General features: G+C 44.4%; 1 protein-coding gene across 1 annotated transcript; it reads right to left on the bottom strand.

Moving 5' to 3' along the window:
* Positions 1-29,603: 29,603 nt before the first annotated feature.
* LOC120843585 lies at positions 29,604-110,092 on the bottom strand. The gene is made up of 5 exons (XM_040214990.1): positions 109,963-110,092; positions 65,271-65,427; positions 48,620-48,705; positions 36,530-36,610; positions 29,604-29,740 (listed from the first exon to the last, which is right to left on the bottom strand). Exons 1-5 carry the CDS (start codon positions 110,090-110,092, stop codon positions 29,604-29,606), a joined length of 591 nt encoding a protein of 196 aa, XP_040070924.1.
* Positions 110,093-144,179: the final 34,087 nt, after the last annotated feature.

Here is a 144,179-nt window from a genome sequence, read left to right as displayed (position 1 = left end):
TCCAACAACAAGAAGGTTTATTTGAAGCGATAGCGCGGCTTAAATAGTTCAGCGCCGATGCTTATCGACGCTTAAGAGAAGGAAAGAGAAGGAAAGGCGCACGCTCGCCTGCCCGTCCTGCACGTCACCGCACGACGTCACTTGGCACGATATCACACCGCCGGCTTGTCGCTGGTCCTGCGCGTCACCGCACGACGTCACTTGGCACGATATCACACTTAGAAGTTACCTTTATGCGTGTATTGTTTTTTGCACGCAACATTTCTACACGTGAAGCCGTCACACACACTACTTGCATGAATTTTCAGGATACTTGCTGGAGAAATCAAACTGTTTTTGAGGTTCGGTAAACTTGCTTGGGGCTGGAAATGCCCGAGATTGCTTAAAGCCACATTCACCTTCTTAAAATTAGCTTATGGTGATTTAACGCAAAGGCGATGATATTGTTTAATGTAAGACTGCAAGCCAGTGAACGAGCCTGTAGATCATGGTGCTCCGTGCAGCCAGCCAGCTTATCCGAGAGAAGCTACTGTAGCGTGCAATGGTGGGTATGCCACAATAATTAGGTGGCAACATTATTTTCTTTTTTTTACGAAATTTCGTGTACTGAAAAAACCATGGTGTGATTTCTGTAAACTGATTTTCGTGACAATATTTGGTGCTTATAGTCGGTGACAACTGAAGAACGAAGGGCGAATAAAAGGAAGGTGGGGAGGAGGAAGCAGGCCTAATACTGGAGAGGGAAGGGGTTTCGTCTCCTCGCCAGCGTTGCCTCTGCTTCCTCCAGTCCCACGTTCCTTTCCCTCGCCCTTCGTCTTTGAGTTGTCACGCACTATAGTCATACAGCTGAATATTTTTTCGTCTTTGACACCACAGAATTAATGAACATCACAGTTAACCATGCACTACCAAAGTTTCATCAGCTCACGATGGTCAGTATTGTGTGACATACCGGTCGCAGCATTTGTTTCAAGATAGAGAAGTGTTAACAAATTTTACTTTAGGCTGTCCAGGTTGCAGCACACAGGAACAGAATGAACTGGCATTTACGCCAGTAGTTTCTCTACCTGGCTGTTCAAGAGGTGAGTGGCTACTAACGTTTGGGAATACATTTTTCTGATCATTGCTGATTACAATCGTATTCACTGCAGATAGCCTTTCCTGGATCGATAATGAAGGCTCCCTTCGTGACCATGCAGAAGCCAGTGGAGGTGCAGGGGAGTCGGAGGATGGACACAATCATAGTACGGAAAAACAAAGTTCAATGCATCTCCTTAGAAAGACACTATTTGAATGGAAGGAAAATAAATGTTGACAAAATCGGCCACTTCTAACAGCTAACAGTTTTTAAAATTGTACCTTCGTTCAAACGCAGTTCATTCTTAGCATTTTATACGTCATATCTTTTACCATTACGCTAATTTGGTTTCTGCATTCATTCTTGCCTGACCGAAAACAACTCACTTTCCTTTCGGCATCATTTCCTGGGACGAAACTGGCACTTCATCAATATTGCAGCACCAAACTGGGAAAGCTTATTACAAGTATGGTACTGGGCTCAAAAATTGCGTGAAGAGATATTTGTGTATTTTACGAGGACAATTACCGTCTGTGTTCACGGGGCCTCAACATGCGCACCTTCCAAACGTTGCTGCTAGTAACAACAAGAGCCAGCTTCCCAGACAGCCAACAAGGTTTAAGGTTGGAAAACACGTCTGCACTGCATGAAGATTTACCACTAGGCATTTCAATCTGACTGAGGCTTATTGCGGAGAAGGCGCCGTGTAACCATGCTTTCGGTTGCACGACAAAAGATCCCAAGGTAGTCCAAATTAATCCTCAGTCCTCCGCCTCCAGATGTCCGTCGTTGGTTTGGCACTTAAAACCCCCAAAATTGACCTTTGACCACTACACATTTCTATGCTATTTCACGCTAGATGAACGATGTGCACATAAACAAAGTCACATTGTTGCGCACGACATGTCGCAAGCGGTTTCCGTGCATAACCTACTACAAATGTCATATTGGTAGTGTTTGTTCAACATATGAAGAAAATGAAGTGTGTAGTTTTGCGGCCATACCTGAAAAGCAAATCAGTTCTGCTCACACTGATAGACGAGCATCCAATGTAACAACTATACGAGTTTTGAACAGATGGATCCTTTGCCTCAGTATTTCTTTGTGGAAGAAATCGTAAGTCAGCAGTTGCTATTCAGTTACCGAGAGCGTGACAATGCATTTTTAGGTTTTAACGAAAATTGTCCTCAAAGATCTTTACTCAGTGCTAATGAGTAAAGTATTAGCTTTTTTACTAATAAGAGAAAGTTTGTTCATGAACAATCCGTTCAAAGCTTGTGTTCGTAAATTGTATGTGTATAACATTGAAATTTTTTTTTTAATTTATGCTGTGAAGCATGTTTAAATCCTCTCAATGAGGTTTCTCGTTAACAAGATTTTAGCATGCTTCGTTGCAGACAAGCATGCACAAACATTGTATAATTTGTCGAAGGTGAACTAATATCCTGATAATGTCCACTGCTTCGATCTGATTTAAATAAATGTTTCTTATAGGTGCGCATGTAAGTGGAAGTTAGATTTCAATCCCAAGTTGTGGTCCAGGAGAAAAGGCTGGCCGATGCTGCCAGAGTGTTTTCCGAAAGCCAAGCAAATCAATCCACACTGAGTGGACTATATAAACTACTTGCTGCGCAACTTAGGGCACGAACTAGGAAATTAGGTAAATGTGCAAGCAGTTTTCAACACTATCAATTTTTTGTACATGGTGTACATTGCCATCTTTGCCTAACAGGGCAGAACGTTTGGTTAGGAAACATTGTCTCTTGCTACTTTCGTTGCGAAGAATATAGTCCCAGAGATGCATACCATGCGCCATAAGTGGAAACTCAAAAAGCATATCCTTAAAAAAACATATTCAAGATCACGCTCGGTGACGGTGTAAATTGTGTTTTGTATGTGAATTTGCCTGAAGTCCTTCAAACAAAACAACCTGTACAAAAAAAATGTGTTACTTGAAGAATCGAAGACACTGCTGCTTTTATAAAGAAACAGGAATGCTCCAGTCTTCCTAAAAAGTTACTGTACTTAATTAAGTCACGCATTCCACTGCTTGAGCAGGTACTCCAAATAAAATTTGAGGTAAAGTGAAATGAATGCCAGCCTTTTAGTTACTCCCCGAAATGTTCCTATACTGCAGCTCCTTTATTGGTATGCAAATATCAGTTACATTTTTGAGATCTCTCTGGTCTGTATTTCAAAAATTTCTCCGCCTTCTGTGTTGTGCGGTGTCTTCAGTGTTATTAGCGCAGGTGTTCCTTGATTACAGGTGTATCATGAGATTTTTTCCGTGATAAAATAGAAACCGCGTAAGAAATAAGGACGAAAAAGAGAGGACACGTACGACAGGCAAGCGCTATAGCAAAATGTTTTGTTGGCCTAGGTGGTTAAACATTACGAAAATAAAACTCACCAGACAAGGACAAGAGAAAGACTACATATGACCTGTATATAGTCTCCCTCCTGTCCTTGTCTTTCGTGTTTTTTTTATTCTCGTAAGGCAAGCGCATACACGCAACTTGAAGTTTTATTAGAACTTGAGAAAATATCCTTCCCCTCCTGCACATGCACTATTTTTATTTGTGTCAGCAATATTATTCTTTTTACACTTTTTGTAGGTGCCACTGGGGAGTTACAAGTCACTGCACCCCACATTTACACTAACTCTGAAGGGACCTGCATTTTTGCTGGCAGCGAAGATGAAGTTGTTCGACTTTCTACTGGCAGTCTGGAGCTCGCCCTAATTCTGTGTCTTCTCACGTATTGCATCAGGAGCCTTGAATACCCGTATGTGTTTTCGCAAATGCTCTTACTCCTACAAATAATGACTGCACCGGGCGAACCTGTACCTAAGCGGGTCATTCGAAGGCGTTAGAAGTGCATATCGGGACTGTTTATTTATTTATTTATTTATTTATTCAAAGTACCTCAAAGGCCTGTCGGCATTACATGAGGGGGGGTTATATAATCTGGTTAACACGAAGAAGGAATGGCAGGGAGCACGCCGACTCTATACAAACATCAATACACATCTGCGCGCAACAGAATAAACTAAATATTTGCACAGCTGGGTAACATAAAGCACATACTGAAATAAAAAATAATAATAATACACATATCCGTTAACATTTCGAGTAAAAATATAGATACAGTGACCAGTTTGCAAGAAAATAACATCGTTACACATTTTTAATTGGATAACATATATGCGGTTAATTCTGAACGAAAAAGTGCTGGGTCGGAAACTGAAACAACGGCCTCGGGAAGATCATTCCAGAGCTTGATGGCACGTGGCAGGGAAGAATTATTGAATGACAATGATGTCCCAAAGATGCGCTTAAAACTCTTAGTGTTAAAATTACGTGATTCCTTGTTCAGGTGTTCCAGATGCAAGAACGAAGTCCCAGCGGGGCTGTGGCATAATCGGTGAATTAAGCATAGGAGAGAAATGTTACGTCGAGTTTCCAGTAGACAGATAGAATAATTTTGCTTTATTAGTGACACGCTGTCGAAACGCGAATATGATGAAGAAATGAAGCGGGCTGCACGGTTTTGAATGGATTCGATTTGATTAATAAGGTAGGTTTGGTAAGGGGCCCAGATAGCGGAGGCGTACTCTAATTTCGGGCGAACATAGGTTTCATAGGATAATTTGCGGAGGTGAGAGGGCGCAGATTTAAGATTGCGTTTCAAGTAACCGAGGGTACGGGATGCTTTAGCGGTTATCGTGGTAATGTGAGAAACCCAAGAAAGATTAGAAGTTAGTTCGACACCGAGGTACTGATAAGCGGAAGCAGCGATGATGGGCGAATTGTTGAGTAAATATGTGAAGTCTGAATTTGTGCGCTTACGGGTAAAAGAAACAAGTTTACATTTTGCTGTGTTAAGGGTCATTTGCCATTTGTGGCACCAGGTAACTACCCGATCAATATCAGTTTGGAGATGTAAGTGGTCGTCAGGGTTGTTAATCTTTCTGTACAGTACACAATCGTCGGCAAAAAGACGTACACAGGATGTTAGCGACTGCGGGAGATCATTAATGTATATTAGAAATAGAAGAGGGCCAAGGACAGTACCTTGCGGCACCCCGGAGGTTACATCGGAAAGCTCCGAGTAAAAATCACCTACTGTGGTGAACTGCTGTCTTAAGGAGAGGAAGTTTCGGATCCAGGAAAGAGTTAAGTCGTCAATGCGAAGTGAGGAGAGTTTAAATATTAGACGGCAGTGGGGCACGCGGTCGAACGCTTTAGAGAAGTCTAAGAAAATAGCGTCGGTCTGGGTGTTTAGGTCCATATTACTATGTATGTCGTGAGTGAATTCAAGGAGTTGGTTGTCGCATGAGAACCCCTTACGAAATCCGTGCTGGTGTTTGTAAAAAAAGTTGTTTTGGTCAAGATGGGACATCACATTCGAGAAAATAACATGTTCCAATAGCTTTGAGACAACACTCGTTAATGAGATGGGTCGGTAATTATTTGGTGAGTTTTTATTGCCACTTTTAAAAACTGGAACGATCTTCCCGATCTTCCAGTCAGAAGGGATGGATCCGGTAGATAATGATTGTTCAAAAAGTAAGCAAAGTATATTTGATGATACCTCAGCAGTGTTACGTAATATTTTAGAGTTAATCATGTCGGTGCCCGCGGATGTTGAGATTTTAAGGTTATTGATGAGTTTTAGAATTCCTGCAGGCGATATTGAAATGGGTTCCATAAAACGGCAGTCTAGCTCTGGTACAAACGGAATATTACTTAGGTCCTCGGTTGTAAAAACAGACGTAAAGAAAGTATTGAGGACTGTTGGGCAGCTCGCTTCGGGTACGAGTTGGCCAGAGCCGCTAATAAGGGATATCTTATCATGAGACTCGGTAGGCGATAAATTTTTCCAGAATTTGGTAGGATTGTTTTTAAGTAGAGCAGGTAAATCGTAATTAAAGTACTTTTTCTTTGAGTTTTCTAGACAGGTAATATATTCTTTTTCGCAGCTAGAGTACCTCGCCCACAATGCATCAGAATTGGATTGTTTTGCCTTTTGGGATAGTCTTTTCTTTTTATTACGAAGCGTTTTTAGTACTTTATTAAACCAGGGCTGACTGACGTCGGAACGGATTGAAACAAGGGGAATATGAGCATCAATGAGCGCAGATAATTTATTTTTAAACATATTCCAATTATTTTCTACTGTACGAGTGTGAAAGCCGGCAGTGAATGAAGAACAAAAACGCAGGAGGCTTTTATTAATTGAGTCATAGTCAGCCTTGCTGTAATCTCTTATCAGCTTAATAGTATGCAGCTTGTGGGAGGTAGATAAGTTTAATTTCAGATCCACAATTTTATGATCACTGAAACCGTCGCAGCAGGTCAAGGAAGTGATTACGTCTGGTGCTGATGCTAGCACTAAGTCGAGAATGTTGTTGCCGCGCGTGCTCGCGGATACGACTTGTACGAGGTTGAAAGTTAGGCATATATCCACGAAATTTGTTTCAGTATTATCTTGGGATGATAGTGTCGACCAGTCGATAGATGGAAAGTTAAAGTCACCATGCAAATACAAATACGTCGGCTTTCGGATGGTCGCAATGAATCAGGTTTAAGTTATCGTGAAACGAATCGCAGAATGATGAGTCACTGTTGGGTGGTCGATAACAGACGCCAATTATGGTTTTCTTGAATGACGTATGAAGACAGATCCATAGCATCTCGATGTCTTTATCAATTTTTATTATGCACGAGGGAATGTCTTTTTTGACAGCTATCAAGATACCTCCTCCCCTCCTGATACATCTGTCACGGCGATAAATGTTGAAGTCTGCGCAAGTGTCAAATATTTCCTTATCAAGTATACCAGGTTTAAGCCAAGTCTCTGTTAGGATTTCAACGTCGGTATCGTTATCGTACAAATATGATGATATTAAATCATGTTTAGGGATTACACTGCGGATGTTAGTGAACATAAATGAAACATTGCACGTTTTATCCGAGATTCTTGATAAGACCCGATTAGGACAGGAGGGCTTAGATTTTTGTTTCATTCGCTGTTATGCTGTCAGTTGTTCTACACTGTCTGATAGGGGATTGTAAACAAATATCCTGTTCTCCATTTTCAGCTTATTAAACGTCAGCTTGTAAGACATATTTCTTTCTTTTGCAAAATGGAGAAGTTTTCTTCTAGCAATACGAACGTCCAAAGAAAAGTCTTCCCCTACGGCAAAAGGTGTCCCCTTAAGCAATGGACCGGACATTAAGATGCGATCTTTCTCCTTGAATCGGGAAAACTTCACGATTATTGGCCGATTTCTTCCCGCTGAAAAACGTCCCAGGCGATGGGCCCTCTCAACACAATCGGAGCTAACGGTTTGTTTAAGTTTTTGCATGCAGAATTCTAAAATGATTCCCTCGCTCATGGCCCACGTTTCGTTTTCAGAATCCTCGATACCGTAAAACAAAATGTTACAACGGCGAAGTCTGTTTTCTGCATCGTCGCATCTAGCCTGTACATGACTAATTTTAGATTCCAATGACGGGATGGTTTCAGCGGGTAAGAGAGAGGGGGATTGGGACTTCAACTGCGCAAGCTCGGCTTCTATTGCTGTCACTTTGTCCGATAACTGTTGCAGTTTAGTATCTGTGGTTTTCTGTTTATCTTTCAGTAGTCTCACTTCACTTAGAATTTGTGTTTGGCCTTCTTCAATTCTTTGTACAGTTGCTAGGATTGTTGTTTGAACATCAGCGCTTCGGGTTTCGGGGCCAGGGTTCGATTCAACATCTCCTGCCACAAGAAGCCTTAGACGTGATAAGCAGGAAGGGAAAAAAGATACAAAGCAAGCGCGAATTCTCTTTCCAATACTTTGGTGGTCAAAGGGGCATGACACCGCGAACAAACAATAGTCGCTCGACCGATAGGTAGTGCAGTGGTCTAAATAACTAACCTGTAAGTACAGTGACGGTGAGTGCGCCATTCCGATGGTGTCACGCCCCAATAGATAGGCGCGTGGGTCCTCGTTATATAGGCTGCCAGTTGCCGACGCTGTGGCCGTAGGTTGCCAGTGAAAAGGTAGCGATGAGTCCAGTTTTGGCGGGTGTGTCGGGTAATCCTCCGCTGCTTGCTGTTGGCCAAGAACGTCAGGCGCCGCTGGTACTGTCGGCGGTGGAGCCGCATCAAAGGTAGGGGTTGTGATGAGGAACAGGATCTGTAAGTACAGTGACGGTGAGTGCGCCATTCCGATGGTGTCAGGCCCCAATAGATAGGCGCGTGGGTCCTCGTTATATAGGCTGCCAGTTGCCGACGCTGTGGCCGTAGGTTGCCAGTGAAAAGGTAGCGATGAGTCCAGTTTTGGCGGGTGTGTCGGGTAATCCTCCGCTGCTTGCTGTTGGCCAAGAACGTCAGGCGCCGCTGGTACTGTCGGCGGTGGAGCCGCATCAAAGGTAGGGGTTGTGATGAGGAACAGGATCTGTAAGTACAGTGACGGTGAGTGCGCCATTCCGATGGTGTCACGCCCCAATAGATAGGCGCGTGGGTCCTCGTTATATAGGCTGCCAGTTGCCGACGCTGTGGCCGTAGGTTGCCAGTGAAAAGGTAGCGATGAGTCCAGTTTTGGCGGGTGTGTCGGGTAATCCTCCGCTGCTTGCTGTTGGCCAAGAACGTCAGGCGCCGCTGGTACTGTCGGCGGTGGAGCCGCATGAGCCGCATGTTGAAAAGGATGTTACTCTAGGAAAGGTCAAAGGCTGAGTGATATAGTCGGTTTCCCTTCATAATTAGCCAACGATTATCATACGCGAGAAAAACATTTTTTTATGCAGTAGTGCTGCTCTTTTTTCTGCTATTTTGTTGTAAAGATTTAAAATTTGTTTGGCAATCGCTAGTAAGGCCTTTATTATATGTTCTAAGCTGATTTTACCAATAAAAATGTTCACTATTCATCTTTTCTTGCAATGTGATTCCTAATTTTGGCGGAAAGCCCCAGGAAGCTGTAAAGTGCAAGTTTGATAGGCAATGATTGTTGCATTTGCTGTCATATTTTGAATACCTCCTCCATCAGAGATCTTCACTATTCAATTTAGAGTAATACATTTAGAGAAAAAATGTTACAATTTTATGACGCCACAAATTGTTGTGAAATTTTGATCACACACTACTTCAAGAAATATGTTTTTTTCTTTTTTTTTATAAAGTTAACTCCTATTTTAGGAACTGTGTTATAAGTTTATTTTTTCGAATGGGCTCTTAAGTATGCTTAAAACAACAGTCAATTAAAATCGAGGGAGCGTTGTCGAGATAGCATGTTTTTGTAAAGCATTGTGCCATCAAAGTTTTACCATATATGTGTTGTGGAAGAAATAATTTTGTAACCTTTCAGTTTGTTCCTCCGCTTAAAAGTTACAACTAATGGGAAACAGTAGAAGCATACAATGTAACCTCTAAAACATCTGAAGCATGTATAGCTACACCAAAGATTACAACGCTATAGGTTACAATGTTCCTTATAAAATAAAGGTACACTCAAATTTGGAAACGTGCACCTATAGTAAGGGTTACCGAGCTAAGAGTGTACCCTTCTCTGTTAAATACAATATTTTATATTTACAAGGACTACCATAATACGGGCGTATGTGAAATAAGAAGTAGTGTTGCAGATCATTTTGAAAAAAATATCAAAATTGTTTCTATTGGTTTCTGGATAGGTGCATGGAAAAAGTGAGGTAAAAGTAACTTGTAATATAACGCGTAAAGTAATTCATTACTTTTCAGCGGAAGTAATTTGTAACGTTAATCTATTACATTTGAGGCTCGGTAATTTGTGATTGCAATCCCTAACATTTTTCAAGTAACGAGTGTTACTTGAAAGAAAGAAATTTGCAGTGGTCTGTGCAAATGCGGCCCATTTACCAAGTGACCCCGGTTGAGCAGTTAGGATCATTCTAAAATCTAGCCATACTAGCGGGCTCTAGCGGGCTCCCCGAACGGGTGCTGCGCCTTGGTGGAATGCGAAAGAATCGCGTACAGACCTTTGATGTCTCCCCGACGTTGGGGCTGCTTTACTCCTCTGTCTGTCTGTGCTAGATCGCGAACTCGAGGGTGTAGTTAACACAATCGGTCGCTGATTTGCTGCCCCTTTGGCCACGTGATGCGACGCTGCAATGGAGTTTTTACCTGTGGATTTCGAGTTATGCTCGTAAAATAATGCAGTTCGTGATGGCATCAAAATGTCGTCACGATGCATTTGGTCGATGGTGTTACTTATAGCGAATTCGCGTGCATCTTTATGCGTGCTCTAGAGCGGCTGAGATTGAGTGGTGGAAAGGAAGTGCTGGAGGCCTGATCGGCTGCTTCTTTCCGAGGGCGCCCGTCCCTCTCAGAGCGCTTTCTATATTCCGTTCACCCTTAAGCTGAGACTGCAGTCAATGCTACAAGCACGAGAGCACACTCTAAGAAAAAAAGGGCGCCGTCGGGTGCATCGGGCGCACGTGCACCCTTTTCCTGAGAAATGCCCCCTTCGTTACCCAGCCAGTGTACTTCCACACGGACAATGAGCATCCTCCTCTCCCTTAAAAAGCTCTAAATGTGTCAGTGCATCCCCACGCCATCCACGCGCCAAGATCAGCTTGTGCTTGGATTCCCCCTTGGGGGTCACTTTTTAGGTTGGGCAATTTCTTAGGAGGTATGGAGCTTTCTTAGGAACTTCTTAGTGAGCGCGTTGGTACTGATGTAGGTTTAGAAAGAGTTATATACGTAAAGACAGGGGACGGGACAACACATCTTTCAACTTTCGACAAACAAATGATTTATTGCCGGACGCTTCGCCTTTCGAGCTCCACTATAGGAGAGGGAAAGTTAAAAGGAGGGGGAAGGGGAAGGAGGTGGGGGGGCAAGACAAGGCCCCGGGAGAAAAACTGGAGGAACGTAAAGCGCAGAGACAGCCGGAAGGAGAGGAAGGAAGGAAGCATCCCGATTTCCCTCTCAGTAGTATGGAGCTATCCTATTCACTCGGTATTGACAGTAGAGTGGACACTATGCTTGTTTTAGGCCAATCGGCTCTCCGGGAAGGGTCACATGACTACAGTCTCCAAGCTAGAAATAAGGCAGAGCACGGCACCTGCCTGATGGCCAAGGCCACGGATACCATCCACTGCACTATTAAATTTAGGTCGAACTTCCAAGAGGATATTAGTGACAAATCTTTTGTTGATTGTTGGGTTTCCCCTGAAGATAAGCCTTTCCGAGGGCGCCCCACTTTTGCCTTGAAGGAACTGCAATTTTCACACTCCTTTCTTTTTCTTTTTCTCCCTAAGCTGAAAGCATGGAAGAAGGTATGCAGTTGTCGGACCAATGAACCGGAGGCTCTTTTATTCCTTGTCTGGGCGCGGGTGACGGCAGGAGCGTGATCATCTGGTAAAGGTTTCATGGACGACGTAATACCTTTTTCCGACCTTGGAATGTCTGCTTCTCGGCCTACTTCCTTGTGTGCTGTGCTGCGACCATCGGGGCTGCCGTAGATTTCGTCCGCGACAACATATTCCAGTGTACCAGGATTTCCAGTGTTTGAAAAGTCCTTCGCGTATATCGGCAACAAGCGATTTCTTCAAAAGAGCTCAAGGAATTCATTTGATGCATTTAGTGTTCGGTTCGGCTAGTTACTGCTTCTGCCAAATCGTGTTGAATCTTCACGGGCCCCTTTCCTTTCGTTTTTGTGTTTGTGTTGTTCTGCGGTGCCCGTGTCAACATATATTTCGGATTACATATTTCGAGTCCGGTATTTTCATCGTAAGTGCTCTGGAACCTACTCATGTGCTACAACTGACCGTTCCGTTCCGGATTACCTCTAGAATTAGGCAGTGTCTATTTTTAGCAGCCGGGGGAATAATTTCTCCGAAATTCTATCGGCAGTCGCCTGCCATTAGCTGACTACAATCATGTGACAACTGCAGGTAGAATACTGACTTTCTTATTCTCCTGGCGTTTTGTGAAAACACGTTTTCGCTGATACACGTTTTGTAGACACTTCTCATCGCTACTAACGTTTCACCGTCAATCGTTACGCTAAATTCACGCTGTAGGGACATTTTGTCGAGCGTGTTTCTCTGAGGCTCGTGCTCACCGTCCCAGCCCACCCGTTTACGCCGCTTCGTAGCGACAGTCTGCGGCGGCTCCTTACGAACATGTTAACCCACCTGTCCCTACCGTAGACGTCACTTCATGAGTACATTCTGGGGCGGCTCATTACAAGAAAAAAGAAAGACAAGCTAATATAGGAAAGCTAATCTGAGCTGTCGATGAAACGTCGTTCGATGAATAAATGGCGACTGCCGGTGGAAGTTTCGTGGCAATAACTCTGCCAGCTGCTTGGAGAATAGACACTACCTAAGACTCACCCCGGTTCTTGTTTGCTTAGTAATCTTCTCAGTTGTGTAACAGCTTCTTTGTACCTCTTCACATGTCTCGGATTGCTTGCAAGTTTATACTTCTTTACGAAATAAGCTGTCTAATACTCTTCTATGAGATTTGAAAGCAATCCGATGTGTTCGTTTACCTGCCATTTTTCAAATCACCGGGGCGCATACATTTTTTAATGGCTTCCTTGATGTCTTGAATAGGTTTATGATGTTAGTTATGACACGGGTGTATAAAGTTGTGTGAGCATGCACCTTTGAATCGGGTGTATCTGTGTTCTCTTCGAAATCAGTGGGTGTAGAAAAAGGTGTAACAGTACACTATTGAACGGGGTGCTCCTGTGTTCCCTTTGAGAACAGTAGGTGAAGAAAGGGGGGTAATGGTGCACTATTGAGCGGGGTGCATCTGCGTTCTCTTTGAGTGAGGTGGGTTTATGTAGCAGTGCAATGGTACACCTTCAAACGGAGTGCATCTGTGTTCCCCTTCATTTAATTGGGTGTAGAAAGAGGTGTAGCCGTGCACCAGTGAGTGGGGTGCACCTGTGTTCCCTTCGAGTGAGATTTCTGTAGAAAAAGGTGTACATGTGCACCACACCAACGAGTGTACACATACTCCCATATCTGGAGTGTACAACTGTTCCCCCAAAGGGGGAACACTTGCACATATGTGAGTAGCACTCACCTCCCTATGGGTCTTCCCCATGCACGGTGTAAGATACACTCTTTAGGTGAGGTCACGGCGGGGCTGAACGCCCGGCGCGAGGAATCAGATAGTGTTCGTTCGACGGGCATCCGAAAGAATGCATCATTCCGCTGCCACCGTGTCCGCAGCTGACAGTTTCGCCGGCGGCCAAACGGTGAAACTGTGTGGGAGCGAAAGAAATTATCTCGTTGCCATGATACCCCGGTACACCGTGGTCTTTCTGCACGAACAACAACCTCGCTGGAGCTCTGCGCGTGTGGAGCATGAGGCGGCACGAGCTGTCTTGGCCGTGCCCACGGGTCGACGAGTGATCTGCCGGCGCCGCTTGAAACCATAGTGAGAGAGAGAAAGAGAGAGAGAGTGAAAAGCGAACTTTATCTGCACTGCGCAAGGAGCGCGCTGTCCTCCCCTGAAGAGTATTATCTTACACCGTGACCCCCTGGCACCCTTTTTTTTTTTTTGAGTGCGCGAGCTAGGTTACTGCTTTTAAGCGCGCTTAGGCAGAACGAGCGCTCGCGCTAGAAATACACGTCTCGAAGCCACGAGTCCGGGCTAGCTCGCTCTTCTAGCTTTGGCTACAGTCTCAGCTTAAGAGTGAACGGAGTATAGCACTCTGTCTCTCTAGCCGTCGGAGTGCGGAGCGCCGGAGGTGTCACGTGGTACTTGGACTCGGATCCCGTGGTTTTGTTCGCAATGGGCCGCCAGTGGACTGCGTTGGTCTGTGGTGTTTAAAATGAAGGCGTTGGATATCTGGTTCTACAAAGTGCTTGTGCGATCCACGGTGCGAGGTTTACAACGGACGGAAAGACATCCGCTTGTGACCGTGACAGGAAAACTCGCATGGGAAGTATTGCCAGTGCTTTTAGGAGATCGTTCACCTCACGGGCGGTGGACCCGTTAAGCCTAACCGATGAAGAAACGGTTCACAGAGCTTGCTGCTGTTTCACCGGGTTTTAACAGCGCTTCAAGTAATTTTCAGGTTTAGTAAAAGTGGGTTCAATGGTTTGTGTTGTAAAATAAAGGGAAAGCCGACTATAATGAACTTTGATTTGTGCCACGTAGTGATACGTGCTATGTCCGGGCAATGTTTTTACGATATTCCGCGGTGAAAAAAATGCGGTTTATTAACCCTTTAATATTAGCAGAAATGGCAATTGATGAGGAAATGAAAACTAAAGAAAACTAAACGTTTAATCAAACTAATGCAAACGAAACGTTAAACGTTTAACTAAACGTTAAACGTTTAACTAAACGTTTAACTTGTACCCAAAACAAAATAGACACCCGGTAGCGTCGCAGGCGACGATGGCGGCTAAACAGCAGAATCGAACGCTGGGGCGTGACTGACTGCGGCTTCCACGCGGAGCCGCTTATGTAGACGCCTGGGCTTGTGGAACAATGGGCGTAGAAGGTTCGGTCCGTAGAACATTACAAACTCAAATAAGCAAAAGGGTTCTCGAACTTTCCAGAACGCGACGTTACAGAAACAACAAAAAAGGGTATCCGTGGCCAGGCATCGAACGTCGACTTGTCACGTGGGGAAGCACGCACGATAACCGTTCGACCACGGGCACGCTGCTTACTTGGTCAGCTGCGCGTGAACGTTTTTGTTGTTTTGCCTTACGCTTGACCACTATCGCATCGCGTTCACTGTCGCAAACTCGGTGAGTTGGTAACTATTTCAAAATATTGGCTGCCGTTCCGTTCTAAAAAAAATCGATTCTCATGCTGCTGCTATTTTTTTTTGTGCATGCTGATACGCCGTTATGACGTTACGTTGCGAGCGCACATTCTCAAACGTCCATTGTCTGCTGTGAAAAAAAAAAAAAAAAAGCTACTACCAATGTTTAGAAGTCTTACTTCCGTGTCTGCTCCGAGAATATAAGAGCTCTCTGAGGACAGCAGTTGTAATCGGATGAATAGGTTCTCGAGTAGCTCTGACGTCGAGAAGGGCGCGGACTGTTCAATGAAGGTCAGAGGAGAGAGGCGACCACCTGAATTCACCATTAGTGGTCGATACATATCCCGACATCGCTCTCTATCGGAAAAGATGGCGACACTCACCTATGCCACGCTTTTACGTTGTTCGCGAACGGAGAGAGTTTTCCGAGATCACCGCGACGACGCCTTTGAAACATTCGATGTGAGGTTCGTGAGTGAATATCGCCTGACAAAAGGGGTGGCACGCTCGCTCTGCAACGAGCTTTGCGGGAGGCTTCAGCGGCTTCGCGGAGGGACCCCTGTGCTCACGGTAGAGCAGCAACTGCTGGCAGCCCTTTGTTCTCACGCCGTTGGTGGCTTTCAAGGAATTGTCGGCAGCGACGAGAGCATCGATGTGCACCAATGTACAGCGAGTCGCGTGCTTGTCGAGGTGACGGACGCGATAATCGATTGTCTTGGGTCAAGGTGGCTGAGCTTCCCGAAAGCGCGAGAAGTAGGCAACGCAGTAGTTTATACAGCAATGCAAGTTCAGCGGTGCGATAGGTAAATACTCCCATACGTTTTATTAACACATTGTAAACTTACTTGTGTCATACTATTGCATGTCGGTGTTCTCGCTTGGGGGCTTCCGATGAACAACGGGCTTCATTTAATTTCACGAGTGACACATTCACGCGGTGCCGCAAGCCTTTATTGTATGGGCGACTCGCATTTTTTCCGCACCGCAGCTTTAATAAGCTAGTATCGATATCAGTATCAAAGTGTTCATGCGGTAGCATTCGAAGTGATGATTTCAATGCTTACGACCATGACTACACTAGCATCCTTTGTCGAATACTGCCACACCTTAAACTCGAGAAATCGTTCGTATACTAGCTGCAGCACCCCCAAAGGGGGAGCAGAGTTGCGCATTTGTTTTCCCCGCGTCGCCCCGCCGCTATTCGCCGAGATCCATCACGTGAGGGGCAAAGCATCCATGCCGTGCAAGAAAGCCACCTTTACGGTCGCCCCGCCGACGTTTCTCGCGCCCCGGCGTATGTTTCCCCGCTTTCCGCCTCCTTTTCCTCCACTCCTGTTTTCCATGCACGGCGGCGCGCGCGGCACCGCTATTCGCCAAATTTAGTGACGTGAGGAGCAAAGCACCCAGGACGTGCGGGAAAGCCGGCGCTACGGCCACCCGCCGAGGCTGAATGCGCAACACTGCTACCGTAGGTAGCTATGCAGGAACTGTAGTCTCCGCCAACCCGCGATGCCCGGAACTCAACGGCCAAGGCCATCGGCGCGCAGGCGCAGTAGCGGCCTCTTCGTCGCGGAGGGCCACGGTGTAGGAAGGCTCTTTAGGTATGGAGACTCCGCTCTCCGCCGCGACCAGATAATAGGGAGTTTTCATAGACCGCGCTGCCCCCTCCGCTAAGCGTTCCGCAACGACGAAGTTGCTACTGCGCCTGCGCGCCGATAGCCTTGACTGTGGAGTTCCCGCTATCGTAGCGGGTTGCGGAGGGCCTTGCGGGACGGCGAAAACGATCTACGAAAACTCCCTATTGACACTCCGCGCGCTTGGCTTCACGGAGCCACCCCCAGATGGCACTGTAAGTTTCAGGCCATCCGGCAGCGCACCGGGCCGCCTGTGCTAGCTGCCTGCTCCGCGTGCAGCTTGCTTTCCGGTGGCTACGGGTTCGCGTACGATGTGGTATGTAGGTGGGGCCATTGAACTATCATCTCTCTCAGCACACTGAAGTTTTCATAACCCAAAAAATGGCAGACGGACGAACAAGAGTAACTCCCTAATACGAGCCGACGCGGCGGTATACGAGTGAAAAAGAAATATCCCTCTCCTGTAGATAATTTCTAGCCTAGATTACATTCCGTCGTTTGTTTCCTCAGTAGCGCAGTAGTAACGTCGGGAAGCGTTTGTAAAATGAATAAACTCTGATTGTAGCGCAGGTAAACGATAACTGGAGTGCGACCGAAAGAAAAAAAAATGCACAAAAATAAAAAATGATTAACACAAACCTTGTTAACGAATAACAAGGAACTGAATTGCTTTAAGCACCGTTCACATGACTTTTCTAAATAAATAAATATATATATATATATATATATATATATATATATATATATATATATATATATATATATATATATATATATTGTTGCGTTGTTCTGGGTCCAAGCAAGGAGACGACCGTTTGCGGTTCGGCTTTTTAATTCCAAACTGACCGCCACCGGCGCGAACCCCTCGCTCGTGTCCGTGGCGCCGAGACAGCCCGTCGTCTTCTTCCTCGTAGCAAGTGCCCGGGGAGAAGCGTAGGTCGTCCCGACCGAAGGCTGCAGGCGTTGAGGGTGATGGGGAAGGGTGCTATGGTGTGAATGGGGGATGGTACGGCTTTATGCGGCTGGCGTGAACAATGTCTGTTGAGGTTCGACGGCGATCGTGGAGGGGTTGCGGGAGTTGCACTCTGTAGGTGACGTCAGAGGTTTTGGCGATGATTTTGTAAGGCCCGGCATATCGATGCAGCAGCTTGGTTCCTTTGCCTAGTTGTCTAGTTGGCAGCCAAATCCAAATCCTACTCAGCGTAACAACAACGGGGATCGCGGTTGGCCCCAACAGTATCTTCAGCCCACTCGGCGCCCTATTTGTTTCTATTGTGGCATCCAGGGACATGTCGCACGCTACTGTAATCGTCGCCAGTGGGACACATCTCGACTTGTCTACGCGTCACGACGGCCAGTTCCATATGACCTCAACGAAAACCGTTACGACAACCGAGATCGCGGCGATTGGGACACGAGGTACCCCGCACCTCCACCAAGTATGTTGCGTTGTTCTGGGTCCAAGCAAGGAGACGACCGTTTGCGGTTCGGCTTTTTAATTCCAAACTAACCGCCACCGGCGCGAGCCCCTCGTTCGTGTCCGTGGCGCCGAGACAGCCCGTCGTCTTCTTCCTCGTAGCAATATATATATATATATATATATATATATATATATATATATATATATATATATATATATATCTCGGGTTCGCAAATTACCGTGGATTCGACTGGACTATAAAAAAATAAAAAAAATTTTTTTCAACATGTGGGGCAGCTAACGCGATTATTCTTTTACATATTAAGGCAGCCTTTGAGTCCTGCTAAATTGAACTGCTGGCCGAATCGACACAAAGTTACACATTTTGCACGCAAAGGTTAATAAAAGCAGCATTCTTTGAAAGGTTCACTTTGTTAGTACACTTACATTTGCATGTAGCCGATGGCTGCAAAGGTTTATAGTAACCGCACTCGTCCAGTAAAGCAAACCGGTTTTATTAATGGCACTCCTGATACAAGTATAATAATATTATCATCACAAACTTTCAAAACAAAAATCGCTGTAAAAAGAACGCTGTGAAAAAACCGCGGTTAAAACATTGTTTAATGTACGGCACACTCTAGAGCTGCTTTTGAAGTTCTTTTCTACATTACGAGTCTCACATTCGGGACACTTTCTTCTTTTCTCGAGACTGCTTCTTTGCATCTCGGTTTTTTCCTTTGCAGTCCTGTCGCATTTTCATGCGACCCGATTCCCGAACCTTTTTGCAGGTTCGACCAAAACCGGAGAAGCGTCTGCCCTCCACGGAGGCGTCTGCCTTCCACGAGAACGCCAGACAGAATCCGACACTGAACAGATGGGCAGTCTGTTGTGTCTGCGTCTACCGCATGCAAGACCTACGAGGCTCCTTCAATTTGGAGAGAACAACGACCGAGCATGTGACTGATCCATTCGGCAGACGTCTTTATCCTGATCGTATCTTTTACTTTTCATGTCGTTGTTTTCCCTTTCTAAAATGTTTACGTTTCCCCAGGCTGGAGAGAAGTCGGCGCATTCATTCAAATGTTTGGCTTTGGATCTTTGGTGTTTACATTTCTCTTACGCTCGGTTCACCATTGAAAAAAAAAAAAAAGTTGGAAACAGTTAGAGGCAGGGAAGCAATGGGTAACTTAGCCCACGTTCCGGCGGAGGGCCGGCGACCGGACTCCCTGAGCGTTTTGGCGTTCTCTAGGGGCAGGTGGAGAAAACATAGAAAAGGAGGGAACCTGATGTGTTCGCCGTTCCAACGGGACGAGGAGAGGAGTCTCCACACCTAAAGAGCCTTCCTAGACCGTGCGGAGGGTTTAGCAGAGGAAGAAACGCGGTCTACGAAAACTCCCTATAGGGAGTGTTCACTAGACGCCATATTTGAGGGTGATCTTTAGAGCGCATGCTCAGAACGAGCTCACATTAACGGCCTGCTAAGACCGGCAACCTTGATGGTGCTAAATGCACGCTCCAAAAGGACTGCGGAAGCTCGCCGTCAGCACGCGCTCAGCAGCAGCGCACACGGATATGGCCGCCAGTGAATACTCCTTATTGATTGCACCCAAATTGCCATCCGGTGTCCTTCGGAAAATTTCCCCAGGTTCAGTGAGGCAGCGTACTGGTACTGAAAAGACTATATTGCCACGCGCGTCGGCGAGCGAGCGCGTGCGTGACCGACTGGTTGCCGCAATTGACTCTCGTGCAGTAAGCCCAGGGTTCGATTCCTGGGAGCGCCGCGTCTTTTATTTTCTTTCAATTTAGATTTCTGTTAATTTCGAGAACCGTGTTGCTTGTTCTCGGTTAGAATGTTCTACGCGCCGAATCTTCTAGGCCGTACATAATGAAAAATTCACAGCGCAAAAGGACATAAAGGGAAGAGACACACCGGATAGAACAGAGCGCTGACTCGCAACTAAATATTCTAATAGAAGAAAAGGAGAAAGAAAAATATTTTGGTCACCATAAATCGCACGTGTAACCTGTGCCATGATGCGTGGTCGTTATGGCACGCGCTGGGCCTTCATAATCAGTTTTATGAACTCTAACTCTTTGTTGGACAACGAGAGAGGTTGTGTGCTGATACAGCTTGCTCCTTTACTGTAGATGTAAAGAGCTTCCAGCACCTCTCGGGTTGTTTTGTCCCGGTGTTTTCCCATAACTGTGGCACGGCCACTCAATCCCCACTGCTGGTGCGGCCTGCCGATGTTTTTCCGAAAACAAATAGCGCGCGTGAGAGGAGAACTTCTCCCATCTTCCGTGGGGGCGCTGCACATCGGTGTGCGGTCTTGTGAGCTGAAAGATACTCTGTTCGACCTTATGGGCTGTGTTCCAAATCTTTCCCAAATGGATCCGAGCTACTCCGGCGGATCATATCACGTGACAGCACATATTGAAAAACGCTGGACGCGGGTAGGTTTTAGAACGCCAAGGGTACAAAACCTTTACCCTAGAGTAAGATCGAGTAAATTTTGGAACACGGCCATGTTGTACCGCACGAAAGGCTGTAAGCGCGAGCTCCTTGCTCTGGGGCAGATCTCGGCGGCGCAAGATCTCGTGCAGTAAGGGCAGCTGTCAACGCTATGAGCTCGCGCTTCCAGCCTTCGCTGCGGTACAACATAAGGTAAAACGGAGTATACAGAAGGCGCCCAACGCGCTCTTGCTCCGCCACCCAGATAAAATATCTGCCTGTCATTGGCTTCGCCGATACTGAGGCGCTGCCGCGGTTGCAGAAGGCAGCAGAACTCGCTTTCCCCCCACCTATGCACCGCTGTGCTCGGCGAAATATCGTAGTGTCACTCTGCGCTCGCGTGTGTGGTTTGTGTTGGCATTTTGGAAGCTGCCGGAAATGTAAAAGCGCGTTCTAGTTTTGAGTGCCAGACGGCGATGAAATGTCCCAACTCCACTCGTGAAACAGGAAATCCTGCAGTTGATGAAGTACAATGAAGTCTCTTCCGAACTTTGAGTTCGCACCGCTGACTTACATGGTTGGCTACTTGGCCCTCGATTGCGAACAAAAGGTGACCATTTTTGTTTGTAGAAATTGTCGTAATTTCAAAGTAATTAGCTGAAACATTCAACCTAGCAAAGCAATAAGAATTTCTCAGTGAAAGAAAGGAAGGCTAATGTGTAGAAACCGCTGAACTTTGCAGGTGACGTGTCCTGAATGCAAGCGCAACTTAAGGGAAATGCATCGCATGACGGAGCATATCAGTCCATGTTTAGCCTTGACCAAGAAAAACTCGGCTATCCACGACCTGAAGCTGTCTGGCTGTGCAAGCTCATCTGCACTTTTGCCAAGAGGGCTGTAGAGTCGGCAGAGATTCGTGGTTGTGGAAGGATTTGCAAGGTCCTCTCGAGCGCTGTGCTTCCACACCTTATGGACTGCCCGCTGATGTGGTGTGTTAACTGGCGAGACCCCTACCACAGCGAAGAGCTCTGCGAGCTCTTTCTCAGAAAACTCCTCAGACCTTTTTTGGCAAGCTGGGCTGGTGACCTAAACATCCCACTAGAGAATATATTGAGGCTTTCGCGGAAGCCTCTTTCCCGAAAGGTACTCCGCTTGTGAACTATATGACTCCCTTGGCCTGTTTTTTGTGAACAATGAAGTTTATATTGCGGAAGTTATGCACGCGGAATTCGATTTTATATTGTCTTTCACAGATGAATAAATGGTACAGCTCACGCGTGCTCGAGCGTCGGTTAAAACCGTAAATCATACGGCCCAGCTATATCCAACCATAACTCCTATATTACAGTGGCAATAGAAACGGGGCAACAGTTACGGGAACAAGAAAACGACAATTCGCTCATACTGCCAGCAGAATGCAGCTTTAACGCGCAGCCTGCAGCTGATTGAGCTTTTCGCAGAAAGAATCATGTGCTTTTATTCAACACAGATTTGTCACATCATTCATGCAATCTGGCACTCGTTTCAATTGAGACTTGCGGCTTCACGAAAAAAAAAAAAATCTAAATAGCCACACCGGGCCGGGCCGGGCGTACCGCTCCTCTCTCACTATATTTCGTCTTACCTTAGCATGGACTAACCGCGAACGCTGCGTTAGCGCGAGCGGCTAGCCTTTACTGCCTTGACTGGAGCACTCGCTGCACGAGCGCTCATGCAGCCGCCGAGGCTTCCTTCGAAGCAACTATCTCGCGCTTTTAGCACGCGTGGCTAACAAGTACATACTAACGTGAAACGAAGTATAGAGTTCCTCGATATGATACCCCCGAAAAGGAACTCTATCTCTCACCGATAACGAGCGCCACGGCTGGCGCTGCGGGGTAAAGTAGAACCATCGCTCTCACCGGCGGAGTGAGGCATACGGTAGACCGCTCCTAAGGGGAGTCCTAATCGAGTGGCCGTGACTGTGGTGACATCAAAAGACGGTTCAGATAGACACTTTTTACATTGAAGTGAAAAATTCCCATCCACCGTGGCTCTGAGGGAGTAGTTGTGTTCACGGAGCCTGTCGTTTAGGCAGCGTCCTGTTCGCCCAATGTAGGTGTGGCCGCAGGGTAGTGGTATGTTGTAAACGACACCCATGGCACATGGCACAAACGGCTTAACGTGCTTTTTTGAACATCTGTTTTTTAGACTTCCCTCTGCCTTGGCGTTGACTCTTCGACAAATCTGGCTCACTTTTGGTGGAACTCAAAAGACCACTGGGACTTCATAGCGGTTTCCAACATTTTTTAGATATGGGAAATCTTGTGTAAATACGAGATGACAACTGGTCTCTTTCTTTCCACACTACGTTTAGTATTCTGGATCTCTTTTACTTTCGTAATTATGGTGCTCACAATATCTGACAGTAGTGCTGATGGATAGTCGTCTTTCTTCAGTCTCGCTGTTTGCAACTTGAAGCTTTCTCCTAGAGTGTGGAGGCAAGATTTCTTCAATGCTGACTGTAGACTAGACAGAGCAATGCCCCGTTTTATGATTTTTGAATGGGCAGAGTTGTAGTCAAGGATGGCCTTCTTCGATCTTGGCTTGTAAATCCAGCATACATAGAGGTCTTCGAGGCACAGTAAAATGTCAAGGTACTTAAGCATACTTCTTTTGGGATCTCGAATGTAAACCTCAGGCCTCCCCCACACGTTTTAAAGACACTCATCACTTGGTCCCTTACCGTGTCCAGTAGTACACCTCTTTTAAGAACCACTAGAAAGTCGTCTATGTAGCGGAAAACCTTATTAACAAAAGTGTCGCCTAACTCACTCCACTTCACCTAGGTAAATGTCACTTAAAACGGGGGCAACACATGACCCAATACACACCCCCGACTTTTGACTGCAGCTATTCCCCTTCCACGTAACTATCATGGATTGCAGGTAGAATTGCAAGATTTCCATGAAGCTTTCCAGGGTTATACCACTTGAACTTCTAAAGGCCACCTCTCCATTATCTTCAATACACCCCTTCACCGATTCCAGCATTCTGTTGTGCGGCAAGTAGTATAGATCTTCTACATCTAAACTAAATGCTTCTCTCTTCCCTAGGCAGCTGACCTGGAGAAACTCCACGAGTTCTGATTGAAATACCCGGTAGGGGTCCTTGATTTTTAATGACGATAGCTGTTTCTGTAGATAGGTCGCCACCTGCCTCTGCAAAGATCCTTTTTCAGACACGCTCGAAGAGGGCAGGCGTCTTTGTGCGTTTTTACGCTGAAAAACATCTCAAGATGTGTCCTCTCCGCCTTCCCTACTCTTCCAGAGAGCTGGGTTAAGGCTAAACGTTCGCAAATATATTTTTCTTTTCCACGTGTTTTCTTCAGGTAAGTTTTGACCTGTCTGAAATTTCCATTCATAGCCTCGCTTGCTTTTTCATTAAAATGAAATAAGCGTCCTAATGTTGAGTCTACCAGTGAAGGACAGCGATGGAAGACTGAGACCTCATCGACGGCGTTATCCAGCCTCAGCGACTTTCCCAGCATTAAGAAGACTTTCTTACGCATCAGTGCCGCACTTCCTTCTAGCGCACCTGTTGAACGTCTTTCCAGCAAGGGGCGGGACATTTTCAACATCAAGAGGGGAAAGCTAAGCGATAAGAACTTCGAAAAGCAGTTGCTGTTTCGTTACAACATGTAGTAAATAATAACACGGCATTATTAAATATATTTCGAAAAGTTTAGTTTTCACAAATTTTGAAATAAATGTAAATGTTGCTCATTTTGTTTGCTCACCCATGTCTTCACAGTTGCATACGCATATTAATATCTTGAAAGTAATTAAGTTACTCTGCGGAAGTAACTGTAACTGTAACGCGCTTTTATTTTTAAGTACCTGTAACTTAAATACATTGTTAGGAAAATCACTCTAACTGTAATTACATACTTTTAAAAAGTAACTTATCTAAGACTGAGTATATGGTCTTCTATGTTATTTTTTAATTATTATTTGTCATGATAGCTGTACGTAGCTTGCAAGTACCGCCATTGCTGCGTACTGGTGCTTATTTCTACTTCATGGTTCTGTCGAATTACGATTTTTGTGGTTTGAAACTAACGCCGTGAACGGAGCGCTCGTGGTTCGGTTCATCGCGTTGAGGCATGAGTGTTTATTGATTTAAAGAGAGAGGGCTTAGCCGGAAGCAATATCCTAGTAGCCTTCAATACTGGTGTAGGGGGACAGGAAGACAGACCCTCTAAAGATGTCTTCAAATGATTCTTCAATCGGTGAACTCCAACGTCTGGGGTTGTTACACATAGACGTTCTTAACGTTTTCCAGCCGTATTTTCGACTCTAAAAAAACCCGTGCGTCCGCTTTTCCACGCAATACTCGGAGAGGCAATCATGGCAACTTACGAAGGCAGCTCGGCGAATGACGATGCCGAAATATATGCTTAGACCAAAAAACGCAGTCTGAGTTGTGACATTAAGCAATGAAAAACGTCACCCTTGCATTGCTTAATGTCACAACTCAGATTGCGTTTTTCGCTCTAAACGTAAGTTTCGCTATCGTCATTCGCCGAGCTTCCTTCGTAAGTTGCCGTGATTGGCTCTCCGAGTGTTGTGCGGGAAAGCGGATGCACGGGCTTTTTTAGAGTGTATTCCGTTTGCCATTTTTTCACACGCCCCTTCTCCTCCAATCAAAAGAGCATGAGAGCCCGCTGCGGACAGACTTGGCATTATAGTGTGTTGTATATCCCCCGATGATCGCGCCCTCCGATTTTCCTTCACTTGGCTGTCCTTAGAAAACGTATGCACGCCTACACTTCGTCTCAACCTAGCATGCACTAAAGCCAAGGCTAGAGCACGAGCTCATAGCATCTCTAGATGGTTCCACTGCACGAACGCTCGTGCAGCTTGAATATCTAGCAAAGCTGTGAGCCCGTACCGCCTCGCGCGTCTAGCCTTCGCTTTAATATATCTCGGGACAAGACGGATTATATTATAATAGAACCGATGTGGTTTCATAATTTTGAACAGAAGTGTGTGTGTAACAGATGCTATTTTTGTGGTCGCCTCCAGGTGAAAAACCGAGAAGTGCACACAACGTACACATCCATCTGGCTAGAGAACAACTTGAGCGTTGGGTTGAGTTAAATTTCAGCTGCCCATTGTGTTAACTTCAATTTCACGAAATCCGCCAAATTAACTGGACAGAATCTTGACTACTGCTGTCAAAGGGTATAACTGCGATTTGGCGGTTTTCCGATTTTGATGACTTCAAAATCATAGGTGTACCACCGCAACACTCTTCTAACACGATTTCGGTACCCACAGGGTGTAAAAAGGATGTTCGAACGGTGTAGGCCTTACCGTACAGCGTTGAATGTTCAAAAATCATGTAAAAATGGTGTAGGAAAAGTGTGAGCTCGGAAAAACGAGCCTAACACGAACATGGGTGTTGAAATTTTACTGTGCAGTTGCACACTGTGATTCTCTAGTCAGTGTCACGAACAACTGGAACCTGATTCGAGGTCTCCGACAAAGTCGTTCGAGCACGAGACGCGGCCAAGATTACAAAATAGCGCCCCAGCCGTTGACAGCAACACTTCGGGGCCCCGAGTGCCCGCGTAGATTTGTGTGTCTGGATGACCCTGTCCCCGGGTGAAAGGCAAGACCAGCGGGCAATGACCCGCCGTGGGGGGTATACAACTTCGATCATGGAAGAAGCAACAAGATAAGGCACGTACAAGCGCTCAAACAAAACGAATGGCCGCGCATCAGCGCAGCATACCGATAAACTAAAACGAAACGCCGTCACTGCGGCGCTCGAAAATTGCGACTACCTTTACAGGGGGCTTTAAGGTGAACAGCCGGTAGTGGGCCCGGTTTCCCGTGCTTTTCTATTAGAATCATGTTCGTTTTTAAAGTCGTTTCTGGCTCCGCCAAGTTATTTTGAACGCGGCACCTGCACTTCGCTTTTTTCTATACCCCTGTCAGACGGGCTAGTTTAGTGTCACTACAAGCGAATGCACTTCAACCCGTCGAAACACACTCCATGTGTGTTGGTGCTACACGGGAAAACTTAGTGTCACTCTAAAATGATGGCAATGACGATGGGTAAGAAATGGGCACGCAATATTTTACAGTGCATACGCATTTCTTCATAAATAACTTCGTCGTCTTATTAGAAACACGTTACCACACATTGTTGCGCTAAGTCACGAGTTTGCATCCAAATTTAAATCCAATTTGATCATTACGATCAGCCATTTCAAGCCAGTGATACATGTCCGCACGCCAGTACGATACTCTGTTTCACCTTATGATGTACCGCAGAAAAGGCTGCTAGCGCGAGCTCCTTGCTCTAGGGCACATCAAGGCGGCACAAGCTCTCGTGCGTTAAGAGTAGCTCCCAACGCTATGAGCTCGTGCCTTGTCTGCGGTACAACATAAGGTGAAACGGAGTATTAGCGGCGAGATGTTTTGGTGGCGCCCTCCTATGGTTCCCCCTTGTGACGTCATTACCTTGCGAACAACAAGTTCGATGGTGTTTGTAAATAGCATGGTGGAAGTCTGAAATCATTGCGCTCTCAAAGCAACACTGACAACACCGTCGAAATTAAAGTTCTTTCATTCCTCTTATTTCCGTCGATTGTATACCCTTTCCGACGTCATAGTCAGCTTTTGGGCCAATCGTGGAAGGCCGACCACAGCGACGCTTTCGGTCGCGCACGGGGCTAATAGATCGAAACGAGCAGAAGTAGGGATTGAACCCAGGATTCCTGGGTTCTGCAGCGCGAGCTTTCGCTCCGCGTGCTCCGAGCTGGTGTGCGCGAGCCCACTCGGCCACTCGCCACTCGCCACAATGAAACGTCATGGAGTATGTGGAGGACGAGCTGGAGGGCGATATCCGCTATGTTGGGCACTGGAAGCGCGTGGTTGGGCCACTTTTCTCCGTGAGTGCCCAACGCCTCTCAGATAAGAGGCAGCTGGACCTGGATGCCGACGCACAGGCAAGAATTTCAAGTGACATCGATCAGCAGCTGCAGGCCAATGCCTTCACCATAGCCGCTCTCATGACCGACAACCTACCCGTGATTAGTCGAGAACGGTGAACTTCCCAGAGGAACGATCGGTGCTTCGAAGACACCTTGCCCCATTTGGGCGAGTTCTATTTCAAGCAAGCCTTTCGCGTCTCTCCTGCCACCTTCAGATTCCTGGTGGAGTCTTGCAGGTGCCTCCTGGCCGTCGCTGGCCGCCGCACAGGTGCCAAGGCTGAAAACTAGATTAGCCGCTTGTTTTTCTACAATGCTCTACTTTCCTGCCAACGGGAAACAAGTGCGCATCTAATATTACTTCCAACAAAATAATACTAATTTTACCGCAGCGTTAATTTCTTCTATTATTTTGGCTCTTTGAACACTGCTATCGAAATTACACGTTTGGTCTACCGGAGCGAGCGTAGTGTGCTCCCCGAACTCACTTCATTGGAAGTGTGTTCTTCAAGCAGGGCTGGGGATTGAGCTCAGGATCACTGGGTTCTCCTTCTCCAGCGCGAGCTTTCTCTCCACGTACTTTGATCAGGTGGGCGCTAGCCCACTCGGCCACCGATACCCCTTAATAAAAACACGTTAAAAAATTTGACCTTTACAATTCTCTGTAATGCCGAATTGGAGCGCAGCTCTTGAGGAGGGAGGAAGGGTACGAAGGGGAGGGTATACCAGCTGCTCCCCCTCCGTACCCTCCCATCCTCCTCTCCTGTTCCCATCCCACTTAGCATAAAAATTTCGCTAAATTTTCCGCGAAATTCAGCTGGGAAAATTTCCCGCTGAATTGACGTGTCACGTCACATGACACGTCATCTGAAATTTTAAGTGTGATGTCATGTGACGTCACACGGGTAAAATTTTTCCTTTAAATTTAGCGAAAAAATTTTCCGCCAAACTAACAAAAACTTTTACCGCAAAATTTAGCGGGAAAATTTTACCCTCGTGACGTCACACGTAACGTCGCGAGTGATGTAATTTTGGGAACAGCGCTTAATGCAACGCACGGTTACGCCGACGCCGCTCAACCCAGAAACGGGTGCCTAGGAGCTGTGCTCTAAAACAACGTTACATTAATGAACAATTTTTATGCCAATTGGATGATTCTGATCGATCATCGCAAGTCAAGATAAAGAACGAAGCATATCCAACTTTGGCGTTCCGCTTCGTTCCACGGAAGTCTATGAGGAGGCCCTGACACTGCCTAATCAAATAATAATTATCGTGTTGTCTCGAATAGTTACATGCTGAAACAAAAGTAGGTTCTATCATTCTCTGCTAACCAAGATAGCCATAAATGACTGTCTTTGTCGTCGTCTTTTATCGATTCAGCGCTCCGCTAATCTTGATTCAGATCAGCCTAAACTCCAAGTCCACCCCACTATTTTCTTTTTTTTTTCTTTTTGCAATGCCATTTTTTTACATGTCGTCTCTTTCACGAATTTCTTTTTCTTTATAAAATAAAACTTCCGCCACGCTTTTGGTTTCTGTGTTGTTATGTTTTACTGTGGAAACACTCCTATTGGCCACGCACGCGATCGAGCGAAGTGAGTTCGTCAAACTCACTCCAAGCCAAGCGTCTTCCTCTGGAAGGAGTCGTGTGGCACACTACAGAAACGACACTAAGGGCGAAGTGCACTCGCTTGTGGTGACACTAAACTAGCCCGTCTGACAGGGGTATTAGGCACTGCTTCTTAATTGACCCTAGTTTCGTGACTAAACAACGACAATAACATCTCTATGAAGGCGCTGAAGCGGAGAGATCCTCCGCGCTGTGTTCAAGCTGCAGCTTCCATGAAGGTCCGAGCAGACTCCCCGAAACAAGCAGAGCGGAAAGAACGCGGGCCCAAGCGCCTTGCGAACGAAACACTTCTTTTTTTTGGGTGCACTGGTTGGACGGCGGAGACGCTGTCGGCTGAGGATACTCGGGCGTGCAGGGAGATAACTTTATCTAGTCGATCGCAGCGCAGCTTTCGCCGTGTTGTGTGTCCTCACCTATATACACATAGCTTTGACCGTGGTCCTTCCCCACACTCAATAATTTGCGAAGTGGAACAGATATCTCAGTTCGATTGTATACATGTTTGAGTAGTGTGTTTGATTATACAAAGTCAACGTGTTGGAAAAGGAATCAGTATTTCCAGCATGCCATTTTATATCAAGAAGATCGCAACGCAGAGATTTTCTGTAATCTTCACGTGCAACTTTAGGCAGCTTATTGTTGGGTCCTACATTCAGGACTGTAAACTTCAACCTTGTCTCCTGGGCAATATTCCTTAAACTTTTCTTTGCAAGGACTTGGCGGTTTCGCGTCTGCAGCATCTTGAAACAGTAGCAGGTCACAGAAGAGTCCTGAAAATATTATTTGAAGGTTAGCTGCTCATCTTTCTTGCAATGTTGGTTTTTATTCTTTTTCAGGAGTGCATATTGTGTCAAGAAACCAGCCGACTAAATACTGAAAGTACAAATATAAAAAAAGAAAAGTGTCCCTGTGAAATGTTTTCAAGCTTTGGTGGAAACGCTTGCATTCTTCTGTTAAGAAATAAGGAAAATCATGATAGTACGTATAGCTTTGGTATGTAAAGATATATATCAGAATCTAAAAACTGGCAATAAACGCAAACAGTTTTTTGTGGTAATTTATTTTTATTACGAATAACATTCCGCTGTTCTGTGCACAAGAGTATTTACCTGAATTAGAAGTGGAGCTAAATCATTGTCAAATACGTTATATTGCTAAAAGTCTATGGGAGTTCCCACCATTTATCCATTTATTGAGAAAATTTCGCGACGCCCTTAATTATCCCGTGGTCTTACAGTAGAGTGCCACCGTTGGTGATACATGCCATGTAGCATACATATAACAAAACAAAAGCATACAGGTTATGTAGGATACAGAAACTTTTTACTCGTATTTTATCAATAATGGCAATATAGTATATCCATGCATTTAGAATACTATGGCAAAAGCTATGGACAAACTAGGGTTGGGTGATTATTTGAGTATCGAAGTCTAACCATCTAATGACTGTGCGAATAATTTGATTCAATCTTCAAATTCCTAGAAATTAGGTTTTCGGATATTTCGATACACCAACGCCGCAGGCCACAGGTAATGATTGTCCGAACCGCAACCCCGCAGGAAATGATTGTCCGAATGATTTGATTCAATCTTCAAATTCCTAGAATTTGGTTTTTCGGGTATTTCAATACACCAACACCGCAGGCCGCAGGTAATGATTGTCTGAACCGCAACACCGCAGGTAATTATTGTCCGAATGATTTGATTCAATCTTCAAATTCCTAGAATTTAGGTTTTTCGGATATTTCGATGCACCAATACCGGAGGCAGAAACCTGGGTTCATTTAAAAACGCTGTTCAAACGGTAAAATAGTCCTTACAGACCTGTTTTGTGTCGTTTTTTAAATCAATAGTTTCAGCATACCATTTCGACAGAAAGTGTTTTGTTTATTGTGTTACTTGAAAAAAGCAGTCATGCTCCCTGTTTCTTAGAAAGGGCTTAACAAAAACCCGTAAACGACGCGTGTTACCATTTTGAATTAAAACATATTGCGTTACTTCCAGCCACCCTCTCTATATTATATACCTATTATACGTCGTTATGCCTACAACATAGCAAATTAATATAAAAATACAGATACCAGCTATAACATAACCGGCCCCTTCCGCTTACCCGTCGCTCCCAGCGGCGACGAACGAGGTGCTATGATAAGTGACGCAAGATGTCACCCCATTGAAACAGTTCAGCTGTGTCTTAAAGGGAAACTGAAGTGGTTGTCAATTTGAGAAGTAACACTTAAACCGTCTTCATACGGTGTCAAGGATTACGAATATAAAAATAGATGTCAAATTGATGTGCGAAGTAGCCAGAACACCACTTTCAAAATAGCCCTGAACCTCCTCCTTCCAGGCGCGTTCGGTGAAAGGAAGAAATCTTGACGTATTATACAGAGAAATCAACATCTCCGTGCCTTCCACACGTCTTAACCAAGCAGTCAAAAACGCTGCAAACATTCCGTTACGAGGAGCATGGTAAAGGCAGTTGAGGCCTATGGGTACGATCTCTCGCCCAGCAGTGGGTTTTCGGGCTTTCTCGCATCTGTTGATGTGTTCGGATCAATTGCTCGGGATATTCGAATTCACAGGACAAAAATATGCTAGAATTCACATATAACTCCTGTTTTTTGTTATGAACGTCTTCATCTTTTTTTAAGGTTGCCGTTTAAGTGCTGTCATTACAACCGTTTTATTCGTGCTGGCAACTTTGTTCTGCGTAGACTGCAACGGAATAAACACGCACGCGTTTTTTTTATGTATGCGGATTTTTTTACGAAACAAAAGTTGTGGTATTCGTGATCGATCTGACATTTGGCTTTTTGACCAATAGTAGGTACTAGTTGATTCTAACTCAATTTGAGCTGAAATTTCACTATTCGCAGACATCTAGAATTAACTTTTAGACTCTGAAGGAAATCCACCGGTTCGGAGAGTATTAGTTCTAACTGAAATACTGTATCCGACAACGCTTACTTCTTAACAGTTCTAGGAGCTCATCGGCTCTTTGGTCAAGACTGACGGAATTACCCTAAGAATGTACACTGAACTGTCCCACACCGAAAAGTCCGCGCACCGAAAAGCCCGTGCACCAAACAGGCTGCACCAAAACGCCCTATACACCGAAACGTCCTACACCAAAATGTCCGGATCCTGGCTGCGGCTTGTTCTGCTTATATACTACGTGACGGCCGAAACGTTGCCCAGATCTGTTTCGTTAACCCAATATTTGCTGTCGCCCTGTCGCCAAAAATTTGTATTTTCGCTAAAGTACGTCTATCTTTTAATTAAACAAAAAGTTGACCTGCTAGTGTTCGTACTGGCACTGGCGCCATCTATGGAGTAGCCTGGAACACTTGCAATTTTCATATCTTGGGTTGGGAAAACAGCTACGTAGACTGTCCTTGGCTGGTTATGGCAGTGATTTTTTATCTTCTATTGTACTTCGGTTGCTAAAGCCCAATGATGTAGAAGAGGTGACGAATTGATAAGAACAAAGGTTGTCTCTCTTCCGTATTTCCATGACGCGTCTCAAACCTGAATGTCTTGCAAGGGAAGTTTGGTATTACTGTAATTTTTAAACCCGATTTTCGTCTGAACATATTAACTCTTTCTTGGCGAAAAGAAGAGAGTGGCTGTAGTAAGGATCATATGGAACCTTCAGTGAGTCGTGATCTTGGTGTAGTTTACAAAATTCCTGTAAAGTATGGTTCTTGCTATGTTGGCCAATCTGCTAGGTTCATTAACGACCGACTGTGTGAACACATCAGAGCTGTTAAACATCGCAAAGAGGCTTCCGAGTTGGCCAAACACATGTCCCACTGCGTTGAATGTAGTGTTGTGTGGCAAGACACTGAGATTCTGTGTAAGCAAAGAGACGCCTATAAACGTCTTGTAAAGGAGTCGTCGATGATTTACTGGAATAGTGATTGTTTCAGCATTACGTCCGTTGCATGTACCAACCCAGTCAATACGTTTCTTAGCACTTAGATTGTTTTAGGTTCTTTGGACTAAGTGTTCTCAGGTCGGCCGCCGGCCGGGCGGAAGGGGTGCGGTTGAAGTGCTTATCTTGTTGGTTTCTTAGTGTCGGTTGCTTGCCTTTATCGAGCGGTTTGAGTCTTCCAGGGATTTTTTGTGTCCCTACAAACTAGTGTCCTCTTGTCGGTCGCCGGGGTATTTTGTGCTTTTGTTATTATCCGTCACGGTCGTGTGACCTCAGGCAGCGTGTGCCTCCTAAAGCGCGATCCAAACCAACGCGTTTTTGTCCGCGCGTAGGTCGTGTGCTGCGTGGAAATTGCGTATTTCGTGACGTATTTGCTGTTTCCAAAGCGCTTTCCGAGTCACAAGCATGCGCGTTGGTCAGGACAGTGCGCTTTCGGGCGAGCGGAGAGCGCGTGATCCACATGGCCAAAAAACGCGGAGCCGGAACTGGTGCCCTCCACCGATTGGCCCGGAGAGGATATGAGGCAGGAGCGCCCTAGTACGTTACAACGCGTTTTCGTGCGCGTTCAGAAAAAGTTGAAATCCTCCAAATTTCTTATGCGCTCTAGAAAGGCGCAAGGAATCAGCGCGGCGTCACGAAATACGCATTTTCCGGGAAGCGCATGACCTACGCGCGTGCAAAAACGCCTTGGTTTGGATCGCGCTTAAGTGTTTGTGGGCCTATTTAAGTATGTGGTCTGGAAAATAAATATTTAGCTGCCTTCGGAGTTTCGTGTCTGACCATCCTGTTTGCCCCCTCGCTCCAGGTCTATTCTTAACGCGCTCGTCTGCCTACTTGTTTTAAGTTGACACTATTTATTTATATTGCACTAAAGCTTTCGATCATAAGTTGTCAGTTGCCAAATTGTCAGCATTGGGCATGACTATCTTCTTTTGCAGCTGGTTGTCAAGTTATCTTGGTGGAAGGCCAAAAGAGTGCGTTATAATGAATATTTTTCTACCTCGTACGTTTTAAATAGTGGAGTGCCTCGGGCGTCTTATCTTGGGTCGCTCTTATTCAACATTTTTGTGCTGCAAGTTGCAGATGATGTAAGCATTTATCGCGAAGTTCATGCAACTACTGACTGCCAGATGACGCAAGACGATGTTCAGGCAGTTTAAAATTGGTGCTTGAAAATTACTTTGGTACTTGAAGCCAATAAGACCAATGTTGTTTCCCATACCCGCAAGAAAAGCTGAATTGAATACCTGTATAATATGTTAGGTTCAGCTATCGTGAGGTCGGCTACTATTCATGACCTGGCAGTGCTGTTCATTACCGGCTTTCGTTTACTGAGCACGTTTCGAAGATTGTGAATGACCCTTATCAGGTGCTAGGCGTTATTTCCCGAATGACGGCAATTGCTGTACTCAAGCTAACATAATTCTATTTCGCTCCCTAGTTTAGTTCAAACTAGAGTTTTGCTCAGTCGCATGGAACACCACTGGAATGACAGTATAATGTATTTTAGAAAAGCGTGCCGGCGTCGACTCGTACGTACTCTTTATGACAGACGGGTTTGCAGGTGCATTTGCTTTCATTATGAACACCTACTTAATTTGCTTTATCTTGTTCTCTTGTACGAAAGAAGATTAACGCGAAACTGTATTTTGTACAAGATAGTGAGCGCTGGGCTGCATGCACTCTTGCTTTTAAGTGCGATTACTTTTGTGTCCCTCAGAAGTGTATACGATTTTTATTGATTTTTACCCACCGAAAGTTGGTGTCCTGTCCCCTACGACACGTCTATAGCATTCTTTATATTATTAGTGAGAGTGATTTAGACTTTAATCAAAATAAATTAATAATAAGACTTCCACGCGTTACTCTTTTCTTATTGGCTCGAATATTATTTTACAGGGTTAAGAGCCATTTCTCACAAAGTTTGTGATCATTGTGTATTGTTTCGAACACAAAGTGAAACACGGAAGTGATGATAATTAGGCAAAATTGAGACACAGTGTGCCCTAATCACGAACGTAGACGGGCAGCAAGATGCTGTTTATGACAAAGACACTTTTGAAATTTTTGACCAGGAAATTGAATGTTTTAGGCAAGCTAGAAGGACATCATTGTATGCATCATTTTAAATTAAGAGATATATTTAATGTTGATATTCGAGCCCGATTTATACGCATCGCGCGTGTCTATTTTTATTCTTTTCTTATTTTTATGTGTCTCGCATTGTCGCTGTACTTGGTCATTTACGTTGTTGCGCACACAATAACTTTGAATATAGTGAAATCGTTGACTGTATATTCTAAACAAACTGAACAACTTAATACCTTATAGACTTTATATCGACGTTATGCGGAGGGCAAGTTCGTCTGCTTCTTGCGCAGGGGGTAGCGGTGACGTCAGAACGCCGAGCCCTGATTGGCTGATCGCGGCCCCCCTATCTGAGCGTCGTCTGCTCCTTTGCAACGTCGTCTGCTCGCAACGTCGTCTGCGTCTGTCTTACCTTTCCTGCGACTTTCGGAAGTGCAGGCGACGATCTTACGCCAAAAATGTGCGTAAGACATAACTTAAGAACAAATCCGTATTCACGAAACGAAATTTTCGTAAGTTTCGCGTAGGTTACGACGAAATCCTACGACAGCTCCGAAGCTGTCTTACGCACTTCTTACGATCAAATCAGCATGGCCGACTGCGTCGTGGTCGCGACGACCCACGGACGTTTATTTTTCTACGTGCGCTTCTCACGCGTCCCGACTTCAAGCAGCAAGAAAAAAGTAAAAAGTACTTAAAACAGACCACGACGAACAAGAACGCTGGATCCACAAACACCCGGGAAAAGCTCCAACAGCCACGATTCCACCGAACGCGACCAAGCGAGCACGGCAGTTAGGCCTAGCAGGCACTCCGCGACTCGGCGACCGTCTGCCCACGACCGGCTGGTGTGCTGAATGGAATATGCCCGCGCGACCATTGTAAACACTTCCCGTACTATACTTTGATCGCTGACCTCAGTTTTAGATTAAGAGGTCAATTTCTTTCTCTTGTTATCTCCTTGTTTCCCGAGGCAACGGTGACTCTCGCCGGTGAAAAAGCGGTGAATCTCCCACAGACGCGGGAAAGGTAAAGCAGCCATCGCTTTGACTAGCAGACGTAAAACAGACGACGTTAACCTCGCCAACCCGCCGACGCCGTTAAAGGATGAGGGGTCTCGCCGCACACGAAAGGAGCGAAAAAGTATTTGGGAGGGAACTTGCGGACACTAACACGCTCACTCTCGGTTCTTAGCAAACAAACCTCGACGCTTCGGGACACCTCGCCAGTGAGTCCTTTGACTTCCCTCCTTGATGGGCGTCTGCTAGTTGTTAGACAAAAACAACGTACCGCTCGGGTTATTTCGTCTGCCCTCTCGGAAAGGCTAGGAAAGGTAAGACAGACGCAGACGACGTTGCGAGCAGACGACGTTGTAAAGGAGCAGACGACGCTGAGATAGGGAGTCGCGATCAGCCAATCAGGGCTCGGCGTTCTGACGTCACCGCTACTTCCTTTCTCATGCGCAGAAGACGAAAATGAGCCCACTTGCGAGGCGTATAACGCTTTTCAAGACTGTCAACATGCACGAGCTTACCTTCAGTTTTTCTTGTTATTCTTATTATTGAACAGCTGTCATAATCAGAGTAGAGAAGCTTGTGTTCTTGTAGTCCATCATCTGAAAAAGTATAAAATTTACGTTTGAATTATGTTCTATTATTTTCGATAAAATTGTACAACAGTCTGGTTGTAAGTATAGCCGTTTTGCTGGAAATACGCGGAACCTAGTGTTAAAGAAAGTCTTCAAATCTCATATGACGAGATATTTGTACATTTCTATATTTTATTATTTTTGTTGCTTAAGTTCTTGTGTATCCCTAATTAGTACTTTATGCTCAGAAACATTTGTTCTGCGCGCTTCTGAAGCTTACCTCCCCTTCTCAAGGTATTACCTCCCCTCGCTTCATTATTCTAGTTCTCGATTAAAGGGAATGGCTTAGCGAATATGCTTCAAAAGAAATGATTTCCATGACGTGATGCTTATTACCGATTCGCTGGATTACGATATAAAATAAAGGTTATATCATGGCATTGAAGCGTAAATTTTTTAGTTATTTTAAATGCTTGAATACTTATTAGAGAAAAAAACATGCCGCGCGAACATTTATGGAGGTATCTTGTGTTTTATTCCGCGAAATGCAATCACGGTTGAACGAAACGATCATTTTAACCACACGATGTATCTTCATTAACTCAAACAAGCCGCCTCTTGAGTTTCCTTGTGTTTTAAAGCACCCAATGCCTTTCAAAGTGTCGCGTTATAAATACAAATAAAAACCAACATAACAAAGTCCCGACCTCTTCGAAGGAGCTATAAATATTTACTAAAGTCGCGTTGTACAGAAAATATGATTAAATTTATATGTTTTCCCAAACACGGCACTCGCCAAACTTATATTTTGGAAGAATATCAAAAATTGATTCTTCAGTTGTGTGCCTATTAAAGCACTAATAAGGCATGTGCCTTTTAAGTTACATATTACATGCAGACTGTCCAACCGGTTATTATTCCGGTTCGATTCGGGTTCGCATTCAGTAGCTTTACACTTTGTCGCGGTTCGGCTCCAGTTCAGTGACGCATTCGAAATATCGGTTCGGCGACCTCTTCACCAAGCGAGAACCGCTTCAAACCCGTTTCTTACTGTATATTAAAGCGTTACCACCTGTGCATTTCCCGAATTAAGCAACGTTGGACAACGATTGAAACGAGTGCTGCGTCAGTGCTCGGCTTCGAGTCAAGCTTGAGCCGAACGTTGACATAATCGTCATGTTTAATCTCTGCCCGGCGTTGGCCTTTCTCTGATGACGACTTCTCATTCAGCACTACGGCTTTGTGGACGTGCTCAATTGCCGCTCTGCCGTCGCCGCTTGTTCTTCGTCTGGGTTTCTGTAGTAGAGGTGCGTGCGCTCTGATGTGCGTGCGCAGTTAAAGCAATGGATGCGGTTCACTCAACAAGTGATATGAGTGCGGTTCCTTCTACGAGTGGTGTGGATTTCCACGAGTGATATGAACGACTTTATCCAAGGGCGTCGACGTACCCTTTTGGGAAACCCTAACGCTGATCCCGTAACGGGGCCAAAACGATGGAGCCAAAAATAGAAGAAGCAAAAGAGAAACCCAAAAGAGAAAAGTGAAGGAGTCAGGTTAGCGCTTTTTAAAGGGTGACGTGTGTGGCGTTTCCAAGGGTCATGCTTGCGCATTCCCTAAGAATCCACCAATAGATCTTTCTGTAATTTTTGTTTTGATTTTTATATATGTCCGTTTTTTTTTTTTTATTTAGGTAGCACTGCTTTTACACCTTTGAACGTATGATACACCGCAGAGGATACAAGTCATTGAAGCCAATGCTGTGTTGTGGGAGCGTCGTGTGACCTTCGGAACAGACGCAGCGACACTGCGAGTGAGATACAATCAGAGCGCTGGATTGGCTGGGGTATACATAACGCGTCAGCTGCCCTCTATGGCAAAGTGAAACGGAGTATGGCAGCCAAACACAGGAACTCGAGCACGTACGCACGCTCACACGCACTCAGGTTAACCTCTTCGCATAGTCACGCAGAAGTATTCCACCCCGACAAGCAGACACCAAGTCATACTGGACATAGACGTGAAATATTTTTGTTTAATGGAATATTATTGAACTGTGTATATGCCGTTACCGTTTGTTTAGTCAATACTGCGCTGCTATCGCTATCATCGCGAATATTTAATTGACTTCGCAGGCCAAATATTGTAACACACATTATCGTGTAAAAAGGGTGCAAAAATGGTGTAAGTTAGAACAAAATACCCCTTTATCAATATTTTTACACGCTCTCTGAATATCGGTGGGTGTAGAAGGGTGTGTGATGTTTTACACCTCTTACCCGCCTTTTTTACGCCCCTGCTCGTAGCGACGGTGTCTGAAAGCGTGTAAAAAGGGTGTACGGACGAATTTGACGCCCTTCATTCACGCGGTGTGAAAGAGGCATAATGGTGATGGAGTCGAATACACCCGTGATTTCATGGACGTTCATGTTTATTGCTTTGGTGAAACTGTTGTTGGTGTACGGCGGTACAAACGTAAAATATAATTAATCGCCACACGAGGTCGCGTAAGATTACAAAGTACTACAGAATAGTTTTTGCAACTCCGATCTAACTCTGCCTCCGACACGAGCCGAAAATTACATGTCGCGCGTACACCAGATTTATCAGTCCAACTTCAATAAAAAAAAAACTTGTTTCGGCTGGCAAAAGATGAACGAAGACGTGGAAATATACAGGCCAGGCAGCATGCAGTATTGCGCCGATATTGGCCTCAGATCGGAAATATTGTGCCGATGCCATTTTGGTCCTACTAATATCTGTGAAGAATGAGACGGGTCGCGCAGACGCCTTCCTGACTTGCCGTACGCGCGGCCGTTTTTGGTTGAGTATCAAGAGTGTCTTTTGTGAATCGGCTTTGCCATCAAGATATTTCTATTTCCTGACCGCCTCAAATCCGATGTTAAAAAAAAAAAAAAATAAGCAAAGCAGAATTTGTTTACTTTTAGCCCGAGGAAGACCTCTTGCGCTGAAGCCTTGAACAAACTGTGGCGTCCTCATTTCGGGTAGTACAAACTCACCTGACTGGACCTGGCGCTACTTATGGCACCTTCGCTGAGATTTTCTTTTTGTGTAGTTCAGAATAAATTATGACGCAACACAATCGAAAGTGCCAGATTCATAACACCCTCCCAAAGTATACGTGATTCTTACCTCTGCTTGTTGACACCAAAACATCTAACGTCCCGACGCTTTTTGTTTTCAGTTTTTCTTTGAAACGCGTGAAACCGCGTCGTTTGTCTCATGCTCTAAGCGTCTTAGCTTTGACCCGTGCTTCGACGGCGTTCAAACATTTTTTTTTACAGCGGAGCTGTTAAGGGATAGGTTCGCCAGGATCGTGTCCGTGTATGTCGACACAAACGTACCTGGACAGCCACCGCCATCTATAAGCGACGGCGGCAAGCACACAACCCGTTTGGTTTCCGCCGTCGCTCGTAGATGGCGCAACCTTTCCAGCTATAATAGAAGAATGGATAGTTGGGCGCGTTAGTGGGGAATTCATCGTATAGGAAACAGGGCAAAAAACAGACGACGACGAAGAAGAAGCACACAGTGTATAGAGTACAACTCCACTGGTCTTCCTTCTTCACGAGAGTGGAAAGGCTGAACAATTTTTTGTATGTACTTTGTGATCTCGCGGTCCGCACTAGAGCATGCACGCTTCTACCTGAGTAGCAGTTTGAGGCGCTCAAGTTTGCACTACCATAGCTATACTAACAAAGCGTGGCAGGTCGCCACAAGAAGCGGCCGCCGAAATGGAAAAGGTGGTGCAGGACGCAACGGATGAGAGGAGAGCCGCATGACTGGCGCCCGCTGCGGCGAGACGCCGAAACACAGTATACTTTTTTTTTCCTGTTGGCGAAGTGTGTTTCGGGTCCTCGCCACTGCAAAAGCTGTGCGCTGACGTCCAGATTCCCGAGAACTGGCTCTTTGATGCTCTGTGCCACCAGATCATCGCGCTTCAAATCTGCAACCGGGGACTCAATGGCTCCGTCGTCGAACTGCCAGGCTTTGTGAGTATATATAGAGGGCGCTATGGCACCAAATTGTTTATTGAAGACCACTCCTCAATACATTTGCTTTTTTCCTACAGAAAGCTGAAACCGAAAACACTTGCCGGCACCGCAGATACCCAAAAATATTAACGAGCACGTCCAAAGACAATAATAGAGCGAATCTTGACGAGTCCCCTTTCGCGGCGCGGCAGCGCAGGAGGCCTATACAAAGCAGCAGAGGGAAATTAGCTCCAATGTCCAACCCCCTTTAACCTCATCTTCTGATAAGCCTCCCTACCTTATCTTGTGTCCTCGTGCGGTTGTGAGCGAGTGCGAAGGCCTGTTCTAGGGAATCAGAGAGGTGGAGCGAAACACGTGACCGCTCTGCGTTGGAAAAAAACGATTGGACAAAATTTGTCACGTGGTTTGCTCTGAAGCGCTGATGGGCTCACTGGGGTCATAGTCTTTGCCCCTTGCCAAGTTATGGTGATGTGTAGGGGGCCACACAGGTACGGTTTCCGAAAAGCGTTCCTCAGTTTTTTCCTGCTTCTCGTGTGTTGCAGTTTCGGCCGTTGTGCTTCGTCGCGAACGGGCGGATACACCCATGCCAACATTTCAGTAATGGTCGTTTTCTTCGTCGGAGTCGATGGAATTATTGTGCTGTGTATGTTGAACACGTTTCGACAAAGTACTGCTTATGGGCGACCACCTCCATTCTTAACATTGTCTTTAAGCTATTCTGTTCTTTCCGAATCGGATTAGGCATCTATCACGGATTACATGAGATCGCTGTTTTATTCGTAAGTACTCTGCAAGCATGCTTCTGATAGTAGTCCTGCTTCCGTCTCAATTGACCATTTTACTCTTCAGAAGCATGAACTCCCGCTTGCGTCACGTGCGACTCAAGGTCGTTCCGTCTTTGCAAGCCTGTCGAGTTTGCTTACGTCACCAGTACTTGAAAGCATAAATGCTGCACGGAAAGCAAAGGCGAAGATTTAACTAGGGCCCTCGGTTTTACAATTTAAACTGGTCATTAAACGATATCCGGTTGGAATGTTCGTAACCTTACAGAGGACTACCGTACTGGTCCTTGTCTGCCCCAAGCACGCTTGCACGGACCGCCACTGATTCAGAAGCGTCTTGGTCGTGGTGACATTGCGAGAATAAAAGAGAACCATTTCTTTCAGTCTTGTTGGCCTGCGCGTTGACGTAGCTTTGCCCTTTGGCAAGCTTGTAATAGCACGCACTTGCCCGCAGGAGCAGAGACATGACGGCTGCTAGATGACCTGCGTCTGATCGTCTATATAACATTTAATAGAACCTGGAAGTACCTATAAAAAGTGATCCAGCCATGTTTCGACTAATTTGCAGTCATATTTTCGTCCAGTCTTTTGGGTTATTGCACCCCATTTTATGAATTTTCGTATTTGCGCCTTCTTTACCACCCTTTCTGGTGGTGGTATACCCAATTTAGAAGGCGTACTGCAGTCATAACACCCTAATAAAAAGGTGTACTGTGAAATCATACCTTAATTTAAGGGTGTTCGGAATACCGCCTTCCTTTAGAGGTGTTAGGAGAAACGCCCTTTTCTTATGGCGTTTCGCTACACCAATAAGGGTGTTATAGGACGAGTAATTTACACCCTCAAGGGTGTAATAATACTTAAAGTGTACGCCACGCCGCGCCGCCTCTGGCAAAAACAGGCGCGGCTCAAGTTTTATTTATTTGTTTATCTGAACCATTTTCCAATGAAACGGTAACCGCCACATGGTATAACGGTATCATTCCGGTTCGGGTTCAGTATAAAGTGTTTGATTTCCCTTTATGGGGCATTCAACCTACCTCAGTGAAGTGTTGAATGCAGAAGAGATTTTGGCGTATATATTGATTCATAATTTTCTTTCAAGGAATTTGTTTCCCCCACCACAAATGCTGCCTATCGGACGTTATGTGTCATTTCGAGAATAGCGCGTGAATTCCCTTCGCCAGCTTGTATATCCATTTGTATTTTTAATCAGTACGTCGCAAGCTTAAATTTAGTTCTGTTTTTTGGAATGATATTGGTAGTTCAAGCCAAGCAAAAATCGAAAACGTGCAGAACCGTTTCTTTCGTATTTTTATGATAGATACATTGACCGCAGTGTTTATTATGAGTATAACAGGCTTCTACGACGATGTGGTTGTACTACCCTAAGCTCGAGTAAAGCCACCTTTTGTTTTAAAAGTAGCGCAAGGTGCGTTGATGCAAGAGGCTCGTGCAGCCCTTGGGAAGATCATGGTGGCACAGAGCAGCACTGAGCTAGATTTCAGACGCCATGTTCATACCAGAAGTGGCGCGCGGCATCTGTCTTGAGCATTTACAAAACAATGAATGGCGCCACTTTTCCCAGGACAGAGGGGCTTTAAGCTCGATTAGAGCTCCTCTATCCTGGGAAAAGTGGCGCCTTCGATTGTTGTAGAAATGCGTGACGCACGTGCCGCGCGCCACTTCTGGGAAATTCATGGCGTTTGATATCTAGCTGAGTGCTGCGCTGTGCCGCCATGATCTTCCCGAGGGCTGTACGTTGCACGTGCCTTGTGCATCGACGAACCTTGCGCTACTTTTGAAACATGAAGGGACTTTAAGCTCGATATGGCTTGAGCGCCACCTAATGTTTCTGTATAAATGCGCTCATGGTAGGAATTTATTGTTCAACCCCCACATGAGCTATTAATATATATGTACTACGAGTGCTATTGAGGGTAAATCCGACTTCCTCAGTTAAAATAATCAACCTTTCCAGTCCAATGAACCGGATCCAACATTTTTATAACTCGGTCAGTACAACCAGCATCGACATTTTCAACTCAAGGGTTTAACCCTTTAGGCGTTCCGCGGCTGATATTTAACTGTTACCTATTTCCTATTCCCCCGTAATAGATATTAGCTGTTGCACGTGCCTTAGATTTCTTGTGTGCGCACCCTTAAGTGGGAAAATTTCCCACTAAATTTAGAGAAAATATTTCTTCGCTAAATTTTGCAGAAAATCTTCCCGCTAAATTTAGCGGAAAAATTTCCCCGCTAAGTTTAGCGGAGAAATTTTCCCGCTAACTTTAGTTAGCGGAGAAACGTCCCATAATATAACGCGCGTGGTTACGCCGACGCCGATGGCGATGCCGCTCAGCCCGGACACGGGCGCCTAAGAGCTGCGCTTTAAAAGCGGGGAAACTATTTTGAGTCGAATGCTTGCTCATGCTCATGCCCCAGCGTTGTGCGTTGAGCTGGCCGTGGCAGGACATGACCTGTATTGGACCGCGAGATTTGCTTGTATAGTAGCGTCCCCTATAGGTCGCTGAAGTCACGAATAAAAGCCGCGAATCACGAACGCCAGCGCCGCAACTACGGTGAGGGCGAGAACTACCTCTGAATGAACGAGGTCGGTGAGTGAGTGGGTGAGTTCGATGAGGGGCGTGAGTTTGTAAGTTCATTAAGTTCATGAGTTCGGTGAGTTCATGAGTTCGCGAGCTAGAACTTGAAGGTGAGTGCAGGCGTGAGGGTGAGTGTGAGTCAGTTTTAACTTCTTATTTTAGGCAGCTGTGAGTGAGTGAGTTCAACAAAAATGTCGATCTCTGGGCTCCACCCGGTCGCCCCTCCTTCCTCTCCTTACCACTAAGTCCCCTTCACCATACCCCTAAAAACCCGCGGTTTCTCTAGCATGGGTCCGTCCCGTCTTCCAGCGAGTCTGAACTTGCATCTGCAAGTCGTTACGTGGCCAGAAAGCAACGGTAACCAGACACCTCCCTCGGTCAGTGGCGCGCGATCTCTTGCTCGATGACGTGGGGGGCGGAAAGATTGGTTATCTGGAATGCTGATAATGGAAGCCTCTCGAGTCAGGCCCGGACGAAACGCGCACGGTACACCACACCTTTCTTCGTCGAAGTGATTCACACTGATCGCAGCAGCAATGAGAGTAATTGTTATCGAGGAATGTTGGGAGCGTCATTTTTACTTTGACTCGCCGGCCACCAGCTGCAGCGACGACCACGAAATCGTCGAGGACGAAATCGCTGTTTTCCGGGACGACCTCCCACGTGCATGCAGGGTGGAACTCCAAAGGGCACAGGGCGAAAGGGAGAGTAGCATTAAGGTAGCCGAGTAGCGTATACGGTGCGATCGTTGCGTGCAGAGCTTGGTCGAGCATGGAGGTGCCTAGAATGAGCGTGTTTAACTGCGCATTATGATCACGTGATTTATAGTCACCGTGTGACTAACTTGGGTAGTGCTGCCTGGTCGCCAGATGCAAATGATCAACATTTGTACATTGATTGATTATTGCAATTACTAGAGCTTTAGAAATCGCGAAAATTTGTGTATCTATTAAGTAGCTTATGAGGATACAATTTCAAGATTAAACTTTCCGTCTAAAGAGGATACGCAGGAGGAGGGGGGTGCGTACAGAGGAGTAGGAGGATAAGGTACGGAGGAGCAGGAGGGGAGGGTACGGAGGAGCAGAAGGGGAGGGTACAGAAAAGGAGGCGGGGAAGATATGGAGGAGGAGGGGACAGAGGAGGAAGAGTACATGGAAGAGGTGGAGGGTGCAGAATCAGTATGTGAGGAGAGTGATCTATATATATTTATATATATATTTCTTTCTCAAATTGTTTAGCACGGAATATCGCAAAATCTAAATAGCCCGCTGAGCTCTATTTTCGCATTACAGAGGTTTGTAAGGGCCTTTCATTTTATATCTAAAAATTCCACATATATTTTGTGCACCACACAGTAGATTGCAAGGTTTTTTGTGGGCACAACAAAAAAAATATTAAAGGGGCTTATTTGTTTATATTATTTAAGTCAGAGCCCGCCCCTCTGACGTCCCTGCGCTCTCTGATCTCATTCCTTCCCTTGATATCTACCCGCATAGGAACTGACGGCGACCATGAAGCATGCCGACATAGCTGCATTATGGCGTTCATCAGATTTCTTTGAGTGTTTTTTTCGCGGCTCCTCAAATTAAACGCAAAAAGTGCGTCGGTGCAATGTGATTTTTTGTGTGTACTGGTTGGGTGTCTTTTGTTTTTTGACTGCGCACTAGCTTTAAAAAACAATATATATATATATAAACGCCATTTCCTTAATACCGGGTGAAACAAGGAGACGGTAGGCTCTTTAAATCGACCGGAAAATTCGGTTTCTTAACCTATCGCGCTACGACTTTGTGCAGCGTTGCCCACACATGGTGCATTTTTTTCGTAAAATTTGCAAAGAGCGGACTTACCTGAGGAAAAAGTAAAGAAAGAAAAAGGCTTAGCTCCTATGGAAACGCAGCGACGCCACCGGTCTGCAATCAACACGGCGCCGTTTTGCACGGTAGACAAGAGATGTCGCAAGCGGTCGCGACGCCAACTGCCGCCAACGAACGAGCAGACGACGCCGAGAGCCGGCGTAATTAGCAGACAAGGAACTGCAGTTCCTAGTTGTTACCGCGCCTGTCTTTTTTGTTTCTGCGACTGTCGCCGCCTGCGGAACGCGCGCCGCTTTTGAGTCGAAAAGATCGTGTGCTTTTAAAGAGCCTTTGAGGAATACCTCGGCCGGCTCTCGGCGCCCGTATGCTCGTTCGTTGGCGGCGTTCGTTGCGCCATCTCTTGTCTACCGTGCAAAACGGCGCCGTGTTGATTGCAGACCGGTGGCGTCGCTGCGTTTCCATAGGAGCTAAGCCTTTTTCTTTCTTTACTTTTTCCTCAGGTAAGTTCGCTCTTTGCAAATTTTACGAAAAAAAATGCACCATCTGTGGGCAACGCTGCACAAAGTCGTAGCGCGATAGGTTAAGAAACCGAATTTTCCGGTCGATTTAAAGAGCCTACCGTCTCCTTGTTTCACCCGGCAGTATGAAAAACGCCTCAGATAACGCAGACGACAAAACAGAACATACGGGAGAGGACAATGCTGTACCCGCAACTGAAGAATTTTCGCCTGCGAAGGCGGGCGAAGGCGGAGTGCACCAAGGGGCACATAGAAAACCTTTTGTCGCTTATGTTTCGTGCGTTGTGTATGAGATCCCTTTCTTGTGTAGAAGATGCTATGGGGGTCAAGCAGGAAGATGTTTGAATGACAGATTAAAAGTGTATACCTATTCTCTCGGAGACATGGGTTAGGACTTTTGCCAATTCATTGCAGCGATTGCGAGTGTCGGCCTGATTTTGGCAGGGTCACCATTCTCGGCGCATACAGAGATAGCGTGACGAGAGAGATCATAAAGGCTTTACATATTTCATGTCATGGGCAATCATGTATCAGTGAACAATTGCTGACGCTGTCAGGAAAAGAGATGTCCGAATTCCTGCGCGAAAAAATTAGTCACGTAGTGAACGCTTAAGGAATGTAGATTACCAACGAGTGTCTCGGTGCAATCTTTTAAGATACTGAGTTTGCTTTCTTTATCTGTTTCCTCTATTTTTCTTCAGTGGCTAGTACAGCATTGTTCTGTCGCGTATGTTCTTTTTCGTCATCCGGTTTTCCAAGCTCTTTTCCGCATCATTAATCATGTCAACCAACTGACCCAGTTCACCACCGTGCCACTTGCTATCCTCAGATAATTCAGGTGGCGCAGGAGGGAAAATAAGCAAAATATATAGATAAAATAGTGTGCGCACCTGAGGATGGAGTGTGTGTGTGCCGAGGGAGGGGGAGGGGGGGAGGTGATATTCAAATTATTATTCAGAAGCTTTAATTGGTACTCCTCTACACAACAGACGACGCAGGTTGTTGCTACCAATAAAAAAAAACACAATCTATATATCACACACAGATCTGTCTGGTTTTAACGGCAATGTTGGTGCCGAAGGGTATCGCGTTAGGTGCAATGTTCGAAGACTGGGACCGTGTAGGCGCTTTGTGTTTACACACTTTAATCACTGACAGCTTAAGAAACGCGGGCCGTGACTCAATATGGTCCGTCTTCTTGCATCGTGTGATTTGTGCTTCGGGGTTTGTATGGGCTAATGTCGCACTCTATTGGATGCGGAACAATAACGACATGCTCCAGACTCGACACGCACTCCGTTTCCTATATCGTGAGTGACTACGTGGTGATTTAGAAAGACGCCAGGCTCTTTAAATCGACTGCGAAATTCGGTTTGTTAACCTATCGCCCTACGACTTTGTGCAGCGTTGCCCACAAATGGTGCTTTTTTTTTTTTGTAAAATTTGCAAAGAGTGAACTTACCTGAGGAAAAAGTACCGAAACAAAAAGGCTTAGCTCCTATGGAAACGCGACGAAGCCACCGGTCTTCAAACAAATGGGCACTGTTTCGCACGGGAGACAAGAGATGGCGCAAGCGGTCGCGACGTCAACTGCCGCCAACGAAACGAGCATACGACGCCGAGAGCCGGCGTCTTTAGCAGACAAGGAACTACAGTAACTTGTAGTTACCGCGCCTGTTTTTGTTTCTGCGACTGTCGCCGCCTGCAAAACGCGCGCCGCTTTTGAGTCAAAAAGATTGTCTGCTAAAGACGCCGGCTCTCGGCGCCGTATGCTTGTTCGTTGGCGGCGTTCGTTGCGCCATCTCTTGTCTCCCGTGCGAAACGGCGCCGTGTTGTCTGAAGACCGGCGGCTTCGCTGCGTTTTCATAGGAGCTAAGCCTTTTTCTTTCTTTACTTTTTCCTCAGGTAAGCTCGCTCTTTACAAATTTTACAAAAAAAGCAAAAAAAAAAGCATCATGTGTGGGAAACGCTGCACAAAGTTGTTGCGCCATAGGTTAAGAAACCGAATTTTGCCGTCGATTTAAAGAGCCTGGCGTCTCCTTGAATCCCTCTGGTTAGCTGTATTTGACTATACTATCTAGATTCTGATACGAACCTAATTACCTTTATTATTATTCGATTAAATATTTTATTAGTAAAACAGTTTGTTTTAAAATTTTAGTGATGACAGCTATTTCCGCTTGCTCTAGATGTGTGTAGCAGATCTCTATGTTCCTAATTAGAGCTTAACTTAATAAATGTATGGTCTTGGACTACATGAAAGCTTAATGGGATGAATGTACACATAAGTTAAACCTTACCTGGGTTTCGTTGAAACTGCATCACGTTTGGTTGAGGATGATTGCCGGACTTTTTTAAAACCAAAGTTTGGTTTACACGTATCCACCTGTTTCAAAAACAAGACGGAGTATAAAATGAATAACAGAGTCGTCTTCTAATTACCCGCTTATAGAAATTTAACTACCTTTTTTCTAATTATAAGCAAAGCAATTAGTGTTTTTATGGTGAAATGACACTTCAACTTAATGAACCACTACTCACGCCGTAGCAAGTGTTCATATCTATACTGTGTCACTTTCACGCCGCTGTATTCGAAGCGCAAGTTCTCCGAGTTTATGGACATAGCTTACAATGATGTCAGAAAGCCGAGTTATTATTGGCTGATTGAAAAAAAAGTGAAAGCCGTTTACGAATCCCTGTAACGCCGAATTGGAGCGCAGCTCTTGAGGAGGAGGAGTGAAGGGTACTGAGGGGAGGGTAGACCCCTCCCCCTTCTCCTCCTCCTCCTCCCCTCATTCTTTAATATGCTCCGGGGGGGGGGGGTCACGTGACCTCGGGGGGGGGGGGGGGGTGTCACGTGACTTCGGGGAGGGGGTCACGTGACCTCGGGGAGGCGTGACCTGGGGGTCACCTCAAGGTCACGTGACCCCCAAGGTGACCCCCACGTGACCTTGGGGGTCACGTGACCTGGAGGGGTCACGTGACCTCGGGGGGCCACGTGACCTCAGAGGGGTCACGTGACCTGGGGGTCACCTTGGGGTCACGTGACCTTGAGATGATCTTGGAAAGGGTCACGTGACCTTGGGGAGGAGACCACGTGACCTCGGGGGTCACGTGACCTCAGAGGGGTCACGTGAGTTGGGGTCACGTGACCTTCAAAGGGTCACGTGGGGTCATCTTGGGGTCACGTGACCTTGAGATGACCTTGGAAGGGGTCACGTGACCTCGAGGGGTCACGTGACCTTCAGGGGGTCACGTGGGGTCACGTGACCTTGAGATGACCTTGGGAGGGGTCACGTGACCTTGGGGGTCACGTGACCTTGGGATGACCTTGATTACGCCGACGGCGACGGCGACGCCAACGGCGACGCCGACGGCGATGCCGACGCCGCTCAAGCCGGGAACGGGCCCCTAAGAGCTGCGCTCTAAAATAGTGGGTAGACCTCAAGGCATTTAGCATTGAGGTCTACCCACTATACTTTCCATCAAGGCCAATCAGAGCTCGGCGTCATTCTGACGTCAGCAACCTTTTGCACAAGAAGCAGACAACTTCCTTTCCGGGTGACCTCACTACTAGACCTCGCCACTGGCGTTATATGGCTTTTAGAAGGGTTATAACGTTCAGCACAATCCTGGTCCCAGTAGCAAGTTTAACGAATAATTTTACCACTAACTTTTGGAGACTGGAAAAATCTTCGGCCCACACTGGCATCCAGCATCGACACTCGTGATTTGTTAAATTATTTGTATTCTATTTGCAGTGTTTAATTAGAAATATTTTTGATATTTTTTTATACCCATGAGGGTACTTATATCTTTATTATTTATCAAGTCAAATTATGTACACAGCGGTTCCAGGACACTATCGTAAAACTTATTCAGTCTTAATGTCAAACACGTAGAAATATACTTTTAAAGTATTGACCAGTTTTTCAAGACAGATTCTCCAGTCTAAGGACGTTTTGATAAAAGGATACGAAAAAGATTGGTTGCATTAGAATGATAGCCTATATCATTTGAAGAATAATCACACCGGCACCAGACGCAAGTTGGTTGCACAAGTAAGTCATGTTTATCAGTAATTGTCTTTTTACAGTTTATTTGGATAAAACATATCAATTATAATACTCTTTTGTAATCTCAATAATTACCGCGACAGCATTACAGTCATCTCTAATATACAAGGTAGGAGTTATATTAATTATTAAAAAATGCTCTTGTTAATTTTAGGGCTTTTCTCTTTTTTCAGTTAGACCATCCTATTAGGTGTCCCATATTGCTCTCGCGTACTCAAGTATAGACTGGAGTTTCTCGATATGCTCCCCCTATAGCTTCTTGTTCCCGCAATTCAAAACTGGAATCACAATTGTGATCTTCATGATTTGTCGAACAAACCATGTTTTAAGCGAAATACTAAATAGAATAAACAGGGCGTCTGAAATTCCGACGCTGGATCAAAAATAGGTCATAAAACTCGGCGCCTGCACGTAGCAATCTAAGCGTTCCGTCAAAGGTGTAATTCACAGGTGGATTTTACATTGTAAAATGACAAAACAATTTTGTAATTAATATTACAAAAATTGGGCCAGAAAACTTATCAGGGTCAGCGGCGTACGGCGACGCAGACAACCGAGGAGGCGGGTGGTTCCCATTTGAACCTGTTCGCATTTCTACCTCCTCGTTTTCACCTTCTCATTTTAACCCAGCGCAAAACAACTTTCGCGTTTCTCCCTTTCTCACTTAAACCGTTCTCAAAACATACTTTCGGATTTTGACCATTCTCAAAACTACTTTTCTCATTTTAACCCTTCTCCTTTCAAACTTTCTCAATACAAAATTTCTGGTTTTGACCACTCTCAAAGATACTTTTCTCATTTTAACCTTTCTCCTTTCAAACTTTCTCAAAACCAACTTTCTGGTTCTGACCACTCTCATACTTTTTCTCATTTTAACTTTTCTCAGTAAAACATATAAAATAGCACAAAAAGACAAAAACAAGAAGTATGCAGGACAGGCGCTAGCGCCTGTCCTGTATACTTTTTGTCTTTGTCTTTTTTGCTCTATTTTATGTTTTACTAAGATGAGCCAACTAGCGTTAGCGTACCCTACTAAGGTTTCTAAGTTTAAACTTACTAAAAACATACTTTCTGGTTTTCACCATTCCCAAACGACTTTTCTCGTTTTATCTGTGTACGTGATCAGGCTAGTGAAAAACAATAATTTCAGCATACACTCACGGGAAACCGTAATAAAGGAACCTATGACATTTGAAGTCCAGGCACCTGAAGCTTTATTGCGCCTTCAAATTAGGGACGGGCGTCGATTAAAACGTTCAACCAGATTAATCGCCACCTTTTAATCGATTAATTAATCGATCTACCGGCTTCGTGCATTTTTACACAAGGTATTAAAAAAAATTGTTTTTGTTGAATTTGTGACAACCGGCGGAATATACCAGCTTGATTTCGAATCAGCCTCCATGTTTAGTTAAGAACCGCTCAAAGGCACTCACACTGACAGAGGAAAAGAGGTTCGTTGATATTCTTTGGCAAGAGCGACCTTCCTTGATTGCTCACAATAGCCTCTGCTGCGCTAGACAGACACACGAACGGCGTTGAAATGGACGGGACACGTGAAACCTACTGCAATTGTCTGGAGTTACAAATCTCGCCCTTACAGCTAAGTTTAGGCTAAAATGTAGCCCAAAGTTTGCCCTTCATACAGGTGTACTCGTTCACGTCTGCGTGGTGATAGTGCCGAGTTTTTGCCTCAATGTTCGTCAAAATTTTACCGATTAACCGGTTAAATAAATCCTTCGAGATTATATCAGTAGTCGATCAATCGATAGGTTAATCGTTCAATTTCGCAGCCCTACTTGAAATGCATCTACGAGAATGAAATCAAGAGGTCATTCTAATCCACGGCATGACGGACGACAGAGGCAAATTTAGAATGATCACAGATCTGTAAGACCACTTCGACACCGGTTGTAAATAATTTGATATCCTCACAGGGCACGCCAGATAAGCATAATTTGCATCCGATGATTAGAGTTTGAAATGAAGAAAAAAAATCTGTTCCTGGTAAAAAAGCGTTCAAGCCACGCTACATCTGCACCTGCACATTTCGAAAAAAAGTAACAAGGATAACCGCAGTTCCCAACGCTAATTGTTTGCATCTTAACATGGTATGTTTTAATAAACCCCAGTCGACGTGGCCAGCTTTGATATATTTTGTAAAGCAAGCATGAACAGGCAGGTAGCTCCCACTATCGATACGTGTGCGAAACGCGCCCCACAACTCGACTCGGTCATCTGCGGCGCCATCTGCCGTTGACCTTGGGAAGTGTTTTTTTTTTCTATTTCTTACAGAATTTTACAAGATAAAACCCACCTGTGAAATGGACCTTTGACGAAAAGGGGAGACTGATACGTTCAGGCGCCGATTTTTACGGCTCATTTTGGATTTAGCCCGGTCATTTCAGACACCCTAAACATGTAGGAACCGTACTATCATGCCTCGGCACGTGCATAGGGCACTTGAAGATATTCTATCAGAGCCTTCTATAATCCGTTCATGAGCTATAGCACAGTGCGATGGGAGCCACGCGCTCACCGGTCCATGCAGACACCTCCGTTTCATCAGCTGACAATACGCTCTCTCTGACTGGATATGGGCGGTAACGTGGTCACGTGGTAAACGACGGTCGTGTGACTGGCCTAACGAATACGTAGCCTCCAACGTACTGCCACCTTGCGAGCGAATGGAGTATATATGTTCATTACACGTAAAAGTCAAACGATACCATCAAAAACAATATCAATATTGTGCACTCCGCTACTCAATTATCCAATAAGTAATACAGCGCTAGTAACTCATTAGAAAATAAAGATTCGATGTATCGGTTAAACATTTTTCCTTTCTTACAATTAATCATTTACAATAAAATCTTGGATAGGCACATCATTTTTTTCTGCTCGATTTGATAGTTTCAGTACACTTGGGATTTCGCTTCAGTTCTTCGTCCAGCTGAGAAAAAAAATCAGTATGTGATGTTTACAGTGTCCGTTGCTTATTTCTTTCAGCATTTTATGGTCTTCTGAAGATCTTCTTACAAAGTATTTTAAATCACTTTTTGTTGAGCCCCAAGACTTCTTCACTAGACCAGAAATTTCTTTTTCGCCCTTGTCGCACAAATATGGACGGTACAAGAGGCTTAACCAACTCTAATATTTTATTAAAAAATTGTAGCAAAAATTACGCAAAAACTGCTGCTGTCGCTACGCTCATTCTCGACGAAATCCGTTAGCATTTAGCTCGCGCCCTACCAAACTCTGACGAAAGGCCACGAGCGTGTGCTAGAAACACAGCCTCTCCGATGCAAGCTAACACTGCGCCAGAAACTCCTGCCGCATCCTCATTACTCCCAGCCACTTTTCCTCTGCAATTCGCGGAGTCTGCTACAGAGGCGCACGTCAAGCTGACGTCTGTGAGGGTCGGTGATTAATACTGTTCAGACTTGAACGTAACGCCTTACAAGTAATGAATTACTTGTAATTGATTACATTTTGCTTTAATTTTGTAACGCTTTAATTACTCCCTTTAAAGGGTAACGATCCTTGTATTTGAATTACTTGTTTTGCTGTAATTGATTACGGAACTAGCCATTACAAATTTTCTGCATTTTATTTATTTCTTTTTCTTTTTTTCTTTTTTTTTGGGGGGGGGGGGGTGTTTGGAGTCACTCCGCTCTGGGTAACGGTCAATTTTATTGTTTTCGAAGCCACTAATTACGGGACCTCGAGGATTTGTAGGCAACTTCACAGTGCTTCGTTTCCTAAGTACAATCTTTTTTTTGTACACCGGAGACTACGTCCAGGTATGAAAAATGACCTTTTTCAGCTTCTTGCGAGCAATGTATTCAAACAGCGCTGTTTTTATTTTTTTTTTTACAAGCGAGATTTGGTGTGTTGGCGTCACTCGCTCAGCGCTAAGAAAAACACTCCAGGCTTGCTTTTCTTCTTTTTCGTTTTTTCGGAACAACTAAGGCGAGAACCCAAGGATTATGCTACCGTAATAAAAAAAAGTTGAATGAAAAGTAACGTAGGAAGTTATCGATTACTTTAGAGCAATTTTTCAATTAATTTTTGAGGGTGTAATTGTAATGGACCTTTTCCTAGAAGCGTTCTGCGCACGCGCGAGCGCCCGATGCCAAGCGGCGGAAGTCGGTACGAAAAATCGAGGAAATTCGGAAGGAGGCTGTTGATCAGCGAGTAGAACACGTAATTTCAGCATATATATAATTGTGTTACACAAAAAAAGAAAGTGGACAAAAAGAAAAACACGACGTTTGGGTCGTGTTCTTCATTCCCCTCTTTAAAGTCGCGTTGGTCACGCGCCGCAGCTCAGAGAGCGAAGAAACTGGTAGCGCAGCTCCCATTATCGATTGGTAGCGCAGGTGGGTCACTTCCTAAACTTTTAGTTCGTGCAGCCACCGCCTGGTGCTGTCAGTATGTGGAAAATGTAGATTGTAATCGGTTCCTTTTTCCAGTGAAGTAATTGTAATTGTAATCGGTTACTTTTTTCCAGTAACGCGTACAAGTCTGATACTGTTCACCAACAAGGCTTTTAAGATGACAGGCTGGACACAGAAAAAATACATCGTTATTCCAACAGGCCCAGCAATCAAGTGGTGCCCGTCGCGCACCCTGTGCCACGTTAACATCAATCTTTTCTATAAGCCATTAATTTATGATTGTTACTGCCTTTCGCCGTTTGACCACGTAGTGATTAAATGCCCTGGCTCGCACATAGTGGTGTTCGTATGGCGCTCTGTTAACTTGTGTCACTAACTGGTGGTATGTTTGATCACGGCCGGGCTGGACAGTGGCATTCCACCGAGCCGCGGTGGGAGGGAGAAACTCTACAAGACTGAAGGCCTGACGAAGGCGCCTCTTTTCCCGCTAGCTCAGCTGTCCCCGAGCAGAGCTAGAAGGGGGATCTGTGGCGGAGTTTTGTTCGAGTGTATCAGAGAGTACCGCTCCTCGGAGTACGTGGGGCTAAAGGCTCGTTCACCCAGTGGCGTTTGACTGCGTGAACACTGCTGGTGTCGAGCTGTTGCTATGGCAGCACTTCCGACGAGCGAATAGGGATGCGCTGTGCTGCACGATGCAACGCAGCGCAACGGAGTCGACGCAACGGTGTGAACGAGCCTTTAAACTCCCACTTCAGAACCAAGAGGTGCTGGGTTCAACCTACCCCCTGCCATTATGATGTTACACATCACACCGGCGTAACACTTCGTGACGCGCATTAGAGACGCAGCCTCTCAGTTATACTATACTAGCTAAATGTTACATCTAAAGCTTGCAAAAGTGTGGCTAAACACTCTGCCGGACCAACCAATCGCCTTCACTTCACCACCTGCACTAGGCGAAGTATATATAGAGACGTTTAATTTGGCTTGCTCGCTGAGCAGAACTGTACAAGTCTGCTCGCCCTGCCGATTTACGTGTCGGCTCTTTTATGCTTTCTAACTTCCTCTGTTTTCTTTTAACTATACCGCCTCGCAATTTTCTTGCGTTGAGCTTGAAAGACGACTGCTTATCACTTGGTTGATCTTGAGAAACGACTTAGAATTCTATTTCAATTTGAACTTACTCCAAGCTTTGCAGATTTAAGCTTATTGTGTGACGATGATTTTAGCATGCCTTTCGCAGATTTTTAGTAAAATATAGTTATCCCAAAAGTACTTAATATATATATATATATATATATATATATATATATATATATATATATATATATATAGCATTAGGCCACGTTTCGAGAACATCGATGAGCAAGTTGGCAACACTGTTATTCAGTTTTTTATTGAAGACATTTCTACCCACCTCACTATTATGTTCAAAATGTCCACCTACCAATTTGACCGATTTGGTGAGTTAATTTTGGTGGTTATACTCAAGAACTGTCATGCGGATCCGTTCGCATAGAAAATAATATTTACAATGCGAGGAATTAAAATTACTTTCTGTATGCAAAGAGCTTGAGCTCGATACGTTGTCTCGTTCCTTCTCTTATAGAAGCGATATGTTTATTTGTCCTCTCGTCTCTTCGGATAAAGCCATCCTTTGAACCCACTACATTGCCTTGACATAAACTCAAGCGTCAATTTCCTTCGTCTTGCGTCTTTCGTGTTCAGTAACGCTACACTCTTGAATAACCCACCACCTTTTTTTATATATATAACTTGCCCGATCCCTAGCTCTTGAAGCCTTTACGACCACTCTCAAGCTCATCACGGCAACCAGTCACCCTTTTCTTTTATTAAACGGTGCCAGCGTAACCGTGAAATCCCTAGGAACTTCCGTTTTCACTCTCCGAATCGTTTCATTGCTGAAGCCCTCCTCAAGGGTCACAGTGAGATGCTGGGAAATGCCACGCTTCAAGTAATAAAGGCACCCTTACGATTTTTTTTTTTTTTTTTTTACATTTTGGGTGCTGCAATGATTACTGCGCTCAACTATACTTTTCGCTCAATCACTTTTTATGCTCACACATAATTATCGATAAAATTGATAAAATCAGGTTATACTTTTATTCCAACAATTTCGCCTAAAAAATAGATTTTTTAAAAAAATTTTTTTTAGGTAAATCAAATTATTGTTTAGCTCCATCCAGTTTTCACTGTGCCAGACAATTTACCGCTCATTGCCCTAAACAAACAATTCATCCTATCGAAAGTCATGTCTTTCGTCCATTCACTTCCAACCAGAACGATTCTTCCTACATGCAGAGAGCGAACAATTCTTCGGCCACTAGCTCCTAGATGCCTACCCCACCCTGCAGCCGTCCCTTTTTTTCTGCACAACTTTTGACACCGTCAACCCAAAAACGAGTTCCCGGACCCCGCTTCGCACCAAACACTGAGAAACTGATAATTCCATCAAAGTTTGCAGCAACATTCTTGCCAATTAACTCGTTGAAATCATGCCTTGCACGTGACGTCACGCTAGGGAAGGATAAACCTTGCTCCGTGCTGGTGGTTGACTTCACACCGCGCGGATGTTGTTACCAAGGAGTAGAATTCCACTAAATGCCAGGACATGCGCTGACATGCACCATATTTTCAGCAAAGGCGCCTCGTTTTTTTATGTAAAATTGTAAAAACGTGCCGAGTTTGCGATGATGACGGTCAGCCAGTAAGTGCGGAATTTTTCGGCGTTGGTGTGATTGCACTTTTGGCAGAAAGTTTTGCTATGCCGCCAACGAAGTTATGACCCAATAAAACTATCGCGTTGGCCAAAAAAAAAAAAAAAGGCTCTATTGCGCGTTTAAAAATTTAACGAGCGGCTCTAGATAAAAGTGTTACGATTTTGTGAAGTAGTGGTAAATAACGCAATGTTACTGTCATAATCTAAAAAACGAGACAATGAGAAATAAAATAATGAACTAGACGACTGTCCTTGTATGAAGGTTTAGATTGTGAGTTTCGTAACCGGCTCGCTTGCATGCTTTCGCTCCTTGCGAGGGTTACCGTGTTACGGACGCTACGAAGCGATGACCCGGTGGCGGCTTCACCGTCGTGAAACGCCGGCCGGGCTCCCAGTGCAACACTGTCACCCGTACTCGGCAGGGACCCCCGAAGGTTTTCTCGAGGCGTGGCAACGGCATGATGAAACGAAACGCAAAGGGCATGTTCATGACAAACGGGCAAAGCCGATGGAAAGGCGAGAGCGAAAGTAACCAACGGTAGAAAAGTGCTGTCCTTCGCCGCTATGAAAATTGTTGGCAAACACAGTAATGCCCGGCCGCGTCCCCTCTATGCTACTCGTACTTTCTCTAACTTGATGGTTACTCTGTGTGTGGCATGCCGACGAAACGATCGTCGGGATACGTAGCAATTGCTACAGCCGAGCTAGGCACAGTTTACCATGGCCCTTGCTCTGGATGGCCATGGACTCAACCAAGCATGAGGGTTACAGGTGTTTGGCGTTATCATGCTAGGTAGGGGCAAGGCATGTAGAATCTAATGTTTAAATACTGCAACACAGCCCCCCCAAAAGTTGATTGCTCTCGAATTCATTAAAACCGCACCGACCTTGTAATCAGACAAGCCGACAAGGACAGAGCCCTACTGTTCTGGAGTCAGAATCTTTACACGGATAGGGTTCTGCTATATATCTGTCCCTGACTTTTGTGAACCCATTTTTTCCAACCCCTATCAAAAAAAAAAAAAAACTCGGTTAAAACTTAACTTTGTCCCCGCTGGTGGGACTTGCATAATCTATATAGATACAACCTTGCATTGTTTCAGTCGACTTCCTTCCAAAAATTTATAACGCAGGGTCCCCTGGCTGTTTCATTATGTTTGCCATATCTTGCCAAATTTATTTCGTTTTTGCCTTTGTCTATTTGATCCCTGAACCTTTAGTACAATAGCTACCCAGGTAGGTTAACGACAGAAGAAACACAATCCTCTCCACAGCGACCATTACGTTTCTCCACATGGTAATCACTTGTAGCAAGGTGTTACCAGCTCTTTACCAATTCCTTGACCAGTATCCCATTCAGAGCCCCCAGTGCGTCTCACGTTGTACCTCGCCTCGCAGGACTCGCTCTTGCGCTAAACGCTTTCCTATTCGACAACTCATTTTTTGTCACTAAAAAGGTATAGCACCATGACTGGGTCCTCCTTTGGTAATCTTTTCGTCGGCTATGTCGAGAGTATTAAGCATAGCAAAACCCCCCGAAACTGCGGATAAAAACGGCACATACACTGAAGGTCTATTTTAAGGACATTTTAGTGCGTGTGTCGTTTTTACCAGCAGTCTCGAGGGTTTTTGTCATGCTTAATACTGACCAGCTCTTTTGCCCCGTTACATTCAGATGATCGAGATTCTGTTTCATTAACATCTTTCCTCGCCCTGACCCATAATCCTCTAATTCCTACAGTGAAAATATATATATTTTGTTTATTTGACCAATTTTCAGTAGTTGACCGCATGACCAATCTGCTTTGCTACACTCACACCTCCTTTCAGTTTACCTCACGTATCTTGAAGTCCTTTGAGAAATTTCTAGACCTAAATATCAATACTGACGGCCAGAAGTTTGGCACTTCCGTACACTACAAACCAGACTTGTGAAGTAATTACTCATTTTTTTAAGTAATTTTGTGATTTCCACGTTATTTTTGCGGCAGTAATTTGTAATGTTATTTTGTACAAATATTGGTAAGGGATTACAGTAGTTACGCGTCACTTCTTAAAAATAAGAACATGATACAAAAACTGAGGCAGTATGAGCAGATAATTCAGCAGCATATTGGTAGGAAGTTCATAAAAATAGACAACCTCGTGAAGAGGAGAATAACCTTAAATAAAAAAGATTTTTTTTTGGATGACCGGCTACTAGGGTCACAGAACTACGTGCAATGCGTGTACAAATATGCGAGAAAAAAAGATTCAGAGGACAGCGCCGAGTGGGCTCTGCATTTTTTCATCGGCTTCCACCGCGTTTTTCTTTTCCTTGGCCGAAAAAAAGCTTCGTGTATGGTTTTTTTTTTAATATATATATCTTTTGAAAGGACTGTTCTAAAGGGGACTTTTGAACATCCGTTCCCAACCACCAAATCTCCTAGCGTAGGTCGAAGCTGCTACTGAGCATGGGCACAGCTAGCTTTTTCTGCAGAAATGCAGGGGTCATTTCCGGTCGCCGTAAGTTAGCGGGATGGCGGGTGTGGTTGCAGCTTTGGGTGCCTCGTCAGCTTACAAGCGAACGGAGTACACTTACATTTTTCCTATTAAACTCAATATTTAATTTTTACAAGGACTACAATAATACGGGAATTTGAAAAATGAAAAGTAGTGTTGCACAAATTTTTGAAAACATACATATTGCTTTACAGCGGAGCTGTTAAGGGCTAGTTTCCCCAGTTTTATGTCCGTGAACAAATAAATCTGGACACAACCCTCTGGACAGCTACAGCCATCTATGAGGGACGGCAGCAACCAGACAACTGGTTTGGCGGTTGTCTGGTTGCCGCCGTCGCTAATAAATGGCGGCACATGGTACAGCTCTGCTGCTCTTCCTTCTTCACCAGAGTGGAAAGGCTGAAAGCTTCTATTATTTTTTTGGTAAGTGTACGGGGAAATTAACGTGAAAGTATTCTGTAACGTAGCGAATAAAATAATCTGTTACTTTTCAGCGAAAGTCATTTCTTATTGTAATCCTATACATTTTTAAAGTAGCGGACAAAAGTCTGCTATAAACCTACCGAGAACCACAACTTCTTTTTCGGCTATTCGAAAGAACACATATCCCAAATGCACTTCAATCCTTTCTAACGATTTCTCTGCTTCTACAAGGTTTTCTGCGATGACATTGGCTATCTCTTTTATACAACGCGGATATCTACTAGGGCTTCTCCGCAGTGTGAGGAGTCGTGTCTCCGGCATCTCCAGACACGACGCCCTTTTCCCCCAACCAAGACTTAAGCCAGAGGGCCACCTTCTTATTTCTTTTTTCATGACTACACAACTAAGCTCGGCAAAGCAATGATCAGCCCCACATTCCACCTCGTAACCTCTAAAATTATATTTAAAGCGCGTTTCCTCACTTACCGTTGATGCGCCAACCTAGGCCCTCCCTTAGTTCGAAGCGTCCTGAACATGAGGCTCACCGGAACCACAGCGTGTGGCGCATTGAAATGTCGTACTATCGGGTTCAAATGAAATTCGAAAAGTGGAGCGTGTGCCCGACGGCAAATGCTGCGATTCCTGGAGGCATCTTGAAACTGACGAAACTCCGGGGTGAAGACTAGGGCGCTGAGGGCGTGTGCGTCCTACTCTAAAGTCTTTGAACCTTGCTCAGCACAACCCAATTTTCCAAGCTGTGCTGGTGGTGCGCTTGACGTTCCGTCACTGTTTGCTTTTCATCCGAACCCCATTGTACATGTAATAGAAATCTCCAACAACAACATGTGTATAACCTCTAAAGCAGGGCTCTCAAACACGCCTGGTCGCAGGCCTAACCGGCTACGAGTCCCGGTTCCCAAGTCACAAGCACTAGAAATGGCATGCGCCATATTGACCTCATCTTGTCCATTCACTTTCGCTCAAAAAGTCACACTGATCTTTTAACATATTCACATGGTTTACACCTACAGTAGCTCCGCCCTTTTAACGTATTCACATAGTTTAATAGAGTGCTTCCATAAAGCCCTGCATGCAACACGGCGCGCGTTGCAGTCTGGAAAGTAGTTGGCCAGGGAGGAGAGTGGCCTGGTTTCGGTTTCGATCGACACGTGGACAAGAGATTACACACAGAGCGTGGACTATTAACGGCTGTTATCTCATGTTTTCTGGTCCCGAGAGCGTCATTTGTGGTCTCTAAACTGGCCTAAATGACCAGTAACAAATGCTTGTTGTATTTTTGTACTTGAGCCTTTCTGTTAGCGTTTCGAGGTATGTGGACGAGCCAGTGCTGGGAATGTCGACGCTGCTAAGCTCGGGGATCTTGCTTGTGTACGAATCAACAAGCTGTAGCAACCAATAAGTATGCATCCATCTAGCTCGCGCCTTTACATTAGTGTTGTTGATCAGGAAGTTTGTTTTGTGCGTCCATAGACGAAATATTACTTTTTGCAATTACCGTTCTCTTAATACACCTTAGTAGGCGAGGTAAAACTCGGAGGCGCCATTGAAAAGCTCAATTATAGCACACTTCTTATCTCTTACCTGTACTGACCCGCACCACTGCACGAAGCGAAGTCGCCACCCACTTGCATTTTACTAATATTCAACATCGCGTTTGCGCATAATGTTATCCTGCAATCGTATAGGCACATTCGCACATACAACCGTTTTAAGAAAGCAAAAGTCGAGCACTTGTGTGAAAAATGTCGCACCGTTCGCCAGAAGTACGCCGGGCGGGCATGCAGTGCGCCAAACGATGACATTATTCAAAGTGCATTTGACAGTTGCTAATGGCCTTAATATTGGTTATGTCTGCTTTCTTTCTGCCTAAATATGCTGATATGATTTCAGACACACCGTTCAGGCACAGATCTTGGGCGTCAGTAAAAGCTCGTCCAAAAAGGCTTAGCGAGGAGTAGGGGACGCTTGTTAGAGCCTCCGTCGTAGCTAGCCAATCACAGCGTTTGCGAAAACTTAATCTTCTATCACCATAAAATTTAAGCGGGAGATATATGATGACACGAGAAAGACATCACAGTAACTTTGGTGCAGCAGTGAGGTTGAATTTATTGCGTTTCCCTAAAAGTTCATTCGTCAACGCTGGGCTCAACTTTGATACTCCTGCGAGGATGCGACTTGCTTTTCGCCCAATGAAGTAACAAGAAGCGGACGTTTGGCAAACAAAATACATGTAAGGCTCCAGGTGATCAAATTTCAGTTGTAGTTCACTGGTACTAGACGGGATTATTGAAATCGAACTCAAAGGTGAGGTGACTAAGCCCCGTCTTACTACGTTTGCATACGCACTCATAATATCCGGTGTTTCGGGAAGCAAGGAAAGTGCCCCAGTCTTCGTTCTATATCGCTCGAGAATGAGTGTATTTTACGTTCGTGAAAAGTCAGATAATCGAAAACGCAAGCAGCGCGTTCGGTCGCGGCGCGATAGCATGAGATGGAGCTGCTCAGTCGAAAGCAAAACTGAGTGGCCAACTAGTTCCCAGAGTGCACTGCGTGGCGTCGGTTTTGAAAGGAGTCCATTGTCTGTTTCGCTTTATTTTTTTGTAATGTACAACAGGTCTGCTCCTAAACTGCAAGTGAGAGCTCTTCGTTGGAGGATGCATCTCGGCTGTGCAAACTCTCGATAAGCATGAGCAACTGCCAAAGATAAAACTGCGAGCTCGGGATTCTCGCCTTAAAAGCATTATCACCATTACAATACAAGTATTTGTTTAGAGTGGTGTAATGAAAATCGACAGGAAAGCGAGAACTGTCATATTGACTGGTTGTTTTTTAGAGACCTATTGAGCTGGGTTAATTCCTGAGTGCAATGAGCAAAGAGAACGATAGCGTACTAGTTTTCTTGTTCTATTAAATTGACAGCACGTAGACGGACGGTATCATATAAGTCTTGTAATCACATCAGCTCAGAGCTCAAAGTAGTCATATATACATATCAAATTTGAAAGTGTCACTGCAGAAAGTTGGAGGACGCTTGAGCTTAGCCTTTAAAGGGGGGGGGGGGGGGGGGGGGGGGTGCAACGATTTCCGAACTTCGGTCAGACATTTGTGGAAGTTGCCCTCTGACACTTCTAAAGTAAAGGACAAACAACCGATTTCGCCTGCGTGTCCTAGTTGTTGTGTAGAAAAAAGATAAATATTGCCATTTCTGGCACCCCTCAACTCAATCCCAGTCCTCAGGTTGACACCTAGTCCCCCTCTTAGCGACATAATTCGGGGGTACCGTGTAGCTTCCCGTGTGCTCTCTCGGAGGACGCTTCCTCTCCCTTTCTCTGCTGACATTAGCGGGCGTTATGCTGCAGCTTAGAGCCGAGCGAGGTCCCGTAAGCTTTTCGCCGTAGTTCCTTCGGCTGCCACTCGCGGCTGAAGTTGGGGGAAAAAGCTCGACTTTTGCTTTGCGATTATGCAGCGGAAGCGCTTTGATAAAATGTACTGCGTTGTCTTGTTTTGATAGTGCCCATGCGGTGTGAGGGCGAAACTGTTCAATGTTTTGATGTATTATGGTCGATGCCTTGGTTTATATTTTTAGTGTTCCAATAAGTTTACTTATTGGAACACTAAAATATACACCAAAAATTATATAAATATCATATATTTATATTTTACATAATATATTTTATATATTATTTTATATAAAATATAAAACAGTACCAGAACAATATCTTATTATTATTATTATTATTATTATTATCATCATCGTCATCATCCTCTGAATCAGAACACCGTTTTCCATAGCTGCGAGATTTCTGGAAGATGTTCCTGGCAATACAGCCGGGAACATCTCGATCCTTTCCTGATGAACAAAGAAGTGGCGTTCTACTTATAAGCTCTACTAGGTAATACTAATGTTTTTGCACATTAAACATATACTTATTTTTGTACTGATATTGTCAATATCTGATGAACTTAGCCACGTCATAAAAAAGTCTCAGGAGAAAACTAAAAATATGAATAAATGTTTGTACAAGCGGTTGTTCTAAGATGTCACACAAAACGTATTTACAATTCTTTAACGACTTTGAAATCGGGCTGCTTGTCACGTGCATTTATATATTAGAATCAGCGGAATAGTCATCCTTTTGATTCCTCTGGTGCGCCAATCACTAATGTGGATGTGACAAATATATCACTTTTTTGGTCACACGTCAGCATTTACATTGCCTATCTCTGGTTATCTTGCGAGTTGAAAAAGTAAGGCATTTTGATCCAGATCTTTTTTTTTTTTTAAAGAGAGATACTAATTATTTGAACGGTTGATAAAGACGCGGATACTAGGTTAACCGTCGAATATCGCACTGAGTGGCCATTTTTATTAGAAAGAAGCTGACAGTAAAATCCTGCAAACTCCTATATGTTTTTCAGACAAAGAGTGCGACATTATTTCGTAGAGCTCGATAGGAATCGTACTATTTTGTTGTGGTTCAGAAGGTTTGAACGCTGACGAAGTGGACACATTTTAGCACTTGTACTTGTGAATGTGGCGTTTGAGTAGTCGTAAACCAGAAAACCTATGGGGCTTTGGAAGAAATTATGATGGTTACAAGTATATTATCCTCGCTTTCAAAATAATATCATTACTCTGGTGATTCCTACCTAAGAAGAGTGATTCAATGGTTACATATTTACTTTAAAAAGTAGCCGATTTGAAGGAATTTGATAGCTTTTAATTATTAGTGTAATGGCCTGTTCCTATGTAAATAAATTTAGTATAAATTGAGTGCAAGGTACTTACGCTTCTTGATATCTGCCTCCTACTTCCAAGGTGTAGTTTTTCTGTCCCTCACCGTCAACAACACCAACAATTCGAGCGTATTCACACTTATACCCTCCTCGTGGCGTCGGCGCAGTGTACGTTCTCCACTTGACCCATTGCTTTCCTGACACCCAGTCTTCAGCCAACTAAAAAATATCAACAACAAACAGCACTAAATGCTTCACGTATGTGAGCATGGGTATGACACGGCTCTGAAAGCAAGAACCTTATTACGACGAAGGTTATTTCCGGTAGAAACGTCAGTTATTGAGATCTCAACTATTTTTCGCATCCCTACTTACATACGATGTTATATTAACAACTAAGTATATTTTCGCAAAAAGCAGCAACACAAATGAGGTAATTGCCACGACATACCTTACGCGAATGCTGGTTCAGTGTTCGCGTAAGATGCGCTTCACAAAGCACATTACTTCCGGTCCATTCTGAATTTGGCTTCTCATTTTATGTTTTAATTTTTCTATATACAAATACTAAAAATAAAGCAGCACTACCCAGGCAGCACCGAGTTCTGGGCCAAAACTTGGCTTGCGTCTGGCAGTTTAGGGCATTAAAAAGCCCGAAGAAGCCAAAGTAGTGCCAAACCTGACCTCCCTTGGCAACAGTCTGGGTATCTTGGCCCTAATTCGCCAAACAAGTGCCAAACTTAGGCTTCGCTGCCGGGTAGTTCGGTTATTATCTGGCATCTTCGGGCCTAAATCGCCTAACAAATGCCAAATTTAGGGTTACTGCCCGTTAGTTCGGCAGATCTTTGGCATTTTTGGGCCAAAATCGCCAAACTAAGGCCAAAGTTAGGCTTCACGTTTTGATAGTTCGGCTATCACCTGGCACATTCGGGCCAAAATCGCCACAGATGTGCCAGAGTTAGGCTTACTACCTTGTAGTTCGGCAGAGCTTTGGCATTTTTGGGCCAAAATCGCCAAACTAATGCCAAAGTTAGGCTTCACTTTTTGACAGTTCGGCTGTCACCAGGCACATTCGGGCCAAAATCGCCACAGATGTGCCAGAGTTAGGCTTACTACCTTATAGTTCGGCAGAGCTTTGGCATTTTCGGGCCAAAATCGCCGAACTAATGCCAAAGTTAGGCTTCACTTTTTGACAGTTCGGCTGTCACCTAGCACATTCGGGCCAAAATCGCCACAAATGTGCCAGAGTTAGGCTTACTACCTTGTAGTTCGGTTGAGATCTGGCATCTTTGGGCCCAAGTCGCCAAGCGAGTGCCTAAGTTAGGCTTCGCTTCCCGATAGTTTGGCTGTGATCTGGCAGCGACGGGCCAAAGGTGCCAAACAAGTGCCAGGACTAGGATTACTGCCTTGGAGTTCGGCTGATGAGGTATTTGATGTACGCGGGTGGTCTTCATCTTAATTAAATAGAAATCAAGTTTTATTCGGCTGGCAACTTTATTTTATTTTGGTTGTCTCTTGATTTCTGCAGACCAAAGGTTGGCTGAATATTTTGACGCGCCTGGAGCATTCTTTGCAAACGCAAATTGTGCCAGATGTTTTACTCGCGCGTAGGTACACAAGCCAATATCGGGACACGCCGTGAGACTGGTTCGACATTATGGCGCGTTCACACCGGCGATGCGATCTAGTCGCGCCATAACTTTCATCGCAAAAGCGACCATCGCGGGCAAAACGTGACGGGTTTTGAGCAGTCGCTTGCTGACCCGACGTGTTGCGATGCACTCTAGTCGCGGAGAGGCCGAACCAACCAACGGCGTTCGGAGCGAGAGTTTTTGAGACGCGACTCGCCAACGAAGGCATTGGACTCGCTCATCGCGCACGCCAAATTGACCAACTAATTACTTTTTTTTTCTTTTTTTTTGCGATGCGATTTAGCTGGATCGCGCGACTGCTATCCCCGGTGTGAATCCGCCTTTACAGAAAGTGCTGCCATTGAGCTAACACTGCGCAAGACGGATGTGCGCACGTCTCAACAAGATATATCATTATTAAGGGGTGTCCAAACAGGACACTACAAAACGCACGACTCCTACAAATCGTGAAAATTGAAGCGGACACGCCCGCTTCAAGCCCGCTTCAATTTTCACGATTTGTCGGAGTCGTGTCCTGTTTGGACACCCCTTTATGCGGCGCATTGCAAAAGCTAGCGTGGCTCTGTGCGTGTCTTGCATTGTGATTGAGCACTGTCAAATCCTAGCGATAACAAAGTGCGGAAACGACCGTGGCTCTATCGCGCGGTTCCCGCATCACACTTGGGGGATGAAAATGAAATCCCGGAAATTGTACTATTTTAGCGTGTTGATACTTTTTAAACATTAAAAAGTGGAGACACAAAAGGGACGATAAAGACAGGACAATCTCTGAACTTTAAAGCCGCTGTACAAACGGGACGTTCTGCAGAGAAGAACCTTCACTTCCGAAGCTGGGGGACGGGGAGGGAAAGGTCAACCGTTGGATGGAAAGAGGTTTAGAGAATGGGATTAGCCTCGGGGCGAGCCATCCTCTCGAGAGGGAGTGGGGACGGAACAAAGCTGGCCGTGGAGGTTCCGGCTACCAGGTGGAAGAAAGTTAAGCTTGTCAAACAGCGACCTCGAATCCGAGGACGGGCACGCCAGAGAATTTGAAAATAGCTGCTTGATTAGCCGGACGACCCAGTGCGGTCTACTGGTTCTAGAAGGTGACTCGGATGAAGTAAACTCGTTTTGGTCGAAAACTCTGAAAGCATTCTGGACTTGAACCCTTGCCACAAATAAAAATAACACATGCATGAAAAACTGCGAAGGCAAATAAGCTTTCGCCTATGATGTGGGATGCGTGAGCATTACAGGCAGAGTTAAGTTGGCGCAACTTGCAATAAAGAAAGAAAAAAAAAAGTTATGCTGGCGCAACGGATAGCGCGCTAGTTTCACGATCAAGAGGGCCTAGCTTCGAAACCGGGCAGGGGTTTTTTTTTTTTCTCGTGTTATTTTTTTTTTCGTTTTTTTTTGTTTGGTCACGTGGCAAGAAAAATCACATGAACATAATTTTTTTTAGGCCAAGTCAACAGAGATTTTTTTTCTAATTTCTCCTTTTCTTCAGTCTTTCTTTCTTTCTTTCTTTTTTTTTCCTTTTTTTCGGTTTACGCTTCCTATCGCAAAACTCTTTGCACCTATTTCGCGTTACATTGGCGTTAGCCAAATCATTTTATTTATGGCAGGGAATTCTGCCGTACGTATCTTATGTTACTATTACCAACCCTGGATTTCGTCCGGCAACCAGTTCGGGAATGACGACGCCAAATTTCTGTTATAATTTCTTTGAGGTCTAAGGCCTCGTTATCCGTCGGTCTCTAAGATTGGCTCTTCAAGTATCTTTTGGGAAAGAGTTGACGACAGGCAATTTTAAAGAGCACGTGTGTCGACCAGAGTGAACATTGCTGAAGCGCCTCTAGTGTGATTTTGGCCGTAAATAACTGGAGGCCCCGGGCAAACCAACCCAATGGATAAACGTATCTACCTTTCTGGTTTCATAGAGAGCTATGAAAGTCAGAAGGGACGAATCCCAGCCGAGTCAAACTACCGGCTTGCAAACGCAATCGTGTTGATAATAGCGCAAAGGAGTTTGTATGACTCCCTCTGGCGGTGCGCAGAGGGTAAAGGCACGGAGGTAATATATGCTTTTGCCCAGTCACCTCGCGAACGGTTGGGTATTGGCTGCAGAGATCCATTTCGCGTTGTTTTATTACGTGATTATATCTTGATTTCTTTGTTCCTAGTTTCACAGACAGAACGAAATCGCTTTTCTCGTGTGGTGTCACGGCGGGAAGACAGAAATCAATCAGAGTACCGAAATTCGACGCTTGTGCTCGTTCTATAGCGCTTCTAAAAACCGTGCGATCACGGCTGTGTATCGTCAACATTGCATAAACTGCCGTTACTTGTACTCGTATTGCATCGTGAGGGAACGACTATGACTGGGTAAACAGAAATAGGGAGAATGGGTGCGTGTGATTTGTTGAAGTTCGAATCAACAAATCGAGCTTCAACGAATGCGATAGTATTGTATTCACTCAACCAGCTATATGAGTTTTCAGATCCTTCCAAGTATGGGATTCGTGTTATGCCAGTGGTACCTCAGTTAGATTAAAAAGCAAAATCCACGTTAAAAAAAAAAAAAAATTACGGTGACTTGAGTTGCTGCCGCGCCGAATCATGTTTCACGTAAGCGTAATTTTGGGTTCGATGCACGACGAGGGGTCTTCAATTATATAAAAAAAATATTTTGATTACGATTATTTGCGGCGCTAAAAATTTGAAAGCCAAGCAGTGAAGACGATGGTGTTCTTATAAATATTATATACATTTTATTTTACACTGTTTGAATACGCTGCCGTCGTAATGTCCTTGAATTATTGGCTAGCTTGTGGCGGGCAGGGAAGTCTTGCAGGACCATTATGATAGGACCTACACTAAACCTGCCGCGCTTCGAAAAATGTTAGTCCAATGCATACCAGCTTGTTCAAGGCGGACGAAGCATTACGCATCCGGCAAAGCGCATTAAATCGCTGCCCGCGACGTTTTTTATTTTTTATTTTTTTTATTTATTTATTTTATTTTTTTTGTGCAGCGAGATAATCTTTAGTCAAGCAGCACGCCCCCTCTACGGCGGGTTATGCCGGATTAACGGAGGCGTCTCCTAATCCATTCTCCGTGTTGGCCCCTCGGGGGAGGTCGGTGAAGGGAGGAAAGGAGGGCAGGAGAGGAGGAAACGCAAAAAAAAGTGGAAAGAGCGAACTTTATTTTCGGCTTCAACCTCAAAACCCGCCCGCTCCGTGGGAAGAGAAATCTTGCGGAAGGAGAGGAAGCGAAGGAAGTGTACGCGATCCCCCTGTCCTGCGGGACCAGGTACATCGGGCAAACGGGGCGATGCCTCAACGACCGACTCCGAGAACATCAAATGGACGCCGAAAGAGCTGAGGCCAGATTCATAAAGAACCTCTTACCTACGACAACTTAGCTACGAAGTTCGTAAAGTTACGATCATCGTAAGATGAGGCGAGAACGGTATTCACAAACGCGTTCTTAAGTGAGAGGAGGAAAGTTACGACCTCCTACGGAGAAACGATGACTTCCGGTGCTGTTGCTATGGCAACGGCGTCTTCGGCAAAACGAACAACCAATTAGAGAGCTAGGCATAGTTCGGAGCACGTGGATTTTTAATAACAAACACAGGCTAACCACTCGTTGATAGACAGCTCCGTGTATGTCCTGTCCTGTCTGTGTGTAAATGTGTAGTGTTCAAGCTGATTCTCATAAACGCGGGCGACCTTTCCACCACCGCTTGTCTGGGGTTCGTGTCCGTGCAGTGGTATATCGACGCTAACAGGATTTAAACGCTTCGTTGACTGCTACAAACTCGATCGCTACGAAGTCAACACGACAGTCATCGTTGGTAAAAGCCCCGTGCCAGTCGTTTGCAAAGCGACGTAGAAGGAAACAAACCGCCGCGGCGTTTCTCGCGTGCTCGGAAATGCAGGAGTGAGCTGACGTTAAAAAAGATACGTTTGAACTACGAGAGTGTCAGCAAGAGTCACGCAAATACCTGTTCACACTCGGAGCGGACGCGTGCGTTTGATCGAAGTGCTGGATTCAGACTGCGTTTCGGTAAGCGCTTCGGGACCGGTCTTCTACGATTGCAACTCGATACTGACGTGACACTCGGCAAAGAAAGGTTGGACCGGCATCCGTAGCTCCCACAAACTGATACAGCTCGACAGTTAAAAATGGCATACTGATAACAAAGTGAACATACCGTGTTGCGAAGGTAATCCATACGGCGTTTATTTGAGCTCTATATCACACAAAACAAGGAGATAGAATCGAGGAGTCCCTTTTCGACGACAGCTTTCGTCACCGCTGCCTCGGAAAACAAGGTGATCGAGATGATAAGGGGAATAGGTTGACCTCTGAAATTTAGTTCAGCTATCAAACTATTCATACGGGGAGGGTCCACAAGGGTCGCGCGGGCATATTCCATTCAGCAAGCCAGCCGGTCGTGGGCAGACGGTCTTGGCCAAGGACCGTCTGAGCAATGCTGCGCCGGAACGGGTCGCAGTGCCTGCTAGGCCTATATATTCTGTCGAGCTCCCTTGGTCGGTGGGATCGTCGCCTTTGTTGCCTTTTCCGGGTGTCTGGATCCAGCGTTCATGTTCGTCGTGGTCGGTTTCAAGTAATTCTTCATTTTTTTCTTGCTGCTTGAAGTCGGGACGCGCAAGAAGAGCAGGCAGAAAAGTAAATGTCCGTTGGGTCGTCGCGACCGAGCAACCATACCCAGGATTCGAAGACACGAGCGCGCCGACACTACTTGCGCCATCTATCGGCAGCGGTGGCGGGACGGCCCGTAACTCAATGGGACGAACTATATATTTTTTATTTCACGAAATTCTAAGCGTCGCATTATTTTGCTCTCAGCGACCTTTTTTAGTAGATACCCTTTTTGTTCATTGTGCTAAATTTAAGGACTGTATGTCTATGATAAATAGAGCCAACTGGCAATCGCAAAAAAATGCATTATCCTTATGGGGGTACTGTGATTTACAGAGAAATATTTAAGTTCAAACTTGATTTACAAACTAACCACTCCGTATCGCGAATTGCTCTCTACGGTTATATAAGCTCCAGTTCCCCAGCTACATCATGGTACTATTTTCTTTGCGATCCGATAATTCTACGAAGTGCCCTCGTCATTAAAAGAACAAAAGGCAGGGCTCTCCAAATGAATTCAGGGCCGTTTAGAGCAGTAAAAAGCTGTTTCTCGCGCATAATGACAAATTAAATAAATTAATCTTACCATGTATACTACATGATAAATGTGCATCATTAATTCCAAGCACATATTTACCAAACCCCGGGGTTTGAACCTGGAGTTCCTGAATAAAAAAAATATAAATGAAATTTGAATTAGTTTTACGGTGGGGCAAGAACGTTTCTCCGGAAGGTAAAAGCATTTCTCTGTAAGGAAGATACAATATTACATCTAATTTCTCAAATCAAGGTAAAAAATATATATTTATCAAGCAGCACTAACGCCACGCACACGAATAAAAAAATTATTACGCTGACTTCAACCACGCAGTTATAATAATGATGTGATTTTAAGTGCACTTGAGAATACATTTTTGACTTGCCGTTCTTGAACGAGTTATTTAAATATGATCTTAATATAATTAATTAAAATTCATCTTAATCCTTTGGGCATACTCAAGACAGAAAATGAGCAGCGTGTTATGAGCTGCGCTGGGTATTTGTTTGAGATTTTTTAAACCCTTTCGTAGGTACAATATGTCCGATGATCACGTGGTTGGGGCACGTGATGTCACAGTGTCGCGTCATAACGTCACGTCACGTGACACAATGTAGAGTTATGTCATAGTATCTTGACATCGTGATTTTTAGTGTCACGCCTAGGCCTCAAGTCATGTGCATTGTGTAGTATTGCGTGACGTTGTCACATGGTTAGTATCACGGGACGACGTTATGCTGATGAAGTAACGGGGTCACACCTCGCTTATAATGTCACGTGACGATCGTGCGCTAAATTGGGCGGGTGATTTAGCATTTCTGCAATGCATTCTGTAACTTTTACATAGCGGGACCTAATTAGCTATATTTTGTGGGCGTTTGACGGTTTTTAGAGGCCGTTCTCGTGACAACTTGTCACGCTTTCTGAGCACAGCGGGATTACACGTATGAAATTGACCGCCTAAACGCGAAATCGTGCGAGCCGCGGGAGGTGTTGCCTTTGAATATGTTCTCGGCGAAACGCTCCGCGCTCGTGACGCGCGCAAGATGGTCGCTTTGCATGTCAGCTTCTTGGCAGTAGTGGCAATACAGATCTCTATTGTGTACTCCGTTCACCCCTGGGGTATCCACACGAAGGAGAAATCCCCCACTTTCCTCCGAGGATCGCGCATCACGTGAGACATACGTCATCCCTTTTTGACGCCTCGCGTCGCCGTTCTCCCGTTTTCCTCCGTGGCGGAGGCGCGGAGGCTTCGTGCTGTCAGCACGAAAGCTACCGGCGTGCGGTCGTGTATCACTACTGCGTGATGCACTTTAAAGACCACAGGCTAGCGGCTGTACCGCACTGGCTAAATTTCTCATCTACAGCTGGGAGACTCGTCGCCCCCGTGAGGCAGACCAAGTTCTAGGCTGTATAAACACACACACAACCCAATTATTATTCCACATGTGCACGCGGCAGAGCCGGGGACGCAGTTTCCCGGGTGGTTGACGTCATGACATCCGTCCGCAGAGTTCTCCTTCGTGTGGATACCCTAGAATCTCCGCCTTCAGCACGAGCTCGCTCGCTTCCACAGAGCTTTAGTTGCGCGTTGCGCGTTCACACTTGTGTTAGCAAGGGCAGTAAGCTCGAGCGGAAGGTGGAGCTTCTAGTCTCAGCTTAAACGGCGTATAGTAGGCTGGAATGCGGATCAGGGGAACGTCGGTGGCGCCACAGGTGGACATTGATTGACCCCGGGTGATACACACAAGTCTAAGGGAGAAACACAAAGAAGAGGAGTATTGAAGCTTGTACGCGGTGCTCGAAGGCAAGTATTTTATGATGTGCTGCGATCATTATATCAGGTGTTTGGAGATCGAATCGGTAGAATTCAAGTATTCGAACGCAGATTAAAAAATAAAAGCGCCAGAGCACCACCGATTGTGCCGGCGTCGCTTGCTTCAGTTGCTAAATAAACGACACGTTCAGCAAATGAACGGCACGCTCCAAGCTTTAAATCGTCAAAGAAGCCCTCACTGAAGTTTAAAGCAAAGGCTCGCCCCAGCAATAGTCTGTGCAAGCTCCCGAAACGATGCAAATGTCCTCAGCAAAGGCCAACTTACCGCTTGCTAGCCTCTGACGACGTCCAGATCATGAACGGCTCTACATTGTCTGTCGGCAACTCTTGTCTTATTGAACCGCATCACAGTTTACACCCAACAAAGCCGCAACCCTCGACCCTAAAGCACAAATCAGTTATTAAAATATATTAGTATTGTATCGCTTTTGATAATTGCGACGAGAATATTAACTTTCATTCCCACATAACATAAAAGTCTCATCGTCGAGAACAGCTTACTAAGGTAAGAAGTAGTTTTCCCCGTTTTTCCCGTAAAGTTTCATGCATTCCCTTGTGTGAAGCAATACGTGACGGTGGTGCCGCTCGACCCCAGCAGTAAATAACGGCCGAAAAGGGGGCGTGGTCTGCAAATATTGGGAAAAGGTACTGCTTTCAGGAACCTAGGGTCCTACCCTGAGTGTACTCTAACTCCCCACATATGATAGCAGGCTTCGTCAAATTTTAGAATCCCGGAGAGCATTTTCACAATCGCTTCATTTCTCGAGTTACTTTAATCGGAACATGGTCTCTCACTTCAGAAACGGTCAAAAAAGGGTGTAGTTCAAAAATATGGGCAAAGGCGCCGCTTACAGGCACCTAGGGTTCAACCCTCAGAGTACTCTAGCCCCACACATATGAGAGCAGATTTGGTCTAGTTTTAAAATCCAAGAGAGCATTTCGGGAATCGGATTACTTCGCGAGTTATTTTAATTAGAACATACTCTCTCCCATCAAAAACGGCCAAAAAGGGGGCGTGGTCCGAAAATTTGGGCAAAGGCGCCACGCTCAGGCACCTAGGTTTCAACCCTCAGAGTACTCTAGCCCCGCAAATATGAGAGCAAACTTGGTCTAGTTCTAGAATCCAAGGGAGCATTTCGGGAATCGAATTACTTCGCGAGTTATTTTAATTAGAACATACTCTCTCCCTTCAAAAACGGCCAAAAAGGGGGCGTGGTCCGAAAATTTGGGCAAAGGCGCCGCGCTCAGGCACCTAGGTTTCAACCCTCAGAGTACTCTAGCCCCACACATATGAGAGGAGACTTGGTCTAGTTTTAGAATCCAAGGGAGCATTTCGGGAATCGGATTACTTCGCGAGTTATTTTAATTAGAACATACTCTCTCCCATCAAAAACGGCCAAAAAGGGGGCGTGGTCCGAAAATTTGGGCAAAGGCGCCACGCTCAGGCACCTAGGTTTCAACCCTCAGAGTACTCTAGCCCCACACATATGAGAGCAGACTTGGTCTAGTTTTAGAATCCAAGGGAGCATTTCGGGAATCGGATTACTTCGCGAGTTATTTTAATTAGAACATACTCTCTCCCTTCAAAAACGGCCAAAAAGGGGGCGTGGTCCGAAAATTTGGGCAAAGGCGCCGCGCTCAGGCACCTAGGGTTCAACCCTCAGAGTACTCTAGCCCCACACATATGAGAGCAGACTTGGTCTAGTTTTAGAATCCAAGGGAGCATTTCGGGAATCGGATTACTTCGCGAGTTATTTTAATTAGAACATACTCTCTCCCATCAAAAACGGCCAAAAAGGGGGCGTGGTCCGAAAATTTGGGCAAAGGCGCCGCGCTCAGGCACCTAGGGTTCAACCCTCAGAGTACTCTAGCCCCACACATATGAGAGCAGACTTGGTCTAGTTTTAGAATCCAAGGGAGCATTTCGGGAATCGGATTACTTCGCGAGTTATTTTAATTAGAACATACTCTCTCCCATCAAAAACGGCCAAAAAGGGGGCGTGGTCCGAAAATTTGGGCAAAGGCGCCACGCTCAGGCACCTAGGTTTCAACCCTCAGAGTACTCTAGCCCCACACATATGAGAGCAGACTTGGTCTAGTTTTAGAATCCAAGGGAGCATTTCGGGAATCGGATTACTTCGCGAGTTATTTTAATTAGAACATACTCTCTCCCTTCAAAAACGGCCAAAAAGGGGGCGTGGTCCGAAAATTTGGGCAAAGGCGCCGCGCTCAGGCACCTAGGGTTCAACCCTCAGAGTACTCTAGCCCCACACATATGAGAGCAGACTTGGTCTAGTTTTAGAATCCAAGGGAGCATTTCGGGAATCGGATTACTTCGCGAGTTATTTTAATTAGAACATACTCTCTCCCATCAAAAACGGCCAAAAAGGGGGCGTGGTCCGAAAATTTGGGCAAAGGCGCCGCGCTCAGGCACCTAGGTTTCAACCCTCAGAGTACTCTAGCCCCACACATATGAGAGCAGACTTGGTCTAGTTTTAGAATCCAAGGGAGCATTTCGGGAATCGGATTACTTCGCGAGTTATTTTAATTAGAACATACTCTCTCCCTTCAAAAACGGCCAAAAAGGGGGCGTGGTCCGAAAATTTGGGCAAAGGCGCCGCGCTCAGGCACCTAGGGTTCAACCCTCAGAGTACTCTAGCCCCACACATATGAGAGCAGACTTGGTCTAGTTTTAGAATCCAAAGGAGCATTTCGGGAATCGGATTACTTCGCGAGTTATTTTAATTAGAACATACTCTCTCCCCTTCAAAAACGGCCAAAAAGGGGGCGTGGTCCGAAAATTTGGGCAAAGGCGCCGCGCTCAGGCACCTAGGTTTCAACCCTCAGAGTACTCTAGCCCCACACATGAGAGCAGACTTGGTCTAGTTTTAGAATCCAAGGGAGCATTTCGGGAATCGGATTACTTCGCGAGTTATTTTAATTAGAACATACTCTCTCCCATCAAAAACGGCCAAAAAGGGGGCGTGGTCCGAAAATTTGGGCAAAGGCGCCACGCTCAGGCACCTAGGTTTCAACCCTCAGAGTACTCTAGCCCCACACATATGAGAGCAGACTTGGTCTAGTTTTAGAATCCAAGGGAGCATTTCGGGAATCGGATTACTTCGCGAGTTATTTTAATTAGAACATACTCTCTCCCTTCAAAAACGGCCAAAAAGGGGGCGTGGTCCGAAAATTTGGGCAAAGGCGCCGCGCTCAGGCACCTAGGGTTCAACCCTCAGAGTACTCTAGCCCCACACATATGAGAGCAGACGGTCTAGTTTTAGAATCCAAGGGAGCATTTCGGGAATCGGATTACTTCGCGAGTTATTTTAATTAGAACATACTCTCTCCCATCAAAAACGGCCAAAAAGGGGGCGTGGTCCGAAAATTTGGGCAAAGGCGCCCCGCTCAGGCACCTAGGTTTCAACCCTCAGAGTACTCTAGCCCCACACATATGAGAGCAGACTTGGTCTAGTTTTAGAATCCAAGGGAGCATTTCGGGAATCGGATTACTTCGCGAGTTATTTTAATTAGAACATACTCTCTCCCTTCAAAAACGGCCAAAAAGGGGGCGTGGTCCGAAAATTTGGGCAAAGGCGCCACGCTCAGGCACCTAGGTTTCAACCCTCAGAGTACTCTAGCCCCACACATATGAGAGCAGACTTGGTCTAGTTTTAGAATCCAAGGGAGCATTTCGGGAATCGGATTACTTCGCGAGTTATTTTAATTAGAACATACTCTCTCCCTTCAAAAACGGCCAAAAAGGGGGCGTGGTCCGAAAATTTGGGCAAAGGCGCCACGCTCAGGCACCTAGGTTTCAACCCTCAGAGTACTCTAGCCCCACACATATGAGAGCAGACTTGGTCTAGTTTTAGAATCCAAGGGAGCATTTCGGGAATCGGATTACTTCGCGAGTTATTTTAATTAGAACATACTCTCTCCCTTCAAAAACGGCCAAAAAGGGGGCGTGGTCCGAAAATTTGGGCAAAGGCGCCACGCTCAGGCACCTAGGTTTCAACCCTCAGAGTACTCTAGCCCCACACATATGAGAGCAGACTTGGTCTAGTTTTAGAATCCAAGGGAGCATTTCGGGAATCGGATTACTTCGCGAGTTATTTTAATTAGAACATACTCTCTCCCTTCAAAAACGGCCAAAAAGGGGGCGTGGTCCGAAAATTTGGGCAAAGGCGCCACGCTCAGGCACCTAGGTTTCAACCCTCAGAGTACTCTAGCCCCACACATATGAGAGCAGACTTGGTCTAGTTTTAGAATCCAAGGGAGCATTTCGGGAATCGGATTACTTCGCGAGTTATTTTAATTAGAACATACTCTCTCCCTTCAAAAACGGCCAAAAAGGGGGCGTGGTCCGAAAATTTGGGCAAAGGCGCCGCGCTCAGGCACCTAGGGTTCAACCCTCAGAGTACTCTAGCCCCACACATATGAGAGCAGACTTGGTCTAGTTTTAGAATCCAAGGGAGCATTTCGGGAATCGGATTACTTCGCGAGTTATTTTAATTAGAACATACTCTCTCCCTTCAAAAACGGCCAAAAAGGGGGCGTGGTCCGAAAATTTGGGCAAAGGCGCCGCGCTCAGGCACCTAGGTTTCAACCCTCAGAGTACTCTAGCCCCACACATATGAGAGCAGACTTGGTCTAGTTTTAGAATCCAAGGGAGCATTTCGGGAATCGGATTACTTCGCGAGTTATTTTAATTAGAACATACTCTCTCCCATCAAAAACGGCCAAAAAGGGGGCGTGGTCCGAAAATTTGGGCAAAGGCGCCACGCTCAGGCACCTAGGTTTCAACCCTCAGAGTACTCTAGCCCCACACATATGAGAGCAGACTTGGTCTAGTTTTAGAATCCAAGGGAGCATTTCGGGAATCGGATTACTTCGCGAGTTATTTTAATTAGAACATACTCTCTCCCTTCAAAAACGGCCAAAAAGGGGGCGTGGTCCGAAAATTTGGGCAAAGGCGCCGCGCTCAGGCACCTAGGGTTCAACCCTCAGAGTACTCTAGCCCCACACATATGAGAGCAGACGGTCTAGTTTTAGAATCCAAGGGAGCATTTCGGGAATCGGATTACTTCGCGAGTTATTTTAATTAGAACATACTCTCTCCCATCAAAAACGGCCAAAAAGGGGGCGTGGTCCGAAAATTTGGGCAAAGGCGCCCCGCTCAGGCACCTAGGTTTCAACCCTCAGAGTACTCTAGCCCCACACATATGAGAGCAGACTTGGTCTAGTTTTAGAATCCAAGGGAGCATTTCGGGAATCGGATTACTTCGCGAGTTATTTTAATTAGAACATACTCTCTCCCTTCAAAAACGGCCAAAAAGGGGGCGTGGTCCGAAAATTTGGGCAAAGGCGCCACGCTCAGGCACCTAGGTTTCAACCCTCAGAGTACTCTAGCCCCACACATATGAGAGCAGACTTGGTCTAGTTTTAGAATCCAAGGGAGCATTTCGGGAATCGGATTACTTCGCAAGTTATTTTAATTAGAACATACTCTCTCCCTTCAAAAACGGCCAAAAAGGGGGCGTGGTCCGAAAATTTGGGCAAAGGCGCCGCGCTCAGGCACCTAGGGTTCAACCCTCAGAGTACTCTAGCCCCACACATATGAGAGCAGACTTGGTCTAGTTTTAGAATCCAAGGGAGCATTTCGGGAATCGGATTACTTCGCGAGTTATTTTAATTAGAACATACTCTCTCCCTTCAAAAACGGCCAAAAAGGGGGCGTGGTCCGAAAATTTGGGCAAAGGCGCCGCGCTCAGGCACCTAGGTTTCAACCCTCAGAGTACTCTAGCCCCACACATATGAGAGCAGACTTGGTCTAGTTTTAGAATCCAAGGGAGCATTTCGGGAATCGGATTACTTCGCGAGTTATTTTAATTAGAACATACTCTCTCCCATCAAAAACGGCCAAAAAGGGGGCGTGGTCCGAAAATTTGGGCAAAGGCGCCACGCTCAGGCACCTAGGTTTCAACCCTCAGAGTACTCTAGCCCCACACATATGAGAGCAGACTTGGTCTAGTTTTAGAATCCAAGGGAGCATTTCGGGAATCGGATTACTTCGCGAGTTATTTTAATTAGAACATACTCTCTCCCTTCAAAAACGGCCAAAAAGGGGGCGTGGTCCGAAAATTTGGGCAAAGGCGCCGCGCTCAGGCACCTAGGGTTCAACCCTCAGAGTACTCTAGCCCCACACATATGAGAGCAGACTTGGTCTAGTTTTAGAATCCAAGGGAGCATTTCGGGAATCGGATTACTTCGCGAGTTATTTTAATTAGAACATACTCTCTCCCATCAAAAACGGCCAAAAAGGGGGCGTGGTCCGAAAATTTGGGCAAAGGCGCCACGCTCAGGCACCTAGGTTTCAACCCTCAGAGTACTCTAGCCCCACACATATGAGAGCAGACTTGGTCTACTTTTAGAATCCAAGGGAGCATTTCGGGAATCGGATTACTTCGCGAGTTATTTTAATTAGAACATACTCTCTCCCTTCAAAAACGGCCAAAAAGGGGGCGTGGTCAGAAAATTTGGGCAAAGGCGCCGCGCTCAGGCACCTAGGGTTCAACCCTCAGAGTACTCTAGCCCCACACATATGAGAGCAGACTTGGTCTAGTTTTAGAATCCAAGGGAGCATTTCGGGAATCGGATTACTTCGCGAGTTATTTTAATTAGAACATACTCTCTCCCATCAAAAACGGCCAAAAAGGGGGCGTGGTCCGAAAATTTGGGCAAAGGCGCCACGCTCAGGCACCTAGGTTTCAACCCTCAGAGTACTCTAGCCCCACACATATGAGAGCAGACTTGGTCTAGTTTTAGAATCCAAGGGAGCATTTCGGGAATCGGATTACTTCGCGAGTTATTTTAATTAGAACATACTCTCTCCCTTCAAAAACGGCCAAAAAGGGGGCGTGGTCCGAAAATTTGGGCAAAGGCGCCGCGCTCAGGCACCTAGGGTTCAACCCTCAGAGTACTCTAGCCCCACACATATGAGAGCAGACGGTCTAGTTTTAGAATCCAAGGGAGCATTTCGGGAATCGGGTTACTTCGCGAGTTATTTTAATTAGAACATACTCTCTCCCATCAAAAACGGCCAAAAGGGGGGCGTGGTCCGAAAATTTGGGCAAAGGCGCCGCGCTCAGGCACCTAGGTTTCAACCCTCAGAGTACTCTAGCCCCACACATATGAGAGCAGACTTGGTCTAGTTTTAGAATCCAAGGGAGCATTTCGGGAATCGGATTACTTCGCGAGTTATTTTAATTAGAACATACTCTCTCCCTTCAAAAACGGCCAAAAAGGGGGCGTGGTCCGAAAATTTGGGCAAAGGCGCCGCGCTCAGGCACCTAGGGTTCAACCCTCAGAGTACTCTAGCCCCACACATATGAGAGCAGACTTGGTCTAGTTTTAGAATCCAAGGGAGCATTTCGGGAATCGGATTACTTCGCGAGTTATTTTAATTAGAACATACTCTCTCCCTTCAAAAACGGCCAAAAAGGGGGCGTGGTCCGAAAATTTGGGCAAAGGCGCCGCGCTCAGGCACCTAGGTTTCAACCCTCAGAGTACTCTAGCCCCACACATATGAGAGCAGACTTGGTCTAGTTTTAGAATCCAAGGGAGCATTTCGGGAATCGGATTACTTCGCGAGTTATTTTAATTAGAACATACTCTCTCCCATCAAAAACGGCCAAAAAGGGGGCGTGGTCCGAAAATTTGGGCAAAGGCGCCACGCTCAGGCACCTAGGTTTCAACCCTCAGAGTACTCTAGCCCCACACATATGAGAGCAGACTTGGTCTAGTTTTAGAATCCAAGGGAGCATTTCGGGAATCGGATTACTTCGCGAGTTATTTTAATTAGAACATACTCTCTCCCTTCAAAAACGGCCAAAAAGGGGGCGTGGTCCGAAAATTTGGGCAAAGGCGCCGCGCTCAGGCACCTAGGGTTCAACCCTCAGAGTACTCTAGCCCCACACATATGAGAGCAGACTTGGTCTAGTTTTAGAATCCAAGGGAGCATTTCGGGAATCGGATTACTTCGCGAGTTATTTTAATTAGAACATACTCTCTCCCATCAAAAACGGCCAAAAAGGGGGCGTGGTCCGAAAATTTGGGCAAAGGCGCCACGCTCAGGCACCTAGGTTTCAACCCTCAGAGTACTCTAGCCCCACACATATGAGAGCAGACTTGGTCTACTTTTAGAATCCAAGGGAGCATTTCGGGAATCGGATTACTTCGCGAGTTATTTTAATTAGAACATACTCTCTCCCTTCAAAAACGGCCAAAAAGGGGGCGTGGTCAGAAAATTTGGGCAAAGGCGCCGCGCTCAGGCACCTAGGGTTCAACCCTCAGAGTACTCTAGCCCCACACATATCAGAGCAGACTTGGTCTAGTTTTAGAATCCAAGGGAGCATTTCGGGAATCGGATTACTTCGCGAGTTATTTTAATTAGAACATACTCTCTCCCATCAAAAACGGCCAAAAAGGGGGCGTGGTCCGAAAATTTGGGCAAAGGCGCCACGCTCAGGCACCTAGGTTTCAACCCTCAGAGTACTCTAGCCCCACACATATGAGAGCAGACTTGGTCTAGTTTTAGAATCCAAGGGAGCATTTCGGGAATCGGATTACTTCGCGAGTTATTTTAATTAGAACATACTCTCTCCCTTCAAAAACGGCCAAAAAGGGGGCGTGGTCCGAAAATTTGGGCAAAGGCGCCGCGCTCAGGCACCTAGGGTTCAACCCTCAGAGTACTCTAGCCCCACACATATGAGAGCAGACTTGGTCTAGTTTTAGAATCCAAGGGAGCATTTCGGGAATCGGATTACTTCGCGAGTTATTTTAATTAGAACATACTCTCTCCCTTCAAAAACGGCCAAAAAGGGGGCGTGGTCCGAAAATTTGGGCAAAGGCGCCGCGCTCAGGCACCTAGGTTTCAACCCTCAGAGTACTCTAGCCCCACACATGTGAGAGCAGACTTGGTCTAGTTTTAGAATCCAAGGGAGCATTTCGGGAATCGGATTACTTCGCGAGTTATTTTAATTAGAACATACTCTCTCCCTTCAAAAACGGCCAAAAAGGGGGCGTGCTCCGAAAATTTGGGCAAAGGCGCCGCGCTCAGGCACCTAGGGTTCAACCCTCAGAGTACTCTAGCCCCACACATATGAGAGCAGACTTGGTCTAGTTTTAGAATCCAAGGGAGCATTTCGGGAATCGGATTACTTCGCGAGTTATTTTAATTAGAACATACTCTCTCCCTTCAAAAACGGCCAAAAAGGGGGCGTGGTCCGAAAATTTGGGCAAAGGCGCCGCGCTCAGGCACCTAGGGTTCAACCCTCAGAGTACTCTAGCCCCACACATGTGAGAGCAGACTTGGTCTAGTTTTAGAATCCAAGGGAGCATTTCGGGAATCGGATTACTTCGCGAGTTATTTTAATTACAACATACTCTCTCCCTTCAAAAACGGCCAAAAAGGGGGCGTGGTCCGAAAATTTGGGCAAAGGCGCCGCGCTCAGGCACCTAGGTTTCAACCCTCAGAGTACTCTAGCCCCACACATATGAGAGCAGACTTGGTCTAGTTTTAGAATCCAAGGGAGCATTTCGGGAATCGGATTACTTCGCGAGTTATTTTAATTAGAACATACTCTCTCCCTTCAAAAACGGCCAAAAAGGGGGCGTGGTCCGAAAATTTGGGCAAAGGCGCCGCGCTCAGGCACCTAGGTTTCAACCCTCAGAGTACTCTAGCCCCACACATATGAGAGCAGACTTGGTCTAGTTTTAGAATCCAAGGGAGCATTTCGGGAATCGGATTACTTCGCGAGTTATTTTAATTAGAACATACTCTCTCCCTTCAAAAACGGCCAAAAAGGGGGCGTGGTCCGAAAATTTGGGCAAAGGCGCCGCGCTCAGGCACCTAGGTTTCAACCCTCAGAGTACTCTAGCCCCACACATATGAGAGCAGACTTGGTCTAGTTTTAGAATCCAAGGGAGCATTTCGGGAATCGGATTACTTCGCGAGTTATTTTAATTAGAACATACTCTCTCCCTTCAAAAACGGCCAAAAAGGGGGCGTGGTCCGAAAATTTGGGCAAAGGCGCCGCGCTCAGGCACCTAGGTTTCAACCCTCAGAGTACTCTAGCCCCACACATATGAGAGCAGACTTGGTCTAGTTTTAGAATCCAAGGGAGCATTTCGGGAATCGGATTACTTCGCGAGTTATTTTAATTAGAACATACTCTCTCCCTTCAAAAACGGCCAAAAAGGGGGCGTGGTCCGAAAATTTGGGCAAAGGCGCCGCGCTCAGGCACCTAGGGTTCAACCCTCAGAGTACTCTAGCCCCACACATATGAGAGCAGACTTGGTCTAGTTTTAGAATCCAAGGGAGCATTTCGGGAATCGGATTACTTCGCGAGTTATTTTAATTAGAACATACTCTCTCCCTTCAAAAACGGCCAAAAAGGGGGCGTGGTCCGAAAATTTGGGCAAAGGCGCCGCGCTCAGGCACCTAGGTTTCAACCCTCAGAGTACTCTAGCCCCACACATATGAGAGCAGACTTGGTCTAGTTTTAGAATCCAAGGGAGCATTTCGGGAATCGGATTACTTCGCGAGTTATTTTAATTAGAACATACTCTCTCCCTTCAAAAACGGCCAAAAAGGGGGCGTGGTCCGAAAATTTGGGCAAAGGCGCCGCGCTCAGGCACCTAGGGTTCAACCCTCAGAGTACTCTAGCCCCACACATGTGAGAGCAGACTTGGTCTAGTTTTAGAATCCAAGGGAGCATTTCGGGAATCGGATTACTTCGCGAGTTATTTTAATTACAACATAATCTCTCCCTTCAAAAACGGCCAAAAAGGGGGCGTGGTCCGAAAATTTGGGCAAAGGCGCCGCGCTCAGGCACCTAGGTTTCAACCCTCAGAGTACTCTAGCCCCACACATATGAGAGCAGACTTGGTCTAGTTTTAGAATCCAAGGGAGCATTTCGGGAATCGGATTACTTCGCGAGTTATTTTAATTAGAACATACTCTCTCCCTTCAAAAACGGCCAAAAAGGGGGCGTGGTCCGAAAATTTGGGCAAAGGCGCCGCGCTCAGGCACCTAGGTTTCAACCCTCAGAGTACTCTAGCCCCACACATATGAGAGCAAACTTGGTCTAGTTTTAGAATCCAAGGGAGCATTTCGGGAATCGGATTACTTCGCGAGCTATTTTAATTAGAACATACTCTCTCCCTTCAAAAACGGCCAAAAAGGGGGCGTGGTCCGAAAATATGGGCAAAGGCGCCGCGCTGAGGCACCTAGGGTTCAACCCTCAGAGTACTCTAGCCCCACACATATGAGAGCAGACTTGGTCTAGTTTTAGAATCCAAGGGAGCATTTCGCGAATCGGATTACTTCGCGAGTTATTTTAATTAGAACATACTCTCTCCCTTCAAAAACGGCCAAAAAGGGGGCGTGGTCCGAAAATTTGGGCAAAGGCGTCGCGCTCAGGCACCTAGGTTTCAACCCTCAAAGTACTCTAGCCCCACACATATGAGAGCAGACTTGGTCTAGTTTTAGAATCCAAGGGAGCATTTCGGGAATCGGATTACTTCGCGAGTTATTTTAATTAGAACATACTCTCTCCCTTCAAAAACGGCCAAAAAGGGGGCGTGGTCCGAAAATATGGGCAAAGGCGCCGCGCTGAGGCACCTAGGGTTCAAACCTCAGCGTACTCTAACCTCTCAAATATGATAGCAAACCTGGCGCCCAAAACTTTTGTCAAAGGGGCCGCGCTCTAGAACCAATATTGAACTGGGGCCCAAAGCCCTGAACGCTCTAGAACCAATATTGAACTGGATCCCAAGTAAATGCAGAAGATTATTTAAAAAAAAGAAGATTTCGATTAACGGGTTAGTTTACTAGTAATTTTATTGTAATAAAAGGGGGATTTAGAATAGCATTGCCTCCCTCGAGGTATTGCTGCCGTTAGCACGCACTGTGACTTTGAAGCGGGCCCTCCTGCACGCGCCAGAAACCGTACCGAGGCCAGTGGCCACTGTAGCCCGCAGTAACGCTCTGCTAAGATATGCATATTCCTTATCACGATAAAAACAAATTAGAAAATATTCATACTCCGGCTCTACTCACTATATAACTTAAATCATAGCCTCTTATATCGGATGTTTCTGCAAATAATTTAGAAAGTCTGAAATCTTGTGTAGTTAGGAAGATAATAAACTCCTTTCGGGGGGAACTAACTGAAGCCACAGCGGACATTGAGAATTGCATACAAAAAAACATACTAATTAGCAAACTAATTTTTTTCCCGATTGGCTATCTAATAAGTGAGATTAAAGGGGTGGTGCAGCGGTATTCAATTGAAATATTTTTCACTTTAGATTAGCTTACTGGCACAAGGGGGACTCATGAATACTCGCACTCAACGCCATTGTCTAAGAAACTTCCTTGTTATGGTGTAACTTCAAGGGTAAAAGCGAGCGTATTCTTTCAATCTCTCCTTCGCAAAACTTGACGACGTAGCTGGGGGATCGCAGTATCCCCCAGAGACGGTAGTTGAATGCGGCTCATAGATGGGACCCGATCACTGCGTCAGCACTTGATTTGGGCTCTATAGTCGATAGCTCGACAAGCATTCGGGTTATGGTCCATGTCCAATCGCTGCAAAGGCGACAATAGGCGAACCATAGCAATGTCTGGAACTCAACACTTGTCTCCTGCTTTGCCGACTCTAGCGCGTGGCTATGATCAACATTGGCGGCATATAATCGGCTCCAGATCGCGTGGCCGCTTGTTCTAGCTGGCAGTTGAGAGGGTCAACGCTGCTTGTTCTTCTTTATTTTTTCTGCGACGTTTATTACGTGCGGAGAAAAACGAGCGCATGTTTCATCGATCATAAACGTTAGGTATTCGTTCTGTGTGGTATTCACGGAAAGTATAAAAATTGTTGCACAGACACTTTGAACGTTTGTTTTCTATTAGAGCCTTTGTGAGAGTCATTGAAAATCCCTAGATCAGGAAATTTGAGGACGCGTGGGAGGCGCGGGAGTTCGCTAAAGTTAGCACACGTTCAGCTTGCTCAAGGTCGGCGATGCGAAATCACGAATGGCTTTATTATCGCTTATATCCTCGCAGACAAATATACGCACACACAGAAACGCACACGTGCATACACACGCAGGCACACACACACACTCACATGCATATTCAAAGACGGGATTGTTGATGGACATACACACACGCAGATATCTGAGCGGAATCACGGAAAGACAAATAACCAAAACAAAACAAAATTAATCTTTTCACCATAAACTACAACATCCGTTAAATCCGCCCCCCACCCCCCCTCTCAGTGCAATAGTTTTGCACCCTCTCATAAACGTGACCTCGTCAATGCAGGATGGCAGGGATTCAACCCAATACATTTCTTGGTTACTACTCTCCCTTTGAGTTTTCTTTTTTTTTTTGCTATGTCTCTACCAATAAAGGTGTACTGACAGACTAAATCTCTACACTTTTAATGTCGTAAATGCGGTCAAACCCTTTAGTAGATCGCGTTTTCAGGCCACACGATTTGTAGCGGGAGCTCGCGCTGCCACTTCGATGTATGCTCTGAAGGAGGCGCTGGGAACACCCGTACATACTCACAAACGCAGACGCACATACGCACGCACGCGGATGCCGGACGCCGGGCGCAGGTCCGTTCAAGAAAGAATGTAAGGAGTGTGTGTGTAAGGGGGGGGGGGGGGGTTACGAGGTCGCAGAGACTACATCAGTCGCTCTCTGTTTCTGGGGCAAGCGGTCATGTTCGCCTCCGGCCTCGCCAAGGTCAGGCCTTGAGCTTTTTTGAGCTGAGCCACCTGGTCTCGAACGAAACTAATCCTAAACACAAGGGCACAAGGAGAAAAAAACGTATTGTTAGGCAGCAGGGCGTGTACTCGAATAATGCACGTTGGACTCATCCCAAGCCGCGTATTTCGTTAACCCGTCATCACGTAAAATAATGAAAAAAACAAATCTCAGGCATATACAGCCTGGGCGAAATGGATTGAAAGCACTTCAGACTGACTGCATAAATTGGTTAACTTGTCGCGTTGGGATTTACTAGAGACGTGCTCGAAGCTGGTGTATTCAATAATTGAGAGTATGGATGCATGAAATCTTCGGAGTCAAAAGAAAGAAAATAGAAACTGGGTTTGTCTATGAACAATTTATCGAGAAGCCTTTTATCTCAAAATCATAAGACCATCGTTGTGGGCTATTCTGGCGTTTACTACGATTGAAAAATTTGTCAAGTGGAAAGAAAATATTATTGACTTACCTTTTCTTCACTTCGTTTTGCTGAAACAAGCGCCACAATAAAACTTACTTTTGGTGCACCTGCAAAGTATAATGAAAACATAGTTTTTAAAATTTTTTTACTTACTCGGGTGATACAATCCTTACACAATTTTACCGAAAGCCTCAACCAACTTAAGGCATCTCTGTAGTAAATCCCAGCGCGATAGGTTAAGAAACCTATTTATGCGGTCAGTTTAAAGTGAGTTCAATCATTTTCGCCCATGCTGGATATACACCAACACAGAAGCCGAAGTGTGCTATGCGCGAGGCTCTCAACGCAAATAAACATTGCCGTTTTATTTTTTCTCTCCGAGCTCGAAAAATGTCATCAAATATGTTAGTGCGCACCTGCAGAGCCGTATATGTAGCTGTGCGCATCTGGGCACTACACTAACCGCTTATTCACCCTGGAAGCGGATCCGCGTTCGCAAAGCAGTTGCGAACGCGGTTGTATAAAGATCCAGTACAATTGCACGCGCACTCGATGACATCAAGTGAGCGTGCAATTTTACTGGATCTTTATTGGCGACGTGCGCGACCGAAAGCGTCGCTGTGGTCGGCCTTCCACGATTGGCCGAACGCTGACTATGACGTTCTAAAGGGGATTTATCATCGACGGAAATAAGAGGAATGAAAGAACTTCAATTTTGACGGTGTTGGCAGTGTTCCTTTGACAGCGCAATGATTTCAGGCTTCCACGATGCTTTTTACAAACACCATCGAACTTGTTGTTTGCAAGGTAATGACGTCACAAGGGGGAACCATAGGAGGGCGCCACCGAAACATCTCGCCGCTAATACGACCGCGTTTGCAACCACTTTGCGAACGCGGATCCGCTTCCAGTGGGAATGAGCGGTAAGGGATACAGTGTGACGCCCCACACAATACCCTTTCAGAGTAAAATTCGAAGATGCGCCGTGGCAGTGCCCTTCGCACTCTTTTTAGATTGTCGAGATCCAGAAAGCCATATCGCGTGGTTGTTCGAACGAGTTCGGGACCGCTTCAGTCCGGTTTCATAAATTAATACGCATTAAAATTGATATTGCTTTACGTAGATTACGCTGGCAACCACCACTGTAATTTTACGTTGTACTAGACGCTTTATTTCGCCACTCTCTGGTTTATGAACCGTCAATATCTGGCGTTCGATCATGCGCTTTTATTCAAATTTTTACAAAAACACTCGCTACATCTTCAATGCAGTGCTGCGTTTGTGGTTGTGCATAGCCACATGACCACAGACTCAGAGTCAATCTTCACTAAATCATGGTTGAAAAGAATTGCCGAAGCACAATGAGACACGGGCCATGCTCTGTGATGAGTAAACGCAAGAACAAGCTACCGTTGAGGAGGCCAGCACGTGCAGTGCGTGTAACCATACTCCATCTCATGAGTTACGTGCAGCAGAGGCAAAAGCACAGACGCGAGGGCCTGGCTTTCATATTTGCTTTCCTTTCACGAGCACTCGCGAAGAGAAAGCAGATCTGAAAGCCACGTGCCCGCGCCAATGCCTTTGCGTTTGCTGCACACAACTCCTGAGAGAGTATAGACCTTTGCAAAAAGAGCGCTCTGGCCGCCGCCATTTTGCGAATCGAGCGACCCCTATCAGCCAGATATTTCTGGCACCCGCCTGAGCTGTGGAAACCCGGTCAGCGTGACTCCCCACCTGCATTTTGCATTCGGAGTTCGGCGGCTTTCCTTGGAAGTTTTCACTTATTCGCCTGTTTAGGATGCTTACCCTTTGTATGTTATCTTCCACTGTGAGAACCAGGGAATACCAGGGCTCGTAGCCCGCTCGGCCTTCGCAGGAAGTGAACGAAGAGAGCGAACGTCAAGCAGCCCGCGACGCAGGCAGTTCGACGTGCTTGGAGGATTATTTCCGTCGAGATAATCTCCAAAAAGCCTTCCAGGCTGTGTTCCGGGTCTTCGCAAAAACTAGCGGATAGGGTCGGGTCCGGGGTGTGGCGACGGAATAAGCACATTCGTTCATTTGCTTTGGAGCTGTGCATAAAAGGAGCTCTCCTCTACATGTTCCCCAAAACACGCCGGATTCCGTCCGATCGTCGTGAAGTGACTATCGTCGACACTGTATATTGGATATGCTGTGTTATTTGAGACCTTTCTCAAATCCTGTTCGGATAACGCGGTACCGTGGGATACGTACAATATATTTTTTGTTCGATTGATGAGACTCATTGAATTTTATGTTGTGGGCGGGGAATATCCATGCAGTACGGATATCCTGTGCGGTCAAATATTTTGACCTTTATAGATTGACACGGCTGACTTTACGGTGCCGTAAAACAATGAACATAAAATGTAACAAACATTCCAGTTGCATTTGTTCTGTCGCGCACGGACTCACCAAAACAGCTTTCATTTCTTTGTTTTTGTTCCCAAAAATAGAGCACTGCTTTCTTAAAGACCTCTATAAATTATAATCGCCACAGAACTCAAAATAAAAAAGAAAACGCGGCAATTCAACCGCCACCAGTGTCCGGAATTGCGCCTACGCAGGCTGCTATAGCCCACTGACGAGAAACTCCACAGCTCAGCGCAGTCGGGCAACACTGACGTACACTCTCAGAACCAGGGACGCGCGCTGTAAATCGCTTCGTTCAAGACTGCCGCTGGAAAGGTCTATACTTTCGCAGCATGCTCCTTGATTCCTCGGGAATTGAGAAAAACGTGTGCACCACCTAGAAGACAAGGCTTACGCCCCCGTCTCATGGGTCATTGGTGATGGATCCAGGCAGCCCCATCTCCTTGCGTCAGAATGGTCGTTAGCGCGTCTTGCAGCGTTTCCAAGGAGCGCGACGCTATCACGCAGTGACGCCAAGACGGACGCGTGTGCCGCTTTGCGGTCGCTCTCGTCAAGCGTGTTTGCCGCACGCGGCGGGTCGGAATCAACGTTATTTGAATAACGTTAACTAACGATAACGATAACTAGCTATGACCTCCGACGCACAGCTTTTATTGATTACGTCCATGCGCTTGATTGAGCAAATAGGCGCCTGGACGGCTCTACGACGACGCGAACCCAGGAGAAACTTCCTATCGTGAAGGCCGGACGCGCTTGCACGAATTACCGGAAAAACTGAGCTCGCAGCTCCATGACGTATCAAATGAAGACTAACTCTAAATTAATTATTACATTTTGCATGAGACAAGTTCGATCATATGCTAGTCCTAAGCAACGACCGGTAGTGTTCCCGTGTAATAACATAAAAAAAAAAAAAAAAAAAAAAAACGAAAGGCAAATTTTGAATATGTTTAGGCGACTACCCTGGGCCCCAATATATTGTTTTCATATAGCCGGTCGTAGCATTTCAATCTGGGTATCTGCCGTAGTAAAAGGTAGCTTAGAGCATGAAAACAGATATTTAACCTCGGAATTTCCAACCAGGCTCCAAAGGGCGCTTTAATTTCAAAGGCGTGTGCATCGCGCAATTATGACGTAGTCATCTTCGACACCAATTTTGTCAGGTTTACGTAAATGCCTAGCCGTGAGAAATTCGTTTACACATACAAATTTCAATTTATTTGATATTGAAGTTCGAAAAAAAATGTAATATTTCGAATTTTTTTCTAATGCAAAGTCGAAAATTTTAAAAGGTTTGATTTCAAGTTCCAAGTCTGAATTTCACGAATGAAAATCGAATTCTGCACGAACTAAGTTTTCATGAATTCATCTAGAAAGTTAGCGAAATGTGTTCCCAATTTTACTAAAAACGTTGCCCAGATTATTATAAGCTTACATCAGCTCACTCGCGCCCTCCACGTTGTGTTATAAAATACTCATTCCTTCTCAGTGCTGTGGTACTGACGGTATTATCTGTATTGCTCGTTATTTTTCGAAACTTATGAAACAAGCGTTGAACTGGTTGAGCGGTTCATCGAAAAAACCCTACGCGGTCGGGTGAACGTACTTCCTACTTGCGAACTAATAGCAATCTGTTGAAACGTCGCCTAAATGCAACGCTGGCATAAGACAACTAAATATGCGGTACAACGCAGTCACATGAAGGCATCCAGGCTTCTCAAATATTTTCAGTTGCACTGGGCGTTTATTTTCGGCAGGATGACCCGTGGGATGGAGAAAACATTGAACACAGGCACAGCACTCTACACTACTCAGGGTATAGGAGGCAACCAGGCTCCATTAGGGATCCCCAGGACTAATACAACTGATCAGGTCGCGATCGGTTGTTCTCGACCAAACCATAATGCCGCTCCCTGAAACTTTTCTTATTCGACGAATGGAAGTATTGGACGCCCTAAAATGTAGCCGGTCACTAATGATAATGAAGTAAGCGCCGGTTCAGCGTTCACTGCAGCGCATCGGTGACACTCTCCGCGCGCGTCTTCCCTTGACGCGAGGGAATCGAGGGACTCGCGTTAAAAAACAACTAATGCTACGAAGGACGCTCCCAGCGAAGCGCCCCGGTTGAATTTTGAGCATGCAGATAAAGGATCTGTTGGCCTACAGGTTACCTCGGGGCAACCAACGGAGTTGTGCGCGCGAGAGGCTCTGCGCGGAAGTCAAAAGAAGAAGGTGCGGGGTACGAGGCCACCCTAAAGTGATGAATCGGCGCTTTACAAGCATTGGGGAGGAAGTGGCCGAGTGGGCTAACGCGTCTCAGCTCGGAGCGTGGAGCGAAAGCTCGCGCTGGGAACCTCCTGGGTTCGAGTCCCCGCCACCCCCGCCCGTTTCGATCTGGATGAGTTTCGTACCGGCACGCGTTCGTGTGATGACCACTGCGTGATGCACGTTAAAAACCCCAGGTTAGCGGTTGTACCGCACTGGCCAAATTTTTCAACTACAGCTAAGAGACCGATTACCCGTTGAGGCGCATCTCCATCAAGGCTGTATAAACATAAAGAGCAAACCAATTTTTTACAAGCATTTCGTTAGTGGCAGGATCAGTTAACGGTAAGAATCTGAGTGCAATTTCAACTTCACTTCATACATTGACACCTCGCATTATTGATATTTGTTGCCTCGAACGTGTACGTTCGAGGCAACAGTTCGCCCCTATATATAGTGGTGAACTGGGTTGGAACTTTCTCGAACTTTTGTTTAAAAGTTCGAAGTTCGTTGAACTTTTGAATTTAGCAGGGTCGAAAGTTCGAAAATCGTCGAATTTCTGAGCGTAGTAAATTCAAAACTGTCGAATTTAATAGCGCGAAAAATTGGAAGGTTGAAAACAATCGGAAACCTCAGCGCAAAAAAGCCTTTGCAATCCTTTCGAAGCTTCGCAAAAAGTTCACGGAATCTCTAGTTCTAATGTCGCATACATGATGTGCTCGGATCACCGCCGCCGAAGCAAAATGGCCGTTCAGCCCGTCATTAGCCCTCACAAGTCGTAACAAATATTTTCACGCGAAGGCCTTGATGATACCACGTGGAAGAGTTTATTTACTCCGCGTATGAACTTGTAAATCGAACAGGAAATGTGCCTTCAATATAAGCGGTGAAAAATGCGCATATTATTTGTTTTTCTCGTCATTTTGTTACCTTAAGTAAATGCCTACTGATATAATATTTAGTGTGCCATCATCCATGGCACGTCTTGTGTTTAGCTTGAGTTTCTTTTTGTTCCGATCGGCTCAGTGACGTTCATGCTCAGTGTCGTTCTCCTGAACTCAACATGGAGGGTTCGAACCGCGGGCGACCCTTTGCCAAGCAGTTTTGTGAGCGTCGCTCACAGCCTCGGTATCCTTGCAACTTATAAGGTCCTCATATCTTGTCTTTTGTTGTTGTTATTTCTTTATTTTTTTTTTAATAAATATGTATTTCCGGGCGTTTATTTTGAAAACTCTGAATAAAACAATGTAATATTGTTACATCGTGATAAAAATCGGTGGTGGGAAGAAAGACAATGAATAAAAATAAAATGTACTTGGCGCACTCATTGTGAAATTAATAGTTTGTGCGCCTAAACACCGCTCCAAGAAGTTCACATCAAATCTATATGCATTGAAATGACTAAATACACGTCCTACGGCGAATGAGTCTCAGAGGAGCTACCAATCCACAGTGTTCTCGTTTTTACTACAGCAGTTCAGAGCATCCGGGAAGGGTGCAGAGAAAAATGTGCATCCGCTCCAAACTGCTTGCAAGAGCAGAAAGCAGACTGGCTGCTTCGTTAGTTATTTTTTTTTTGTTACCTTTTCTCCCTTCGGTTATAGTAAACTTCCCCCGATTGTGGACACGCGTATTGTACAGTCAATAATAGATAATTCACAATAGGGAGTAAGCACAATAAAGCAGAAGATTATGTCAACGTAAGCTCTAAAGCTTAAAAATCCGCGTACTACCTGGGTTCTACTCTGTTGACCCTTAAGCTGACAGTACGGTAGAAGCGACGGGCTTGTAGAATCAATCACCCGCCTTTCTTTCCTCACCTGACTCCCCTCTCTGTGCGTGAGAACGTGATCACATGGCAAAGAGATGACGGTATGAGTGGTTTAACAAGCGCGTATCTTCCACCCCATTTTCAGCCTACGGCGTGAATAGGGTATCGGGAAAACAAATCCGCTTAGCGTACACCGTCCGTCGGGCCAAGGCTGCGAAGAGAACCGACGAAGCGAATTTCACAGAGCAGGAGAGGCTGCGCACACAAAAGCGTCCCTCCTCGGGCGACGGGACCGCTTCTCAAGTGTCGAGGCGGGGTCGCCATCCTGTAAGCCCGATGTCCTTGTGAACAGAAATTTGGCGTGGGATGGCACTGTTTAGCCCCCCTCCTTCGTTTCGCTCTCTGCTACTCTGAGTACATGATTATTTGCGTCGAAGGGCCATCCGCGTCCAGAAGCTCCTAAAGTATGAAGTCTCGGCAGGGAAGTCGTGGGCATAGCTAATGACACCATAAAAAACTTAGAAACTTGGGCTAGTTCAAATAATCTAAAAATACGTGACAATAAACCGAAAGCTCTTTTCTTTCGCCCCAAAAATAAGTACTGTGACCTTCCATGCGATATTATTTCAAACTCTTCTCCTGTCGAACTAGTAAGTTCCTTTAAAACATTGGGGGTGTTATTTTCGAAGTACATGTCGTAGATCAAACACGTCGACATAGATCGTAGACCGAAAACGTCGAACGACACCGGCAAGTTTCTAAACTCGCTTGTGTCGTTGACACAAGACGTGGTTAGACACTTGGTAGCACTCCATTTGATGTCGAACATGTAAAACCTTCCTGGGCCTACATATTCACATAGTTGTCTCGATATTATTTAAAGGGGAGGGAGAAAGAGGGGTGTATCTATGTGTGTGTGTGGGGAGGGGGAGGGGGGAGGCGCCCTACCAAGTCTGAATTACCCGGCTTCCATATCAGGGGTGACAGTGGCAACGGCCATTGACGGTGGCGATAATGTGTGTGTACGTGTTAGGCGACTCGAGAGCGTTTTTCTGGCCCCTCATCGCATTGTTTACTTCGAATTTTTGCAATTTTTATAGGAGGAGAGGGGCGGGCTATCGAACCCGTCTCCTCTCCCTCTGTTCCAACGCTACCCCAACGTACATAACGTTTTTTTTTTTTTTTTTTTTTTTTCAATGTCATATTTATATGTTACGTTCAGTCGTCACAATACAGGATTGTTGTTAGCTCTTTAGTCGGACTGGCCGTTACCCTTTTATAGGCTTCACTAGGCATATTAGCTGTTAGCTGTTTGCAAGCATAAGGAAGGGGTTTGCTTTGTTTCTGTCCCGTAGGAAAGTAGGTTGAGGACAATGTAACCCTAAAAGTCGCAAAAAAGCGTTGTGTCTTGTTTTTCTTTCTTTTCTTTACAGCAAACTGCTTTTCACCCTGGAAGAAAAACAATTCGGCAAACTCGCGTCTTAGTTTTGGATAACTGACCGCGTATCAGAAAGTTTTCTTCAATTTCAGCGGTCGCAACCGTAAAATTCAGATGTAAAACTTTCTTTTTATGTGCGAATTTTTTTTTTTTGTTTTTTTTTGCCACCTTAGAAGCTAATTACGAGTTTTGATTGTTTACTTCCATCCAGAAGAATGAAATGTGAATAGAATAAATACTAAAATTTTGTGCTCATGGAAACTACGTAGTGATCATCAGGACATCACTATTTGTAGCGCGTGATAACGGGGGCAAAGCTAGTTCTTTTAATGTTGAGACGTGAATCTGATACGCTCATATAATATTCACAGCGAAGGCCTAGAAATCCGCTTTGAAATTGTAACGTTTATAAATTTCCTAACCTGAACATGAATAAAACAGCGTTAAGCGATTACTAAGTTATCCGATGAATCCACGTTCAGTAGAATCTTTAGTACCCCTCTAACACGAACGTTATTCATTGGTCTCTTTATGCAGTTTAATAGCACCGACGTTACTAGTGTTCTCTATACAAAACACATGCTTAGTTTGCAAAGCTTTCGGAGTCAGATATTTCAAGTGCGGCCCCTGAAAATCTGAGTAAGAAGGTCTTGCGTTTTAGTTGCAAATCCAGGTCACATGCGTAAGCATATACGCATATATTCGGAAACAACCATACTGCAACTTGATCTTCAGACCGATACACTCGAAAGTCAATGTTGTTATATGTTTGAAGTTTTGTGATGTTAGGCACGTAATATTTGCCTTTAAATTAGGAAAATATAAGTTTGTCAGAGCTGACGGACCTATATCAAATAAAAGTAATATTCTTTTTCAACATCAGCAGAAAAAAAAAAAAATCCCTGCCAGAAACAGTAAGCGACTGGTTGCTTAGAACACCTCCTTTTTGAAGCGATGTGCTCCTGTGCCCGACGGCTGGACCGCACGACCAGCCGACCCAGTTGACCACCGCCCACCCCACCCGCAAACTTCTCTCTCACTTCGAGGGGAGAAGGAAGGGGAAGACGAAGGGTGCCTAGCGGTGATCATCGGCTCAGCGCGTTTGACCCCGCTTCCCGCTTCTTCGCTCGTAGTCCGCTCGTCGCGCCATCTGGGAGTTCCTGGGGGAACTAAAGCAAATGTCTCCCAATCCTGGCCTTGTGAGCGACGTTGTCGGCCATGTTAATTTGATCGTAGAAAGTGCGTAAGACAGCTTCGGAGCTGTCGTAGGATTTTGTCGTAACCTGCGCAAAAGTTACGACAATTTCGTTTCGAGAATACGGATTTTCTCTCAAATTTGTCGTACGCATTTTTTTCGTCGTAAGTTCGCTTTGAGAATCTGGCCTCTGCTTCGGAGTCCAAGCACCCGATCGTCATTCACGGGAGAAAATGTCCCGGTTGCGCTCCTAATTTATGTAATAACAAAAACGGCTTGACATAACAAAAATAACAATTTAATTAAACGTTGCGCCTCCAATGCGGGAGGCATCTTCAGTAGAGCACAGAGCGAGTGAGAGTCGCACAAAAAAGTTCGGCTATTTAGGCATAAAGTTTGTGTACACGTCCGGCAGGGGGCCACGGTTCTTGTTTACCAGCCATGAATCACTTCCGCATTTGTCTTCTGGATGAACCAAGATTCCAGCAGCTTCCTCGGTCCCCACCTTATATCTCTCGCCAAGGTCGGTGCCTTGCCAAAGTAAAATTGGTGTCCTCACGTCCATGCGTGGTCGACGAGTTCGGACTTGAAGCGGGTGGCGTTCGTGGAATTGGCGACATCCAGTGCGTGTTCTTTTAGTCTTGTTATTCTTTTTCGTCCCGTCTCTCCAATGTAGGAAGCATCCCATTCCTTGCAGTGCACCTGGTAGATCACACCTCTGGCGGGGTCGGGTCTTTTGGCATGGAGATAACATTGACAATTGTTCTTTCGTACCCCCAACGGCCTAAGGGCGCGTCCCAATTCCTCCGAGATGCACACGACGTCACGTGTTCGTTCGGCTCGATCCGGGCGCCGACGGGACATTTGTTTCTTAACGCGATTGACAAACCAGTAGGGGTAGTTACGTTTTTTCAAAGCCTCCCGCACATGGCTAAGTTCTTGAATGCTAAGTGTTGACTTAGATGGGACAGTTTCTAAACGATGAAGTAACGATCTTACAACTGAGCTTTTGTGTTCAGTAGGGTGATGAGAGTGGTAGTCAAGAAAGTTTTGTCTGTCACATGGTTTACGATATACGGATGTCTCCATCTTAAAAAAAGGTTCACTAGTTCTATGGACACGTACATCTAAACACGGCAAGGCACTATCGGTTTCATGTTCGCAGGTGAACTGAATTGAGGGGTGGACACTATTCAAATTGCGGTGAAAATCAGTTACGTTCTCTCTGTTAACCATTACAAAAGTGTCATCGACATAACGACGGTAGAACTTCACGGGGAAATCAATGCCAGACATTACCTTTCCTCAACATATTCGATGACGAGGTTCGAGACGGTTACGGAAACTGAACTCCCCATAGGGCATCCGCTGACCTGATGATATATGTCCCCATTAAAACTAAGATTACACTGGTTGAGACAAAAACGCAAAAGGAGTATACCGTCTTCAACAAGGAGGGTTGTGCGAGTGGACAACGACTGGTCTGCCAACAACCGGTCACGGGCGACATCAACCGCCAGGGCGTTGGAGACATTCGTAAATAATGAAATCACATCAAAGGATACTATAGCCTCGTGCGGGAGCAGGGTCTGAGCGCGTATAAATTCAACAAAGTCATGGGAATTCCGGACGCTAAACTAATTTTTTCTTGTAAGAGGGCTCAGAATCATAACCAGATATTTGGAAAGGCTGTAAGTGGATGAACTAATAAAAGATACAATCGGGCGTAGGGGGCAACCCGGTTTGTGAATTTTGGGGAATCCATACATCTTGGGTGTCGCGGCGTCAAAGGAGAAGAGACGACAGGTCGTCACTGATGCGTCCTTTATTTTTCAGCTCTCGAAGGTGGTCAAATAACTCTCTTTCGGACTTAGCAGCGGGATCTCTTGATAGCCTGACGAAATAGTGACTGTCGTTTATAACTTCATACATCTTCTTCATGTAGTCATCCCTATCAAGCACAACGGTTCTCTTTCCTTTGTCGGCCTTTAAAATCATGATGGAGCTGTCTGACTTCAACTCATTAAGAGCAATGCGTTCTTGTTGACCAACAAACAAATGTCGCATCGGAGCCTGGATCGAGCCGAACGAACACGTTACGTTAAGGGTTTCGGAGGCATTGGGACGCGGCCTTAGGCCGTTGGGGGTACGAACTGTATACAAACCCTACGGAACAATCGCCAATGTTATCTCCAAGCCAAAAGATCCAACCCCGCCAGAGGCAGAAAGGGTCGTGATTTACCAGGTAGTGCAAGGAATGTGACGCTTCCTACATTGGAGCGACGGGACGAAAAAGAAAAACAAGACTAAAAGAACACGCACAGGACCGCCACCCGCTTCATGTCCGAACTCGTCGACCACGCATGGACGTCAGGACACCAATTTGACATTGACAAGGCATCGACCTTGGAGGGGGATAAAAGGTGGGAACCGAGGAAGCTGCTGGAATCTTGGTTCATCCAGAACGACAAACGCGGAAGTGATTCATCGCTGGTAAACAAGAACCGTGGCCCCCTGTCGGACGTGTACACAAACTTTGTGCCTAAATAACCGAACTTTTTTGTGCGACTCTCACTCGCTCTGCGCTCTACTGAAGATACCTCCCGCATGGGAGGGGAAACGTTTAATTAAATTGTTATTTTTGTTATGTCAAGCCGTTTTTGTTATTACATTTATCAGGTCTTCGCCCGGCTTCTGGAGTATTTTTGCGCTCCTAATTTCACCGGCACGACAGCCATGGGAGGCCACTGCGAGCAAATGGGGAGAGAAATAATTGAGGCCTATCGGATGGCGACAAGCCCGGAAAACATAACCACCCCGTCCATTTCGCTCTCAAGAAAGGAGATTATCTTTCTGAGGCCCTTAAAGGGCCCATGAAACGATTTTTGGGTTGGGATAAATCATTTTAGATTGGGATTTTACTAATAGCACATCGTTCAGTGGACCAAAAGAAAAAGGTAGAAAGTCAAAAGCCTGACTTTCAGTGCGAAAATTTGAAAACAAAGCGGACTATTTCGTACCTCCTCCCCTTCGCAACCTCTCTGCCTTTTCACTGTGACACAACCGCGGTCCCAAAAGCGCGTTATCGGGTCCAAACTGACGTCACACGCAACCGGACCTCACTTATTCCCTTCACCCCTAAGCTGACATTGTGGTGGAAGCTACGCGCTTGCCGGACCAATCAGCCGCCTCCCTTTCATCACCTGACTTCATTCTCTGCAGCCACATTTGCAACGCTCACGTGGCAAGTGTGGCTGGCCCAGCGAGCACGTAGCTTCAACAGCACTGTTAGCTTCGGAATGAACGGGGTGGGGAAAGCAACTTGTGTCTGAATTTTGAGCGACGGGCTAATCTTCTAGGGGGAGAATGGATGTGTCCGGATTATACAAACGAGAGTGCGAGCAAGAGGGGACTCCCCCTTTTCGTCTTCTTTAACTGTTTGGTGGAATGCGCGATTTATGAGTTGAGGAGGAAAGCGAAACAGGAAAAACAAATACTTTACATACAAACAAATAAAGTATTTGGGAAAAAGTTGGAAAAGCGTTTCATGACCCCTTTAATGCAAGCCGAACGCTGACAGACTAGGCAAGGCGACAAGGTCACCGGCAGAAGCGGCCTTTCTTTTATGCGTTGTTGATGCGCCTTCGACCTCGCCTTTTGCAAATCCTCCCCACCTGCTTTTGCGTCTTCGTGTGGCTGTCAGCGAGCGCGACAGCCGCTTTAAGCAAATCAAAAGGATGAAGCGAAACGCGTGACTCAGCGTGACCTCTCTACATAGGACGCGTAGGACAAAAACGTTTGGACGAAAATTTGTCACGTGACTTTTTCTGTCACGCTGATGGGATCTCTAGGGCTGTCGTTTTCGCCGTTTGCCTAGTTATAGAAATAAGCAGGCCACGTAGGTCCGGTTTTCGAACTGGACTCTTCAGTGTTCTGTTGCTTTCGTGCGTTGCAGACGCGGCCGTGTTTTTTCGTCGTAAACGGTCGGAATACGTCCATGCCAATTTTTCGGTAACAGTCATTTTTTGCACCGGAGTTCGTGGAATACTTGTGATGTGTTTGTTGGACACGCTTCGGCAAAAACTGCACTTCGCCGACGACGAGACGTCAGTTGAATGTGCTCAACCTTCTTCCTCGAATGTGTTTGTGGGGTGCCTGAGTTGGATTATGCATCTATCAAGGATTACATGATATCGCTCTTTTATTAGTAAGTACACTGCAAGCATGATTCTGATAGTCGTCCTGCTTTCCTTTCATTCTCCGCGGTTTTACGTGTGATGAGTTTTGCTTGGCATGAGGACAGTGTTAATTGTATTTTATAATTTGCATTTCGTTTTACAGAGAAGTGTGACCTTTGTAAATATGTTGAGAATACACTGTGTGTAATGATAGTTGTTTAATAAACTTCTGGGAGTGATCGAAAAAATTTGTTTGTCCGTATAAGTGATTGGATATGCAACAAATGACATGCAACGTACACATACTTGCACGACGTTCGGCCAATACGAAGCAGACGCATCGTAGAGTTTTCGCACAATATTACGCGAACGCTAGGCCGGGGCGAAACAGCTGTACGGCAATACCTGCCGGGTATCAAACGGTGGTGCAAAACTGGACAGTTGAGCGATATTGGAACCGACTTTCGGCCGGCACTGGCACGATACTGCAAAGTATTGCCGTGCTGCTTGGGAACGGAGGTGATGACATCTTACTACCGTGCTTCCAACGCTTATTTATTTTATTTCTCTTCTGGGACGCGTAAAAGAGCACTTCTGTGACACACCAGAGATATTCGAAACTTGGGCTGGCCTCTCGGCTTTCTTTGCCACTTTTGGCACTTATTTGGCACTTCAGTGGGTAGCCAGAAGAGCCAAACTTCGGCATGCCCCGAATCGACAAATTAAGATTTACTGCGGCAGTTATGGCTCAAGTCTGGCACTTACTTTGGCACAACTGTGGCGGACCAGAGAAAAGCCAAACTCGGCGAGGCTGAAATACCGAAATTAGGCGTTGCTTTGGTAGTTATGGCTCAAGTATGGCACACTTCGGCACTCCTGTGGCGTATCAGAGAAACGCCAAATTTTGGCGTGTCCGAAATACCCAAATTAGGCGTTGCTCTGGCAGTTACGGCTGAATTATTGCATCAACTTTGGCGCTCCTCTGGCGGACCAGAGAAACGCCAAACCTTAGCACGTCCCAAATACCGAGATGAGGCGTTGCTCTTGCAGCTATGGCTGAAGTATGGCACCAACTTTGGCGCTCCTCTGGCGGACCAGAGAAACGCCAAACCTTGGCACGTCCCAAATACCGAAATTAGGCGTTGCTCTGGCAGTTATGGCTGAAGTATGGCACCAACTTTGGCGCTCCTCTGGCGGACCAGAGAAACGCCAAACCTTGGAATGCCCCGAATTCCCAGTTTAGGTTTTATTATGGCAGTTATGGCTCAAATCTGGCACCAACTTTAGCACTCCTCTGGCGGACCAGAGCAACGCCAAACTTTGGCATGTCCAAAATACCCAAATTGGGAATTGCTGTGGCAGTTATAGCTCTAGTATTGCACTACTTCGGCAATCCTGTGGCGGACCCGAGAAAAGCCAAACTTTGGCACGTCCCAAATACCGAAATTAGGCGTTGCTCTGGCAGCTATGGCTGAAGTATGGCACCAACTTTGGCGCTCCTCTGGCGGACCAGAGAAACGCCAAACCTTGGCACGTCCCAAATACCGAAATTAGGCGTTGCTCTGGCAGTTATGGCTGAAGTATGGCACCAACTTTGGCGCTCCTTTGGCAGACCAGAGAAATGCCAAACCTTGGCATGCCCCGAATTCCCAGATTAGGATTTACTATGGCAGTTATGGCTCAAGTATGGCACCAACTTTGGCACTCCTCTGGCGTACCGGAGAAGAGCCGAACTTTGGCATGCCATAGGATCGCCCAACTATGGCTATAGTTAGGCACCGTACTTTGGCACTGATGAATGCCATGGTGCAAAAACCTAACTGCGCCAAAGTTGGGCCCTTATGTTTGCCAGACCTTTGCCCAAGTTGGGCATTCCTCTGGCGTGCTGCCTGGGTATAGCTTTGTGATAGCTAGGTAGCAGAGTATCTACCATCATCCCATCACCCTCGCTCACAAGCTCCATTTAAACATCGTTACCAGCTCTCATGACTCTCTACACTATATCTTACCACGTCATCATCAGATGCGGCGCCGCAGACCTTCATCGTAAATGCTACTTGCCTTTCTGCGCCGCCGCGGCTCTCCTGAACCAATATAAATATTACTATTGCTATTACTAACGTCGATCAAGGGCTTTAGGGCATAATAACACGAATCTAGGTTCAAATCATTCAAACGTTACTTCTGAATCTTAAACGACGAAGATACAAACGCAGTTTAATGCTCTGCTTTGGTCATTGCATTCGCTACCGTAAGCGTAGCAGGTGACAACTTAAAAAAAAAAAAAAATCTGATTTAGAAATTAGATTTCAAACAATATGTTCTTACTTTTTTATTATTTAGGTGATTTCGTTTGTCTATTAGGCTTCAGGGAATGGCGTCTGAGCCTCATAACTGTCACCCTTTCCGATAATACCTCTTTTGTTTATTGAGCCTTTTAGTCATAACGAATCCAGCGCCACGGGAATTACAGTAGATATATTTTTGCAAATCACAGACCTAGAACTAAAAAGCTTCCCCTTGAGCTTGTATGCGGAAACAAAACATCAGGCCATTAAATCTGTGTTCTAAAACACATTTGGTGTGTGTGTTTGATATATCTTGTAGTATTTTAAAAATTAATTTTTGCAAGATTATTAATGTTAAAACGAAAAACTTCCGTTCGAGTAACTGAGCAGCTAGAAGCACCACTTAAAAAAAAGAAGAAATTCCTACCCTCAGTAGGCTATTATCCACGTTTAAACCCGGTAGTCACGCACTCTGATGATGGTTAATGGCAATGCAAAAGCAAAATAACCCGGTATTAACGTCTTGAGATCCAGTAATGATTTGGCGTAACGCTAAGTTAACTTCTTCATAACTCCAAAACATGAAAGGTTTACAACTTCCTGTAATGCCGAATCGGAACGCAGCTCTTGAGGAGGAGGAGGGGAGGGTAAGGAGGGGACGGTATGCCCCTCCCTTTCACCCGTACCCACTCCTCCCACCTCATCAACTCCACCCGTGCTCCTTTCCTCCTCCCCCTCTTCTCCTCCTCCTCCCTCCTTCCCCTCCCCCTCCTCCTCCTCCCTCTTGCTCCTCCTTTTCTTCCTCCCTCCTCCTGTTCCTCCTCCATTCTCTTTCTCCTTCCTCCTCCCCCTCCCTCCTCCCCCTTCCTCCTTCCCCCTCCTATTCCCCCTCCCCCCTTCCGAGTGGTGAATTATGGGAAACGCCCCATAATGCAACTCGCGCGTCACCGCGGTGCATTATGGGACGTTTTTATAGTGCACCGCGCGGTTACGTCAACGGGGACGGCGACGACGACGCGTTATGGCGTAACCGGCGTAACCATAACGCCGACGTGTTATGGTTACGCCGACCGCGACGGCGATGCCGGCGCCACTCAAGCCACAAACGGGCGCCTAAGAACTGCGCTCTAATCAAATTTTGTATTTTATTAATTTTTTTTTGCACTCAAGATTAACAAAGAACGAGTAGTCTAGAACATAAGTACGATAACCAGACAATCGCCATTTCAATCAAACTTTAATAAAAGGAAAATGAATAGTTTTAAGTGCTCGCGCTGGGTCCGAAATCACCTATTTATTAGTTGTGTTCTATATGGTTAACAACCAGAAGACTTAAGCTCGAAAGAAAAAAAGATATTCCTCTCGAACAAATTAAAGCTTTTAAGACTTATCTAAGGAAGGCACGTTTCGTTCCTGAATGAACTTTGTTTTTCTAAGATTTTATTATAGAGAAAATAATACAGGTATCCGCATCAAAACGCAGAATTAGTTCTCAGCGAATGTACAGAAAATGCTACAAGAAGGTACTGTTCGTCGTGTAGAGAGGCTTTTACACAATGCATTTATTAACGTTAATATATTACATATTTTTAAAATGGAAATATTGGCTAGTTGATACACGATTTTTTAAACAGCAGGATATGGGATGTTTTGCGATTCTGCTATGTTCTAGACACATACCAGTACTAGCTGTCTCCCAGTGATGATGAATTTGGGTGTATATATACTATTTAAACAATACAATTGATTTTAATCATCAGGTTACAAATACCGTCAACTCATCTCTAAGTGTTTTTGTATCATTACACATATGCTGTATTGACTTTCCTTCAGTTGTATGGAACAGCTATGGAGATACTAACTAATGCAGTATTGAGCACGTTCAAAACATTGTCTCTTCTGTGATCATTACGTGCAATTCAATTTGTTTTATGACTGGAAACGAAGATGTAAACTTTTTGGGCTTGCAACCTTTGTGTAATAGGCGGATGGTGAGTGGTTTCATCTTTTTGCATAATATTGTTAGTGGTATTATTTATTGCACAGCGCTACTGAAGTGTGTATATTTACGTGTTTAATAAGAAAATGAAATGGCAAGCAATTAAGGGGCTTATATGAGACACGTATTATTTTGCCTTAATTTTCTGTGGAAAAAACTTTTTTGCGTAACAGTCACGATATAAGGCGCAAGTTAGGTGGAGTTCACCACCCGCTCTAGGCCCCGCCCATAGAATGGTGGTCCCGCACCAGGGATGTAAAAAGGCTTTGGAGCCGACATCACACCACAACACAGGTAAAACCGGGCGACCTTGGGGGCGTTCCACCGTCAGCGACCTCTTATTCCAGCTTGACTTGGGATTTTCTAGTATGGCTGGCTTGAGCCGGTATGTCGCCTCTTATTCATACCTCGGTGCCCCCCACACTACAACTGGATTGGCTTCGCTGTTCAGCTAACCATGCTCGCGAGCCGGATGTCTCCATGTCGCGACGTCCGGTGCGTTCTAGTCTGCCGTCCGCACCGTCTGCTAGGCGGAAAGGCAGAGTCGTTTGCAGACAATCACCGCTTTCAACACCTCGCAGCTCGTCTTGCAAACGCGGCCCATAAACCATGTTACCGCGATCGAGCGGTTAGAAACTCTCTGTAATATAGGCTCTCTAGCATGACACTGTAGCTTCCGTTACGTTATTTATTGTCACATCGGGACAACTTTTGATGTATAGGCAGCATAGGACGCTTAACACACCAGTCAAAGGTGCGCCCTAGGAACCACAGTAAGACGCGACCATGAAAGAGGCGCGTCAGAATTTGCCGTCGCTTGCGTCCGCCTGCGAGTCCACTCACGTCTAAATCCATCTGCAAAGATCGCCAGACTCCTGCGCCATAGGCGACCATAAAACGGCCTTGAACTGTTCCAGCATGCACGAACCACATCTAGTACAAGCGTCTGCCAGCGTCTGTCGATGTGCGGTAAAAAGCGACCACGAACTAAAAAATCAACAAAATACGCAGTCCTTTAGCTTTCCTGTTCTTGTTTTTCTGCATAGCGTCCGCGAGCAAGGTGGGTGAGCATCATGACGAGCAATTAAATTGCGGCTTAAAAATGTTCGCTTTAGCAAGCCAGGTGAACTGCTCAAAATTGTAGAGCTAAGTACACTCCGAAGCGAAGGGACGGAAGCATACCTTGACAAACTTGACGCAGGAAGAACACCTGATTTCTTCCAGCCAAATAGCTCGCAAATGCTTAGGTGTGTAGGTTGCCTCTCAGTACCGCAACCATGGTCGCAATCACGACAGCTGCACGATTATCAGAGTTGCGGATTCGGGTTTACGGTAAACAATGCTTTTATTGAGCACCAAAACCCGCAAACGAACAAATCAAGCCAGATCCAGAAATTAGTTTGCGTGGGGCGCTATGTTTAGGCCTGTCGCGCTACGAAAACAAACACCCGCACATCGCTTCCGAAAGCGGGTGCTTGCGAAAGTTGTTTGCTGGAAACTACGTCGGTTGAGGCAATCTTTCGCTAAACACCTCGGTGAACGCGAAACAACTTGCACGCTGGCAGCCATGTTCGTTACCGTTTAAAAACAAAACGAAACAGACAGTTTTTTATAGTTTTGAAAACGATATTTACTCTATATGTATAATTTGTTCATCGAACATAAAAAAGGGTCGAATCAACGAGAACTACGGCATTGAAAAACAATTTTACAACGACATTCCGCGCGTCAATGATCTCTCTAACCAATGAGAGCCTAAAAATGGAGTTCCTGGGCGGGGCCTGGAGCGAGCTACCTCCTTCTAAATTAATCTTTTTCGAGATGTGTTGTGTACATGCGCAGGCCTTTCTCCCGCAGCGGTGAAAGCTCTAACTTGGGTTGGCGTCCGGAAGAATGGTTGCACTACCTCTCCGTCCTCATCCGCAACTCGGATCAGACGCAGAGAAGGCAGGAAAAGTATCGCAGCTGTCATTCTATCCGCTAACCGTAGTTGTAGCTTTAGCCACTTGGTGTCGTTTCTATGTGAAAAGGGTTTATTGCGTCTAGCAACATAAATATTAAACAGCTGTTTTTTTTCTTTTCGTGGGAATAAAAAAAAATTGTTTAAAATGAGCCCTTAATTTTTTTAGAGCGCAGCTCTTAGGCGCCCGTTTCCGGCTTGAGCGGCGTCGGCGTAACCGCGCGGTGCATTATGGGTAAATTTTCCCGAAGGAACCCGAGGTCCTCCCGAAGGAACCCGAGGTCCTTCGGGAGGACCTCGGGTTCCTACGGGAGGACCTCGGAAGGACCGCGGAAGGACCTCGGGTTCCTTCGGGCGGGCCTCGGGAAGACCTCGGGAGGACCTAGGGGGGGGGGGGGGTCACGTGACGATGACGTCATCAGTGATGATGACGATGACGATGCGGATGCCGATGACGTCATCAGTGACGTCACTGATGACGTCATCAGTGACGTCACTGATGACGTCATCAGTAACGAAGACGATGGCGATGCGGATGCCAATGACTTCATCGGCATCCGCATCGTCATCGTCATCATCACTGATGACGTCATCGTCACGTGACCCCCCCAGGACCTCGGGTTCCTTCGGGAGGACCTCGGACGCACCTCGGGTTTCTTCGGGAGGACCTCGGAAGGACCTTGGGTTCCTTCGGGAGGAGCTCGGAAGGATCTCGGGTTCCTTCGGGAGGACCTCGGGAGGGCCTCGGGCTCCTTCGGGAGGACCTCGGGTTCATTCGGGAGGACCTGGGGGGGGGGGTCACGTGACCTGGGGGGTCACGTGACGATGACGTCATCAGTGACGATGACGATGCCGATGACGTCATCAGTAATGTCACTGATGACGTCATCAGTCATGATGACGATAGCGATGTGGATGCCAATGACGTAATCGGCATCCGCATCGTCATCGTCATCATCACTGATGACGTCATCGTCACGTGACCCCCCAGGTCACGTGACCCCTCCCCCCCGAGGTCACGTAATCTCCCTGGTCACATGACCCCCGAGGTCACGTGACCCCCTCCTTCCGAGTTCAACTAATCCCCCCAGTACCCTTCCCTCCTCCTCCTCAAGAGCTGCGCTCAAATTCCGCGTTACAGGGAGTTGTAAACGGCTTTCCTTTTTTCGTTTTTTTCAAGGTTAAGTTTTGTGCGATCATTGAATTATCCTTCCGTTTTACTCGACACTGATTCCCTTACACGTCTACAACTGGTGTTTAACAAATTCGAATCCAACTTCGATAAGTTTGATGTTTATATTTTTGGATGCAAACAACCATTTAGAAAATGCATTGACGTGTTTCTCTCATTTTGACATCTGAAAATTCGTTCTTGACATGTTGATTCTTATTATGATGACGTAACGCACCACTAAAAATGGGTACAGTTGTTTCTGTGGCACTGAAATAAAGCACAATAAATAAATAAAACTACATGCGCCGTAAAACAAGGACAAAATATAGAGACACAACACGGAGCGCTATTTTGTCAAAATGCTTAATTAAAAAATAATCGACTACTTGTAGATTCTATCAAGTAGCTCACGCAGAAATTAAAATACCTTATCTGATAGGTGATCTGACGGCACGCTTATACATTTAGTGTCCCCCGCAGTCGAAAAATGAATATTTTATGATGCATACACTTCTAGCAATAATTTGCTTCTTAACGTCTTGGAAAGTATCGCTTCTTTTTCTAGAATCACGGTGCATAAGTATCAATCACACTGAATAACGAGGTTGACCTAGGGGATACTTTTTTACAGACTGCTCGTGCTCGCGTGCCGTGTCGTTAGCGGATCTTCCCGTTTGAGCCACGTATTATTTCCCTCAGTTCGTCAGGATTTCATAGACGTCTGAAATCGCATATTCTAGGTACTGGTTAGTGTAATTTTTTTGCACACATCACCTTTGTCTTTACCTAATAGTGTATATAAATAGTACTTTTTTAATAACATTCAGTTCAAAATAGGTTTTCATGTCGTCTCCCTTCCTTTTTGTTCCTGTTTTACGGCGCATATTGTTTAATAAATATTGCCATTTTCAGATTTTATTGTTCTCTTAATATCTACTTGAATACAACATCTGAATTAGTTTTCAGCATCCCGTCTTGTTAAAGACACGATGTGTACGGGTGTAGCGAAGTTTTTTCAAGCAGTAGTGGTACAAATAATCAGAGAAGAAAAAGAAAAGTGGCTTCTAAACACGAAATATTACTACAATTGGTGATAAAGCGACCTGGAAAAGATTTATCTCGAGATGAAATAGCGAATAACGAACCCTTGTTGCATCTTGACTTTCGAAGTTTGCCGGATCTTCCTCTGGTAGTGGAGCCGTGGTAGCTGTCTCTTGAGAGTAGCTACCCATTATAAGACAGAAAATAGCAAGGAGCGACTGTAAGGACATTCTGAGATTCAGCCTGAAACAATATTTCAATATGTGTTGGGACGACAATGGGTTCCAGTATTTATACTTTAACGAAAACACTTGCTGAGATGCTCAAACCAATCACAACTAAGAAAAGTCGTAAAATAAAAACAAAATATTATTTTAATTAATTTTTTTAGGCGAGACTCATTCCGATTGGCTAGCTGAGAAGAAAGGCGGAGCTTCACTCATTCTGACGCCGTTGCAGCTGTTGCCGTCTCCTGTAGTCAAGGTGTGCGATATGTCAGACATCTGGTTTCTGAAAGCGGCGTCCGCTTTGTCGCCTTCAAAAAGATTCAGGAACCTAAGCACAATGTGCACATTATCTGCCTTTCACTATTCTAGAATTTTCATCTGGTAAGAATACCCCCAAACGTTTTTTAGCGTACTTTGTAAAACACAGGGCATGTAGAAACAATAAACAAGCAAGGGGTCAACACGTTCACTTATTTTTTCTTTTGGATATCCTGACCATCACTAGCACGCTTTTCGCATCATTTTCCGCATAAAAACCTAGCGTTTCATGAGCTTACTTAAAAAGGGCAGTTTTTCACATGGTACTGTATATTTTGTCAGTCGAATTAAAATGTCAAGATAGGTCCGCGTGTGTATATTAAACTTTTTTCTTCATTCTTTCTTGCTCGAAGAAAGACATTTCATCACTAAATGCAAAACTTATTGACTAAAGTGGCATCCTAGACACTCCGATTTCTCTGCGATGGGCGGCGTAAATAGTACGCTGATGCGGTAAGATCATAATAATTATAGAACTCTCCACCTTCAAACATTTATGCGCATACGGGCAACTATCTGAGAAGAAACGCGCTTAGATGTAGAGTGCAATTATATGGAGGATTTCAGAAGAAAAGTGTAGGAAACTTTAATGTTTTAACTCGGAATGAGTATATGGGCGGGACTTCATGCGAAAAGAGTAACGCTCGAGTGTGACGAAAAAAGCGTTACACGCAGGAGCAGGCAAGATGAGGCATGCATAGTCTATAGCAGCCAAGCCATAGTCATCTAAATCATATAGAAGGCATACTTAATCGTAATAATTCATTCACGATTATAACTAGCAGCAATTGATTGCAATCAGCAAGATGCGCCACCAATGGGCTAATCGGGATCAAACCTCGGACCATACGGTGCACAGTCCGACGTCTTTGCTCGGCAAGGAGAAGGGGGAAGAGATCGAAGGAAACTAGACTCAGTATGACCTGCTGCCGGCGGTCGCCTGTGGTAGCACGCCACTATTAGCGGCGAGTGATACTTAGTTCAGCATACTTAGTGCTCAGGTGACGATCGGGGGTGAGTCATGTTGCAGCGAAGCTCTTTATGCCTAGGGTTCCGTGCATTTTTCGTGTGCGTCAACAAAAACTCAGGCCCTGTCTACGCTACCACAGCACTCTCTTTGTCATCGTTCCAAGCCGCTTGTGTGCCTAGTTTCCTTTCCTTCCCCGGGGTGGCGGTCCCGTCGCGCGTGTCTAGTTTCCTCCGCCTCCTCGCGGCGGCGATACTCCGCGATATCTGTGCGTTTACCTTCCGTCACGATGACCACCGATCAAGGCACTAAATGTGTCCATACCTTAGTTCAACATTTTGTGTCACGTCTGTGTCGTGTGCTGAACAGCTTCGCTGCTTATCCACCTTCACAGAGTGGAATGGCTCATTATTTATAACTAGTCCGCAATCACCGGCGAGTCATAATCAGTCCAGCATTCTCATTCTGCAGGCGACTATTATTGACAAAGTCCTACATAGTGCGGCATATGTACTTCGTCCGTAGGGGACTGTCGGTGCTGAATCAAACTTAGTAAGGTATACTTAGACCGCAGGCGAACGGCGGGAGAGCCATACTTAGTCCGGCATACCGTAATCTGCAACTGCAGTCGGCGGCAAGGCAAACGTATTAGCATACTATATATAGTCCGCAAGCGACGTCGGTGGCTGGTCATACATCGCATACTTAGTTCTCAGTTGAACTTCGGCGACAAGTCACACAAGGTCCACCATACCTGGTCCACAGGCGAATGTGAAGGGCGAAGTTCTTGGTCCAAAATACTTGGTTAGCTTACGATCGTTGAGACCCAAGTGCTTAATGAAGCACAGTCCACGGGCGACACGGCACGCATAACTGGCTCCCGAATAAAGAAACATACCTCCCCACGTAGACTCATGTCCCTACGCGCACCCTCGAAAGAATCAGAACTCATAAAGAGCTTCTTATTAGGCAGTGAGGCAGTGCACTCCCGAATAAATCAAAACTTGCCTTGAGCAACCGATGAACCTGGAGAACATGAGCGCGTTTAGCGTTTGCCACAGGAGCCGTCTAGGGGGCGGCCCGCCGAGCGACTTCCCCCCCCCCCACCTCCTCGCCCCAGTAAGGGATTGGGAACTAACGTTCTAGCTAATAAAATAGTCACTTAAAGTTTCCTTGCTAAGCGTCAAGATAAACCCTTAAATCACCCAGTTTTAGTAGCACCTAAAGCCCAGAGAGCCCTAAAGCCCTGAAGCTCGAGCGCTTAAAGAAAAAAAAACCTATCTTATTACAAAATTAAGCTATTGTTTTAGCCTTTCAATAGAGAACGGAGCCCGTTCCTTGTAGTTTGCGCCATTAAGCCTTATGCACTCGTGGGCTCCGTTAGCCACTATTTTCCAAAATGAAAATGTTTGGAAATGACTTGTAACATTTTAATCAGATGCGATTTATTCTGAAACATTGGTAACTAATCCGGACCACCAGAGGTACATTTGGGCAAAGACCGAGCATCTAGCGATATGCAGGCGAATATTGCGATGAGAACCACACAAAATGTTTTTCGGGAACATTTCGTATTTGGGGGAGGGGGGGGGGACGGTTAAAAATGTTCTGTCCTATATTTGTGTGCGGCACATCCTCGAAACCAGCCAAATGTCTCCGCAACCAAGCATTGCAAATTTCAACGCACACTTAATGCGCGCAAGGCAGATTCTGTGTTCGTCTGGTATTTCAAAAAGATCATTGTAAGTTCAATTTTATTTTGTTCAAGCAGTCAATATCATGTTCATTTTCTTGGATATGCAGCAGCTCAACGAAATAATAAACATCGTAGCGACACGGTTCAAGAGACCTACCAACAAACAAGATTGCATCAACATAACGAGTCACTATTTAAGAAACTATGCAAACAATTTAGGCGAAGAAACAAAGTGAACTATTCAAGGCATCGCAGATAGAGAACAGCCAAGCTTTTTGACTGCTCCTAAAATTGTTCTCTCTTCTTGAGCGTCATCCCATTGCAGCTTAAATTGAATCGACTTTCCTTTGACTTTTTGAGCGCAGTTTCTGGCGATATCTACCACAAAAAAAAGAGAAAACAAATGAAATATATATTTGAATTTTTATTTTTGTTTGATTGTGATGCTTACGTTGCGAAATCTTTATTAGCAAGAGTATGATATTGATTTATTTGCCTTTGAGTGGTTAACTACAATTCTGAACACAATGAGCGTGTTTTTTCATCGAACGTGTTTATTCTGAATGAAACATATATCTACGTCCTTTCTACATAGGGTTAACATGAAAAGGTTTGTTATGAAACGGACGCTGCAAAACCTGTAGGGCCTGTCCATCGCTGGCCAGTTGGCAAACCTTTTGCAGCTTGAAGTTATTGGTAAGAAAATATGTCGAAACTTTGTACAGATAGTTTGCTTACTCTAGTAATACATTTGGGTTAATTTCACCGCTTTTCGATTTACGAAATTCCCAAAGGGGTATTTCTCACCTTTTATGTTACTTAAAATATTGACATTAAGGGACCTGTATTCCTACCAACCTTGAACGCATATAAGGTTTCTGTTCGTCTGTTATCCTGTTTTTATCTGTCTGTTCATCTGTGTGTTCACTGGTATAGCTAAATTTGTATGAGCTTACAGAAAGTCTCAGCGTTTTTTTTCTTCTAAATCCTGAGAAAAATGGCTGGTCATTAATCTATTTCTGGTGAAGTGCTAAAACTAAATATTAAAAAACTCTTCTAAAAATAACTTGAAGCACTCTAAGATTGAAATTTGGGCGTGTTAGCTGTTCATATCTCTGATGTTACACCACACAAAAACTGAAACAATTTTCACAGGCACACAAAAAAGGTCGCCTTTTTGTGTGCCTGTAAAAATTGCGTCTCCTTTCGTGCTCTGTAACATGGGAGTTAAGTTGAAGAGTTTTCATTTTATAAAATCACTCGCAGTGTAGGAGGGTACGTGAGATATATGGGTCAGCCTTTCGTGCTCGCTGTTGAAAACAGAATCAGGTCAGCTGTGCAAAATGTGTAAAAGTTAAGCACCTTTCAATTAAAAAAAAACACGTTTCTACCGTTTTTTTAATTTTAATTTCGTAGGATCAACGTCGAATTCGTATGCAGAGATTAGCTTCATCAGATTGTAGAGTTGCTTGTAGCCGGACGTAATGTGAAACGAAGTATGCTTGAGTTTTGTGCACACCCGTCTTCATTTACAAATAAGGTAAGTCGGCGCTCGAGGAGAAAATAGTCCAGAAAATGCGCCGGGGTGTCTCCAAAGACAAATATGAACGGATCAAGCTTCTTTTTCAGTGAGCAACACACTTCCCCGATTGCACTTGTTTAGTTCTGTTGTCGACCAAGCCATCCCCTCGCTTCTGTGTTATACCAGATCCAATAAAAAAAAAAGCTATTGCAAGTTTGAGAAAGAGTATGAGGGAAGCGGGCTACCTGAAGGTGTACTTACTAAAAGGCAAGGTAGTATCGTGTTTCGATATTCCTGTTTGGCGAATAAAGAATCACTTGCGTTCAAAGTAATAATGAAAGTGGCGGAATACTTTCCCAGATGGCAGCAGATGGTTTACGAGAACTGTAAAGACATTTCGCGAAACAACCCTATGGGTAATATCGACCACTGACTTCAGGAAACTCCCCGAGACGCCTCACGCATCTCTGCTGCGTTGACGATATAAGACAAAATATGTGAATACAGATAAACCATTTGAGATAACTTGACAAAGCAATATTTTAACCAAAGTTATAACTTATTACTCACTCACCATCCAAGAAGATGTCTGTCAGGAACCTACTTCAACGCCGCGAATCGCCGTCCAACATTCACTGAAAAATCGAAACGCAGGAATAAAAAGAAAACCTAAAATCGCACAGCAAAAAAAAAAAAAAAAAGATTTTTAAGATTTTTTAGCACAAATGTGGGCTCTTTTCTAGAATGCTTCCATGAATCTAGTTAGAACTTAAAAAAAAAATATGTTAATCCACGAGTTTTTTGTGCGATAATAAACTTCAACATTTCACCGAATATTTACTCAAAATACTACTCAAAGCTTACAAGTAACTTCTTCACTAGGTGTCATTCTAACAGCTGGATGAATTTCTACCCGCACCGGTTAAGATTAATTCATATGCCTCCTTCTAGATTTACAACGTGCCCATGTCATCCATGGAGCATGGCGATGTTCTAGGGAAAAGTGATGGCGATTAACAAAAAATATGTTGTTCTTCTCTTAGCGAAATAATTTTTGTAATTTCTTCGAAACATGTCTAAATATTTACCTTTAAAAACAAAAAGACAACGGCATAGTGGCCGTTTATGTTACTTGTTTTCAGCCCTTGCCAGTTACATTTCCTCAGAAAACATTGTTGTTGAGCTCTTCAAGTTTCTTGTCTAATAACAATACTTGTAAAAAAACTTTACAACCAAACATGTTCTTAGATTCTCAAAAAAATGTTTCAATAGAATATAATTGAAATACGCGTTAGCTCAGCAAGAAGCTCCAACAGTACGAATTCATAGTTTGAAAAACTTCAGTTACAATTTTGTCTTGATATCAACCTTAACACGTGAACCCTGATGGCGTCACAATGATATTTACTATAATATTTATTTTGACTCAAAGAAGCAGCAGCGCATTTTAGAAAAGCGCCCATGCCAAGGAATTTGGCACCATCGCGCGTAGTGCGGTTTATACAGGTGTTTAATCATCGATTTATTTTTTTGTTAAAATTTTCTATCTAAAGTTTTATATTGCCATAAAATATTTTATATTTGACTGTTTGTGCCACCTTATGTGTCCCCAAAAGCAAGGGTGCATTTTGCAGCTACTTTGGCTTATCTACTAGTGGAATTCCCAGAAAGTACTCGTTTGATTTGGTCAGGGAGCGACACCGTCGAACCAACATGTTGCTGATCGCTTTAGCAGTTTTTTTGTTGGTTTTTGCGGCTAGTGTTGCCGGATGGCCTAGCTGTTCGATTAAATGTATTAAATATTTTGTATTAATAAGTGTATTAAATGAATATTCAGTTTCCCTTTGTTGGTTTATTGCATTCTGTTGAAAAGAAGGACAAATCTGTCACATCGTCCGGATTAGTTTTCTCGCATCCGATGGAAATCGGCACACCTTGAGGTGCTTGTTCTAACCACTCGACAAAAAAGCCCATAAAAAAAAGAAACCTTTGTGAAAACATTTTTTAACTTCAAAAATGGCCACAAGAACTTAGTTTGAGACGACAGCAGCATTAACTTCTAAGTGAAGTTCCGAGTGGTTTAATCCCTTCTATTTGAATAAAAGTTGCCATAAAGCACTCTAATAAAGGTTTCCTAGACCGAGCCGCTTTTTCACAAAATTAAAATAATAATAATTTGTTGTGTGTATACTTTTACAGCAGGACGTTCGTCAGCCTTGATGTATACTTGTACAGCCGGACGTTGGTCAGCCTCAGTGGACGTCTGGTATCACAGCGGCAGTTGAAAAATTTAATCGGTGCTGTACAACCGCTGGCCTGGGGTCTTTAACATGCACCGCGCACTAGTGATGCACGACTGCGCGCTGGTACGACCTCACGCCTGTAAACGACCGCGCGGCAGATCAGAATGGGTAGGGGTTGGGATTGAACCCAAGATTTTTTTAGATCTGCAGCGCGAGCTTCCTTTCCACGTTCCCTAAGCTGGTGTGCGCTAACACAGTTAGCCACCGATTCCCCTGAGGAAGTTTTGGGGTACCATGCATTTTTACGCTTTTAATTCGCCCCATACATGAAGTTTCTTGCATGAAGGAGAGTGTCCTTGCTGACAGTAAACCCCACATTCGGTAACAGACTGCTGTCAAGCACCATCTCTGCAAATACTATACTAAATAATGCATTTTTCTTTGCGTAAATTCAATGGGCTTGGCGCGACAGATTTTGCGTAGTTAGAACGCCTGGACTTGCGAAACTTTGTAGTTTTATGTTAATTGGGAGGGGTGGCTTCCGCCTCCAATTGTTTTGAAAACCCGCTGAGACAGGGGAGACAGTCGTCTTTGCTGTCGTGTTGAATCCGAGACGTGAGCATACACTGCAAGTGTTAACCTTTTCATAAAACAATGCTTTAAGACCGAACTCTAACAAGAGAATATGTTGCAATCAAAAGACGAATTTCGCTGTGCGGTGATCGCTTTGATAGCGGTGTCAGAAGAATAGCTGACTGGAACGAAGCGCCGAAGCCCTGTCTTTCGGCACTTCCTTCCAGTCATGAACAACCACCTAGCCCAACTTAACATTCTGTCAGAACAATAGTTCTAGCGGCCACCCAAAGCGAAAATAGAGCTGGCATAGGTTCGTCGCTTGTTTACAGCGTATTCACTTTATAAAGTCAAACCCCTTTAGCCGTCGTCAAACTACAAATGTCACAAAGTTATGGCTAGATATACCGCAGTTCTAACCGCGCATTTACAGTAACCTTAATATGTCTGCAGAGGTCGTGTGATAGTGACGCTAAGCGTGAAACTACGCATTGTGTCTCAAACATGACCGACTTTCTGGGACATTCCGTGGTATAAAAGGTTAAAAAAAAATCAAGATTCCAATTGATTTGCGTTTTATGATACCAAGGCCATGACAGTCCTGCGGGACGTTACAATCATTTATGAAAAAGGAGAAAATTAATAAGTTTGTGAATGCAGCCCGCTAGATTCAGCGAAAAAAAAAAACAATAAAAAATCGGCGTGCCGTCGAATAAAAGTACACACGTCCAAACGTTCAATTTCTGCTGATTGACATTCTATGACTTTCCTTCTAATATATTTCAGGGGACCATTCCACTGTTTGTTGTCAATCAGATGACATTCTAATTTTAGTGCATGCGCCAAGGCGTACGTGTCCAAGAAAGTTGGGCATGATTGCTGCCTGAAGGAAATGGCCCAAGTCGTGGAGGTCTGTATTGCCGTGCCCTATGAATATGACTACTCCATAGGCATTAAAACTCACTGAAGGTGTACTGTTGCTGATACTATGAGTTGCAAAAGTCCTTCATGCTTCTTCGACGCACCTGCCAGTCTTTTTAGAGTAATGGTCTGAATTACAAATAAAATGCAAGGAGGAGATACTGACATACTTCGAACTATTAGACAGATTGAGAGATAATAGAGCTTTCGGATACCGCAGAAGCATAAAACGTCCGGCTCAGGTGTCTCAGCTTATGTTGTTCACGAGGTAGCTTCGTGCTTAAACTTTGCATTACCGTAAAACTGTGAAATTATATTCTGATTAAAACCTTTATACTAGTGACTCCACTCTAAACAATCGATCCATTCGTACACGCAGGTTACCTTTCCGAGATCGGGCTCGCATAGGGCGCAACACATCGTAGAGCTTATTGTGAAGAAAGAAGAGCCACTGGAGACGTTCGTTGAGTTTTTCAAGAATGCTCTATTTCTTGCAGAAAGAGCAATGACGGATCTCCAAATCAACAGTTTTTTGGCTCAGCCAGAAAGCCAAATGTATTTATCTCGCCCACAAACCCTGGGATGTTTGCGTGTCGTCCTATCATCTGGTTGGAGAGGCGTTTGCTTGGCATTTGAGAATGGGACGCTCGGTGACTTTCTAGACGCAATCCTTCGCTTCAAGTTCGGCTTCGTAGACTACTTCTATTACCTCTTATCCGACTACGACCCTAGAGACCAGTCCAATTTTTCTTCGTGACGGGCAAAGGTTTTCATGGACGCGACCGAAGCGCATTGAATGGGGGGGGGGGGGGGGGGACCCGTCATTCTTACCAAATCCTTCTCTATTGGACAAATCTCAAGTCGAGGCGCTATGGTCGCATCCATGAGAACAAAGTCCCAGAGAGCTTAAGAGTTAAAGGCTCGGAGGGTTCGAGCATCTTACTATCGCTCTGCAGGGAATGAGATTTCAGTATTACCCGACATAAAAACGCCAAAAAACGAATCACGAACAACCTCTTACGCTGTACGTGGATATATGTGTCGGGGTAGCCTCCGTCGGGTACAAAATTTGATGCAAGAAACGAGGAGCATGAGGTGGTTCATAAATTGTATTGGAAACATTTACCGGAAGAATTAATAAAACGAGCACATCTCCTCACATAAAAGGTATTGACAGCAGTCACGTGTATGACGTCCCCATCTAGTGGTTTGAAGTCCGAAAGCTCCAGGTAAAAGGTTGGGCTAAAATATACGCACTCACCATCGCTGTTAATGTCCTGGGGGAGTGGGAAGTGTCTCGATATGTTCGTTTTCGTCTTTCCTTTGCTACTTCTTGAAAGGTGGGTTCGTGGGGATAGACAAGGAAACGTCGATTATGCCGTTCTTAAAGTTATGTTTTATCTCCTAATATGCTCGCATTTATATCGGATTTTTTCTTTCTGCTTGATGCAGGCAACCCTCTCTTTCTCTAACTCAGATTACTGTTCTAACTTCCAGAGTTCTATTTTTCTACCTTTCATAAGGTTGCGACTACGGATAACATCCTGGCGAATTCTGATATGAGGGCATTCAAAATGACGTGCTTTTAATAACCAGTATCACGTCACTTTTGTGCACGCCAAGCCCCAAATGAAGAGTTCTTATGCGCCAACAAAGTTGGCCACAGAAAAAGAGCAAACGAGGCGGTACATTTAAAAGGTTTGTAATTCCCCATTGTCCGTCCGCTTATACAAGAAAACATGTATTGCAGTTGAACGCATCAATTACCATATTGAAATATTGTTCACAGCAAGAAAAAAGTTTGTGCTTTCTTTTCTGCTGACACATGTTTTCGAAAGTGTGCAAAGTTCTATACTGCGTAAACTCGACTGAAAGAATGATCGAGCCTTTATCGCTGATGTCAGCCAGAGTCCGTCGCGGGTTGGTCGAATGTCAGTGAAAGCTCTTGGTCTTTAAAAAACACGCGCCTTTGGAATTTTTAAAACAAGTGATGCAACTACTGCCTGAGGGCAAGGAGGTCCGTACCCTCAAAAGCGCGTGCCCGGGAGAGAAGGCGATTTTTGGCTGGGATCTTGGGCCCGTTACAGGACAACCAGAAATCCTCTACTTTGTACATAAAGTCCCGATGTGAACATTGTTCGTAACATAAATATTCGTGTAAATATAATGCAAATTAGCGGTTCGCATTGTACCACCACGAGGCCTCCGTTGCACTCCTCCGACTAGGCGCAAGGGAAGACCTCATCGACCATTGACCCGCACGACACTGCGGGCCAACAAGAAAAGGACCTCAATTGCTTCAACATTTTCTAGTTCACACCATCATAAACTAACTAAATATTAGCTCCCTATATTGTGCGATTTGTTTATTATTGCGCTTTTTTTATTTTAAAGTGAAAGTAAGAAAACTGTAATTTATAGTGTACATAAGACATGAAAAAAACTTGTAAACCCTCAGTCGGGGAAGATAAAACAAAAAGGAAAGCACAACATAGACCTTATTACAGGTCCCTCCTTTGGCAGCTAGCGTTAGACTTGGCCAAACTTTCCAAAGTACTTCTCCTGCGCTCTTTAATTTTATCTGGTCGATTGGGATTTCAAGTTTCCTTACCAGTCTCTGGGTTTAAACATCATGATTAATACGCACCAGCTCGACTGTACTTTGGCCATTTCTTCGCAAATGTCATGCTTAATGTGGCGGGCCTGTCACTTATATCGTATCTTGGGACCCATAAGCAATTGTCCACGTAAAATGAAATCTGGTTCGCTAGGCCAATTCTGTGAAATGAAGCTTGTAATTACTTCAGCAAGGCTGATAATTAAAGAAATTTCCCACAGGGCCTAGATCGCACAATTGTAATATTTTTCGAATAATATTTTTTAATAGAATTTGCAGTGCGGAGCGAAATGAGGAACGCTGACTTTGTGAAAGAGGAGTTGGCGCAGCGCATCTATTTCATCTGCCGACGCGAGGTCGAACGTCGCTAGTCTCGCCGTTAACAATCTCCTCCTTTTTGGGCAATCCAACTCAAATAAAATAACTTTATCTACGTTTTTCTTGTCAAAGAAATCTAAATTAGAACTCATTGTCAAAATCTTTTAGTGCCATGATCAATGCCGCGAAGATTGTCTGCTTCTTTATCAGACAAACTGATCATTCACGGTGTTAACAACGCCCCCATAGTTAACGCTCCCATTCTAGCAAAACGAGACAAATTATGGCTAGTTCCACAACTGTGGCTTCAGGCTATTTCTGAAAATAAAAATGTCCTTCTTTCAGTTTTGCAAAATTACCAAATACACCTCCCTCCAAAAACCATGCCCCCTCTTTCCTCAATTTACGAAACCATTGGGCATTCCCGTTGCCAGGGGGTGCGAACTGCCCTGATCGTCGGCAAACGCGGTTCTCTAATATACATTTTATGAAAAGCGATCGATCCGAGCTTCCGATCCGAGGTACAGATTGTTTGGTCTATTAACCGTGTTTTAGTCTGCTTCTATAAAACTCTATTGAACCCGAACAGCAACGAAACCACAATCTGATTAGTAATCTCATTGCAAGGAAACGCACACAGCAGCTGCAGCGTCAAGAGGCCTCCTTTGGTACCTAAATCAAGTATTCAAATCTGGAAGATTCTGATGTAAGTGGCCGCGTGCGATCATGCTTGCGATGGGCACCAATATCATCAAACTGCTTGTGGCGCTGATATCATCGTGTCGTCGATACCAGTCTTCGATTGTCCAGCTGCTTTTCCTGGTTACTGAAAAGCAAGTATACAAAACAAGGCCGTGTCGTTTGTGGTCGATCACGATCGAGTCTACGGAAGTCAACAACGCTTGGCTGCGCTGAAAAGTGCTGACAATATCATCCCGCAACCAAGATAGGAGCCTGCTGAAACAACGCCCACGACATCAGAGACAGCATTCGCCCACCTGGTTGGCCTGCCACCGTACACGTCATCGATTGTAAAGCTACAAAAGCACGGACATTCACCATCAACGTCTTACTTGGCGGCAGCGGTGGTGGCACGAGCATCTTCGTAATCGACTTCTGCATTCACTGCAGGTTAGTCACTGAACATTTTTGGTTTCTCCCTTTTTTGCTAGTACCGCCACCGCTGCTGCTGCTGCTGTTTTTCGTAATATAGTTGTGTTTTTCTTTTTCTTTTTCTTCTTTTTGAGAATGTCGAAGGATATGACTAAGCTAATCCTCGAACTAAAAGACGAAATAAAAAAAGAGTTCAAGTCATTAGAGAGGGACTTCCGAAATGAACTACGTGAGATAAACAAAGAGTTAAAAGAAATTAACGAGGGGATGAATTTCATAAATAAGGACGTGGAAGACATAAAGGCAAAACTTGATGCTGTTGTGAGCGAGAACACCGCTCTTAAGAAGGCAAATGTAGAACTGGTTGCAAAATGTGATGCTATCGCAATGTCGCTAAAAGAAAATGAACTGAGGCTCGTCCAGTGCGAGCAATACTCGCGGCGTCATAACATTGAGATAAAAGGGATCCCTAAAATTGACACAGAAGACGTCACTGAACTGGTAACTAAGCTCGGAGACATAATCGGAGAACCGATTGCTATTTCCGATATTGAAGTATGTCATCGTGTTCCGACTAAAGAGATGAGCAAAGCAAACGTGATAGTTCAATTTCAACGCCGGCAAAAAAGAGATAGCGTCCTTAACAAAGCAAAGCAAAAACGGATAACGTGCCAGGACCTTGGCCTGAATGAAGAATCGCCCGTTTATGTGAACGAGCATTTGTGCCCCGCTATGAAAAGGTTGCTTGGAATGGCTGTGTCGAGGAAGCGTCAATTCCAGTGGCGATACGTCTGGGTGCAAAATCGCAAGATTTTAGCTAGGAAGGCGTATAAAGCCCCTATCGTTCAAATCTCATGTGAAGGCGACCTTGATAAGATCTGCTAACCCCAAGGGAAAAGGAAGGAAAGTATTTGCTTGGGTACGCTTTTTTTTTTTTTCGGTATGGCTGTAAATCTTGGTACTATGACACTAGAAGATCTAAGTGATTTCTTAAAGATCCAGACTAATACAAAATTTAGCTTTTTTCATTTAAATGTACCGTCTGCACGATCGAAAGGAGATGATCTTGCATTGTTTTTTTATTCCATCGAAACTCCTTTTAACGTTATAATGTTAACAGAAACATGGTATAAGGACGATGATGATGCTTTTGTTATTTCTTGTTATTATAATTTTATCTTAAATCGCGACTATGGTCGTGGAGGCGGTGTGTCATTGCAGACTAATGTTTCCGGCTTTGTGCTCCTCAGTGATTACTCTGTTGTTACGCCACACTATGAAATACTCTGCATTAGAAAAAACTGTTGTATTTATTCTGTCTTATATCGCCCGCCAAATGGAAATATTTCGGTCTTTATAAATTTTTTGGAAGAGTTATTTTGTTTTGCGAACGAAGAAGGCTGTAAATTGTATCTGGGAGGTGAATTTAATATAAATATGCTCGAAGCTTTTCGCATTACCGATGACTTTGCGAATTTGTTGACGTCAAATAATTTCAGTAATGTCATAATTCCTCCAACTCGGGTTTCGTGCTCAACGTCAACACTGATTGATCTGTTTATAACCAACGACTGTGAAGACAACGTTAGTGCTGGTGTGCTGGGCTATGGGTTAAGCGATCACCTCCCTATAGTTATGTTCATTAATAACAATGTACCATGTAATAGGGCTATCAACCCTCCAGTAATGTCCCGAAATATTTGCGCTACAACACTCGAAAAGTTTAGAGGAAAAATCGGTGCTATCAATTGGAGTCCCGTGTTGAGGGAAACTGATGTTGATAAGTGCTATAACCTCTTTTTAGACCTGATAAAAGACGCATACTATTCTTCGTTTCCGTACAAGGAAATTCACAGTAATCAGAAGTGCAAAAAACCATGGGTCACTAAACGACTATTAAGACTTATTAAAAAAAATAATTTTCTAATGGCAACTTTCTTAGGACACGAAATGAAAAAATATTCCTAGAATTTAAAAAAAATTTAGAAACTCTGTCAATGCAGAATTGAAACAAGCTAAACACCGCTATTATCGAGATCTATTTGATATATCTTGCTTAAAGCAGCCCGAAGTCGTATGGAAACATTTGCACTCCTTAATACGGAATCCAACTCAAGATAGAGCAGTCACTAGTATAAGCATAGGCGATAGAACTATTTCTGGTGTAGAGCTGGCGAATATGTTTAATGATCATTTTGTGAGCGTAGGGAAAAGTAGTTATAACAGTTCTGCAGCAAATAATATCCCCAGAATAAACGAAACCATGTTTTTAAACCCTTGTGATACTAAAGAAGTACAATCTACTTTCATGAATATAAAAAAAACAGTCGTAGCCATGACTGTGAGGATCTTCAAATTGGGCCGGTGAAATTTGTAGTTGACTTGCTATTACCGTGTATAACTCATGTGTATAATCTTATATTGTCTTCCGGTATATTTCCTAAGAGGATGCAAATTGCGAAAGTATCCGTAGTGTATAAAGGTGGTGATCGCAATGACATAAGTAATTATCGACCCATATCTATCCTTCCTGTCTTTTCGAAACCGATTGAAAAAATTGTGCACTCTCGACTACTACATTTTTTCGAAAAATACTCGCTACTGACTGATTCTCAGTTCGGCTTCAGGAAACATAAATCTACGGAAACCGCGTTATTGGTGCAGAAGGAAATGATATTAGAAATTTTTGAAAAAAAAACTTCTAACGTTGGGTATATTACTAGACTTAAGCAAAGCTTTCGATAGGATAAATCACCAAATTCTTCTAAATAAACTTGAACGTTATGGCATCCGAGGTATCCCATTATCGCTCATAACGTCTTATTTACAATATCGATCCCAATATGTTCGAATTAGAAATTATGTATCTACTACTGAACGAATTTACTCCGGGGTTCCTCAGGGTAGTATTCTAGGGCCTCTATTGTTTCTCGTATACGTGAATGATATAGTAAGCATCGAAAACACCGCTAAATTTATAATGTACGCCGACGGTACCAGCATATTTTTTTCTAGTTTCAAAGAAGACCTACTTACCTCCATAGCAAACGTTTTTCTGGGTAAATTAAAAAATTGGATAAATATTAACTCTCTTATTCTTAATACCACTAAAACTAAGGTTGTCCTATTTCAATGCCCGGGATCATATGTTCAAATATCACGTGATTTGTATTTTGGGTCATGCAAATTAGAATGTGTTGATACCGTTAAGACTCTCGGTGTTATATTTTCTAGTCATATGTCATGGAATAATCACGTAACATACATTCATAAAAAACTTTCTAAAGTTGTTGGAATTATGAATAAATACAGGCATATACTTCCCGTAAACATCAAAAGGTTAATTTATAATTCCCTTTTTCATTCTATAATCTGCTATTCCCATTTAGTGTGGGGAACAACTACTAAGAGCAATTTAGACAAATTGCGTCTTTTACAGAAAAAGGCTGTTAGAATAATTGAAAATGTACCTCGTGATTATCACTCTCTTCCTCTTTTTGAAAAACATAAAATCATTGATATATATAATATGTATTCTTCCAGATTGATTTTAAATTACCAACAATGTGTAAGAAAAAATATTAACATAATCTTAGACCTTGCTAAACTAGAAAAAAACGAGTCCATTTACGCATCGCGTCATAGGCCCCCCTGGCGTCTTCCTGTATCTAGAACAAATTTCGGCACTCAGAGATACCGCTACCAATTACCGCTATTGTTAAACCTTCTTTTTTCTCATGGAATTGATATATACTCTGTAAACAGTCGTACAATACACGACATTTTGTAATATAAAATCACTATTTACGTTTCAGATAGCTCTAAATATGTGTACTTAAATGTTTTTTTGCTGTTTTTTTTTTTTGCGATTGTTATATACTGTGTTCTTTTTTTGTATTCATGTCAGTTCCGCTGCTGCTTTGTATTGGGGCGCTGGGACTCGTCAAGCTGCTACGTGCAGCTTTTTTTCCAGCGCCCTTGTCACGAATGTATTTTTGTGGCAGAAAATAAACTGATTTGATTTGATTTCAAACGCAGATAATTTATAAGCACAAAGCTACACCGTAAAAATCGTCGTGGCAAGAAAAGGAAGGAAACCTTTTGGTGCATTAATAGAAGGGTTACAGCATAATGTAGCCGGAGAAGCGTCAGTGATACACATGAGACTAAAAGTACTACATAGAAAAGTTGTGGAACTAAAAAAAATCGACTGGCGCTTAGAAAACGAAATTGCCACCATAAATATTTGTTATTGAAGCCTTTTTATTTTGGTTTGATTAGGGGGGTCAGTCGGTGGCCGATTATTTTGTCGAACTTGATAAACAGTGTCCCGTTCACCAGACAAAAGTGAACCCCCCCCCCCCCCCCCCCTGGCTCCCGCCATGTTTTGCAATATCGACCACCAGAGACGTGAGCCCGTACCAAATCCGAAGGCTTTTACGCAAAAATGAGCCAATATATGTATTGCGATCGCAATAAAAACATGACAAACTATTTTTTACTACTGTTAGTCGCAGAGACCAGTGTCTAGCTCTAATAAAAACAAAAAAATGCACCACTGCGGCTGACGGCATCTAGCAGAGCCATGACGAAGCTGCCCATGTTTTTCTCATAAAAACACATTTTCAACTTAGAACGAACGAAACATATTTTATCTCGCTGTACTGTTATTAAATATGAATAAGCAATTATCTGTGCGCAGTATTGTGCTAAATTTTAAACGTAAAACTATAAGGTCACATGTCAAGTGGTCATAATGTGCAACATGGCGGCGGCCCAGTAGGGGTCACTTTCCGCTGCCAGTTTATCGCTCTAAGCCCCTCTACTTTGTTGGTTTTAACGGACCGCAGCTCGAACGCGCGGAGCAAAAGCTCGCGCTGCAGAACCGCGGATCATGGGTTTCATCTTAACCCCTGTGTGTTCCGATCGGGATGAGCATCGTGCCGGCGTGCGGTCGTGCATCACTACTGCGTGATGCACGCTTAAAGACCTCAGGCTAACGGCTCTACTGCACTGGCTAAATGTCTCATCAAGAGATGAGGCACCAGGCGCTCATTGAGAATGAATTGCGGCTGTCATACACATACACATACACAAAACATACCCAAAGCAAGATTATTACTATTCTAGCAGGTTTCGTTACGCACTATTTCTTGCATGCTAGATTCGATAGATTCATCAATGTTTATTGCGGCCGAATATGTCAACATGTAATATCACATTCTTTGTTCCCTTGGTGGTGATCTAGGCCACCGAGTGGAGGACTCAGTGAATGTGTATGGACCACCTATTTGTTACAACTCCAAATCAACGACCAGTACATCGCTCGTTCTTTTTTTTTTTTACTTTGTTTTGATGAGTGTACCAGCAAAGTGTCGCTGCTTAGAATTTTGGAAAAAGAAAAAGTAATAAAATAAACGGTTCTATGCAAATTATGTACATTGGTTGCAGTCGGTATTACGCAAATTTCAGATTGTTCAAAATAAAAATTAAAGTAGGTCCGGAATTTGCGCACTAAACTTACTTGGGGCAAATAGGCATTCTATCTATTAGATTTTTGTTTTTTTTATTAATTAGAGACTCTTACCTGTCAGTTTAGTCTAGAAGAAGCTCCCGCTGAAACTCTTATTGCTGGTGTTGTTTGGTGCTGCGAACGCAAACTGTTCCTGGAGCTGAACAGTTATGGTGTGCACAGGATGCTCTATAACCCATGCTCGAAATAACTCAAAGTAAAAAAATAAACACATGCGAAGGGCATCTTTGTAAACATGTCAATCAAAGGCTGAAGGCAGCTCTGAATGAGCCACCACCAACTTACTGTCTGTCTTCCTATCTTTATTGTTCGGTGCGTTTTGTCAAAGGAGTTGTCTGTTTGACATTGAAATTTCGTCCTTTTGCACAAGTGCTCGCCGAACCGAAACCTAAAATTCAGGCGCCGCATAACTTTATTTAGCCATACAGGGTGCTAAATTTTAATTCGAACTGATTTTTTTTAAACAGGGACGAGAGCTAGTCACGTGCTATTTTTAGTATGTATTTATATTATACCTATCATGCTCCGCAGAATTTAAATGAGAGAATAATTGCCAGGATAAGTTAACTAATTAACTAAAATCTGTTAATTAGGTTTTGCATTATTAGTTACTGGGGCCAAGTAGAAACAGCAGCATTGACGGCAATTACTGTTGGAGCCCATGCCAGTTTAAAGAATTTGCGAAACTGGTAATGGTTTCTTAGATATGTTAATGGGATCATAAATTATTGTCCGCATTTTTTCGCCCGCTTTAAAAATTCTCTAATACAGTGTCGCAAGCCCCGCCCACAATGACGCTTAGAAGAGTGACGTAGTCGCTTCAGTCACGTCGTCACTTGTGTCGTCGGCGCACTCACTATTGCCCAAGTCCTCCTACAGCGACAAAAAAAAAAAAAAAAGAATAAAACGAAAGCGAAAAGCCTCAAACCAGAGTCCTTCGCGATTTGACACGCTTTGTAAAATAAAAAAAGGCTATGTTCAAACCCGGGCATCATGCACGCGAGGGTATATATCTTTGGCAGGCTTGCAATCACTCGTGCTCAACCCTCGAGAACCGAACGACTATACTTTGTCTCACCCTACGATGAACTAAAGGCAGAAGCTACGAACCGCCAGACCCAATCACGAGCCACTTAGACATTGCGTGAGATTTCGCTTCGATACACGTATCGGTTCTCGCGTCTCGGATCACTGATGGGAATGGGTGGACATTGTTTCGGATTGAGCACCGAATGACTCAACAATTTTACATTGCTAAAAAAGCCACGACGTACTGGCCCTTCGCAGTGTCGAGGCTATAAAAATGAAGGAGCGTTTTTCGATTCGGAGCATTATTCGTCCAAACCTAATCACTGGTAATCGTGTCATAGTTTAGCGTGGAACGTGATTGGACGTGGCGGCCCGTGGCTTTGGCCTTGAGTCCATCGTAGGATAAGGCGAAGTATAAACGCCTGCCCAAGGTACCATCGCGAGCATCTTGCATGTTTTTGAGGCTTGTCGCTGTCGTTTGTTTCTATTTACCCGCTTTAGGGGTGCTCGGTGATGAGGACACGCTGCCGAGATAGCGACAACACAATTTAAACGAAAGCGTCACTTTTCCAATCATCATTGCGGGCCAGGATCGCTATGTATTAAACAGGTAAAAAAAAAAAAAAACACGCGAAAATCGAATTTTTTATTAGCTCAAAGCTATTTATTACCTTCAAGTAGTTTATGTTAAACTGATCTGGCCTTCATTTTTAATCGCCGTCAATACTTGGATAAGAACACTACCCGTAAGATCAATCATCAAAAAGTTAATTAACATATTTAGGTGAATTATTCAACTTACCTTGAAATTATCCCGTCATCTATTGTCCACCGAGACTGATAAATGCATGCTAAAGATAGCGGTCGTCAACCTCTCATCCACTTTAAGAAAATACGTTCGATGTAAAACCAAACACTCTGTATATATTTGTTTTTTTTTAAGTTCATTCAATTAGCATTTATTAAGGCCCGCCTTGACATTTTAATTTGTTCTTGCCAGTACATGTTTAATGTGCGAAGGTGGATCTCGCCGATTGTAAGGCGGGTTTTGAATGGTTTTTCAGTTTCTCTTACCTGTTGTTTATATTTCTATTGGGAGATGTATTTTAATGTTTGGTATAGTGCTGTGTTTTTGTTTGCTTTTTCTGCACCACATCGTCAACTGTAAATTTCTGAACGTGACCATGAAGATTTATTGTTAATATATTATTATATATATTATCATTGCCCTTCCTCTGAATCTACATAAACAACTTGCCTTAAAAAGTATTTTTTGAAGAGTCAACGCCCGGTGCTTTGTTTGCAGAAGGTGTTTAACTCGCGCATGCTTTACTCGTGTTAAATTGTATTATTCGTTAGTTTTTGCCTAATATAAAACTCCGTGCTAAAAAAAAACAAAAAAAGAAACACAACTGTAAATTCTTTATTTTGTAATTTTCATTCTTCTTATTGTAAGTATCGCTTGAAAAATTGAAAACGAGCTTGAAGCTAGGCTCCTCGTCATTTCTAAACCTTCGCGACTGTGGTTCCCGCAAGACTTTGCAGTTTCTTATTTGCCTCTGGTAATGATTCTACAACCGCAAGTAGTGACTGATTTATCAAGAAGAAGCTGGATCTACATTGCCCGCATGGCGCAGCTACTTTGGTCGCCACCAGCTGGTACATCCAGGGCGAAAGCAACACACCATCACTCTCCGATTTTCTTGATCACCAGCATGAAACAACGCGATCTCGAAAATCACTCCGATCAAAAATAATAGCTATCGACAACGCGACATTTTAAAAACACCCAACCAACAAACATAAAAAAGTTTTTATTTAGCCGCACTTTAAATATTCCACAATATTCAGAATATGAAATACAATGTGTGTTGCTCGCAACAGTGCATTTATTTTTGCCTGTGTTAAGAGTTATAAGTATTATCTGTGTGACCGAGTAGTGTGGAGTTGTAAACGCAGTAAAGGAAAACCATTAACTTTATCATGTAGATAATGGTACCGCACTTGAACTGGTTTGCATGAGTTTCAGCTCTACACAGATAATTATTGTTCTATGCGCTTGTTATCGTCCTCCTAATCCGTCCATTCCTTCTTGCACGGACTGGCATGATGCGTTATGCGCAACTCCAACTAAATTTCATCTTGCACCCACGTTTGTACTCGGCGATTTTAACCTCTACCTTATCCGCTGCTCTGGTGAATTTACGATTGCTGCTTGCAATTATTCAATGTACTCCGAACTCTGCAATTTTTGATCGGATTTTTCATTTTTGTAATTTTTTGCTGAAGCTACTGTAGTCACAAATTCTACGGCCACTCTACTGAACTCATTCTCTCTTCTGACATTAACCTTGCCTCTTTCACAACCTACCTACCGATTAGTAGTGATCCTTCTAATCCATATTTCATCTTACTTACTTCTACGTCTTTTTCAAGTAAATCAACACCACATCTCTTTGACCAGAGTAAGGCAAATTTTGGTGCAATAAACCACAAATTAGCTGGTTTCCTACATTATTATTTTTTTTTTAATTTCTCGGAACGTTCGAGTGAAAGGAATTGGGCCGTATCCCTTTATTTTTGGTGATAACCCAAATTACAAAGTTTATTATGAATACTTGAACCACAATTGTGGTTCTGATCCTCTTGTCAAATGTTGTTCTCCCGTGGTGGTCGCTCCTTACTTCGTAAGTTCGTAACTTAGTCAGTGACCCACAGCTCGGACACTGACAAACTTGCTTAGGTTTGTTGAGGATGATCTGGAGCATGTTACTTCGCTTAATCTTTCTATTGCTTTATTGGGCTATTTTAATGTTGACATGAAATGACCAGTTAGAGGCAACTTCGAACTTCTTGATATTCTTGAGTCACATGGGTGGAACGTTATAAATCACTAAAATGAATCATACAGTGTTTTTTTTACCTTTTTTGTAAAAGTCATAACCTGTCATATTATGGCATGACTTTAAGATGTCTAAAACGTCGAAGAAACCTTGGATCTCATGATTTATACACTCGAATTCAGGCCTGTAATCAACTATATAAGTTAACTAAGTCGTGAAACATTTCTATACTACCAGAGTTTACAAAGGTTAGAAACAGGCTAAGCACGGTCCTTAAAAAAAGGAAAGCTGACTATTGCTAAATATAAGTTCAGCAAGTCATATAAGGACCATCAAACCATGGCAAGCTCTAAATAAATTTCGTTATATACAACGTACTGATGCTTCAAAAAAACTTCGTATTAAGCAGGTTACTTACTCCGCTCAATCTCTGGCAGAAATATTTAACGAATGACGGGGGAAGCCGCTTCGGGCCTTCCTGGGTTGGGCGTCAGGTTTCCTACAACTGACGCACACGGATAGAGAAAAGTAGGGATTTTTCAATGTTGCCAAAAAGTCGGCCCCTGAAACTTACAGGGCAGGGTTTATTTCAAAATTTAATAACTCCTCGGAATATTTCTCCTTTTAAAAAACACTTTTTAAGTTTAGAAATGATGCGATACTGTCAGGAATGACAAGTGATGAGGTGGCGAATAGCTTTGTAAACTGACGTTTACTGACGCGAACTTGTGCCCAAAACAAAAATAGAGAAAGGCTAGCGTTGCAGGCGTCGATAGCGGCGTGACAGCAGGATTGAGCGCTGGGGCGAAACTAACTTCGGGGTGCCACGCACAGCCCCTTTTGCTGGAATAATCGGCCTAGAATATTCGGCGCGTAAAACATTCTGACCTAGAACAATTCACTGGCTAAATTGCTCCTACACAGCTGAGACAGCAGACGTTCATTGATGTTTTGACATATCGACATACACAAAACATACACAAAACAATATTATTATTTTTATAGTTGGTTAAGTTACGTATTATTTCTTACGTACTTGATTCGTTAGATTCAGGTATGTCTATTACGGCCGAATACGTGGATATTTAATATAACACTTCTTTGTTCGCTTTGTACTGATCTAGGCGTCTGAGTGGAGGATTAAGACTGTGTTTATGGACAACTTATTAGTTATAATTCCAAATCTACAATCAAAACTCGTCGCTTGTTCAATTTTTCTTTTTTTACTTTGTTTTTTGTTGAGTTTACCCGCAAAGCGTCGTCGCCTAAAATTTTCGAAAAAAAAAGAGAAAATCTTGCAAAACTAGTAATGCAGCAAATGTACGGCTCGACGCAAATTCCATAAATTGCTCGTGATACATATTACGACAATTTCATATTATGCAATGTAGAAATTAAAGTAGATATGGCATTTTAGGCAATAAATTTACTTGGAGCAAATAGGACAGGTGCCTTTTAGATTATTGTTTGTTTATTCTTCAGAGACCATTTTGTTGTCTGTTTGGTTTGGGAGTAGATCCCAGTAAAACTCTTATTGCTCGCGTAGTTTGGTGCTTTGAAAGCATCATGTTTTTGCAGCCGAAAAGTCATTCTGTGCACAAGGTGCACTATAACCTATTCTCGGAAAAACTCGAAGCCAGTAAAGAGACACATGCGAAGAGCAAGTTTGTAAACATGTCAATCAAAGCTGAAGACAGCTTTGAATAGGTCAGCTCCAACTTATTTTGTGTCTTTCTATCTTTATTGTTCGGTGAATTTTCTGGAAAAAACTGTTATTCGACATCGAAGCTTCGTCCTTGTGCGTAGGTGCTTGCCGAACCGCAACATAAAATTAAGGCGCCGGTTAACTTCATTTAGCAATACAGGGTGCAATTTTTTCATTCGAACTGATTAAAAAAAGGATGAAAGCTAGTCAAGTGCTGTTTTCACTATATATCTATCATATAGCCATCATGCTCGTGGGAAATTAAATGATGGGATCATCTTTAGTATAAGTGTACTAATTAACATGAATTTGGGTTTTAACTTTGTTACTCTAGGTTATGGGGATCATGTTGCAACTTCCGTAGAGACAGCAATTACTGTTAGAAGCCACACCATTTTTTTCAATTTGCGAAAAAGGTACTATTTTTTTAGATATTCAGCAACTAATGTTCGTGTTTTTTTGCCGCTTTCAAAATGCTCCAAGAGAGTACCGCAAACCATGCCCACAATGACGCATAGAAGAGTGACATAGTCGCTACAGTCACGTCGTCGCTTGTCTCATCGGTGCACTCAATAATGCCCGAGTCCCACTAGAGTGACAAAGAGAAACGAGCGTGAGAAACAAGCCTCAAATCAGAGTCTTTGATGATTTGACAGGATTTGTAGAATAGAAGAAGCTGCTCTCAAACACAAGTGTCATGCACGCGAAGGTAACTATTGCAGGCTTGCAATCACTCGTGCTTACTTTACGAACACCGAAAGACAAAACGCCTGCCAAAAGTACCTTTGCGAGCATGTTGCATGTGTTGGAGGCTTGTCCGTCGTGGTTGTTTTCGTTTGTCGCTCTAGTGGAGCTCGGGCATGAGGACACGCTGCCGAAATAGCGACAACACAATTTAAACATCTACGTCACTCTTCCAATCCTCATTGTGGGCCAGGCTTGCACAGCTTTTTGTAGCGCGCTTTGTATAAAACAACTAAAAAAATAACGCGAAAATTTATCTTTATATATCAAGCCAATTACCTTTAAGTAATTTGTTTTAAATTGATCTAACGTTTAATATAAATCGCCGTCAGTGCTTGAATAGCAACATGGCCCCTAAGTTCAATCATTAACTGCTAATTAACAAACTTAAGTTAATTGGTCAACTTACCTTAAAATATTCCGCTCATCTAATGTCCGCCAAGACTGATAAACACAGGCTGAAGAGAGCAATCGTCTAGTTCTCATCTACTTTAAAAAACATATGTTCAAGGTAAAACCGAACACCCTGTATATATTTGTCTTTCTTTAAGTTCATTGAATTAACATTTAATAAGGCCCACCTGGATATTTATTTCCTACTAGTTTATAGTTTATGTGAGCAGGTAAATGTCTCCGAACTACCTAGCTATTGTAAGGCGGGTTTTGTACAATTTCTTTAGTTTCTCTTATCTAGACTTTATATTCTTATTGTGACATATATTTTAATGTTTGGTATAGTGGTCTCTTTTAGTTTGCTTTGTGTGCACCATATTATACGCTGTAAATGTGTATGAACCTAAACATAAAATGTATTAGTATTATCACTGAGATTATTATAAGTATTTTATTTGCCCTTTGTTTGACTGTTTGACTCTACATGAGAAAAAATTCCTAAGGAAGTAATTTTTGAAGAGTCAACACCCGGTGCTTTGTTTGCAAAAGGTGTTTAACTCACATGTTTTACTCTTGTTAAATTTTATGATTATTATTAGGTAAAGGTGTAAAAATATATGAAAAAGCAAAGCTTGTACTACTGAGAGAAATCAAGGCGGGAAAAACCATAGACAAAAGACGGGCCAACAAAAGCTAAATCTTGTGCCGGAACTAGCTACTACCACGAGAAAAAACTTGTCAAAATCATGGCCATAAATGAAAACTAGAGTCTCTAATGGTAATCAAGGATATAGTCGTTAAAGTGGAAATGTCAGTTCGACTTATGTAAGATGAGGATGACGAAGTCCTAAGGGTCAACCGTCGGAATAAATAAATGATCGAAAAGAATGTGCGTAAAAAGTCGAGGAAAACTAAGACAACCAGGAGATTAACATTAAAATGTAAACAACATTGAACTGCCGCCAAGCGCAAGTACCTTTTTGATAAATAAATAGAACTTCCGAGCTAATTACAACTAGCAGAACTGGGGGTGGATGACGTAAAGGGCCTCCATAGACTGCATGCAAAAGTTTAAAAAAACTCAACCGTGCTGTTTTTTTTATTTTAGTATTTTGGTCAGTGGCTAGAAAGAGACGAAGCCCTAGGGGCACTCAACTTTATATCAGGATACTTGGCAACTTGACTGCAATGAACAAGTCGTTTCTTTGGTTGCTGACGGCAAAAGTCGAAGAAAAAAAGTACCAGTTTCTTTGGCAAAAAAAGTGGTGATTTGTTAGTGCGGAAAAAAGAGGAGACCGTGCAATGAAGATTCAATGCCAGGCTGACCTAGACAAGATGCTATGGGAAAACTCCGGGTTACGAGGCGTACTTCGTCTGTTCGATGACGAACGCAGCAACTACTTGTCATGATCGGGTGTCTTTTGAAGTTCTTGTAAAATAACATCTTATTCCCAACAAAGATATGGTATCACTTCTTAATTCAAACGCCAAAACTTGTGGCAATAAATACGATAACGTTGATATGTACCTATTTTTTTTAAATTAGACGTTCGATATTTGGGTTTTCACTCCAACTTGGTTCACAAGCACGAATGCTGCTATCGGGTTCACAGCATATAAGGGTGACGAAATATACTGAACTGACTACATCACCGGGGGGGGGGGGGGGGGGAGGGGGTCACTGTTTATTTTTGTAATAACCTAAATTAAGAAGCTCTGTATGAATACTTGAAAACCAATTTTGATTATGAATCCCTTGTCAAAAGTTGTTCCCAGGTAATGGCGGCTCCTTACTTCGCGAGTTAGTAACTTCGTCATGATCTACAGCTCAGTCACTGACAAAGGTGTTTAGTCCTGTTAAGGATGTTCTGGAGCATGTTACTTCGCTCAATCTTTCTATTGTTTTATTATGCTGTTCTAGTACTGACATAAAATCGCCAGTGAGAGGCAACCTCAAACTTCCTGTTATTGTTGAGTCATATGGATGTAACATTATCATTCACTTTCCAACTTGAATAACGAAGGAAACTGAAACGGTAATTCATCTCTACATTACCAATTGTCGTAGAAAGGCTGCCGGTGTCTTAACTTGTGACTTAAGTGATCATCTACCAATATCTTGCGTTAGTGAATGTAGAAGATACACGAAGTTATGCTCTGATACATGCACGATGCGTAGGAACATTGATGACAGTTCTGGTGAAACTTTTCGTCTCCTGGTTTGGAACATAAATTTTGATGTGGTACTAAATTAAAATTACTAAAATAAATAAAACACTGCTTTTGGACCTGTTTGTAAAAGTGATAGGACCTGTCATTTCCATGGCATGATTTCAAGATGTGTAAAACGTCAAAGAAACATTGGATCTCATGTGATTTATACACGAGAATTAAGGCCTGTAATCAAGTATATCAGTTAATTATGTCAGGAAACATTACTATACTACGAGGGCTTAGAAATGTTACCAACAAGCTAAGCGCGGATATTAAAAAGGAAAAAAGCTGTCGAACCCGACCCCAGAACCGAAGAGAAATAATTACCGGCTCAACACCCTGGCTGTAAGTGGTTGTACCCAAAAAGGAGAATGTCTGAATAAGCCATGAAGATTGGGAAACATTCGCCTAGAGACGCCTAAGTGGAGTGATTCTCGTCAATACTGTTTTCCATTTGAATGAAGATATAATTTATAAACTCGAAGTTATTTACTTACAATCGTCGTGAAAAAATTTAGAGGAAAATTCTTGCTACCCAGGTAGAAGGGTTACAATATAAAGCAGACTTGTGCCTATGTCAAATACGCTGCTCAAGATAGTGTATTTTAAATAAGTTTTTAACTATCTTGGTATTTTGCAAATACTTCTGATCGGAAGTATTTGATACTGTATTTTAATTACATTTAAGAGTATCTTGCATTCATTATGTCCAATACATTTTTGACATTCCGCCGTTTTCCAAGTTTTTTTCCGTAAGAAGTGGCGTGGGCGTAGCACGAGCAAACGTGAACATTCTTTCCAGCAACCAAATTCTGTTGCTAGCTCATGCTACGGTGACTTAGACTGAGCTTGTGAAAATATCGCTTCTGTGCCGAATGTAACTCATATTTCACCCCAAAAATCGTGCAATGAAGGTTTTCACGTCGCCTTCCCAAGGCGCCTTTTGTTTCCTAGAGTTTCCCCCAAAAGCATGGAACAAAATATTGATTTTACGGAAGTAAAGATTGCCCCACTGAGGCGGAATGCTGTAGGACCCATGAAAACATTGCAGACAGCAGTGTAAAAAAAAAGACCAGGAAAATGAAAGGTGGACACAAAAAGAAGACACTCCTTTGTTTGCTTATAGTATATGTGATGATCGCTGGTGTCGCAACGGCAAAGAAGAAGCGCGCTCTGGGAGCGCGCGCGAGGGGAACGCAGACAGATATAGAAAATGGTAGCCTAAGACCGAACGCTGTCGCTTCTTGGCCATCACAGTGCAATTATTTAACCCGAATACAGCAAAACGTCGAGTATTTTTTTCGTTGTCAGTCCAGCACTTATTGCTCTGATAAACACTGTCTGTAGGCGAACATTGATAACCAGAGAACAGGACAGGGAACGAACTATGAGCAGGATGACCTGTCAAAATGCGAAGAAAGCGTCCTCCAACATTGTGTGCTTTTCTAAACGCAACCTGCCTTAAGAAGGTGCGACCATACCTCGGCAAGCCTCACTCATGAGGGCCCTCACACACCCTCACTCACCCTCACTCACTCTCATCTTCACAGGTGAGGTGAGGGTGAGTGAGTTTCTGAACCAGGAGAATTCGTGAGTGTGAGGGTGAGTGAGGGCCGTTAGGGCTTTGAGGACAATAAGTGCGCGAGGGCCGTGAGGGCGGTGAGTTCGTGAGGGGAGTGAGGGGTGTGAGGGTCATGAGTGCGTGAGGGGCGTGAGGGCGGTGAGAGGCATGAGCGCCATAAGTGCGTGAGGGGTATGAGGGCCGTGAGGGCGGTGAGTGCGTGAGGGATGTGAGGGCCATGAGTGCGTGAGGGGCGTGAGGGCGGTGAGTGTGTGAGTGGCATGACTGCGTGAAGGGTGTGAGGGCCGTGAGGGCGGTGAGTGCGTGAGGGGTGTGAGGGCTATGAGTGCGTGAGGGGTGTGAGGGCGGTGAGTGCGTGAGGCTCCTTCAGACAGAGCAACTTTCTCAGCAATTTTGGTGTTGCTGGCGGGTTGTTCCCTGGCTTTCCCTAGATCGACACGAATTGCTGACACCGGTTCCGGCTCAAAACAAGCGAGCGACTTGAAGCAATTTGAAGACGTCTGAAGCGGCTTCATCTTATCAGGGGCGCGATATTTTCACGTGATACCTCGTGCCGGTGATGATAACAACGAAATACTTGGTTGTGATTTGAAATTAATCGTTTTTGGAAATCTACTGTTTCAGAAAGAGGCATTAGTATTCTCAATGATGTTTAAATGCATAAAAACACGTTTATAGCGCGTAATTGTGTCTGAATAGTCCAAGAAAAATAACATTTCATGTTCATGATGGCACTTGCAGCAATTGGTCGCTGCGTGTGAACGCGGGCGGCCCGTGTTGCTGGTGTTGCGACGTCAAGTTTCTGGGCGAAATTGCCTCATCTGTAACGGGCCTGAGTGGCTTGAGGGCCAAGAGTGCGTGAGGGGCATGAGGGCTATGAGTGCGTGAGGGCCGGGAGGGCCGTGAGGGGTGTGAAGGCCATGAGAGAGTGTGGGGCGTGAGGACGGTGAGGGGCGTGAGGGCCATGTGTGAGTGAGGCGCGTGAGAGTGGTAAGTGGCGTGAGGGTCATGAGTGCGTGAGGGGTATGAGTGCGTGAGGGCCGTGACAGTGGTGAGGGGCGTGAGGGCCATGCGTGAGTGAGGGCGTGAGGGCGGTGAGTGGGTGAGGGCCATGAATGCGCGAGGAGCGTGAGGGGTATGAGTGCTTGAGGGCCATGAGGGCGGTGAGGGCCATAAGTGCGTAAGGGCGGTGAGTGCGTGAGGGGTGTGAGGGCCATGAGTGCGTGAGGGCCGTGAGGTTGAGTAAGGGTGAGTGAAGGGCTGAAGGTGAGTGTGACTGGGAAGATGAGGGTGAGTGAGGGGCTGAAGGTGAGTGTAGTTGTGAGGGTGAGGGTGAGGAAGGGCCTTAGGTGAGTGTGGCTGTGAGGGTGAGGGTGAGTGAGGGCGACCTAAAATGCCGACCTCTCGGTGCGACCAGAGCCGTGGCCATTATGTGGGCTCTCTTTAATATTTATTCACTCATTTCCGTATTCCAAGTTCGTTTATTGTTAACTTTTGAAATAGGATATATGAATTGTAGTTAAACGATGCGTCTAAGGTCGACCGCAGGACGTGATATTCAACGATGTCACTATAACTAAAGCGAACTCTTTTTTTCTAGTTATCCCAGAAACGTTCTCTAACACTTATCAGTGATATCCTGCCCCTTATAATTGGTCTTCATAAAATAAATCTACGATGTTTTTCTCTGTTTTTTTCTGTCGTTTTCTGCTGTTGAGTGAAAATAAAGTATTCTGGCAAACCAGATTCGCGCAACTTTATAATTGTGCTTGTCACTGACGTCGATACAAATTACGCAATGCGGAAGAGTCTTCAAAAGTAATCGTATAACATTTGTATCTAGTACATACTCTTGTCACGATATTTTACAGTGAAAGTAACTTGAGTGGTATTTTAAATACTTTATAACGCAAGTATTTATTAACTTAACTTAAATACTTTTATCAAGTGTTTTGTCCAACACTGGTATAAAGTAACTGAAGAAGCGTCAGTTGTACACATGAAACTAAAAGTGCAACAAATAAAAGTTGCGCAACTAAAATAAAAAGTCGTCTAGCGCTTAGAAGACAAAATTGTTACTATAAACGTTTTTATTTGAACCTTTTTATAGCTAAGCTCTTTGTGACTCGCAAGGCGGACTTACGGAGTTTCTTCGTGTAGTCGTCCTCACGCAAAAAAAAAATTTTTGATTCAAGCGAGAAGTGTATATAATTCATACGTCATACAGCAAAGCATCCGTTTCAATTAAGAACAAGCACAAATCAAGCATCCGAGCCGCGTAAATGATCATAAGGCGCTCCAGGTAATACGAAGCACGTAGCGCTGACCGCTTACGTTTCTCTGTAAATATTACTGTTGTACAAGCTGCTGCGGCGACGGCAGTGTGCGACGTAGGGAATGACGCCTCTAGCCTTGAACGTATAAAAAGTTTTGGTAGAGTGCATTCACTTTTCTTTCGTCAATCATTTGGTGTGCAAAACTATTATTGCAGGAAATGCACGGCTCAATGCAAATTCTATTCATTGCTCGCGATACATATTACGACAATTTCAAATTTCGCAAAATAATAATAAAGTATATCTCGCTTTTTGAGCATAAAATTTACTTGGCGCAAATAGGGCATATGCATATTAGATTTTTTTTTTTTTCAGAGAACATTTTGATGTCCGCTTAGTTTGTGAGAATCTCGCAGTGAAACTCTTATTTGTTAGTGTAGTCTGGTGCTGTGAAAGGAATATATTTTTGCAACTGAACAGTTATTGTGTGCACAGGATGCTCTATAACCTATTCTCGGAATAACTCGAAGTCATGCAGTATAGAGAAAGATGCGAAGAGCAAGTTTGTAAACATGTCAATCAAAAGTTGAAGACAGCTTTTGATTGACATGTTTACAAACTAAAAAGATCAAACAATCATGACAGCTTGATTGACAAGAACACCTACTTATTTTGTGTCTTCCTATCTTCATTGTTTGGTAAATTTTCTTGAAGGGATTGTTATTTGACATTTAAGCTTCATCCTTGTGCGTAGGTGCCTGCCGAACAGCAATATAAAATTAAGGCGCCGCTTAACTTCATTTAGCTATACAGGGTGCTATATATTCATTCGAACTGATTAAAAGAACTGATGTGAACTAGTCAAGTGCTGTTTTCAGTATATATATTTCATATAGCTATCATGCTCGTCGGAAATTAAATGAGGGGGTAATCGTCAGGATAAGTGGTCTAATTAACTTAAATCTTTGTATTAACTTTTTTTATTATTGGTTATAGCGGCCATGATATCACTGCCGAATAGACAGTAAGTACTGTTGGAGGCCATACCAGTTTAAAGAATTTGCAAAAAGGTAATCGTTCCTTAGATATTCATCAAATAATGTCCGCCTTTTTCCCGCTTTTGAAATTCTGCAAGACAGAGCCGAAAGCCCTGTTCACAATGTCGCTTAAAAGAGTGACGTAGTCGCTTCTGTCGCATCGTCACTCGATCGTGTCATCGGCGCAGCCACTAATGCCCTAATCCCACTAGAGCGACAAACATAAACGAACGACAGCGATAAGCCTCAAACCAGAGTCTTTCACGATTTGACAGGCTTTGTAGAATATAAGAGCCTATATTCAAACACGAGCATCATGAACGCAACGGTATATATGGCAGGCTTGCAATCTATCGTGCTTACGTCACGAACACCGAACGACAAAACACTTGTCGAAGGCATCATAGCGAGCATGTTGCGTGTTCATGTCGGTTGTTTTTTTTTTTTGTTTTTTTTCGTTTGTCACTCAACTGGAACTGGGGCATCGGAACACACCGCCGAGATAGCGACAACACCATTTAAACGACTACGTCACTCTTCCAATCATCATTGTGGGCCAGGCTTGCGGAGCTCTTTTTAGCGCGCTATGTATAAAACGAGTAAAGAGAAACACGAAAATCATTTTTTGTTAGCTTTAAGTAAATTTTGTTGAATTTATCTGTCCTTTATTATAAATCGCCGTCAATCCTTGAATAGCAACATAACCCCTAAGATAAATCATTAAGAGCTAATCAACAGATTTAATTTAATTAGTCAACTTACATTAAATTTATCCCCTCATTTAATATCCGCCGATCCTGATAAATACATGCTGAAGAGAGCAATCGTCTGTCTCTCACCTACTTAAAAAAAGTATCAAGCTAAAACCAAACATCCTGTATATATTTCCCTTTCTTTAAGTTCATTCAATTAGACTGTACTAAGGACCACCTTGAAATTTTTATATGTTTGTACCAGTTTATGTTTAATGTGCGCAGGTGGATGTCTCCGCACCACCTATCGTATGGCGGGTTTTGTGCAATTTCTTCAGTTTCTATTGTCTATTGTTCATATCTTTATTGGTACATATATGTTAATGTTTGGGATATTGGTGTGTTTAGTTTGCTTTGTGTGCACCATGTAACAAACTGTAAATTTTTGCGGACCCACAGATACGATTTAATATTATTCTGAATATTTAATATTATTATTATTAATAATAATATAAGTATTCTTATTTGCCCTTTGTTGGACTTTGCAGAAAAAAACAATTCCTAAAAAAGTATTTTTTGAAGAGTCAACGCCCGGCGCTTTGTTTGCACAAGGCGTTTAACTCATCCAGGCTTTACTCTTGTTAAAGTTTATTATTCGTTCATTTTTTCCAATATAGCACTCTGTGCTAATAAAACAACACAACTGTGATTTCGCCATTTTGTAATTTGTATTTCTTTTATTGTAAGTATCGCTTGGAGAAAACGAAAACGAGCCTGAAGGTTCGTCTTTGTTTCTTAAAGCCGTTATTTCGAAAGCCTGGCGACCGTGGTTCTTTAAAAGCTTCACAGTTGCTTATTTGCCTGTGGTAATGATTCTACAACCACAAGTAGTGAGCATTTGATTCATAAAGAAGAAGCTTGATCTACATTGCCCGCTTGAGCGCAGCAACTTTGGTTGCTACCAGCGGGGAAATCGAGGGCGAAAGCAACACACTACCAGTCTCAGATTTTCTTGCTGTCCAGCATGAAAAAAACGCGATCTCGACGGTCACTTTGATCATGAATAACATCTATCGACAACGCGAGATTTTGAAAACAATCAACCAACAAACACAAACACGTTCTTATTTCGCCGCACTTCACATATTCCACACGATTTATAGTATAATGTACAAAATCTGTGGTTTGCAACAATGAAATTTTTGATTGTATTGATAGTTATAAGCTTTATCTGTGTAACCGAGTTGATAGGCCGGGGGGTGGGGCCCTAAACTCAGTAAATGAAAAGCTTGAATATTACCATGTAGATATTGGTACGCCATTTATAGTGTTTTCGTGCGTTTAAACTATAAAGACCGAAATGTTGTATTTTGCGCCTGCTGTCGTCCGCCTAATGCGTCCCTTTCTTCTTGCTCGGGCTTACATGTTGCATTATGCACAAATGCAACTAGGTTTCTTCTTGCACCTTAGTTTGTACTCGGCGATTTTAGCCTGTACCTTATCTACTACTCTGGTGCATTTCCAATCGGTAGTTGTAATTATTTAATCTATTCCTACTTCCACAATCTTTGTTGGGATTCTTCATTTTTGTAACATTTTGCTGAACTAACTCGAGTCACAGCTTCCTCGTCTACTCTACTGATGTCATTCTCTCTTCTGACTTTAAACTTGCCTACTCCGTAACCTATCTACCGGGTATTAACAATCATTATATTCTGTATTTCAGCTTACTTACTTCAATTTCATTTCGAATA

This window comes from Ixodes scapularis, unplaced genomic scaffold (genome assembly GCF_016920785.2).
Source record: "Ixodes scapularis isolate PalLabHiFi unplaced genomic scaffold, ASM1692078v2 PGA_scaffold5__190_contigs__length_132052651, whole genome shotgun sequence".
In the NCBI taxonomy this organism is placed as follows: Eukaryota; Metazoa; Arthropoda; class Arachnida; order Ixodida; family Ixodidae; genus Ixodes; species Ixodes scapularis.
The sequence above is the reverse complement of the archived record's forward strand: the minus strand, read 5'-3'. Positions and strand labels throughout refer to the sequence as shown.

Bases quoted from the DNA above. Each gene is read 5' to 3' on its own strand.
- LOC120843585 (XM_040214990.1), bottom strand. From the start codon at position 110,092: ATGTCCTTACAGTCGCTCCTTGCTATTTTCTGTCTTATAATGGGTAGC. The intron at 65,428-109,962 runs GTTATTCGCTAT...AGTTGGCTGAAG, and splicing joins TCAAGATGCAACAAGGGTTC to ACTGGGTGTCAGGAAAGCAA. The intron at 36,611-48,619 runs GTAAGGTTTAAC...ATACTTTTTCAG, and splicing joins GCAGTTTCAACGAAACCCAG to ATGATGGACTACAAGAACAC.